Raw genomic sequence first — 144,179 nt, forward strand, 5'->3', positions numbered from 1 at the left:
TATAAAATCTCAGTGCTAGTAACCTTATAGGTTTCTCATTAATAGGAGTTTAGTACAGTGGATTACAGCTGCAAAGAGCAACTTGCTGCCTGAATCCTGCATCCACACTGCAAGATTATATTTCTCTTCATTATTTTAGCAAAAGCCTTAACCGGCTCAAATGCCACATTGAAGAATGTTGGGTAAATACTTTCAGTGTTTATGCACAGAATCCTTGGTACTATATCACATCTGAAACATCCATGTTAAACTGCCAGTCTTGCCCTTCTTTCAACCATGTTTCTGTAATGGCTGCAACATTACAGTTCAAAGTACCAAGTCAGGCTCAGAGCTTATCAACCTTTCCAGTATTACTCCTTGCATTAAAATAAAGACACTTCAGTCTGCCAGTCCTGCCGTCTTCATTAACCTAGCTTTCCCAGTTTTATCTTTTAGACTTGACTTGACCTCCAACTTCTCCTTAAACCTGTTGACCTACTGCTCTGGTTCCCACTCTCCACCCACCTGAGTTTCAGCCCTCCCAAGTAGCATTAGCAAACCTCCCTGCAAGGATATGATGACATGGTGAAGTCTTCTGGAGCAACCTTAAATATCTTGAGACTCTACTATCATATTGCAAAGATGTTTGTCAACCCAATGAACCACTATTTAATTTAGTTTAGTTTTGTGATACAATGTGGAAATAGATTTTTTGCCCACCGAGTCTATGGTGTCCATCAATCCCCGTTCACACTATTTCCACGTTATCCTACTTTCGCATTCACTCCCTACGCATTTGGGACATTTTACAGAGGACAATTAATCTACAAATTCATGCATCTTTGGGATGTGAGAGAAAACTGGAGCACCCGGAGGAAACCCACAAGGTGACAGGCACACAACATGCAAACTTCACACAGACAGCACCCAAGGTCAGGATCAAACATGGGTCTCTGGTGTGCGAGCTAACACCAGCTGTGCTACCCTATTCATTGAGCCATCGAATGTCCATCTGTTTACATTTCTTTCTATTGTCAAGTCAAGTCAAGTCAAGTCAAGTTTATTTGTCACATACACATACGAGATGTGCAGTGAAATGAAAGTGGCAATGCTCGCGGACTTTTGTGCAAAAGACAAACAACAAAACAACCAAACAAATTATAAACACAATCATAACACACATATTCTTTTACATAATAAATAATAGAAGGAAAAACGTTCTGTAGAGTTAGTCCCTGGTGAGATAGGCATTTAGATTCAGATTCAATTTTCAATTTTAATTGTCATTGTCAGTGTACAGTACAGAGACAACGAAATGCATTACAGTCCGAATTGCCTCTGGAAAGAAACTCCTTCTCAACCTCTCCGTTCTCATTGCATGGCAACGGAGGCGTTTGCCTGACCGTAGCGGCTGGAACAGTCCGTTGCAGGGGGTGGAAGAGGTCTCTCATGATTTTATTGCTCTGGAGTTGCACCTCCTGTTGTATAGTTCCTGCAGGGGGGTGAGTGAAGTTCCCATAGTGTGTTCGGCCGAACGCACTACTCTCTGCAGAGCCTTCTTGTCCTTGGCAGAGCAATTCCCAAACCAGATGGTAATGTTCCCGGACAAGATGCTTTCCACCGCCGCTGCGTAAAAGCACTGTAGGATCCTCAGAGACACTCTGAATTTCCTCAATTGCCTGAGGTGGTAAAGGCGCTGCCTTGCCTTACTCACCAGTGCTGAGGCGTGTGATGACCATGTCATATCCTCAGAGATGTGGACTCCCAGATATTTAAAACAGTTCACCCTATCCACAGGATCCCCATTTATACTCAATGGAGTGTACGTCCTCGGATGATGTGCCCTCCTAAAGTCCATGATCAGCTCCTTCGTTTTTTTGATGTTCAAGAGGAGGCTGTTCTCCTGGCACCAGAGTGCTAGATCAAACTTAATTATTGAATTGGAGCTGAACCTAGCCACACAGTCATGTGTGTACAGGGAGTACAATAGGGGGGGTGATTGTGTTCGCATGACTAAATTGGGAGGCACATATCATGATGTTGTCATGAGTCACACAGACTAATAAAACATTTGCTTTGTACCAAAGCAAAAGGAGGACATTTCAAGGTGCCTGTGTCCTTTCATTGGAAGAAGAGGTGATATGGGGAAATCAGTTAATCTTTCCACTTTGGAGTAAAACTTTCTCTAATGGTCTGATTGCACTTTGTCTGAATGTATGTACGAAATAATCTACCATAACACACATTGTGTTTCTTTTTCAAGACATCATCCCTTGGTGAAATATTAGACATCAAAGAATGCAAAAAGAATCTTATAAAGGAGTAAAAGAAGGGAGATTAGAGAGAAAAAAATACAGCTTTATCAGATATATTTCTAAAATTCAATTTATTTTAGTACAAGCCCATGCACTTTAGCCAGACAGTATGAATGATAGTTTTAATATTCAACTTTTAGTTTGCTTTGATATAGAATTTACCCCAAATTTTGTAACAAGAACCGATAGTGAACAGTTATTCAACAAAAAAAAAGGATAGTAAACTGCCACTCAGCAGCTCTAATGTATCTCAAAATAATTTACCTATTGTTAAAATCACAAATATACTCGGAGGTTACTAAACTTACTTACCACAGTAATTGGTCTAATCCCATCGATGAGTTTTTAAACCACAAGGAAACCAGTTGGCAAATTAACCTCTACTGCACTGCAACAGCCTCGGGTCATCCATCAAAGGAACTTGGTTCAGCTAATAACTCACCATTGACTGCAATACTGTATGTATCACATCAATTTACATTTTCTATTTTTGAAAGTCCACAGCAAGATTTTCAGGAAGACACAGCTAATGAAGGCACAGTGCAGGGTCTAATGCACCAAACTATTGATGAAGGAGAAACTGAACTCTGCAAATGCAGACCCCTCACCTGCCAGGAATGCTGCATATCAGAGCAACAAATCGTTCACAACCTACTCTTATTAAAATTCAGGTTTGGTTGTCAAAGTGGTGCTCATCAACTGCAGGTCGCAGATTTAGTTTAGTTGAGTTTGTTTCGGAATATAGAAAATAGGTGCAGGAGTAGGCCATTCGGCCCTTCGAGCCTGCACCGCCATTCAATATGATCATGGCTGATCATCCAACTCAGTATCCTGTACCTGCCTTCTCTCTATACCCCCTGATCCCTTTAGCCACATCTAACTCCCTCTTAAATATAGCCAATGAACTGGCCTCAACTACCTTCTGTGGCAGAGAATTCTAGAGATTCATCACTCTGTGTGAAAAATGTTTTTCTCATCTCAGTCCTAAAAGATTTCCCCCTTATCCTTAAACTGTGACCCCTTCTTCTGGACTTCCCCAACATTGGGAACAATCTTCCTGCATCTATCCTGTCCAACCCCTTAAGAATTTTGTAAGTTTCTATAAGATCCCCGCTCAATCTTCTAAATTCTAGCGAGTACAAGCTGAGTCTATCCAGTCTTTCTTCATATGAAAGTCCTGACATCCCAGGAATCAGTCTGGTGAACCTTCTCTGTACTCCCTCCATGGCAAGAATGTCTTTCCTCAGATTAGGAGACCAAAACGGTACGCAATACTCCAGGTGTGGTCTCACCAAGACCCTGTACAACTGCAGTAGAACCTCCCTGCTCCTATACTCAAATCCTTTTGCTGGAAACATGCCCTTGGCACTCACCAACGATCGCCCGTACACTAGTTCTATGTTTTCTTAGTTTCGCATCCCACGCACTCGGGGCAATTTACAGAAGCCAATTAATCTACTATCTACACATCTTTGGAATATGGGAGGACACCGGAGCACCAGAAAAAAAACTCACGTGGTCACAGGGAGAAAGTACAAGCTCCGTACATACAACACCCAAAGTCAGGATCGAACTCGGGTCACTGGCACTGCAACTCCACTACTGCATCAGCCCCTTATTTACTTAATATCATGGTGGAAGTGATATGCACTAGTGTACAGCATATACTGTACACAAATACAAAACTCCCTCCTCTATTCTAGTTCCTTAACCCAAAAGCTATGATGTACCTATATTCCTAATTCTCCCAGTTATCTTCACCACTCTCCTACAGAAGCACTCATCTCCCCCCCACTTAAACATAAGGAACTAATTGTTGAGCATGCACGATAGAAATCCAGTTTCGCTATTCATCGGCAGGTGTAGCTTTACAACAGCAACTCTCATTTTCAAAAAGAAAATCACGTTATTAACTATCTTGGATGCAAAGACAAACCTAGATACTTCTTTTAACTGCAAACCGCCTCTTAAATTTTTTTTTTTATAGATGCAAAAAGCTAGAGTAACTCAGTGGGTCAGACAGCATCACTGGAGAAAAGGAATAGATGACGTTTCGTGTTGAGACCCTTCTTCAGACCATTAGTTCCTCAATCCAGCACAATTACCCTGCTGCCTATATTGCTTCGATTGGCCCCCATCAGCTTATTTACCTCACTCACCTCGTCAAATTTGCTTTATAATGTTCCCCACTGTGGCACAGTGTTGTGACTGTTAGAGCTGCTGCCTCTTAACACCGCAGCCCCAGGTTCGATCCTAGCCTTGGGTGTTGCCTGTGTCTACCCGTTACCCACCCATGTCCCAAAGATATGCAGGTTTGTGGGTTAATTGTCTGTAAAGTTGCCCCAAGAGTTTTTGGAGTGGATGCGGAAGCGAGATAAAATGGAACTAGTGTGAGCAAGTGAATGTTGGCTGGCACAGACTCGGTGGGCTGAAGGGCCTATTTCCATGCTGTATCACTAAACTAAATTCCATCAGTCTGAGCCATTATCCTTCTCTTGATTCTCTCCCTTATTCCTCATGGACTTGCTGACCATGTTTCTACTCTGAAATGCACTTCCTGATATTAATGTCATCCTTGATATTAATTTTATGCAGGAAAGAGTAGCATAGCGGTTAGTTATCCAGAGGCTCATACTCAAATCCATCATGCAGCTGGTTAATCTGCTTTGCAATTCATCAAGATTCAGATTGAAAAGATGATTTCTACATGATTAATGTTAGGTTGGTGTATTTTTCTTTAAAATCGATCTGGTTCATTGCCATTGAGGGTAGGAAATCTGCCATCCTCACTTATTCACCATGTACAAGAAAGACTTCATGCACGCTGCAAACGTCTGAGGTAGTTGAGCAAGTCACTAACGTCATGGGAAAGGCGTTTTGTGGATTGGTTTGGTGACGCAATGGTAGAGCTGCTACCTTACAATGCCCGAGACTCGGGTGCTGCCTGTACAGAGTTTGTACTTTCTCCCCGTAACCACGTGGGCTTTCTCCAAGATCTTCAGTCTCCTCCCACACTCCAAAGACGTACAGGTTTGCAGGTTAATTGGCTTGGATTAAGTGTAAAATTGTCCATAGTGTGTAGTGTTAATGTGCGGGGATCGATGGTCGGTGTGGACTCGGTGGGCCGAAAGGCCTGTTTCTGCACTGTATCTCTAAACTAAAAACTAAAACTAAACTAACCTAGTTATTCACCGCCTAAAATTGACTCCAGATCAATGCAACAGACACTTAACTAATTAAATTCCTAAGTGATACTTGCATGTAAACTCATGCACACCCATTGATAAATAATTTAAGTGCAGATTCACCTGAATGACACCCAAATGAGAATACATTTCAAATTAGAAACCCAAGTGTTTAAAGAAAAACGGATAAATGAGAATGCAGTTCCAAGACTCGCAATAGTAAATATGGAAAATTATTAGAATTTGGCTGCAACTTGGCCCAGAGTTAAAGGAAGATCATTGTTTATGCACCACCTTACACAAGCACAGGCTAACACCACATCACTGTACAGCCAAAAGGATAATAACCCTGTAATTCAAAGAGCTGCCAACTCACCATGGTCAAAATGTACATTACACTTTCTGGATGGAATATATTTATCAGTTTGCTTGCACAAGCCTGGATTAATGAGGTCTATTCACAGAACCATATCATCTGAAGCTAACCATTTGTGCTCTGAGAGAAAGCATCATTTGACAACATTTACTTATGCTACAAATGCCACTTTAAGAAATACAAGGGAGTTAAAGGAAATCGCACAGGCTCGACTTAAAAGCAGCCATTGAACAGTAAACATTGTTAACATTAGAAAAATGTGAACACCCAGACCCTTTCATTAGATTTTAAAAATAATTGGCTCTGCATTTTCAGTACATTTGTGATGAATCTGTTTTATTTCCAAACAAACAATGCTTCAAACACTATGATTAAATGAGACACTAACATAGCCCACTTGGATTTCCAAGCTGCAGTTTCAGAAACTGCACGTCAGATCTTTGAAGGGGCTGAAACAAAGGGATTTAATGTGCAAAAAGAAATGATACCAGTGAAACACTATATTTCTTGTGCTTTAATTTTTAATGTTAGCATTGTAAAATATTCCAAATTACTACTTGATAAATAAAGCCACGTGAATTTAAAACAGGCTACACCTCAAAATAAAGAAAGATTTCACAAGTACGGGAAATATTTTAGAGGAATCTGAAGGGTAACTTTTTCATGCAAAGGGTGGTGGATGTATGGAACATGCTGCCCTAAGAGGTAGTTGAGGCAGGGACTATCGCAACGTTTAAGAAGCAATTAGATGGGTAAGGTTTAGAGGGATATGGGCCAAATGCAGGTAGGTGGGACTAATGTAGTCGTTGTGAAAGAGCTGGATAAGGCTCTTAAAGATAGCGGATATGGGGAGAAGGCAGGAACGGGGTACTGATTGGGGATGATCTGCCATGATCACATTGAATGGCGGTGCTGGCTCGAAGGGCCGAATGGCCTACTCCTGCACCTATATCTATTGTGGGCTAGTTGAGCTGAAAGGCCTGTTTCCACACTATGACATAATTAGTACTACTTTTATCATTACAAAAATCAAATATTATCTCACAATATCTTTACAATTTCAGAGGCATTCAAAAAATTATATTAGGTTCTGGGAATTAATAGCCTTGATTTATGACAATTTTAGGTTCTGTCATGAAAATCTGTTCTGGGTAAACTAACCCCACCCCCACAACATAGAAACAAACCTAGGTCTCTGGCGCTGTAAGGCAGCAAGTCTACAGCTGCACCACCATATCACCCCGTCACCATTACTTCAGCAATACACACGTTGTGTAATAGAAGTGTTTTGCTCATTTAATTCTTTCCCATTCAAGTCTATGGATAATGAAGAAGGGAAAACATATTTTTTCCCTATAACAGATTGCTCTTGCCCGGTTTAGAAATTCAACATTTTCTTTGGAAGGCACAATTCAAACGATCTAAACTCATTTGAATATTGCAAATATGTAAATTGGAGAAATTATGTAAAATTACATTTTGCATCAAAGTCAGAGATTCTCTCAATAATAATTTATGAATTTAACTTGGAAATGAAAACACAGATTAAAGAAGAACAGTAAAAAAGAAACCCCAAGACCAAAACCCAAGATCAAAGCAGAAATAATTAAGGAAATCGGCAGGGAACCAAGTGATTTCTTGCTATGAAGTGCAAGAGTGGACCAGATGCAGCCTTTTAGTTCTCTCCAGCCAGAAACCTGGTACATTAATTTAAGAACACCATATAGAAATACATTAGAATAATTACTTTAGTTGGCAGGGATTTGAAGGAGATAGTATCAAGCAAATTAATCGTCCCTTCAACAATCATCTGCAAAATTATAATGTGGGGTATGTAATAGGATCCGAATTGACTGAAATTAATTGAAAGATGCAGCAAGGAAACAGGTCCTTCAGCCCGCTGAGTCCTCACACTGGTTCTATGTTTTTGCACTTTTGCATCTACTTCCTGCATACTCGGGGCAATTTACAGAAGGCAATTAACATACAAATCCCGCACATTTTTGGGACGTGGAAGGAAACCAGACCCATGTGGTCACAGGGAGAATGTGCAAACTCCACACAGACCGCACCCGAGGTCAGGATTGAACCCGGTTCTCTGGTGCTGTGAGGCAGCAGCTGTATGGTTTCCTCATGACATCAAGGATTCATATACATGCTCCTCCTAAAAATAAGTAAACTCAAATTCCTCTGCAGTGCTCTGTTACGAGAGTGGAAGTAACAGTTAAAGAAAAAATGAGGCTTTTAAGATACAGCAAGGTAATAGGCCCTGTTGCTCACCAAATTGTTTTCCCTGGAAAGCCAAAGGTTGGATATCAATAACAATTATTTACCCTTCTCTCTTAAACAGCATCAGAAGATTTTATATTGCTTAGATGATCATGGTTTCCACCAATTACAGACATTCCCTTTGTTCTCCACATTGCTCTTCTTTGACAACTACATAAAACATACTTGTTTTCTCACATTTACAGTTCTGATCAAAGGACATTGAGATTAAAGTTTCATCCCGTTTTCTCTCTCTCTCTCTCGAGAGAGAGAGATATAGATGGACCCGATTAGCATCTCCAGCATGTTGTTTTCATTCTAGATTTCCAGTATTTGCAACATTTTACTTTTGCCCTTTTGAAATTATTAATACAATTCATTCCTGATCATGGGGAAGTGACAAAAGATTAAAATGTGCAGAAGAACATATGGAAATGAACTCCCATCTTTCAAAATGCTAACAAAACAAAATGTTGTAAATACCTTTTTAATTAAATGTTCAGTTGTTACTTCTACTTGGGCAATAGATTTGATTAATTTACTGGACTGAATATATAAAATGTTTGAGTTCCTTATCTCCTTAAATCATCTTTAGAGTTGTATAGGGCTGAAGATATTTTTTAAGAACATTTTGCTTGAGGTTGAAAGCAGCTTGATTAACGAGTAAGTAAAAACCTAAAATTAATGACAAAAGGCTGAAGCTCAATAATGTTTCCAGATAAAGTATTGGCCAGAAGTATATTTTCCAGCAGAGAGACTTAATTGGATGGGCCACAATTAGTTCAAACTTGTAGGGCCTCCGGTGTTTGAACCTGCGTTATGAATCCAAAAGAAAAGTTAAAACACTGGCACTACTGCCAGTGTGTAGAAAGGAACTGCAGATGCTGGTTTACACTGAAGATAGACACAAAATGCTGGAGTAACTCAACAGTATAGGCAGCATCTCTGGAGAGAAGGGATGGGTGACATTTTGGGTCGAGACCCTTCTTCAATACTACCAGATCAGGCAATATTTATGGAAAAAGAAACTGATTTAAAGTTTCAGGCAGATGACCAGCCATCAAATCTAAAATAATTAATGACAATGTTATTTTTTACCTGCACTTTCCACAAACTGGCTAGAGGGATTTCTATATTACATCATTGTTCATAATGATGAATGCTAACACATGGAACTGCAGATGCTAGAATCTTGAGTAAACCAGAAAGTGCTGGAGTAACTCCAAAAATTAGGCAGCATGTCTGGAGGTCAGGAATAAGTGACATTTTGGGTCAGGACCCTTCTTCAGATTCAATTCAAGATGAATGCTGTATTGAACCATGTTGAAACTGCTCCTAACCATAAGAAATGACAGAACTTCAACTTCGGTACTTTGAATGAAAAGTTGGAAAAGAAGTAAAATATCTTTACTCCAGCAAAAGAGAAATAGTGATGATCAAATGTACACGTTGGACTTTTGCAACAGCTATATCTGTGGATAAACTGTTGTGTAACCTTTCTTTCTGGTTCCCAACAACATTTTAATCTCAGTTTGCTATCATCCGTTTGTTTATATCTAACCATCAGTGAACAGGTGAGACAAAACAACAAGCTTGGTTGCAAAGTAACTCGATTGTAATCAAGTATTGTCTTTCCGCTTGCTGGTCAGCACTCAACAAAAACTTTTCATGTGACAATAAAGTAAGCTAAACTAAATGTGACATCACCAACTTGTGACAACGTTCATGTGACACAGTGGATCTTCCTGTAATTTTGTACTTGAGATACCTATATTGCATTAACGACATCACACTCTAAACTCAAGATGAATCAAGCTCTCGCATGCTCTGGGCTGTGCAGATAAAATTAGAGAAGGTTCATAGTTAATCATACCAGACTCATAGAGCCTCTTCATCATAGGCAGTCCTTTGTGATCAAGGTTGCATCCACTGTGATTTTGTTGATTCTGAGATTGCTAATTAAGTCAATAGGTGAACCACAGACTGTTCCACAGAAGGGCAGAAAGCAGCTTATGAGGCAGGCAGTTGAGACAAGTTGTGAGGTGGTGCACCCCTTCTGCCACTTGCAGAGGGTCTCTGTGAGTTCCTGAGGGAATACCTTGAAGTTCTCAATACCATCGGGATTTCTCCTGTTGCACTTCCAGCAATCCTGGGCCAGAGGTGTCCTGGAGTCAGTGGGGATATAGATTATTTTCTGCCCGCATGCAAATCTCCTCACAAGCATCTCAGAAATTAATTTGTATATCCACACAATTCACATAGATAGCATGGGACCCGTACAGAGCAGGTCAGTCTCAAGTTCGATCTTATTTCAAAACTAATAAATGAGTACTATCATTAAAATGAGTACTATCATTTAAAAAGACAACAAAATGAGTGACAATGGATAAAAATCGATAACTTAAAAAGCACAACCTGCATCAACCAGTTAAATAAAATCATGTTCTTGTGAAATATGTATCTTTTTATTCTTATCGTTTTCCAGATATTTGTTTTTAGACATTCTTTATACATAACCCAACCCCATCCCTTTCACAGTTTGGATAACTTGACTGTGGTTTTAATTCACAATTGTCAGTGTACTTAAAAAGGTAAATCATTCTGCATGAAGGATCTTTAGGTGCCGGCTGCAAGGTCATAGTAATTGGCCCAGTAGCTGACAGATTTCATGTCTGTTTGGGAACAATAAAAGCACCAACACAATACCACACACATATAAAAGAAAATGAAAGAGTCTTTTGCATTCAGAGCACACGTCTTCTTCCATGGAAAGGATGTAGATACCCTTTCCTTCTCTATAGCTCATAACATGAAGATTAGATACCACCTTTCTAACCCAAGGCCTTGATTCAGACACCAGTAATTCAAAATTGAGACAATTCCATTGTAGCAGGATCACACTACTGTTTGCACAGGACTGCACATAGAGCTGGAAATTCATAAATTCACCTGTTGGAAATTAAATGAAGCTATTTTATGATATACAACATTTACTGCTTAACCTTCAAAATCATTCCTTGCTTTTTCTGGTACACTGTGTATGACAGGCTCCTTATTTACAAAATGGCTAAATGTGACCTCTTGAAGCAAAAATTATATTCCATACTTTTTAAAATGGTTGAAAGATTATTTTATAAAATCAAACAAGAAATACTGCAGTCCTGTCTACTACTATACTACTGTCTGCAGGTTACTTTCCTTTGTTTTCATTTCCAGCGCATATAAATAACAGCAAAGAAAATGAACTGTCTCAGGATAGATGAGAGAGGAAATATAACAATGGGATAGAGGGTTATCAATTACACAAACAAGTCACATGGGAATGAATGGATTTGTAATAATAAAGGCAATATAAATACAGTAATTCCCATGAAAATTTATGAAGTTGTCCCCTTGGCGGCTCAATGTAGTTAACTAGTGAGTAACAGGACTATTCAGTGCAAACAAATCCCAGGGTTAACCCTTACTATTCCTGGACGGCAGTACTACTGTGTATAGCAATGTTGCAAAATGGAGGAGGAAAGGAACAAGCAAGTTTTCACAATTCTAAGTAAAAGTGGCCATGTATCAGGATGCAACACAGTCGAGTTTGGCTTGGATGCCAATTGACAAGTCTGTAATGAAGCAATATAACACATTGATCATCACAGAATCAGAAAATATCATTTTGCAGCACAATGGCGCTGGTGGGAGAGCTGCTGCGTCCCAGCACCATGATCCAGGTTCAATCCTGACCCGGGTTGTTGTCTGTTTGGAGTCTGCACGTTCTCCCTGTGACCCTGTCAGTTTCCCCTGGGTGCTCCAGTTTGCTCCCAGATCCCAAAGATGTGTAGGTTAATTGACTTGCGTACATTGCACGGGCCTTGTGGGAATAGCGTGTGAACGAGTGATTGATGGCTGGCGTGGACTGGATGGGCCAAATGGCTTCTTTCCATGCTGCGACTCCAAATTAAACTAAAAAAACAAGTATGCTGTGATACAGATCATTTTGAATTTAGCCAGAAAATAAAATCAGCCAATATTGTAAAACTTGGAAGGCCCTCACCGATGTTCACATGCAATCAACCTTAAATGAATCCAAGCCAGTTCCCAATATGGAGAAATGAGAAAACAAGAAAATAAATAAATAACTCACCTCATTTCAAATCACCGCACCCCAAGCAAACCACCACCCGTTAAAGTGGACAGGCACAAGTAACTGCAGATGTTGGTTTATTTTTTAAAAAAGACACAGAATGCTGGAGTAACTCAATGGGTCAAGCGGCATCTCTGGAGAACAGGAAACGTGTCGTTTCAGGTTGGGACCTTTCTTCAGTTGATTGTGGTGGGGGAAGAGAAAACTGGAATAGAGGGGGCAGCAGGACAAAGCCTGGCAAGTGATAGGTGGACACAAAAAGCTGGAGTATCTCAGCGGGTCAGGCAGCATGTCTGGAAAAAAGGAATGGGTGACGTTTCGGGTCGAGACCCTTCAGTCTCAACTTTCCATTTGTAGACTTAGTTATGCACTTCTCTGCATCTGGCCCCTCATCTGGTGCACTCAGCACTGTCCCATTCCTTTGCCAAATCAGAATGCGAAGATAAGTAGTTCAATGCAATGCAACAGCCGTAACATGAAAATGCTTTTAAGTAAATAATTTTTATATTTGTTAACTTTTTATGAATATATTTTACTATTTAATTATTTAAGTATTTTTTCCAGTGTAAAACTGCCTGTGATCATCAGAGACATTTAGAAACAGTGTTAAAAACCTTTACATCACAAGCTGCCAGGAGGTCATCAGGATAATCTGTATGGCAAGCGTTAGACCCTGCAGCTTGCAGCCAAATCTCCACTTGTAGTTCACTCAGTTTCATGGTAAGATCATCACAGTGACACTGCGACGTTAGGACCAACGTGGCTTCAATTTATAATTGTGTCCATCGTGGGGCTGGCACAGGAAAGTAAAGATGGATGGTTTGGATCTGGTAAAAGTGCAGCTCAGTGTCACAGTGGTAGAGTTGCTGCCTGACAACGCCAGAGACCTGGGTTCGATCCTGAGTATGGGTGCTGCCTGTATGGAGTTTGCACGTTCTCCCAGTGTCCTGCATGAGTTTTCTCTGGGAGCTCTGGTTTCTTCTCGCACTCCAAAGACGTACAGGTTTGTAGTTTAACTGGCTCAGTATAATTGTAAATTGTCCGTAGTGTATGTAGGATAGCGCTAGTGTGCTGGTCAGTGTGGACTTGGTGGGCCAAAGAGCTGATTTCAGCACCTTATCCGGTGGGCGGCGCGACTCTTGTCAGCACAACTCTGCAGCCCGTCCGCCTTTTATTATTTTCTGTCTATGTTTTTATGTAATTTTTTGTTTTTTTGCTGGGGGTTGTGTGTGGTTTAGTGGGGGTGGGGTGGAGGGGGGGGGGGGGGGGGGGGGGGGGTAACTTTTCCAAAATCTCTCCCTGCACGGGAGACCCGATTCTTTCTTGTCGGGTCTCCGTTGTCGTTGGGGCTGCAACGGGGAGCGACCTCCAACAGGAGAAGACCGGGGACTCTGATGCCGACGACTCACCGTCACCGTCACGGAGCTGGCCGAGTCCGGAGCGGGTGGAGCGGTGGAGGAGCGCTGCTGCTGCTGCGGCCCGACCGGAGAGTCGGAGGCTTCAACTGCAGGTCTGTGGACGGCAGCACCGGGAGCCCGCGGGTCCCTGGAGGGAGACCGCTTTTCAGGGCTCTCGCAACGGCGACTTCTCCCGCCCGAGTTGCGGGGTTGAAGAGCTCCTGGAGCGGGGCCTAACACCACCGCCCCGCGCGGCTTGGAATGGCAGCGGGACTCTGCGAGCGCACGCCGGGGGCTCTAACACCAAGACAAGGTGTGCGACCTCGCACCACCCGGCGTGGCTTTCTTTATGGCCAATGGGGACAATTGCCATCGCCAGCGTGGTGGCTTTGACTTTGACTTGCGGGGGGGGGGGGGGGGGGGGGGGGGGGGGGGGGGGGAGCTGCAGTAGAGTTTGTATGTTTTTTGTGCTGTCCATCACAGCGATGTGATGTCTGTTTATGTAAATTATGTTGTGTCTTGGGTCTATTTGTTTGTAATGTATGTCTGCAGAAACGGCATTTCGTTTGGACCTCAAGGGGTCCAAATGACAATTAAATTGAATCTTGAATCTTGATCTAAATTAAGACAAGAAAAACTATCCCTTCACTATAATGCATTTTGGTAATCCAGCATGATGTTATTGTATCCAATGGCCTTCTTTGCAGTATTTTATAAACTACGGAATCGAATACTGTACCAGTGCATACACACCACAAAATGAGGTAAAGATGATGTATTTGCCCAATTTTGAGGCAACCTTGAGAACAATTGTTATTTAATTATTTTTTTTATGAGGCCATCTAATTTACACCAACTGTAAATATGTCAGATGTTACCAAGGACCGACCTCGATACATTTTACCCTTTCCTGCCCTTGGTTGCTGGTTTTCAGGAGACTGCTCTGTGACCGATGACTCACATCTTGATCTATTCTCCACACCCTGAAGTGTATAAAAATCATTATTTTATTTTCCCTCAGCCAGAAACACATCAAATAAAATATTGCTCTGTACATTTCCTTGCAGAACCATGTACATTTCCTTGCAGAACCATGTACATTTCCTTGCAGAACCATGTCAAAACATTTGACTTCACATGAACCAACCTGGTTATTGAGAGCTCAAAGCAAGCAATGAATAATAATACTGGCCTTTTGAGCTATTAATATTTATAATGCTGCTGTGACTGATCTGCCATTAAAGTCATACATGTATATACCAACCCCTGAAATGAAGATGATTCAATGAATTTGCTGTAGGGTCTATTGCTGTTTTTGTTAAATTCTAATAAAATTAACAAAAGCCAATTTGTAACCTCATACAATGAGATATCCTCATATTTTCAGAAATATATAATTCATATTATTATTTAAACTTTTAATTTTCCAAACATAACTTTCCTCTATTTTTTTTTAACTTTTGTGAGCATTGATTTTTCATACAGTTGACTCTGTCATGTGTTGCCAATTTGTGTGAATGGGGAACATTGCCAGGACTCCCGATTCAAACTGCAGTGTTATCATGGCCTTGGAGCCCAATACAAAGTGGCCGAGAGGGTAGGTAGCATAGCAACCAACAGATGGAGTTTCACAACATTTATCCAGAGACACAAGGTTGAATCCTAGCATGGCAATTGTGAAATTTAAGGACGTTATCCACTAAATCAAAAGCTCATCTCAGTAGAAGGAATCATGAAAGTACGAGATTTTAGCAAAAAAAAAAAAACCACGGTCTAATCTGTAACGAGTTGTTGGTGAGAATATTCTTGGAGTGCTGCGTGCAGTTCTGGTACCACAGCTAGGGAATTTATGTCGTTAGGCACACAGAAAAAAATCACAAGGATGTTACCAAGACTGGCCACTGAATTATAAGGAGAGGCTGGATAGGTTTGGACATTTTTCCCTGGAATGTAGGAGGTTGAGGGATAACCTCACAGAGGTATATGGAATCATGAGAAGTATACGCAGTTAGTTGTTAGTTCTCCCTGTGACCGCGTGGGTTTTCTACGGGGGCTCCTCTTTCCTCCCACACTCCAAAGACATCCAGGTTTGTAGTTTATTTGCTTTCGGTAAAATTGTAAATTGTCCCTAGTGTGTAGGGTACCGTTTGTGTCTGGGGTAATCACTGGTGGTGCGGACTCAGTGAGACAAAAGGACTGTTTCTGCTCTGTATTTCTAAAGGTTACAGTCTAAAAAAGGCAACATCGGTAAACCCGATTGTTCTGAGAGTGCCCAGGTAAAGGCACACTTCGGAAACTTGGAACTAATTTCCCTAGGAATGATCTGAAGAATTACGGTGGGGGGGAATTATATCATTTCATAAATACTTGATGCAGGAAACCAGTCATTGGTGCAAATAGACTATTTTGTCATGAACATCCAGTGTCTCTTCAAACCTACTGTTCAGATCAGATCAGAAGATCAGAATCAGATTTTATTCGCCAAGTATGTTTTGCAACATACAAGGAATTTCACTGGCCAGGTCAATCATACAATTAAAAGCAGCAGACTCCAAAACGCATTTTAACATGAACATCCACCACACATTCCTCACTGTGATGGAAGGCGAAAGAAAGTTCAAGGCCTTCCATTTGTTCTTCTTCGGTCAGGGGCTTCGAGCCCTCCGTTGATAGGATAGTCTTGACTCCTGTAGCTGGTGGCGTTCCGGCCCTCCCTGTCGAGGCGTTCAGCTCCTGCATTGGGGGGGTTGTCAGCTCCCCCGCGCTGGGCGATCAAACCTCGCGTCAGGGCTGGTCGAACCTTCTGTGGTATTGGAGCTCCCGACTAGCCTCTCCTGAGACTGCGAGCTCTTGACAGTAAGTCCGCAGGCTACGGTGGGAGCGATCTCAGGCAAGGGATCCGCTCCGATATCAAGTCCGTGCCCCGCGGTGGGGCTCATGACAGTAGGTAGGAAGGAGCGGGAAGGTAAGAACTTGAAAAAAAAGTTTTTCCCGATCCCTTCCCCCCCCCACATAAAACAAACCGAAGTACATTAAAACAAACTCTTAACAAATGCTAAAAATAACAAAAAGATGGAAAAAATGAACAGACTGCCGGCAGGGCTGCCATCTCCCTGGCGCCCCTGGTGGTCTTATCAACTCATTTTGCACGTCCGATATAATTGGTCTGCTATAGAGGTGCCTGCCACTGTTTTTTTTGTTCATTTGCTCTCTCATTGTTATTCACAACACTCATCAAATGTCATAACTGTTTGCAAGCTTCAAGTTTGTGGGTAAAGGAAAAAATGAATAGATCTTAAGGATGTTAACTGTGAGAAAATTGCTTTACAAAATCAATGGATCTTTCCGAATATGCAATCAGAACTTTCTCGTACATGGTGTGAAAGGACTACTACTGTTCTTGCTCCACATCATGTAAGAATACGCTAGTTAATTGCAGACATCCAAACAATTGTACTTGTAAACATCAGTAATTAGGTTTTGAGACATTTATCAGAAATCTCTAATTTCTGCTGCAGCAATAAGCCAAAATAAATGTTCATGCCAGCACCTTTACAGCTTCATTTGTTATCTTCAATTGTTGATAGCAGCAACTTTTCAACCAAGCACCTAGCCAACAATTAAGGTGACATAAAATTAATGTTAGAGCTGCTTTTTCTCCACAATTACACCGTGGTATGATTTTGTTTCTCCACATGCACGAGTTGACTACTCTCATTTTATATTCCTGATTGGTTGGTTCCCCTGTGTTCAAACCAACGGTTCCACAATCTATATACATTTGATAATAACTAGTGCTGCAAAATTTAAAGGAGGAAGCATTGAGGATACAGATGCAAATGTTTAGTTGCAGTTGTGCAGGAACTGAAGGTCATTGAAGCTCAATTTCATCTGCTGCAAAAATGTCATTATCAATCAGCAGAAACACCTTTTGTACAGTAAATTATCACAATCAATCACATTTGGAACCAGGTCTATTTATGTGGATATTATACATTTTTCACAAATATGTGGTGTGCTTTGAGCGTGGAGACAATTTCAATGCCAGCAAAAAAATTGTTTATTGTTGTCATATTTTGACACGAGCAAAATAATTATGTTTGGTTAAAAACGAAACCGTAACCTTAAACGAAAAGAGTTGAAAGATCAATTAATGATGTGGAAAAGCTTTTGCCAACACCTGCCACCAGGTTATTGTCCTTGTCCATGATTTAACGTACATTAAATCTTCTGCAGAAATACAGATAATCTGCCGTGCAGCATTTGACATTGTTTGTGACTGCTGTTGATGTAAACCCAAACAGACAGACATTAGATTGAGAGCTGTAACACGGTAAAATGGATTAATAGACTAAGTTGACAAACTTTCCTGCAAACCCAAGTGTGATGAACCTGCTAAAAATATGTAATGCCATTTATTTTTTTCCCCCAATTACACCAGTATATTTTTACATTGATGGTTTATGCGAGATAACCAAGAATGTTTTTTTCCTTTAATAATCCCATCATGTTCTCACCACATGGTGCACAAGAAGGATTCAAGGTTAACCTGATGTATTAAGTTACACGATTATTACTCCTCATTGGTTCATAGATACCCATACAGGGAACTTTAATGACGAGGATTGGTTACTGACCCCACTAAGCACAATTGCTCATTAAAATAATTTTTAAATATTTCCTGTTATTTCAAATTAACTTTCTCAAGTGCATCTTAAATATAATTGTTTTTTTTTTTTACAACCTAAAAGCCCAAAAGCAGAGACTGGATTATAGAATAACTCCGACAGCAGAACTCAGCGTGAAACCACTTAAAACTTATTTACTATCTCTTCCATAATTCCTGAGTGCATGGTCTTTCTCCAATGCACTCAAATATGATCCATTTTGTGTTGCTTTCAGCAATTACCTGCATTAAAGTAAATTACTGCATTAGATTGACTAAAACTCTTTCTACGGTGTGAATTAATGTCAGAACGTATTACTCCCCTGTAAACTATTCAACACGTCAATTAATGTAATTTTACTCCTGATACTCAAATTAAAATTAAAAATATTCTGAGGTGTCTTGAGATGATTAATGCAGAGAGGTTACGTTAAAAAAAATTATGAATATGGGTATCTGGTAGCTTCTTTCTTGAATGGCTGCAATCCTTCCAGTAAATGTACTCCCATAACAGATATGAGAGTGGAATTTAAAATAATTTTAGATAGGCATCTGGGTGTGCAGGGAATGGGTGGATATGGATTATGAGCAGGCAGAGAAGATTTGGACTTGGCATAATTTTCAGCACAGACATCGTGGGCTGAAGGGCCTGTTCTTGTGCTGTACCATTCTATGTTGGCTGTTCTATATTCTCAGCTCTATGTTCTATAATACTATAGGCCAAGTAGCATCTCTATAAGAAGCTCTAGATTTCCCAAAGATGCTGCCTGACCTACTGAGTTACTCCAGCATTTTGTCAATTGTAACTGTGTCCTAAGTGCCCTGGACTGCATGCGTTCCCTTGCAATCGTCAAGTATCAGGATGTCAAGATTGATGTTGGCCCAGTGCAGACCCCACATCCCAATGCATCAGCCAAGGTTGGACACAGGTAAGTGAGCAGACATGGAGAGAGGAGGTAGACAGTGCAGCAAGTAATGTAACAAATACATCATTTCAGTCTCAATGTAAGTAACAGGAAAAGCTCTTATATTGTTACAGGTAAGCTGCAGTCAAAAGATTATATTCCGATTAAGTTTCTGGTTTTCTTGTAAGGTTTTGATTGTTTAAACTTGCTTATTCAAAGTGCACAAGTGTGTACAGCATTTACCAATAGCTGCAAGGCTCAGCCAAGCTCCAATTGCTACAATTGACACCCAAATGGAAATATCTCTGTGCCTCACTGAGGAGCGAGTGAAAATAGTTAAAAATTAATGTGCACATTTTGGAGAATCATGCAGGTACACCAGTAACACTCTTCCATTTCCCATCACCAGCATTGCCACTCCTACTGTCTCTCTTCAGCAGAGGCAGAGGAAGCCTGCTCTGATCAATGCAGTGATCTCCATCTCCATTAGGGTTTTTTCGAGCTTGTGAAGGTCACAGCTGCTACACATGGCTGGGGGCAGAGATGAGATAGAAAGGAGGTTCATAGTGGAGTTTGGGGAAGGGAGGACAATAGGGCGAGAACAAGTCCAGGACATGTTGAGCATATTACTGCAGATAAGTTCGTAAGTTGTAGGAGCAGAATTAGGCCATTAGGCCCATCAAGTCTAATCTGCCATTTAATCATGGCTGATCTATCATTCCCCCTCAACCCCATCCTCCTGCCGAGAGTTGATAAATGGGATTAATTTATATATAGGTACTGACAGTCATCATGGATCTGGTTCCTGTTCCTATGCGTTTGATTCCAAGACTCAAAGATGTGTAGTGTAAATTGTCATTTCACTGTACAGAGAGCTGATAAGTTCATTTTTTAGTTTTCTTTCTTTTTTTTTAGAAATACAGCAACATTCAGACAAATGGGGAGCTGAATGTCCAAGTTAAGGTGATCTGGCATCCTGTCAAAGATGGCACTCATAGTGTGACAGTACAGTAGATCTGTATGTGTTCTCAGCCACGTCACTTCTTAAGAATGGTTGCCACTCCTTCCATGACCAAAAAACGTTATCTTAGAGGCTCTCAACATTCTGCTGCACATTGTTAAGTGGCACCGTGGTGCAGCGGTGGAGCTACTGCCTTACTGCCCCAGAGACCCAGGTTCGGTTCTGACTATGGGTGCTGTCTGTACGCAGTTTGTATGTTCTCCCTGTAACTACAAGGGTTTACTCTGGGTGCTCCAAGTTCCTTCTACATTCCAAAGACATGCAGGTTTGCGACTTCTGTAAATTGTCTCTCGTGTGTTGGATAAAACTAGTGTACTGGTGGTCGCTGGTCGGCATGGACTTGGTGGGCCGAAGGGCTTGTCTTCATTCTGTATCTCTAAAAAAAATCTCAGAAGAAGTTGTACCACTTTCAGCTCTGTGAACAGTGTCATACCAGTTTACACTTTACACCTTTGAGTCATGTAGTCAAACAGCACAGAAACAGGCTCTTTGACCCACTGCATCCATGACAACTGTCAAGTACCTATGTTTAAACAAATGCCATTATCAGCTCTAGATCAACCGCCTTCGATGGCTTGGCAATTTAGTGCTTATCGACAGACTTATTAATTACGGTGAAAGTATCAGCTTGCATAACCCACTTAATCAACGTGTTAGCCACCACCTGGAATCCTCAAATCCTCTCTTAACCTCTTACTCATTTCACTAAACCAATGTGCTCTAGTTAGACACCCCTGTTATGGACAAATAGTTTCCACTGTTTTCAATGTCCATGGCCCTCTTCAATTTGTATAACTCTTATCAGGTCTCCTTTAGAACTTCTCTGCTCCCAGGTAAACAAAACAAGGCGATCCAGCCTCTTCTCATACCAGAAACATTCCATCCCAGATTGAGTCGATTTGGTGAAGATGCGAGGAAGAAAGGGAGACATTCACCTTCAAGGTAAATTGGTGTCTGAAGTAATATTGATCCCGGCCCCAGTGAAACAAAGGATAACCTTGCCATGCCTACAGTTCATTCATCTCCCCTCGTTGCAAAGCAGGCAACTGTAAGACATATAAAATGTACACTTCCAAAGTGCTTTCAGTTGAAATTAATATGATATATTATCAATGTATCCACCTGATCTTTTCAGAAACCTGGAAAATGACATGAATGGAGCGACTGATTAAAGCTGATCCATCAAATGTGGTGGAAAAAACGTATCACTGACAAGCTTCCCTCACTGAATAAAAAAAACCCAAGCCCCACTCCCAGTTCACTGGAAAGTTAAATGTCACCCTCACACAACAGGTGGTGGGTGCATGGGATGAGCTGCCAGAAGAGGTAGCTGAGAGAGGGACTATCTCAATGTTTAAGAAACAATTGGACAGGTACATGGATAAGACAGGTTTGGAGGGATATGGGCCAAACACGGGAAGGTGGGACAAGTGTAGCCGGGACATGTTGGCCGGTGTGGGCAAGTTGGGCCGAAATGCCTGTTTCCATGCTCTCTCAATCTAGGACTCTATGATTCCTACGTGTCTCCTTCTGAATATCATCACAGTAATTACTACTCAATAACTTCACACAACAACTTGCAAATTTACTCAACATACAGAGCAGATAATAGCTTCCAACATTCATCCAGTAGTCTGTATTAACTGGTAACTCTTGGTTTACTGGTTTAAATAATTACTTTTGTAGACAGCAAATACCAATTACAAATGCAAGTGCGATTTTATTCTGTAGAACCTTGCAAAGATAATTTGTGAAATCACCAAGACGTCTTAAATATTTATGTTATTGATTTCATTAAATGTTCCACTGACAATTTTGCAATCAGTTACATTAGCTGGAGTAGCTAGTAATTGAAAATGCATACAAGAAGATACTGACAGCAGAATTCATCTTTGCAGTACCATTTATTTAGTCATTGCAGGTGCCAATTGATCCACAGGATGAATAGGAAATAACTCAACGTCTGTGATCTCCACTCCAGAACTAAGGTCACACCAATCTCATTTGCACAGCTGTGGGACACACTCCATGTATGCGTATGTGCATATTTGAATGATAAGTTCCAAGTCATCACTGATTCTATAACTGAAGGGTCTTTGAGGATGAGTCTTACACCAAACATCTGCTGTGCAAACTGATCTGCCTCTGCTGCACAACGCTGACACCCCGTCCCCTGTAAGAATTGTCTGTGGTGAACGTGGATCACCTCCCATATTTCCAGAGGCGATGTGGTGGTGCAACTGTAATTTTGCTGCCTTATGCCCGTGTCCCACTTAGGAAACCTGAACGGAAACCTCTGGAGACTTTGTGCCCCACCCAAGGTATCCGTGCGGTTCCCGGAGGTTGCCGGAAGTTGCAGGAAGTGGAAGCAAGTAGGGAGACTGACAAAAACCTCCGGGAACCTAAGTGGGACAGGGGCATTATACTACCAGAGACCCGGGTTCTATCTGTTCTCTAAGTTTGTACATTCTCCCTGTGACTGTGTGGGTTTTCCCCGGGTGCACCGGTTTCCTCCCACACTTCAAAGATGTACTGGTTTGTAGTTTAATTGACCGGTAAAAAGATTGTAAATGATTCCATACGTGTAGGAAAGTGCTAGTGCACGGGATGATCGCTGGGTGGTGCGGGCTCGGTGGGCCGAAGGGCCTGTTTCCGCGCTGTGTCTTTAAACTAACCTGAACTAAAAATCACCTTGCAGCGAAGGCAGGTATTACAACACATAATATCTGTGCTGGAAATAGGTGAATATATTTCAAAGTTTACGCACCCACACACAATTTTTACACAGAAAAAAGTCACAGATGTTTTTTTTTCATTTATTCAATTTCTTGCCTATTTCTGCATTTTCCGCTTTGATTCATTTAGTTATTTAACGGAGATTTATTTATTTTTTTGAGAGAAATTGTCTCTGGACAGATTCAATTCCATTTTTCTCAACCATTCGCCCACCCTTTGGTTCACAAATTCAGAAGTATCACAGCTGCAGACATTGTGAAAATGGACTGAATGATGAGAAGAGTAATGGAGTTCAGGAAGACAGTTTAGTTAAATCAGTGAATAAAATCATGTAAAGAATCATGAGGGTGATAGATATGGAAAATGCACAGAGTCTTTTACCCAGACCAGGAGAATCAAATCCCAGACATCGGTTTAAAGTGAAAGGGTGAAGATAGGAGGATTTAATAGGAACCCGAGGGACAATTTTTTTCACATACATGGATACATGGAAAAATATTTAAAGACATTTGGACAGTTACATGGATAGGAAATGTTTCGATAGATGGGGGTCAAATGTGGGCAGGTGCGACCAGCATCCAGTAAATTAAGCATTTTGGTCAGATTGGGAAATTGGGTTGAAGGGCCTGTTTCTGTGCTGTATGACTGTGAAATGAGAAGGCATGAGTGAAAAGATGACAATGCATTATGTTTAGACAACTATTCTTATTTGCTTTCTGAATACCCTGACAGATTTCAAGTTTGATGACCGATTTTGCTGCCATTGGAGCTCAGCAGAATATGTTCGGATCTAATTCTTTGAGACTTACAAATTCTTGATTGTATTTCTCAAAGGTAAAGATGTTGATCTGACAGAAACAAATGTGTTCAGCAACATGAGATCAAAAAGATTTGAAGATGGCAGGGCATGTAAATAAGGTTGTTAAAAAGGAAACATGCTGGTTCTTTGCTTCGTGTTACACAAGCTCCCGAACATGTTCAGCCCAAACCAGAGATTGGTTTCTATTTCTTGGGTACCATACTTCAAGGTTGTCACAACCTTAGACAGGTAGAGACGACACTTTCCAGCATGTGATGGGTGATAAGGATATCTTAGGAACAGAGGATTGTGATGCAGAGTATGTTCCTCCAACTGCACAAAGCACAGAGGTGTGAATTAATAGGGCTCTTCAAAACCACCAAACCATTTGATAGCAAAGAAAACAGTTTCCACGAACTGCATGAGGCACAAGTATAAGAAAATTGACCATGGAACCATGCAATTTGTGAAGAACAATTACTTTTCATGGTATTAATTTCCACTACCTTCTTCAAAATAGGATGTAAATTAGAAGTAGAAATGAGGAACTGCAGATGCTGGTTTACGCAAAAGGACACAAAGTGCTGGAGCAACTCAATGGGTCAGAAAGTAGCTCTGGAGAACATGGATAGGTGACATAGATGGATAGGGGCGGCACAGTGGCACAACGGTCAAGTTGCTGCCTAATGCCCCTGTCCCACTTAGGAAACCTGAACGGAAACCTCTGGAGACTTTGCGCCCCACCCAAGGTTTCCGTGCGGTTCCCGGAGGTTTTTGCCAGGCTCCCTACCTGCTTCCACTACTTGCAACCTCCGGCAACCACCTGCAACCTCCGGGAACCGCACAGAAACATTGGGTGGGGCGCAAAGTCTCCAGAGGTTTCCATTCAGGTTTCCTAAGTGGGGCAGGGGCATTACAGTGCCAGAGACTTGGGTTCGATCCAGAATATGGGTACTGACTGTAGGGATCATGTACATTCTCTCTATGACCTTGTGGGTTTTCTCTGGGTGCTTTGGTTTCCTCCCACACTCCAATGAGGTACAGGTTTGCAGGTTAATTGGCTTTGGTAAAAATTGTAAATTGTTCCTTGTGCGTAGGATAGTGCTAGTGTACAGGGATCAGTGCACGGATCAGTGGGCCGAAGGGCCTGTTTCCGCATAGTATCTCTAAAGTAAAACTAAGGTAAAGGTAATGGTTCAGATTGGGACCCTTGCCTCACTTTCCCATCCAGAATTCCAAAGGGAATGAACTTGTCATGACATCCCTGTCTGCTCTTCCATCTACATTCTCATCGCATCTGATTGTGCCACACTTGTAATTTATATCCTCCCTTCACACCATCCAGGGACACATGCAGTCATTCCAGGTGAAGCAACAATTCAATTGTACTTTCCCCCACACAAAATAATCAAAAAATGGTTTGCTCTACATTGAAAAAGACACATGTAGATCTGGGCACTTGCAATGAAGCAGCATTCAGTCCGTAAAGCAGCCTTGAGGGTTTTTCAGCCAGTTTGATTATCCTTTACATCATATATTCTATCTGTGGCCTTCTCCTCTGTTATAATGAGTTACAATAAACCCCAATGCAAGCTTGAACAATTACAACTCATCTTCATGTTGGATCAAGTTGAAGCCTTCTAGATTTAACATCAAATTCGCCAACTTGTTGTCACCACCTTGAGGTGTAGGGTTATTATTGTCACATGTACTGATGCCCTATGATAAAGCTTTGTTTTGCATGGTGTTCAATCAGATCAGATAATATTATACACAAATGCAATCGTCAAACCCATAGTAAATTAGGTAGAGGAAAGTGGAAGATATAGACTGCAGAAAATAGTTATCAACAATGTAGTGCACCAGTTCCACAGACAAAGTCCAATGTCTGCAATGGGGTAGAGGTGAACACTACCCTAGCTTATGGAAGGACGGTTTTGAGGCCTGATAACGGAGGGGCCGAAGCTGTTCCGAGTCGGGATTTCTCTGCTTGTATCAGAACTGGTCAGTCGTAGTGTGGGTCAAAATAAGCTGCTCGTTCAGTGCATTTATCAATTTAGCACAACAAACAAGAAACAGTAAAATGTTAGATTTGTAAATTTGTCAGCATATATACATATATACAGATGGAAGTCCGTGTTGGGCGGTGTAGTCAGTGCATGTGTGAATTTGAATTTATAGTAGTTATAATTCTCGGAAAGCAACTATTCCCGAGTCTGTTTGTCCTGGATTTGATGCACCTATAACGCCTTCCAGAGGGCAGCAGGTCGAACAGTCCAAACGCCGGATGGGAGCTGTCTTTGATGTGTGTGGGTCAAAATAAGTTTTATCTAGGTAAAATGTTAGATTTGTAACTTTGTCAGCACCCTTTATGTGGTGACTTTGCATAGGTTGGATATGCAAAACAAAGAATATCACTAACTTGCCATATGTGACAATAAAGCATGATTCATAAAGTATCATTCATTCATGTTACTCTTAAGCCACCTGTCTTTTGAAAGGGAAGATAGTTTTGCAAATATGACAGGGGATATTGAAACGAAGGATTTTTTTTCTAATTAATTCAGTAGATTTGATCAAAATATCTCTGGGGAAGCTGCAAATGAGGACCATTACCTTAATATCACTGCATGTGAAAGAAGTAAGATCACAGATTTGTGTAGAGTTGACTGAACAATCTAGATAGGAGCATGGCAGCTCACTGCTGCTCAGATCAGGGAAGGAAAAATGAACTGAGCTTTCCACTTTGTTTTCTATTTAGAGACCTGTTGGACAGCATGCACATGTGGAAGTTGGAGAATAACATGACCATTTTTTTGCAGTGATTTCCCACATGATTGAGCAGACAACTGATGCTCGCCTCTGGGTTGACACATGATAAATGGCCATCTGTGCAACATAACTGTGCAGCAGGATTTAACTGTGGCAGCAGCTAACACTCTCAGGATGCGAGCAGGAGAAAACTGACAATGTGGTTAAAAATAAAGCTTGATTAAAAGGTGAGGTTGCGTTTTTGTTTAGTTTAGTTTAGAGATACAGTGCGGAAACAGGCCCACCGAGACCGCCCTGACCAGCAATCACCCCATACACTCGCACTATCCTACACACTAGGGAGACTTTACAATTCTTATCAAAGCCAATTAACCTTCAAACCTGAAAAAACACCACCATTCCTTCTCTCCAGAGATTCTGCCTGCCCCACTGAGTTACTCCAGATTTTCGTGTCAACCTACAAACCTGTATGTCTTTGGAGTGTGGGAGGAAACCAGAGCAGCCAGAGAAAACCCACGCTGTCACGGGAAGAACGTACAAACTCTGCACAGACAGCATCCGTAGGCAGGATCAGCATTCTCCTGCATTTCTGATCATTCCCATTAACGTTGGCAATGTTCACACTGTTTTAGTCGATTAAAGGTCAAGGCGATTTATAATTATTGCATCTTTATAATGCCAAATGTTTATTTGCATTCAGGCATAACTTCTTCAGCAGCGGCCACCTTTTAAAAAATTCACAATGTAGAAACTGAAGAAAAATCCCAATCCAAAACATCACCCATCCAAGATCTCCAGGGATGCAGCCTGACCCCACTGAGTTACTCCAGCACTGTCTTGTTTTTTGTTTTTAAAAAATGCATTCAGTGACAGCTCCAAGCTTTGACTGCAACCTTGCAAAGTATTACAGCCTGCATGTATTATCTTTCTGCTTGCACGTCAGGTTGATGAAATCAAAATACAATTCTGCCCCTATCTCTCGGTCTGAAAAAAAGATGAAACTACTCAAATCTGACAAATTTTTTGCCCTCCCTTGAGAAAGCTTACTTGCATAAACTATACAGGCATTGTCATTTTCACACAGTTCACATCAATTTCGGTTTTGTCCCATGCCTTTGTAAGTAACTCCTGGGAAAGTAGCTGCTCATCTTCCAGTCTGTAACATTAATAATTCAGAAAAGTCACACAGATTCATTGAAGTTTGAGACATTAATGTGGAAATGAAACAGTCCGAGAACAATTGCGGGCCTTGGTTTTGCATACACCAAGGAAACACAAGACATCTCGCAAGACACCTCTAGTGAGGCAGTAAACTCTACCACTGTGCCACCTCTCTTGTGATTTTGCATTTCCTCAATGCAAGTTTCAAGCGACTTGAAAAAAGGATTGCCATTTTTTATGTGCCATGCGGCTGGATGCGTGCGTGCAGAAAAATATCAGCAAATTTGATGCAATAATCAATCACCACGACCTACTAGTTTGCCACCAATTGAACTTTGCATGGATCGCTTAAAAAACTAAAGTGCACCAAAGGTCTTTTTTTAACTCGTGTTGCATTGTTGCCATGAAACTGCCTGTCATTCTACAATAAAAATAATTCCAATTAGTAGAGTTTCACTGTTTCAACTATTTCCAATTTAGTTGCATTTCACTGCTGAGTGAGCAACTGAGAGGAGGAGCAATACGGGAGATTCAAAATGCAACCATTTCAGCATCCTGGAATGACTCCTCCTGGTGGTGTATCAAGGGAAGGCATGCACTAGTGGAGCAGCCTATTTGGGTTCAATCCTTTGAAGTGATGTTTGGAGATACAGCGTGGAAACAGGCCCTTCAGCCCACCGAGTCCACACTGACCGGCGATCCCTGCACATTAACACACACTTGGGACAATTCTACATGTACGCCAAACCAATTAACCAACAAACCTATGTGTCACTCACTCTTCAAGATGGAGGAACTGCAGATGGTGGTTTATATCAAAGGTAGACACAAAATGCGTTCCTGCATTTTTGCCCATATCACTCGATTCATTTAGCCCTAAATCTAAATCTCTTGAAAACATCCAGTGAATTGGCCTCCACTGCCTCCATGGCAGAGAATTCCATAGATTCACAACTCTCTGGGTGAAGAAATGTTTCATCATCTCAATCGTAAATGGACTACCCCTTATTTGCAAAAGAGACCAAAATTTCACACTATACTCCAGGTGCTGCAATTGCAGTAGGACCTCCTTGCTCCTAAACTCAAATTCTATCACCATGAAGTGCAACATGCCATTAGCTTTCTTCACTGCTTGCTGTACGTGCTTGCTTGCTTTCCGTGACTGATGTACAAGCACACCCAGGTCTTGTTGCACCTCCCCTTTCCCTAATCTGACACCATTCAGATAATAATCTGCCTTTATGTTCTTGCCACCAATGTGGATAACCTCACATTTAATCACATTATACTGCATCTGCCATGCATCTGCCCACTCACCTAACCTATCCAAGTCACCCTGCAGCCTCATAGCATCTTCATTGCACCTCACACTGCCAGCCAGCTTTGTGTCATCCGCTAACTTGGAGATGTCACATTTAATTCCCTCATCTAAATCGTTAATCTATCTTCTATCTATATTACTAAAAGTCTGTTCTTGACCGGTTTTGGCCATCTGTGCTGCGATTTCAGAGAGAACGCCGCCACCTACGGCCGTCATTTTTGGCCACCTCGCTCAGAGCCCCCCTCCGCCGCATGTGTGCCGAGGATTTTTCCCGTCGATTAAAAATGACAGAGATATTAATGTTTTTACAAAATTCCCCATTCTCTCTGCTGCCCCCGCTGGCGGCAGGGGGGAGGGACTATAAAACCAGGAAGTGGTGTGCCTCACTCACTCTTCAAGATCGAGGAAAGGCAGAGGGTCACGTTTCTCTGAGATGTGAATAACACTGAACACAGTGAAATTGAAAGGCACTACTTACTGCAAATGGTGGCTTGGGTGTGGCTTGAAGTTGAAAGGCACTACTTACTGCAAATGGTGGCTTGGATGCAATGGCTTGAAGTTGAAAGGCACTACTTCCTGCAAATGGTGGCTTGGGTGTGGCTTGAAGTTGAAATACACCACTTACTGCAAATGGTGGCATGAAGTTGAAAGGCACTACTACTTACTGCAAATGATGGCATGAAGTTGAAAGGCACTACTTACTGCAAATGGTGGCATGAAGTTGAAAGGCACTACTTACTGCAAATGGTGGCTTGGGTGCTTTGGCTTGAAGTTAAAAGGCACTACTGTAAATGCACTTACTTCCTGTTTGCACTGTATATTGATTTTAGATAAAACACTACCACATACGGCTGTGATTTTTGGCCATCTTACTCAGTCCCCCTCTGCTGAGCACGTGCAGAGAATTCTTCCCATCAATGAAAAATAAGAGTGTTATTAGTTTTTTTTTAAATGTTGAGAATCTCCTGTCAATCACTCCATGAAAGCCACACATTTTCCGGTGGGGGGGGGGGGAGGGGGTTATAAAACCCGGAAATGTGGGTGTGGCTCAGTCTCTGCAAGATGGCGGAGGGAGAGGTCACGACTCACTGTCTTTAGTGGCTTTGCACCCCATTTCAAATGGTATGAAACTGCACTTGAATTTGGTGGCCTTGCACCCAGCTAGAAGTGGTAAGAAACTGCACTTGAATTTGGTGGCCTTATACCCTGCTTGAAATAGAATTTCAAAGATTAGCCGTGAGTCAACTACCAGCCCACTGTGAGTTGCCAGCACAACAGACTTGATTGACTGAGACGCCAGCCCAAGAATCCATTTGGCGCACAATTTGCATACTAGCCCTCTGGAAACCAGTCCCTTCAGCCGATAACACCCATACTAGCGCTCCAGAAAGCCCCCCCCCCCACCCCCACCCCACCCAACTGGCCATCAATATTAGAATTGGTGGAGAGGTGGAATATTGCGTTGGATGACCAGCCCTCCTGTGTGATGCTGGGACCCAATGAGTCCCACTTAGTCTAGTATATATTGTAATTAACTGGGGTCCCAGCACTGAGCCTTTGCGGCACCTCACTAGTCACTGCTTGTCATTCTGAAAGTGGGAGGAAACCAAAAATCTCAGAGAAAATTCATGTGGTAACAGGGAGACCATGCAAACTCTGTACAGCACCCATAGACAGGGTCGAACCCGGGCCTCTGGCGCTGTAAGGCAGCAACTCTATTGCAGCGCCACCATGCCGCCGCCCGAGGTGTTTCATTTGAGGGCAAGTACTGAGGGTTTGACTCCTGAGGCTTTGGCGAGGGTGAGAGGAAGATAAGGTAAGGTCTGTTTTTGTGAGGGAAACTTCCAGTGTCCTTGAGGACCATACCTGTGGGAAGGACTTTGGCTGATGAAAATTATGTAAAAGAGGATGAAATAGCAGAATAGTTCCATTGCACAAACTGAGAGGGAAAGATTGCTCCATCAGTAACAATTTCATTTCATTTTCACCCATTAGTATCAGTTTAGTTTATTGTTACATGTACCAAGGTGCAGTGAAAAGCTTTTGTTGCATGCTAACCAGTCAGCAGAATGACGATACACGATTGGTTAAACATCTGAATTTTTTAAAATCAATCAATATAGAGGTTTTACAGATCTTACTGAGTTACAGATTCTTATTTTCAACTCTGAATAAATCCCCAGAATATGCTGATATTTACCAACAACATGCTATTTAGGGACTATAACGTGTTGTCTGATTATCTGAGCTGTGAGAGGAGGTGGGATAAGGTTGAGATAAGCAAGCTGGTGCATGCTGTTGCTTGCTGTGGGAGAAGTGTTTCTATTTTAGTAGCAGTTGCATGTGGATATTTTACAGTCATTCAGTGTGAATGCGCTATGCAATTTTAGAATGTCGTTCTCAGTGCATCTGGAAGACACGCGACACTAGGAAACCTTTATTTTTAACACTTTAATTGATGCATTTTACAGTGGCTTGGTGTATATTAAAATGTTTTTGATGATAGGGAACAAATGACACAAGATTCAAACGCAGCAAAATTGCTCATCTGTTGATATGATGGTTCAATCGAGTGAACGGGCAGACTGGAAGCAGGAGCCCATTATCCACCTGCCTCCACTCAGATGATAGCCACTAGAAAATGCACACCCACAGATACTGAGATAATTATGCTGCTGAGTTTTCAGTTCGATTATAATGACCAGACCTTACAAAGCAATTGACCTTGCACTGGGAAAATTGTTGTTCCTCAGAGAAGGGCTGTTCACCAGTTACCCTGAGAAAATGCTGTCACCAAGTAGGTCGCCAACAATATATTTCGACAGTGTGATGCTAAGAATTGTGGGTGATAGGAGTGCTTGTGAGCACAGCTTAAATAAGCTCCGCTGTTTTAAATGTTATCACCAAATAACTTGCCAAGAAAGTAGCTCAACAATAAGGCACAACGGGTTGTGGATGTTTGGTCTGATTGTGAGCACAGTTTAAACAAGCTCCACTGTATGACACTAAAGATTGCAAGAACAGCACAAGCTTCTGCAAATTTGGACACCATATGACATGTTATGAAATAAGTTTAAAAGGAAAATGAAATACAATTCAGGATCCGCAAGCATTCAGTTTTTGAAATCTCAGTTTTAAAGATAAAGGCAAAACTCCAGGCCATATAAATGCATTCAAGCATTTTATCTCACTTGGTTTGATCTAAAAAGGTAAACATTGTCTACTCAAGTCAGGGACCTAAACACAGAAGCACAACACCAAAGATGATGGAATCTTTGGAAGCAAAATACAAAATGCTGAATGAACTCAGCAGGTCTGGTCCTTTGACCCACATTGCCTCTGCCAAACATGTTGCCAAGTTAAACTTATCTCCTTTACTTGCGAGTGATCCATGTTCCTCCATAAGCTTCATACCCATGTGCCTTCCAAAAAACTCTTAAATGCCACTATCATATCTGCTTCTACCACCACTCTTGGCTGTGCATTCCAGGCACCCAATGGTCACTGTCTAAAACACTTGCCTCACTTACCTCTTTAATCCTTTCCCCTCGCACCTGAAAGCTATGCCCTCTTGACTTTGACATTTCCAACCTTGGAAAAAGGTTCTGACTGTCTCTCCTATCAATACCTCTCGGAATTGTATATACTTCTATCAGGATCCACCTCAACCTCCGACTCTCCTGAGAAAACAATGCAGTTTGGTCAACCTCTACCTGTAGCGAATGCTCACAAATCTAGGCAACATTCTGGAAAAACCTCATCACCAACCAATTCAAAGCCTCCATATTTTTCCTGTAATGCATCGAGCAGAACTGCACACAACACTCCAAACATGGCCCAACTAAACTTTTTTTAAACTCTAATATGATTTCCTGACATAGACTAAATTCTCCAATATCTACTTGTGTTGCCACTTTCAGGGAGCTATGGACTTGAACCACAAAATTCCATTGTGCATCAATGTTTTTAAGGGTCCTACCAGTTTAACTATACACTTGCAGCTAGGATTCTCACACAGACTCCCTAGTAGTTTTTAGTTTAGTTTGAAGAGGCATGGGGGAAGAGGTCACAGATTTCAACCATGCACAAGTTCTACCATGCACGAGTTTGAATACAAGTAAGATCAAAATGTACTTAAACACGAAGAAGTTTGGATGAATATCTTGCTGTTTTTACTACAACAGTAAAGAAACTATTAATCAAGAGACTGTGTTTGGAAGATTTCTCTTTCGACGGCATTGAATGTCTCCGGAGAGCTCGTGGACGTGTATCGATATAATTTCCTAACCCCTGTCTTCAATCATAGTGGCTAGAGAAAAGATTCCTTGACCAATATAATAATCTGCCACTACATCTATTCAAATCTATATCTGGTCATTCAAAAGTTTCCCTTACCTTGCCGTCCTTCTCCCTCCTCCTTACTGCAAATGCTGGCCCAGCACTCTGATCACCAGCTGGTCTTTAAACGACTATCATGTTTGATGGGGACACGCCCAATAACAGTTGCTCCCAATTTAGTTTCCCTCACTCCTGACTGATAATGTTGCAATCTGCCTTACCCCAAATTAGTACTTTCTTCCGAGGTCCAGACTTCTCCTTATTCATAGGTTATTTTTGCTCATGGATTTGTGAGCACAGTTTGTGAAATTCCCTTCCACTGAACCAGCAGCCACTTGCCAGGCAAGTCTGGTGGCAATGCTGAACATAAAATTGGAAACCATCAATTATTTTCAGATTTCCCCCAGGTTGAGGTTTGCTGAAGAAACTATCAGCATCTGTAATGCTCAAAATCCGCTCAAAAGGCCTTGGCATAATTGATTAATCAATAATTCATTATTCCATCCTGAATAATTTTGGAGAGTTACTGATAGGTTGCCACCTTGAAATACTGGAAACAAAGAAGGTGCACTTGGTGGAGGCTGCCAACCATATTATTTCAGTCTGAAAAACAGAGCTCAATATGGTCCTCACACTTGTTATTATTGATTGAAGAGTTCAATAATGTGATTTGCGACAGACAAAAGCAGCAAGGGGTTATATTTGTATTCCAGGGTGACTTTGACAGATGGGTGTGGAGCTTGATTAGCACATGACTTCCGGCAGTAAGTTCTGGGAACCATATGACAGTTTCACCATTACCTTATCCCTTCAGGGTCCTGAGAACATTCCATGAAGACGACCTTCTTGCTGTTGCGATCAAAGATATTCTTCTGCACAAATCTTCCAGTGAGGCATCCTGGATATGGAATGGTCCTGCTGAATGCAATGTTCAGCAGCAATATAGCTAGAATTATCCTTCATAACTTTGGGGACAAAAAGACACTCAGAACATGGTAATAGTTGGGTCGGTGCACTGAAGGTTTACGCATGGCAGCTTTGTGCCCCATATCTGAGGAACGATATGCTGGCAATGAAGGGGATCCAGAGGAGGTTTACGAGAATGATCCCAGGCATGTTTGGTCAACACATGATGAACGTTTCACAGCACTGAGCCTATACCTGCTGGAATTTAGAAGGACGAGGGGGGCCTCATTGAAACTTATCTAATAGTGAAATGCCTGGATAGAGTGAATGTGGAGAGGATGTTTCCACCAGTCGGAGAGTCTAGGACCAGAGGCCCTGGCCTCAGAAAAAAATGGAGGTACCTCTAGAAAGGAAAAATTAGGAATTTCTTTAGTCAGAGGGTTGTGAATCTGTGGAATTCATTGCCACAGACAGCTGTGGAGGCCAAGTCAATTGATATTCTTTAAGGCAGAGGTTGACAGATTCTTCATTAGTAAGGGTGTGGGGTTCTGGGGGAAAGTCAGGAGAATGGTGTTGCGAATGAAAGATAGATCAGTCATGATGTAGTAGACTGGATGGGCCGAATGACCTGCTCCTGAAATAATGAACTATGAACTTATGAACATAGCTTGATGCAACCACCGACAAATGTTGATACACACTTTTCTTCTAAGACTTGTAGTTTGTGCCTTTGTGGGCAAATTTATGTTTATTCCCCAAGTAAGATGCAGGGTTCCGTAGATTGCTGCAATACAGATGCCCGGTATTGGCAACACCAATGCCACATGGAGCAACACAGAGGACATCTCACACCCACTGACAAGGTTCATTGTAGTAATCAACAGGAGCCATCAACCCTGCAATCCAAGTTCATCATTCTCCTCGGGTATGCACCTCACCCAGATCTTGGTGCTATTTTCCCTCAGCACCTTCAGGTAATTATCCAGATAGTGAAAGGAACAAAGGATTGGTCGAGCAAAGCGTTGGAGTAACTCAGCGGGTCAGGCAGCAACTCAGGAGAAAAGGTATGGGTGATGTTTCGGGTCTGGACCTTTCTTCAGACTGAAACATCATCATTGTGTCTTTCTTTGGTATAAACCAACATCTGTAGTTCTTTGCTTCTAAAGGATTGGTCGAACCAGCTGCCAATGAAATTTACTCTGGCGTAAATAACCAGTTCAAAGTGGACACACGTACTCATCAATCTGTGGTCCTGGAGCAGATTTGGCGAAAAGATAGTAACGTCATCCATGTATAAGGAAACTTTAACCTGGGTGGATCCACTGCCTGGGATCAGCATTTCCCTTGTGCCCACACCCTTCTTTTCCAATTCTGCTTGGTATATGACAATATTTTTGAAAGGCCACGGCTATGGCATTTAAGAACTAATGGCATGGTATCTTGCTCATTCAAATCACCTGCCAACAGTCAATGTCAAGGACTTCATGAGCTTTGGTAAAAAATGTGGAGGCCCACCAAGGAGATAAAAGGATGAGAAATGAATTAGCAAAAAATCAAAGGTAAATTATCACATCTTTAGTCTCTTGTAGATTAGTGTGAAGTACTGTAGATTCAAATGAGGCATCAACTAATCAGGAACTAATGGAAAATGGGTCTATAATCATGTTTCAAGAAAGTTGTACAAGAGACCAGATTGCTTGTCAGAATAATAATGGGCATGTTTCTTTGCTCAAAGAAGTTCAGGTTCCCTTCAAAAAGTGCTAAATTCTTGGGAGTTAATGGAAAATAGTGTTGTATTGAGGGCAATGCTGCATTAATATACTGGTGGAGCTAACACAATTAGTTTCTGTCAATCAGCTCTGAACTGAGCTTCAGAATTCCACTTTCACTTTTAAATAAATATTTTAATTTTTCATGAGAAATGTCACATTGACAACTCATTTCAATGCATTTCATGTGCATTTCCACATCCTTAGGTGAACGCTCTTAATCCATCGTCACCCTCAAACCACCCTCACGCCTCAGGTTATTTGTGCATTTCAGTCAATGTTTTTTGAGTGCAGTTTCTAATATCACCAGATAATGACTAAAGCAAGTAAGTTGGAAGTTCAACCTGAACAAAGCTGCGGTTGCCCTCGAATTGAACTGCGTTTCTATGCATTGGAATAGTGTAATAGGCATAATTCATTGCTGTTCAGTGCGATGTGTCAATGAATAGCATTGATAGCACTGAATAACACGAATACAACTGATTGCATCTTCATGGCACTACCTCCTGAATCATTCTGAAAAGGCATTTCTTGATAATCTGATTGCCTGATTTGCACACTATAATCAACGAGTGAAAGGATCTTTTTTTATATATATTTACTGCACTGCTTCATCCGCATTCTCGATGGCAGAATGGCAAGACAAGGAAGAAAATTATTCATTTTAAACTGAGCGATCTATCTTATAAATGGTATGCTGTTAAAATTGAATTGAGACAGTCCAAACATTGGGATGGTTTCACGGTCTTCAAACCCAACCATTAAGATTGTTAATCCTGGTTAAATTGGACCAGCCAGGACTTCAAAATGGGGTTAAGTTTCAGGGTTTGCTGGGAGATTTGGCCAAATTGGAATTGCTCTCTGCAGAGCTGGGACAGGCTGCAAGAGGTGCCAGGGAGTCTGGAACTTGGATACAATTTGCAAGCAAAGAATGGGAAGCCTTGCAAACCCTGTCAATCTGGTGCTAAATGCATAGAATGGATTGGATGGCTGCAAACCAGACATGCACCTTGCAAATGGTTTGTAAATAATGTTGTAGAACTTGACTCTGCTAAGTGTTGATTGGATGGGGGGTTGAGCCTTGTCTGAGATTTATGTTAATCAGGGTAAATGATTCCAAGTTGACTTCATCTCGAAGTCCGTTGTGAATACAATGTATTGAACTGTTGTATCATTGGGTTAGGGAAATGCCTGTTCTGTATGGGGTTAATCGATATTTGTAATTGGGTGATTAAGAGACAACCCCCTCGACACTTGAGTTCGCGGGGAATATAAAAGGCCATGATCACGAGGCTCAGGGTCGATCTTCTGGAAGTGCGTTCAGGACTGCGTACCCTTCTGGAGTGCCTTTGTCTGCTCGGGGCCTAGAGGGCTTGAACAGATAGACGCAAGGATCTAACCCGTGGTGGGATAGGTACAGTGTGTGATCTGTGACGCGCTTTTGGTAAAATAAAATTTAGTTGATGCAAGTGCTTGATTAAGTGTTTTTACTGGTGGGAAGCTTAGAAACGAGCAATTATCAAGATCATATAGGCTTCCTGCAAGAACTACACAAATCAGCAGAATTCGAAAGAAAAAGCAAGTAGAATTACTGTTTACAACTTATATTGTGGTGGAGGTGGGTGTATGGAACGAGCTGCCAGAGGAGGTAGTTGAGGCAGGGACTATCGCAAAGTTTAAGAAGCAAGTAGACATGTACATAGATAGGAAAGGTTTAGAGGGGTATGGGCCAAACACAGGCAAGTGGGACTAGTGTATGGGGGACATGTCGGTCGGTGTGGGCAAGTTGGGCCGAAGGGCCTGTTTCCACACTGTATGACCTTATATTTCTGGACAGTATTACTTGAATTTAACCAATTGAAAAATCCTAATATTCACAAATAAAGAGGTGAAAGTATTGCACACGCATTGCTCAGTATGGCACTAGTTTGCTTGATTGAACCAATCTGGCAAGATTTCCAATTCCTGGTAACATGGTAACTCTGCTCAGATGAAGTGGAAAACCACAACAAATTCCTCAACAATATCCTTCAAGACTGAACCTGCTTGGTTCAGGTGTGAGATGACCTCATTGCTACAGGTGAATTTTGCATCCAGAAGAGGAAGGTCTCCTTTGCAGCCAATGTACCCTACTGGAGGACCTGCGTACTCCTCTGAACCCCAAGGACAATGAGTTTTGATTAACAAATTCAGAGAGGAGGATTCCTGTTCTCTTACATTAGATTTTAAAAATTATTGCAATGTGTCCCTCTTATGATGTGAATTGTTTGAAGGCACTTGAGAAGAACAAAGACCAGGGGCGTACAGTGACGCCAACAAATCTGCTGCCCCACAGTGCCAGAGGCCCTGGTTTGATCCTAATCTCAGATGTTGTCCATGTGGAATTTGCACTTTGTCCTTGTGGCCCACATGAGTTTCCTCCAAGTGCCTTGGTTTCCTCCCACATCCCAAAGACGTGCTGGTTTGTAGGTTAATTGGCCTCTGTAAATTGCCCCTAGTATATAGATGGGAATGTGGTATAACGTAGAGCTAGTGAACGGGTGATTGATGGTCAGCATGGACTTGGACATAGTAGGTTGAAGAGCCTTCTCAAAGAGGGTGGTGAATCTCTGGAATCTTCTGTGCTGGCAGCTATGGAAGCTGATCATTAGAAGTATTTAATGTGGCAGTGGATAAATATTTGATATATTGAGGAATAAATGGGTCTGGCGAAATGATGCAGAAGAAAAGTTAAGGCAAGCATAGATAGGTATTGATCATATTAAATGGTAGTGCAGGCTAGTTGGGCCTACTCCCTGCAATCTATGGCTGCCATCACCATGGAAGTTAGTCCTACAGGCCAAATCAAATGTTATCAACTGTTTTCATGCCTAACAGTTTATGCGGGATTTTATCATCACTTAAACTGCAAATAAACCAGTCTCTGAGTGCGCAACATTTTAAATTCTCCACATATACAATACCTTGACAGCTCATTGACTGTGATGATGTGATCACTCACTGATTCCCCCAGCTTTATTTGCATGTGTCATGCTATTTCGAGGGGCTTTGGGTTCGAGTGGTCTTGTAACTACCTCAGCAATAAGATAATTATAAGGTTATGCTGAGTTACTCAGTTAGCGAGCATGCATTCCATCTCGTTGCCACAATTCCCCTAAATGTTATTTCCTTGCATTCATTGTCTGTGTATTTTCAGCACCGTTTTCCAGTTCAAATATATTATTTTCCATTCCCATACTGACCTCTCTGTCCTGGGTCTCCTCCATTGCCAAAGTGAGGCCACAAGTAAATCATAGGAACAACACTTTGTATTTCGCTTGGGTGGCTTGCAACCCAGCAGTATGAACATTGAATTCTCTAATTTTAAGTAACGTCAACTTAAACCCCACCCCCCAACCGCCTCCCTCTTCCTCCACCCTAGTCGTTTTACCAGTTCCACCATCCTTCACATTGTTTCTCTTGATATCACACCTTCTCTTGTCAACAATGGATCTAGCAGGCACCTCCCTGTCTGAGGTGATTTGTGGCAGGCCTGGTATTTTTTCTCCTCCCCTCCCCCCTCTCCCCCACTTTCAGTCTGAAGATGGGTCCTGTCCTGAAACGTCACTAAACCATTTTTTCCCCCAGAGATGCTGCCTGACCCGTTAAGTTACTCCTGCATTTTTTGTCCATCTAATGTGAATGTTGTCCTTTCCAGCCAAAATTCGATCACATAGAGGGTCTGTTCCCGCACCCCGGTTCCTCAATTGTGCACAGTCTTGGTCATAATTTGTGTGCAATTGACTGACCAAAGCATGCCCTCCACATTTTATTAGACTGACCTGTCTAGTCCCATGGAGAGCACCTAACTATAACATCAATGGCTATGATGGGGTAGCGCTTAAGTCATTAAATTTGCAGCCAGAAGCCTGAATTATTGATTTGACACAAGTTAAAATCCCACATGGTAGCTTGGGAATTAAATTCAAAAAATCAGATAATTCCGGAATAGAATAAATAGATTAATTTCACTAAGGACAGCCATATAATTAACTAACAGATCATCTCAAAACAGCCACCTGCACTCCAATTCTTCAAAGAAGGTATATGCAATCTTGAGATGCCTCGGAAAAGCAGCCAACATAATCAAAGATGCCCCACTCCGGCCATCAAGTCATAAGGAATAGGAGTAGAATTAGGCCATTCGGCCCATCAAATCTACTCCGCCATTCAATCATGGCTGATCTATCTCTCCCTCCTAACCCCATTCTCCTGCCTTCTCCCCTTAACCTGTCAAGAAATCGGCCATTCCTTCTTCTCCCTGCTCCCATCTGGCAGAACGCACAGGAGCTTGAAAGTGTACACCATCAGACACAAGAACAGCTTCCATTATCAGGCTTCTGAATGGTCTTTACAAAGGCTGTAGTACTCTCCAATTCACCTCTAACCCATTGAGGACATTGGACTTTGTCTATGGAACTTATACACTACATTGCGCTACATGCTGAGAACTATACTCTGCACCCTCCCTTTTGCTCTGTATATTGTACTTGAGTTCGACTTGATTGTAGTTATGTATGTTATACATGAAAAAGAAAACAATAGAAAGAGGAAAAATAGATGGTAGAGAGTAGAAAAACGTGAAGTGTGTATATAAAAAATAAAAAAGGAAGAGAGAAAGTGGAAAGTAGAAATAGAACAGAAGGCCCCTTAAAAGAGAATTTTTCAAATCTGTATTCGGAGATGTAGATCTATCCGCGTCATGAACTTAAATCAGCAATCTTTACGGTACCGCTGCATCACATGATTCCAAAAAGTCGATGAAAGGAGACCAACTCCTTAAGAATTGGTCATATTTATCTATTAGTCGGAGTCTCATTTCTTCAAGGCGTGCTATGTCCATCATATTCCTGTCTACAAATTTACTAACAATGTTAACTACATTATCATCTAGATATTGATAACATACAACATCGGAGCCAACACTGACCCCTGCAGTACTCCACTGGTCGCAGGCCTCAACTCAGAAAAATAACCCACCACTACTATTCTTTGTCTCTTTTCTGCAAACCAACTTTGAATCTAATTGGCGAGCTCATCTTAGATTCCAAGTGGTCTAACCTTCCAGACTAGCCTAGCATGTGGGGCTTTGTCAAAGGTCTTGCAAAACTCCACACAGACAGCATTCATTACTCAGTCCTCATCAATCCTCTTGGTGACCTCTTCACAGAACTATTGGATATGTGAGACATAAATTACCATACACAAAGCCATACTGACTGTCCCTAATCAGTCGGTACCTAACCAAAAGCTGGTAGATCCTGTCTCTTACGGGTCTGTCCCACTAGGCGATATTTTAGGCGACTGCCAGCGACTGTCATAGTCGTAGCAGGTTGCTGAAAAACCGGTGACTGGACTAATGGGCCAGTCCCACTTAGGCGATTTTTTAGGCGATTACAGGCGACTTGTCTGTCGCTACATGGTCATCATTGTGTCGCCTGTATGACCATGAGTCGTCTCCTCAGTTGCTCAAAGAGTCGTAGTGTTTTTTCTGATCGCCGCTGGATTTAGAAATGTTCAAAATATTTTGGTGACATTTCGGCAACCGTGGGCTTGTCATAGCTTGTCTTTTCCTGACGTAGGTGCTGTCGTAGGTTGTCGCCAGGATGGCGTAGGTTGTCGCCAGGTGGCGTAGGTTGTTGCCGGTGCTGACTTTGGTGAATTCCATTGTTGTAGTCGCTGGCAGTCACCTGAATAATTGCCTAATGGGCCTGTCCCACTTAGGCAATTTTTTCAGTGACATTCATAGTCGTAGCAGGTCGCCGTAAAACCAGCGACTGACCCCCCCACTACGACAATGTCTGCGACAACATACCTCTTATTCGACGTCACGAATGAAAACCACCAATACCTTCCCTTTTATAATTCATATCTGAGTTAAGACGCAAGACATCACAGCCCATTACCTCAGCTCATTGGCTTGCACTACCTTCTCCTCAATAAAAATGGATGAAGAATATTTGTTTAATATCTCCCCCGTCTCTTGTGCAAAGATGCCCATGCTGATCTTTAAAGGAACAGGTGTATTTTCTTGGCATCCTTCCACTCCTAATGCACTGTAGGAATCTCTTCAAATTTCCCTTTATCTTGTTTGCCAGCTCCATTTCATGCTTTCCTGATTGCATTCTTGATTGAACTTCCGCACATCTTATACTTCTGGAGGAATTTGCTTGATCCTGTCTGCCTAATTCTGATATATGCCTCCTTTTTCATGATCAGAGCCTCAGCATCATTGTCAACCAAGGTTCCCTAGGCTTGCCAGCCTTGGCCTTCATCAACATGGACATTGTTCCCCTGTACTCCAGCTACCTCACTCTTGGAAGCCTCCCACTTGATCTAGTGTCGCATCAAACATTCCAATCATTTGAACATTGATTCTCAGCCTATGTTCAGTGTGTAGCAGTTAGTGTTGTTGTTTCATAGCTGCAGAGATGTGCATTCAATCCTGATCAATGAGACTGTGTCTGTGTACTCTGCACATTCCCCTTATAACAGCAAGGGCTTCCATTGAGTGCTTCTGTATTGTAAAGAGTCTAAAGACTTGTTGGATGGTCCACTGACTGGAAAATTTGCCTAAAGCAGGTACATGGCTGAAAACTCCAAGGCAAATGATAGATATGCAAGAAGGTAGAACAGTTCAGCATAGAGCATTTTACATAGGGTAAGGGAATAAGAAACCAGGGGACTTAATATTAGATTAGATTTGATTCCTTTATTGTCATTCAGACCTTTCTGTCTGAACGAAATTTTGTTTCCCTGCAGTCATACATATAATAAAAAATGACAAAAACACACAATCATCACAAATTTAACATCCACAACAGTGAGTTCACCAAACACCCCCTCACTGTGGTGGAAGGCAAAATCTTAACGTCTCTGTCTCTTCCCTCTTTGTTCTACCTCTGCGCCGAGGCGCTCCAGATGTTGTGACCCCACCGGGTGATGGTAAATCCCGCGGCTCAACCGTGCTCCGTTGACACATGAGCAGTCCCTTTAGCCCAAAATATCTGTGCTGAATGCCAAATTAAACTAATCTCTTCTGCCTGCATCTGATCTATATCTCAAAACAGAATAGGTTCAAGTGGTATAAAAATATAGAGAGAAATAGGTCCCATTCCTTATCTCCTGAGGCTACCAGAGGCTCCAGAGGATTCAGGGACAATAAGATCATAAAATTCGCGGATGACACTACAGTGGTGGGACTCATCAGTGGAGATGATGAATCAATGTACAGGGAGGAAGTAGAACAACTGGTGGACTGGTGCGGCAAAAATAACCTAGAATTGAATGTCGACAAAACTATGGAGATGGTTGTTGACTTCAGGAGGGCGCAGCCAAAGCATACACCCCTCAACATCAGTGGCACTGCAGTGGAGAGAGTGGAGAGCATAAAGTTCCTCGGTGTGCAAATTACGGACAGCCTCCCCTTGGTCCAGGAACAGCACTGGGACCTTCAAACGGGCCCATCAGCTGTACTGCAGAGTCCTGAGGAAACTAAAACAGGCCTCACTCCACTGACAACACCATTTGACTTTCTACAGGGGCACGGTGGAGTCTGTACTCACGTACAAGGCAAATACGTGGTACTGCACCTGCAACTGCTCGGACAGGAGGCTTGCAGAGGGTAGTGGGGGAGAAAGAGAGGATCATTGGCGTCTCCCTACCCTCGGTACAAGAACTGTTCCAGAGCCGCGGTCTGAAAAAAGCTCAGAGAGTTGCTAAGGACAAACTGCAACCCCCTCCACATACACCTGGATCTCCTGCCATCAGGCAAGAGATATCGCAGCATCAAAGCCCGGACTACAAGACTGCTACAACAGCTTCCTACCACCAGGCTGTGAGGCTGCTAAACGGTCACTCTGCACTCCCAGTCACTTGATTCTGCGGCTGGACGGACACTTTAATAACTGGCACTGGCCACTCAAATCTCCCGGTTTTCTTCCCTGGTTTATTGTATTTTAACATTCTGTTTTTACCTGCGAGGCTATCCATACTGTTCCATCGGGGACTGGATTGTTTTTTAGTGTTATTATGTGTGAAATGTTTTAAATTTCATGTGCGATGCTCCGCTATTCACTGGGAAACGTCTTTTCATTTTGCACTGTACTTGTTGCTTGCAAGATGACAATAAAGGTTGATTGATTGATTGATTGATTGATTGATTGATTGATACCTGTCTCATTGAGTTACTCCAGCATTTTATGTTTATTTTCGATTTAAACCAGCATCTGCAGTTCGTTCCTACACATATACCTCGTGATTCTCCTTCTGTATAATAGCAAGTTCAAGTTAATGTGTTTAAATATATGTGTTACATTTTATTTTTAATTAACTGCTTCAGTCCAACTAGTTGTAAATCAGGAGCCCAGAAAGAATATTACAATAGGCAAAGGTGGTTGGATGATTAGACAGAGAGAATCAGAAAAATAATCACAAGGATCGCAAAATGGAAATCATCTGATTGTGGAGCATGAGGGGAAATGGTGCCCGAACCCCTCCTGTGCAGCATTGTTCATGAACAAGAAATATTTATTAAATATTAAAAATGTGCAATAACAGGAGAGTATTTTGTTGATTTGCAAACTGGATGTCAAATGTAAAAGCAAACTTGTAAACCGAGTATTACGCAATTATCGCATGAATCTAATTTGTTTTCTTATCATAAGTACAAAATGGGCACAACTTTGTAGTGACATTGAAATCGTTACTTTTGTTTTTTGAATGTATTTTAGATTGATGATGTTTCAAAACCCATAACCTTTTCTTCACTTCCAAAAGGACAGATTACTCAGTCTTTTGCTCCGTGTGATCTGGTTGCTGCTGCTGCCCTTTCAGAGATAATCAAACCAAAAGCAAACTCTGAGAATTATACAAAAGATGGAATGCTATAAATTATTCAGGCAAACTAAACCATAAAAATCCGAAGACCCAACAAAATACTTGACAAAACGAGCTATTGATACTTCTAACCTGCTCGATGAAGCTTCTATTAAATGTTCTCAATTCCAATAACCAATTACTTCGCCTGTCATCATTCATCTTTTCGTGAAAGTTCAACCTACTCCAAATTCTCTGGTATAGAGATATAAATAGGAAAAAACAACACAGCAAAGATAGCTGTAATCTTGTCAAATTGCACGACATGTACACCAGTGTAAAATTCTTTAGTACTTCCAAGACTACAGATCCTGTAACAGAAAATTATAACTAATTTGTATCCAATTCCTGAGATATAAATTGAAAAATCAATGTAATTTAGTATAAAGCTAATGACGAATAACGTAAACCACTCGAGAGATGGCATATTAAAATATTTATTTCTCAGCTCAATGGTTCCACAGTGAATCAATAGAGACTGACATTTAAACATGCCTGCTATAAATGTGATTGGTCTTATCAGTTCTCAGCCAGATACCGATAAGGTGACCAGCAAATGTGCAGAACATGATGGGCATTCAACACAGCATTGCCTATCAGCACGAAGAACACCCAGTAACCTTTAAAGACAGCTCATGATGGCGAGGGATTTTTTTCCCCCACCAGAAATATCGAGTGTTCCGTGATGTAACTTGCAGTGTTTAACGCTAAATATTAACACACCTCGCAGTCGGACTAGGATATATCAAGCAGTGAGAAAAAGCATATCATTGCGCTCTCCGAAGCCAAAATGGTACAAAGGCATTGGCAGGCAACGGATGTTTCTGTAATTGTGCAGAAGGATTCATCACCACCTGCCTGTCTCTGATTACGTGGCAAAGCTGTTAAATCAATAAAGGTGAAGGAGAGGTGGAGTGGTTTGAGAAGTTATAATGGATGTACTGAGGAACAAAAGAGTGAACTTTTGTAGCAACTAATAAATATTCCTCCAAGAAGGAAAAATATAACTCAATATCCAACATATTTGTTCAAATAAAAACTTGAAATTAATGGGGAGTAATATGTCTGAAAATAAAATCTCAATCTCATGGTGTTATAAACTGCAGATGCTGGTTTGTAACGAAGATAAACACAAAATGCTGGAGCAACTCAGCGGGTCAGGCAGTACCTCTGGAGAAAAAAAAGGATGGGTGACTTTTTTGGTCGGAACCCTTCTTCGGACTGACGTTCTGGGTGGGATGTCTGAAGAAGGGTTCTGACCCAAAACATCGCACTTCCTTTCTCTACAGAGACGCTGCCCAACCCGCTGAGTTACCCCCGCACTTTGTGTCCATCTCAAGCAATTAGTTGTCAGTTTCAGCAGCAAATGAGCAGCTGAGGAGGAGGAGGAGGAGGAGCAGCAAGGGAAATTTAAAAAGCAGCTGTGAGCACTCCCGAGTGACTGTTCCAATTGGTGTATAAAAGGAAGGCAGTACTAGTGGAGCGGCCTATTGGGATTGGCCATATTGTGGTGTAAGGGTTGTATTTAAAAGAAGTGCTGAGGTGCTGATGTGAGCCTTCAGCCAGCCTTGAGCAGAGGGTGATGGCAGGATAAGATATGGTCTGTTTTTTCTTTTGTGACTATTTCATGGTCATAATGTAGAAAGGATGACAGTTATGACACTGGTATGGTCCTGCTATAGAATGTGGAAGGTCAGGGAAACTTCCAGTATCTCTGAGGAGTACACCATGAGAATCACATCACTCGATTCCCACTTGCCTATTGAAAGTCTCTTCAATGCTCCTATCGCATCTGACTCCACCACCAACCAGGCTACATGTTTCAAGCACCCATATCACTCTCTGTGTAATTGCCCCGCATATCTCTTTTTTTTTGCATTTTTGCCATTCTCACATTAAACCTAAGCCCTCTGGTCTTTGACATTTTCACCCTGGAATATGATTCTGATGAATCCCATGCATCTTCATTTTCTCGATCAGGTTACCAGTTTCACTTGCATTGATGTCAAGGTTGACACCACTTTGTTATCAGTACATCAAAGTGCAGGCCAATGTTCGTTTCTAGTTTACAAAACAACAGAATGGAAGAAATAAAGTAGAAATAAGAGTAGTCTCCATAAGCTTAATACATAATTCATTATGATTAACTGAACTATGATCTTCATCTTAACATTTTCGCACATGTTCCAAATGACCATTCTTTCACCATTTGTACAAATGTCATAGCTCTGACAATTCCTCCTCAAATCCATCTAAAATGGGTGTCTGTTTATACAGAATCTGCACCCCGTTGCCCTAGATTCCTCGCAAGGGAAACATCCTCTCAGCTTGATAAAATGAAATGGTGCTATTTTAATCAAAGTTTCCATTGGGAATGTAAATAAAAGGAAGTTAACCAAACTATTGAAGCCCTTCTTTCAGTGCAAATGTTAAGCATTACCATCTGAAATGCTTTGCAATGGACTCTAGAGAAACAGTTTGGGAGGTGCTGTACTTCCCAAATGAACTTTTTCTGACATTGCTAATGACTTGCAAACCTACATCATCAACATTGAAAGAATGAAATATATGGTGTTACATTGTTTTATCTGCTTTAATTGAGTTGAACAAGTTGATTTGCTTGCCATTAAACCCTACCACAGAATTCTTGCTTCAACGAATGCACTGCGCGACCACACATCAGCTTAGTCAAACCAGCCAAGGTTTGTCATATCACAGTTCTAATATAGTAGATCAGAAGTTTGAAACCTGTTCCATGTTAAGGCAAAGTGTCAAAAACTGTCAGAAAATGAATTGGACGTGGCATATTCTTAATGAGAAGACTTCTTGCTTTCAGTGTGAAACCTAAGAATGAATGAGTGGTTGGATGACTTGGTTAGAAACATAGAAAAATAGGTGCAGGAGTAGCTCATTTGACCCCTCGAGCCAGCACCGCCATTCAATATGATCATGGCTGATCATTTATAATCAGTATCTTGTTCCTGCTTTTTCTCCATATCCCTTGATTCCTTTATCACTAGGAGCTAAATCTAACCCTCTTAAAAACATCCAGTGAATTGGCCTCCACTGCCTTGTGTGGCATAGAATTTCACAACTCTGATTGAAAAAGTTTTTCCTCATCTTAGTCCGAAAGGGCCTACCCCTTTTTTTCTAAAACTGTGACCCCTGGTTCTGGACTCCCCCAAAATTGGTAACATTTTTCCTGAATCTAGCATGTCCAATCCTTTAAGAATTGTATATGTTTTTATAAGATCTCCTCTCATCCTTCTAAATTCCAGTGAATACAAGTCCAGTTGACCCATTCTTTCATCATATGTCAGTCCTGCCATTCTGGGAATTAACCTGGTGAACCTATGCTGCACTCCCTCAATAGCAATTATATGCTTCCTCAAAATAGGAGACCAAAATTGCACACAACACACCAGGTGTGGTCTCACAAGGGCCCTGTACAACTGCAGTAGGACCTCCTTGCTCCTCTCACAAATCCTCTCACAATGAAGGCTAACATCTCATTAGCTTTCTTCACTGCCTGCTGTACCTGCATGCTTACTGTCAGTGACTGATGTACAAGCACACCCAGTCTCATTGCACCTTCCCTTTTCCTAATCTGACACCATTCAGATATGCAGTTGCTTGGATATATTCTGTGATTGAAGAAATATGTAATCATTTTATCAGTGCTCACGAAATAAACCACAAAGAATTAAATTCCAAATAATCAATACAGATTACTCAGCAGCCTCACTTCCTTGTAAAATGTGCATATATACCAGGTTCTCCATCGTCAAGGACATCATGCTACATTTGTCTGCATAAAAAGACATCTGACTGACGACACTCTCCAATCGCATTTAGAATCACTTTCAACCCATTTGTTTCCATTTAAGGTCTTCAAACCAAGAGCCCATGTTCATCCATAAAATACTGATGTCGCTGGCAAGATCAGCACTTCTTGGCCACCCCCATTAAGCTTCAGAAAATTCAGCACAGCTGCAGATGGAACTGCTGAATGTCTTCATCCAACTTGTTGATAAGTGAAACACAATATAAACACCAATGGTCAAACTGCTTCCACTCAGAACCAATGCAGTTACCCCAGCTGATAATTGTGTTTTTGAACAAAGAAGTGAAATAAAAGAGATTGGATTAGTTCAAGTTCAAGTGAGTTTATTGTCATGTGTCCCTGTATAGGACAATGAAATTCTTGCTTTGCTTAAGCACACAGAACATAGTAAGCATTTACTACAAAACAGATAAGTGTGTCCATATACCATGATATAAATATATACACACATGAATAAATAAACTGATAAAGTGCAAATAACAGAAAGTGGTTATTAATAATCAGAGTTTTGTCCGAGCCAGGTTTAATAGCCTGATGACTGTGGGGAAGTAGTTATTCCTGAACCTGGTTGTTGCAGTCTTCAGGCTCCTGTACCTTCTACCTGAAGGTAGCAGGGAGATGAGTGTGTGGCCAGGATGGTGTGGGTCTTTGATGATTCTGCCAGCCTTTTTGAGGCAGCAACTGCGATAAATCCCCTCGATGGAAGAAAGGTCAGAGCCGATGATGGATTGGGCAGTGTTTACTACTTTTTGTAGTCTTTTCCTCTCCAGGGCTGTGCTAATATCAAGTCATTGTTAAAAGTTAAAATGATCGACTGCCTTTGTGAATGCAACTTGTTCTGTTACTGAAATAATGTACCAATCAGCATCAGACTTTCTTACTAGACCTACTCTAGTTCTTTTATCGAAGAACATTAACCAGACTTAAATCATCGACCATTCAAATGGTTAAAAAAAAAATAATAATTTTCAGAAACTTGCTGGATGCCACAAATAATTTCAACACTTTCAATGGGGTCATATGCACATCTGAGGTATGGTGTCTGTCATCTAACTTGCCATCAGTTTAATTAAGAACGAGTTTTGTTATATAATCCCTGTTAAATATGGATATCATCGGCAACTCTTTTCATCTCATGGAATAATGCCAGCTGCTGGAGATATGTTTAATAAATAAACTGCCACACACACCACAGGACTACTTCCCCATTTCTTTCAGCACTCTAGGATACCATTAGTGGTTGCGACCTGACCCATTTTTAACATAGAAACCAACATTCAGGATGAAACCAACATTTCCTTTAATGGTTTAATTATAGCTTCAGCCTGAAGAAGCATTATTTCCTAACCCAATATCATATTTTGCGGTGAATACACATAAACTAAATATTTGAAGGTTTATTCATGTCATGGGACTTGACCTGAATCTAAAACAAAAACTAAAAAATGCTGGAAATGCTTTGCAGTTTAGGCAGTATTTGTGGAGAGAAAAGGAACATTTCAGATCAATTACCTTTCATTGTGTATTCCAATGAAAACTCAACAATTGACACAATAACGGTGCAATCCTTCATAAATGTTGTCTGACCTTTCATTTTTATTTAGTTTAATTTAGTTTAGAGATTCCAAGTGGAAACAAGTCCTTCGTAGATTAGTTAGGTAAAAGGTGTGTGTTATCAGATTTAAAAGTAAACTATTGGGCAACTATCATTAGTGTATTGAGAACCTCCTATCACCTGTGTCTGGAGTTATCATGAAGTCTGATCATTATGTTTTGTACTTTTCCTGTCTACATATCGATTTAAAAAAAAAATGTAATCCATGTTAGATAATGGATGATGCATGTGTAGTATTCAATGTTATTTCCCTATCACTTATAACATTGTTTGTAAGGTTAGGGTTAATTTAAGTAAATGTAGTATTCTCAATTATAGCATGTATTTTTTAACCAAATTCAAATTGAGCATTTGTTGATTATCCTTTTTTTCTTCCAATTATTTACGTGATTTTGTATAACATGTTAAATCACAATATAATGGAAACATAAATCTTGCTGCAGTTCTCTGCGATGGGAAAACCACAAATCTAATGCTGTGCTTCCAAAACCCACAGTACGAATGGATAATTGACAACTATTGTTTAGGCTTGGCTGAGCAAATAATTCTGGCTACACCTAAGGTCGTATCAAAATATTTCAAAAATGTATATGTAATTTCCTAGCACTAGCACATACAGCATTTCTCTGTAAAGCTTCAAAACTAAACAAGGACCCAAAGTGCTGGAGTAACTCAGCGGGTCAGGCAGCATCTCTGGTGAACAAGGATAGATGACGTTTCTAGTCAAGACCTTTCTTTAGACTGATTGTGGGGTGAAGCAAATTAGGAGAGAGTAGAGGCAGGATATAGGTGGGCACAAGCAAAGGAGGTTTTGATAGGCAGATGGTTAGACCAAAGGCCAGAAATTAAAGCAGAAGGCGTGAGACAGACAGATTGAAGAATTGCAAATTGTAAAGTCAGAGGAAAGAATGTAGGGGGAGGGGAGAACTTGGTGCAAGTGCAGCTGGAGCACAGGGGAGGGATGGTGAAGTGAGGGCAGGAGTTGTTGAGGCTACCTAAAATTGGAGAATTCAATGTTCACTGTTCAACATTGGGTTGCAAGCTACCGAGCAGAATACGAGAATATTCCTCCAGTTTGTGTATGGCCTCACTCTGGCAATGGAGGAGGCCCAGAACATGAAAGTCAGTATGGAAATGCGAAGAGGAGTTAAAATGGTGACCACCATTTAAACGGGTAAATACAAAGATAAGTACTCTATTGAGGACCAACCATTCTGCATCCGAAAGTGGGAGGTCGGGGGATAGCCAAAAGAGGGAGATCGGTGGGGGATGTCTTTGACACAAATCATCTTGTTTGTTTCCTGCAACTTACAATGATTCAATGATACTTTATTGTCAAATTCATGATGGCAATTTTCTCCTTGCTGTAATCTTATTGCACACTTTTCTTCCGATGTTTCAGTTGCGTGATAGAAACGACTATCTGAAAATATATCCTGAGTTAGTTGTACAAAGAACTGTATGCCTGAGGCAGGACAGAGTGCCTGTGGTGGGTGAGTCCAGCTAGACATAGAAGCCCCATGAGCACCACCAAATTGATAAGAATAAATAAAAATTCTCAGCAGCAAAAAGTAAGGCAAATGCCTGAAAGAACTAAGGCCCAAATAGAAGGATGGACCCATGTTCAAGAACACTCTTGTTGGATTTACCAATTCTAAATAAATGTTATTGCTAAAACAAATGATTCTTCAGATGTCATAGAGTCTTTGAGTCAAACAGCATGGAAACAGGCTCTTGAAACAGGAAGAATCGGCGTTTACTGGTCAATAGTTCCTAAGTTTAACTTTGCAGTCCTTCTTAAATGAAGCCACAACTTTCGTCACCCTTCAGTGTGCCAGCACCTCACCCATGTGTAACGATGATTCATATATCGCAGCCATTAATCCTGCAATTTTTTGGCTAGCTTCCCATAATGTTCTGGAATGGTAAACTACCAAAACAAAATTAAGGATTTGAGTGCTAATTTTCTGCTGAGATTCATTTATCATTGTTATATTTTTGATATAACAATTCATTTATGTTCAATTAACCAGAAACTTGGTTGATGAATGGAGAGATGCATGGCAACTTGACTCCATTAATCATTTATTAAACAGCTTGCTCCTAGGAGTCCAAGTCCAAACAACAATGCTGTTGTATTTTTAACCATATATAATCAATGGAAACATTATGGACTTGTACTCTTAGGAGAGCTTTCCCACTTACTAATAGGTGCCGTATGTTACAAGCAAGATAATAATGGGGGATGGTTGAGAAATACTTAGTTCCCTAATGTTTGTATGCACAATGTTGTAGTATTCAAACAAATAGCTATATAAAAGGAATACAAAGTAGTGTGTAACTAAAGTTATTTTCTCTTTGGGAAAGTTATAAGCTGAATAATTATTGAGAGCTAATGTTAATCAACGCCCATTCCTTCATGCATATTCGTGCCCACTATGTCCTGGTGTGCTAAAGCAAAGCAAGAATTTAATTGTCCTATCGGGGACACAAAACTGTCTGTCTCTGTCTCTGTCTCTCTCTCTCTCTGCGATTTTCTTTAAAGAGCCATTTTGGTTCTAAAAATGTGCTTTCTTCATAAGGAGTTATTTGCCTTGAATAAATGGGTTCCTTTAAAGCTACCATTCATCTGCAATGTATCTGATCACAAATGCAAACCATCTTAACTGGTCCATATGGTATTTAACAGAATTTCACGATCAAAGCTAAACCTTTGTTGCCATTTGGAAGAAATTATATTCCATCCACAACATCCTTCCATTAAGATTTCAAGCTATCTGCTTGTTATCATGGTTAACATTAAATTCAATTACTTCACGAAGAAGAGCAGCATTTACTTCTTGTTTTTTTTTTATTAGTCTTTTCTCAATCACTGTTAGCAGCAGGAAAAAAACTTAACAGCTGGCTCAAATTATTTCAGAAAGACTGCCCTGGTTCTCTACCTGTGTTTTGAAGGTAGAACAAATCACTTACAACATGCTAAAAGCATTCTGCAAATTTATGTATAAAGACATATCTATCACTAGCAACAAGATAGTAACTGTTTTCTGAGAATATTCGGTTACCACCCTTTATGTTATATGGTTTCATCACAATGGAAAACAAAATGGTGGTGGAAGAAAATGAGGATGCTGGGTACAATTGCAGGTCTAGAATTTATAGGTATTGCAGCTTAGCTCAATGGTTACTGTGGATGTTGAGGTAATTTGATTTTACACCACAGTACGGATTACTTTTCCAATTCAACACCCTCAGCTTTAATTTCAGATATGACTTGCACATTTCATAAGATTCTCAATGTTAGATCTATTAGCAATAAAATATAATGCATTAATTCATTATTGAATGTCCAATTAAATCAGAGCTTGGTTATATAGAGGCTAAGAGATGCTGCATGAAAAAAAAAAAATCCAGGCAGCTAACTTGGTAGATGATGGCTGTAATATATTGATGATTAAGATTAATCATAACTAAAATTCCTGTCAAAGCAGATCAAGGAATTACAAGGAGTCCACTGGGATATCAGGCTTGAGTAACAATATATCCAAAGTTGGCAATTCCTCTGAAACATTACATTTGTACTAATCCTAAAACTCAACCATCTTCTCCACCCTAATATGTTATTTTCTGATAGGAATCCATTCATTTCAAAAGCTGCAATTGCCTATTTTAAGATCTAGAAGCAACTGTGTAAAAGACAATAAGCATGGAGCTGAAAAGCCACACAATTGGAAGCTAATGAGGTTGTGTTCTGCTCTAATGGGTCATTGACTGCATTCAAAAATAATAGTTGCTTATAATATAAAACCAAAGACCCTTACCCTGTCCAAGAGTGACAAATTACCTCATTGAAACTTGCAGAATAATGAAAGGCATAGATGGAGTGGATGTGGAAAGGATGTTTCCACTGTTGGGAGAGTCTAGGACTGGAGGTCATAGCCTCAGAATTAAAGGGCACGCTTTTAGAAAGGAGGTGAGAAGGAACTTCTTTAGTCAGAGGGTAGTTAATATGTGGGACTCATTGTCACAGAGGGCTGTGGAGGCCAAGTCAGTGGATATTTTCAGGGCATAGATGGACAAATTCTTAATAAGAACGGGTGTCAAGGGTTATGGGGGGGGGGGGGGGGGGAGGATGGAAAATGGGGTTAGGAGGCAGAGATCTGCCATGATTGAATGGCGGAGTAGACTCAATGGGTCGAATGGCCTAATTCTATTATAACTTGTGAACCTGAGCAGTATTACCAGAAAAATTCAGCTCGGACCGTGACAAAATGAAAGGTCTGATAATTAAGCTGCTTCATTGCATTCCTGTACTATCCATTTCCAATGTAATTCTTCATTCTTTGAACCATTACATACAGTTCTTCATTGTTAATAAAATATATTCATCTTGAATATGTCCTGCAATGTGCAAAAAGGAATACAAGAGAGAATCGTACAAAGTTTTCAGCATAAGACTGTCGAAGACAATATATACTACATTCACCATAATTATATTAATTATTAATAGCATCTTAAATGATGTGCTCAAAGAAGAAGTTGCCATCTGTATGAAAATGTTCATAAAGAGAAGGTATTAAAAGTAAATGTTCAATCTTCCCATTCTAGAACTGATGTAAATAGTTTTTATTGTATCATGAGTGGAAGGTAAAAAATTGAACTGGCATTTCTACTTAATTTTAATTTTGAAATTACAGTAAAATCACTTTGAGGCGTTATTTAGAAAGATGATGATGATAATACCTACATACTATTAATTGTTAAGAACTCTTCATTGCAGTTATTTCCTCCAGTTTTACTTTGTGCTGAAGTGCTAAGATATTATGTAGCTACATTTTAAGCAGACCATCATCTAGGGCGGCACAGGGGCGCTTCAGTGGAGTTGCTGCTTTACAGCAACAAAGACTAAGGGTGCTATCTGTACAGGGATTGTACCCTATTGTACCCTATGACCCGGGTTTTTTTCGGGGTGCTCTGGTTTTCTCCCACATTACAAAGACATACGGGTTTGGAGGTTAATTGGCTTTGGTAAAATTGTGTCCCTAGTGTATGTAGGATAGTGTTAGTGTGCGGGGATCACTGGTCAGCACTGACTCGGTAGGCTGAATGGCCTGTTTCCATACTGTATCTTTTAACCAAACTTTGTTGTTCCCCTGACTATAATCCTTCCTGAATGTTTGTTTTATTTCTTTAACCCAGCCACTGTTGGGTTAGGGTTTCATTAGCCTAAGCCCCAAACTCTGGAATTGCCTTCTTAAATGCTTCTTCCTGTTTTTACCACATTTAATCTGACCTCTTTATCCAAACAAAATTCTGAATAACATTTCTGTCTGTTTAGCATTTGTTTTCCTGTAATATGACGGCATTTGACAATGAACTGCATCACCCTCAAAATCAATGTAAAACAAAGGCAAAATATGAAGTGCTGGAGGGACTTCAGGTTCGGCAGCATCAGTGGAGGGAATGTTAACTCAGGTCTTAAATCTCAACAAAGAAAGCTTGAAGTCAGGAGAGAAGAGTTGGCTGTAGTTAACTGGGAGGATTCACTGAAAGACGTGCAGTACTCAGCATTTAAAAAAAAATAATGTACAAGTTGCAAAAACTATATACAGTATTCCTTTAAGGCACAAGCATGTTGCAGGAAAAAATATTCATCCATGGCTGACAAGAGAAATTAAAAGATAGTGTTAAATCCTAAAGTGGGCTTTATAAAATTGCCAGAAAACAGCAGTAGGCCAGAGAATTGGGAGTGATTTTGAACAGAGCAGAGGATGTACTAGAAATGAAAGAATGAGGGCAGACTGGTGAGAAACATAAAAATGGAAACAGCAATATATGTTATAGATGCCTAATAAGAGAAAGACAAGTGAAAGTGTGGCTCCTTTGTAGGCAGGCATGATAATTTATAATTGGAGTAATGTAATGGAAGAGGAATCAAGTACTCTGCATAATCTTTGCAGCAAACAACACAGAATCACCCAAATATATGAGAATCAAGGATTGGACTAAAACAAGTAACTGAAGGAACTAAATGTTAGTCAAAAGATAATAATAATAATAATAATAATAATAATAATAATAATAATAATAATATAATAATAAACTTTATTACGGACTCAAGGTCCAGACAAGGGGCAACATTACATTAAAAATGCATTGCATATTATAATAATATAATAATAAACTTTATTACGGACTCAAAGTCCAGACAAGGGGCAACATTACATTAAAAATGCATTGCATATTATTAATGTAGTACTAGGCAAGGTGGTGAGTAAGTCATGGGTCAGATCAGATGGCCTTTTCCTGCTTCCATTTTTTTTGGTATGTTCTATGTTCTGCTGCATAAAAAACTACAGCTACAAGAGCTGTTCAGATATTGCTATATTGAATGAGAATAATTGCAACCCCAACAACATTTAAGAAGGCTAACAACAGCTGGGACCAAGTAAACCGAAAATATCAATTCCCACCATCATTGAGTATTATGGCAGCAATTAACATCTTCTCAACTAGAGCACTCAGTTACCTTTCTAGACTATTACATAGAAACATAGCAAAATTATAGGTGGGACAGCTATAAGAGTCCAGGACACAATTCAGAGGAGATTATGGAATGCGATTTAGCACCCGCCATTTCGGTATGATCATTGCTCTGATCATCCAAGGGGTGATGGCATCCTTCCCTCCTTGAAATAGGCATTGCACGTTATGACAGCCACCTCACCGTACAGAGCGAATAGATCCACAGAGGACCCTGATCCACAGCTCTTTAGCCACAAGGGCCACGTGCGGATGCTCTTTGTGGACTAAGCTCCCTTTTAATATATAGCCAACTGGTGGACAAACTGGGGGACTGGCCTCCACAACTGTACGTGGATAAATAGCTTCCTGTCGGGTCGGCCAGAGAGAGAGTTCACACAGACGGCCCCAGCCTCTCTCTCCACAGGGTGTGTACTGAAAAATGATTTTCACCATCTCACGTTTGGCACCCAGTCCAACAGCACTTGTTGACACTACACTTGGGAATCTCCGCGGGGGACGAGACGCCTACCGGGATGAGGTGGAGCAGCTGACAGAGGTGCGAAGAAAACAAACACCTCAAAGACGAAACTAATAATAATCTTAGAACGGACCCATACCATAGCCTAGAAAGAGATTTACGCTTCTGGGAACCACATTGAGGAGGACCTGACATGGAGCGTTGAACCACTGCGCTGCTGAAAAAGGTCCAGCATGCACCTTCTCGGGTGCTCAGGGATAGCAACATTGAATGCTGTCCTTTTATCTTGCTCCCAGTAAATATACACCAGCCACATGGCCAGAAAAAAGTGAATTGACAAATATCAAATATGCTGCTTAAGGACCTATACAGTTTCCCGCTGCACCAAAAAAAACCCAGAATATAATAAGGACATCTCCCACCCCGGACAAAACAGAGGAGATTATGCCGTCAGGCAGAATGCTTTATCCACAAGTACCAAATAGACTACAAAACAGATTTCTCTGCTATAAAAGCACTAAATGTGGCGCCAAGGAACGCAGGGGCGAACAGACTAAGACTGTGGTAACGGTGAAATCGACAGGGGATTGAGGGTTGGGTGTGTATGCTTGCTTTGTCTGTGGTATTTGAAATGGATGGCGTTAGCTTTGAAATGTTGAATGCTGCACTGACGGCTGACAATAAATTTCGTTGTACATGGCTCTGTTACAATGACAATAAAGAAACTATTCTACTTTTCTATTCTATTCCTCTTCGAAAGGTCTGTTTGGTGCATTCAGGTCTGATGAACATCTGGGACACTCAGTAAAATGGCAAACGGTGAAAGATTATGAGTGCATTTGTGGCAACTAATTAGTGTCAACAGGCAATTCCATGTTAAGCATTTCATTGATCTGAAACATAACCCATTCCATCTTCCCGATTTGGTGTGCTGAACACAATTTCTAATGAGTATCAAGTATTATTTCAGTGTAGTACCTGTATATTCATTTCATCCCTAGAAAAATGATTTTGACATCAGTTTGCATTGATTTTGAATATTTGTAAATAAGATTTTCACTTGTAGGCTTGGCAGCTTCCTGTGGCCTTACAGGGTTTTTAAACATGCTTCTTTTCCCCTTTTCCCTTTATTGTTTTGAGTTAACCTTGTGAAAGTAATGTACTAATTGCACTTAACTCTGTAATTGGATGAAGAAGATTTAATGAAGGATTTTCAAATGACTACTGTTCAATGAAGCCCTCACACAAAACTAAGCATTATCTGACTTAATTTATGCAAATAAGTATGCAGCAAGTACACAATGTCCATTTATAAAACATGTTCAAGTCTTTTTCTCTGGAAAAAAATGGTGTTATGTTTAAAAGTATGGTCCATTCTGTCAGTTAATGTGAATAATAATTTATCCCACTCTCCTTTCCAATCTGTTTTCCTAAATGACATATCTGAATACCAATGTTTAAATTTAGCCTCCATTAAAATGCTTTAAACTAGTTATTTCTCGCTCGCACTCAATACATAAGCAATGAGTGGAAGTCTGATACCTCAAAGTTGAAATAACTAAGAAAAAAAATTCTATGGATTAAAAATGCTGGATCACTCATTTCAGGATGAACATTTGCTAAACAATTCTTCACAAAGATCACTTTCATAAAAAGAGATAGTGTTAACATTATTTCATCACAAGTATATTTACTGCTATGGGATATAAACAAAACATGCAACTAAGAAGTATAATGCAAATCAATCAAGTCCATCTGTAGGAATGTAACATAAAATAGCATGAAATCAAATGAAAAGCTAGTTATGAATCATGCTTGCTCCCAGTAATGTTTTAATGCCTGCAATTTCAGAAGGTAAATTACCTGTCCCCATACCTCCACCCTTGACTCCATCCATGGACCTCTAGATCTGGAACCAAAGTTCTTTCAGGTGAGGCAGAGGTACACTTGCATCTCCTCCAACCTCATCTACTGTAATCACTGCTCTAGGTGTGGACTTCTCTATATCGGCGAGAACAAGCGCAGGCTCAGTGATCGTGTTGCTGAACGCCTGCTCTGTCCAAAAACAAACTGGAGGAACAGCACCTCATATTTTGCTTGGGCAACTAACAACCACAGGTATGAGAATTGTTTTCTCTAACTTTAAAGGGCCTGTCCCACTTAGGCAATTTTTTAGGCGACTGCCGGCGACTGTCACAGTCAAAGCAGGTCGCTGAAACACCAGCGACTGGAACCCCCTACGACAATGTCTACGACAAGCTACAACAACCTACCACCTAGTCAATATCAAGCAACGGCAAGCTACCGACAACCAGCGACCCATTAGGACGTCCACCTACGACCACACCTACGATAACCTATCACAATACAGGTGACAAACTACGACAACCGACGTTAGCCTACGTCCACCCGCGACAAGCTACGACAAGCTACTACTCTGTCGGTGACAACTGAAGCCAATTCAGTTGCCGGTACCTGTTGCCAGTTGACGTAGGTAGTCGCCAATGGAATTCACTGAAGTCAGCAGCGGCGAAACCTACGTCACTTGGCGACAACCTACAACAGCACCTACATCAGGAGAAGTCAAGCTACCCTCTTTGGCGTCAACCCACTGTCACTGAAATATTTTGAACATGTTGAAAATCCAGCGGCGAACAGAAAGACGCTACGTCCCTTTGGGCGACTGAGGAGACTACACACGACCATACCGCGACAGCGAGCAGGTAGCGACAGCCTGGTTGTCTGTAGTCTCCTAAAAATAGCCTAAGTGGGAGAGGCCCTTAATAACCTTTGCATTAACTCTCTCTGCATCCCTCCAACATCCTATTCATCCAACTAGTTTCACTGTCGTTCTGCGTGGTTTCACTGTTTATGCCCGCTTGTTATCACCTCGTCCACAGCCAAGGATGGACAATTGCGTGCTCAACCTTTCCATGTTCATCCTTGCTGGCCTTGATTTGTTCTATTCATACCTTTCATTCTTGTGTTCACTGTACTTTTTCATACCTCTAGTTTCCTTTGCCCCTGACTCTCAATTTGAAGAAGGGTCTTGACCCACAACGTCACCCATTCCCTTTCTCCAGAGATACTGCCTGAACCGCTGAGTTACTCCAGCTTTTTGAGTCTATCTTTAATGTTTTATTGTTTTGCTGCAAAAGATAGTTGCCACAGGCAAGTCCATATTTCATATGATCTGGAACATCAAAGCATTTAATACATAAAAAATTGCATGCTGCAGGCATCAAGCTTCCCAACCTTTTTGAAAATTTGCTGCTAGATCATATGTAGGATTGCATTACACTTCAAGTAACTATAACAGACAGATAATAATCAACCAAACCAGACACTTTGTCACAGGTTAAATTATTAAATGGTACCATCAAACAGCCTAGATAGAGTTAATCAAAAGAAACCTATCAGGCAAGACCTTATGAATTATTTTTACAGCACTTGAGGTGAACTATTCTGGGAAGGGAAATAGGCAATCTTGTTCTTCCACAAACAAAGAAAATACAATCTTTGCTTCAATCATATAAGCAAGATTTTATGAAACATAATTTAAACCGACATCCACATGAGAAACTGAACTGCCAAGGCATTAAATGTTTTACTTTGTACATAAACCACTTCAAATAAAATTGACAGTTGCTTTGAAAGTTGGTCCATCAGAAAAACAAATAATTGCTCAAATTATGTTATTTATGGATACAAAGGCATAACCTCCTGGAGATTTTGGTAAGAACTCTATAATTATTCTTAACTGGGTTGGACAAATCGACATAATTTCAACCCAAAATAATTTGAACATGCATTCTGTTTAGAGCTGGTTAAACAGAGTTTTAATTTGTTGATTCCATTGGTCTGACCAGGAACATGCAATCTTGACTTGCGTCTGGACAGCTGGAATACATTTGTGCAGCTTTCATCTTGATAAGTATCTGAGCAAACAGTACTTCCACATCTATCAAAAAAATCAAAGAGGAAAACACTAAATTCCTCAGTGAATACAGCAGCAATGGAAAATCAAGTAGAATGTGGGAAAAAATATCAACAGGATAAACATGGACAATTAGCAACTGATTGATGACACTCTCAAAGGAAAACGCCTTCTTCTCCCTGCTCCATCTGGCAGCAGGTACAGAAGCTTGAACACACACACACCACCACCAAACTCAGGGGCATCCTCTTCCCCTCCATTATCAAGCTTCTGAATGCTCCTTCTTAAAGCTTGGGCACTGTCCAATTTACCTCTCCACCATAGAGGACATTGGACTTTATCTAAGAAACTGAAGCACTGCAATGATGAGAACTACAGTATATTCTGCATTCTGTACCTTCCCCTTTGCTCCATCTGTTGTACTTGCATTTGAACTATTTGTATCTATCTATAGTGTATCTGAAGATAGACACAAAATGCCAGTGCAACGCAGTGGGACAGGCAGCATCTCTGGAGAAGGAATGGGTGATGAAACGTGGGTCCCGCTGACTTACTCCAGCAGTTTGTGTCCATCTTCAGTGTAAACCAGATTCTGCAGTTCCTTCCTGCACATTATGGTATATCTGATCTGTTTGGATAACATGCAAAACAAAGCTTTTTACTGTACCTCGATACACGTGACAATAATAAATCTAAGTCTAAACATAAATATGTTAGTAAGTAGTCAGTCTTCAATCACCAGTCAGTCTTCAAAGAGTAAAGAAGTTGGGAGGTCATGTTGCAGTTGTATAAGACGTTGGTGAGGCCGCATTTAGAGCGTTGTGTTCATTTTTGCCCACCATGTTATAGGAAAGATATTGTCGAGCTTGAAAGGGTTCAGAAAAGATTTACGAGGATGTTGCCAGGACTAGAGGGTGTGAGATATAGGGAGGGGTTGAGTAGGCTGGTTCTCTATTCCATGGAGCACAGGAGGATGAGGGGTGATCTTATTGAGGTGTATAAAATCATGAGAGGAATAGATCGGGTAAATGCACAGAATCTCTTGCCCACAGTAAGTGAATCGAGGACCAGAGAACCTAGGTTGAAGGTGAAGGGGAAAAGATTTAATAGGAATCTGAGGTGTAACTTTTTCATACAAAGGGTGGTGGGTGTATGGAACAAGCTGCGAGAGGAGATAGTTGAGGTGGGACCATCCCAACATTTAAGAAACAGTTAGACAAATACATGGATAGGACGTTTGGAAGGATATAGATCAAGTGCAGGCAGGTTGGACTAGTGTGGCTGGTGTGGGCAAGTTGATCCGAAGGGCCTGTTTCCACACTGATCAGTTATGAGTCGCACTCAGATTCATCAATTCCTGAACAAGTGGGATAATGTAGCTGAAGAGGTTTCCTATTGCATTTGCCATAATTCTTTCAATCTTGTCTTATCCATGGTGCCCAGTAAACAAGATTAAAGGTATTGCTCCTGAGGAAGAGGTCCCTCCATCAAATCACCACAATGTGAAACATCTGCACAATTAAATGTTTATTATGCATCATATTTGCTTTCAATGACATTTTATTGTTTGGCTGTGAATGATAGCTGCCTTGGGTTAGTCCATATTTCACATGATATGGAACTTTAATGTATTTAATGCAGAAGAAATTGCAGGCATAAAACCTTCCTACAATGATGCCAGAACTTAAGTAGGATTACCTTGCACGCCACAACCAAGAAGAAGGCAGATTAAATAATTTAAGGGAATGTTAAAAACAGGCAAACCTCATGTTAAGTATAGATATTTGTCTTTAAAAAAAATTCACTCATCACCCACAAAAAAATGTGAGATACAGAATAAAATTCTGTAACTTTATGTGGAAAAAACACCATAATATATCTCTGTGATATTCAAAGCGATTCTTCTCCATGGAAATCTGTGATGAATCTGGATTGGATTGCTGGCACAGAATACCCATTATAGATGGTGGATAGTCAAAAGTGCTGTGTATTTATATTCCTTTAATTGACTTTAAACGGAATCCAATATCAGGGTGCATTTGTGTAAAAACTCATTAAATTGTTAATATGTAATAGAACCAAGAATACTCCCACATCTATCCCAATTACACTTACTCCCACTCTGCTTCTTGTGAGAAATACATTCCTTTCTCTCAGTTCCTCTCTCTCTGTCGCATTTGTTCCAACGGTGAGAAATTTTGCAGAAATGCGTCTGGAGTGACATTCTTCTCTTTGGAGGCCCCCAACCGTGGACAGAGTCCTTCACTAAATCTCATCTACTGCTCCTTTGCCCTCACCTCCTTTTCTCCTGGAAGGAGTAATGATGATCCTTACCTTCCACCAATATCCACCAACTCCAACCAGATTCCACCACCAGATGCAGAATGCCCACCTTTTTATACATTTTGCAGGTTCTCTCTTCCACCCTCAGTCATCTAGACACCTTCTTGTGGCATTATCCCATGCAACCACATGAAACATAACATCACTCCTTTCACCTTTAGGAGCGGCACAGTGGCCCAGCGGTAGAGATGCTGCCTCACAACGCTTACAGCGCTGGAGACCCGGGTTCGATCCCGACTCTGGGTGCTGTCTGTATGGGGTTTATGCATTCTCCGCGTGATCTCGGGGGTTTTCTCCAAGGTCTTCGGTTTCCTCCCATACTACAAAGACGTACATGTTTGTGGGTTAATTGGCTTGATATAAATGTAAATTGTCATATGGTCATAAGTGATAGCAGTATAATTAGGCCATTTGGCCAAATCTACTCCGCCATTCAACCGTGGCTGATCTATCTCTGTTTCCATGCTGTATCTCGAAATTAAACTTAGCCCAATTCTCTAACTTCTCCAACCCACTCTTTCTTTCTGTCTGAACAGAACTAATTATTTTTGAGTCATCACGTTGGCAGTTGTTCTTCTACACAACCTGCTATGTCCCAGAGCCCCACCATTTATAAACACACAACACAAACAAGGAAGCTTATTTGGGTGGCACAGTGGCACAGCTGGTATAGCCGCTGCCTCACAGTGCCAGAGGCCCAGATTAAGTTATGACCTCAGCTGCCCTCTGCCTGGAGTTTGCACGTTCTCCGTGTGACCATGCGGGTTTCCTACGGGTGCTTGGCACATTCTCCCTGTGACCACATGGGCATTCCTCCCACATACCAAAGACATGTGGGTTTGCAGGTTGATTAGGCTCTGGAAATTGTCCCTATTGTGAAGGGAGTAGAATATATGGAACTAGTCTGAACAGGTGATAAATGGTCAGCATGGAATCAGTGGGCCGAAGGGCCTGTTTCCAAGCTGTATCTTTGATCTACACATCTCTCACCCACCTTCTCAGCAACTGAAATCCAACTTGTATTTCTCTCGTTCCTAGTTCTGGCAATGAGTTCCTGACCTCAAAAAAATATCTGCCTCTCTTTCCACAGGTGCCCGACCTGTTGAGGGCTTTCAGCAATTACAGCTGGTTGTTTCATAATGCAAACATTTTTTTGCATATTAATAGCATTGAAACAAAATATACATTTTGTTATTTTTTTTCCTGCCTGTGACGACAATTTGATGGATACCAGATCATCTTATGAATCAGGAAACAAAATAACATGCAAAAACGTTGAGGCATCAAATAAAAATGGAGAATTAGAAATAATACAAATATTTACCATCAGAGGGAGCAAAACGGAACAGCTTACTTGCGTTAATATTACAGCATGACACTGAGCCTGAATATTGACATTAATATGATAACTGGATGGGGATTTCTATTAACTTTGTTGAACATGTTAAGAAAGGTTCTAAAGTGGTCAGTTCTGGGGATTAAAAATGCCATTTATCTACTAACTTTAAATATTTTATAAACATTGTAAATACTTATGAGCTCGTGCCTGATAACATAATCGTAGATGTATGAAGTGTAAATCAAACTAATATTAGAGGTAAGATTTTGCCCGTGATACTTGTGTCGGATGATGAGGTAATAACTCTACAGCACCACAGGAAATTACAATGCAGAATAAAGCCAGTCAGTCTATCATCGGTGCTTCTTTGAAAGGGAACGAGATAACTAATGTTATAGCTTGTGCCTCCTCCTCCACATAACTGCATTTTCCTCAGTTTCAATCAAACGTGATCACCCTTTCCTTTATAAAGGACCTCATGGCCCATCTCAATCACTTCCTTTAGAAAAGCATTACATGCCCCAATAATCTTGTGTCGAATAAAGGAATTGTTCCCAATCTTTCTGCTCATTGTGAGGATGCTCTATTAATGCTCTCTGGTCATCAACCTCCCAAGAAGTAAAATAGCTTTATTTTCCACTCCTTCCATTCAAAACCTTTGTGAAGTGATAATAATGTGCATTAAACCACCTTTGCTTCTCATCGACTGCTTGGAGTCCCAGGTCGTAGATATTGGCTTCCATCCTTTTCTCAGCATTAAACCCGTGTTCAGCAATGCTTCTCATTCGGTTTCCCAGCAGAAAGTCATGAAATTGGCCAAAGTGGCATTTGAAATGGCATTAGAGTGGTTTACACACAGAAACAAGCACTTAAAACAACCTGCGTGATTCCCAATGGGACCTCGGCCAATTCAGCACAGCTGCCAACACTTTACTGCACACTGATCACTGAAGGTCATCAGCCCATAAAAGCAGATTGCCCACAACATGCAAACAGCAGCAACACACAATACTCACTACCACTGACAAAAGGAAGTCGAGGGAAATCAGTCCACTTTTCAATTAGTGGGGCATATTTACCAGTGCAATGAATATATGGCAGGCACAGAGGTGGAGGATGGGTGGGTGTGTCCCGTATGCAACTGAGACCAGGAAACCAGCCAGGATTGCAAGTAAAAGAGTCTGGGAGGAGGTGGCAGCAATAAGGTTAACCAAGGCTTGGGCAGCCCGGTGGTACAGCAGTAGAGTTTCTGCCTTACTGGGCCAGAGACCCAGGGTTGTTTCTGACTATGGGTGCTGTCTTTCTGTGTGTTCTCCCCATGACCCGAGTGGCTTTTCTCCGGGATCTCCGGTTTTCTCCCACACTTCAAAGACGTGCAGGTTTATTGGTTATTTGGCTTAGTGCAATTGTAAATTATCACTAGTGTTAGTAGGTTACGGTTAGTGTGTTGGTCGGCACGGGCAGTCTGAAGTCTCCGTGCTGTATCTCTAAACTAAACTAAGACTGTGCACCCCTCTATGGTAGAACAAATGTCATGAAAACATGACATTTGTCTGAATCATCACTATACTCTTTAACCACACACCCTACCAATACCAATCAAGACTACAAAGGGATTACATAAATAAAGCTTACTAAACTTGCATCACCTCCTCCAAGACCAAGGGAAGAATAGGCAGGAGGTCCTCTTGAGGACAGTTCAGATGAGGGCCTTGGTTGGGACAATTTCATGAATTGACCGGTGGAGAATTTTACTGGAAGGTCCATAGCTGTCAGGCATGGAAGAGTTCACCTCCATTCACCTGTAGGTTGTTTTGGAAAACTAGACCATGATCTGCACTCTGGATGTCTATGTAGTGCTGACCAAGAGTGAGAATCAGTGAAACAATGCCTTCTGAAACATTGCCTTTGAGACCTCCTGTAACAGGTCCAAGTCATTTAAAGTCTTAGCAAGAACACATTGGCAATCCCATCACGTAAGTGTCAGTGACAATAAGTACAAACTGCGCTGGACGAACACCACACAATCTTTCTGCCTCCATGCAATCTCATCCTAATCATGATATTTGCTCTTTGCCTCATGGGAGCAGATTTAAGCTTTAAAGGAGCAGCAAAATTTCTTCAGGAAACAGATTGAACAGATGGAGTGCCTTTCAAAAATCTATTGCTGGCCCCGATGGATATGGAAATTCAACCCTCACGCAGCTTGTTCTCCAGTCCAAAAGGATGCTGTACATGAACTCGGCAATAGAGGTACCGCATATGAAGTTGTCTCCAGTGTTTAGATTGCTCTCCTAATGGACAGAGAAATGAACGTAGAACAGTGTAGCACAGAAACATGCCCTCCGGTCTGCAATGTCTGTACTGAATGTGTTAGGTTTAACTAATCTCTTCCGTCTGCCCATTGAGTTACTCAGCACTTTATGTCCTTTTGTGTAAACCAACATCTGCATTTCCTTGTTTCTACAGAATGAAGAATGTTGGGATGTGATACTGGAATGTTTGCTCCTGTTATTTCGGCAGACCCTGCCATGCCTCGTTGAGAAGTATTGACAATGAATGTCAGAGTATTGTGAATGGGATGTTGCCAGCAGTGTGACCAAAGGGACCTTCATTGCAGGAGTAGTTCAACAGCTCAATGCTGAAAAAAACACTCCCTGTTGGTTATGGCATGCTGTGAAATTTGTAAGGCATACCAACTTGTCACTTCCAAAGCTGATCAGACAGGTCTCCTGGTCACCCGAGGCCCTCTTCAAATATACATAAATATGACAAATTTGTGTAACGTGATTGCTCAATGAAGGTCATAGGTTGCGTACAAAGGCACCAAATGTCGCCCTCAACATAACTGAGGAAAGAAGCATCCCACCTGCCCCTTCACGCCAGCTCTGACATTCATTGTCAAGATCGTCTACTCTCAGAGCCATTTTCCCACACGATCCCGTATCCTTTGATTCCATTATTATACAGAATTCTAAGGCAATGAACGTTCTGAATGAACTGAGTAGTTGAGTTTCCAGGGCCCTCTGAGGTACAGAAATCCAAGGATTCAAGACTCAGAGAATGAAGACATTTCTCTTCATTTCAGTTCTGACCCAAATCTGCCTACTTATTCAGAGATTGTGACCACTGATTCTAAGTTCCTCACTCCGAAAGAAATATCGTCCCTGTATGTCCCATCATCAAGCTTCTGTCAGAATGCTCTGAGTTTCAATGACATTACCTCACCTTCTTCTAATCTCTAGATGGTACAGGGTTAGTGTACTCACTTTCTCTTCAAATGCCAATCTTTCCATGTCAGTAAACAGTCTAAAGATTTTTTGCTGCACTTCAAATGGCAAGTATATGCTATTTTAGGAAGAGATCAAAAGAGTACAGTACTCAATGTGTAGTGTCACCAATGTTCATTCGAAATGCAGCAAGATCTCTTTTTGTCCTACACATTTCCTCACAATAAAGGACAACACAGCATTCACACCCCTGACCATTTGCTGCAACATTAGCTTTCAGTGAATAGTCTAAAGTCTATTAGGTGGACAAAAATGCTGAAGGAACTCAGCGGGTAAGGCAGCATCTATGGAGAGAAGGAATGGGCGACGTTTCAGGTCGAGACCCTTCTTCAGACTGATCGGGCCGAGACCCTTCTTCAGACGAGTCGCCTATTCCTTCTCTCCATAGATGCTGCCCCACCCGCTGAGTTCCTCCAGCATTTTAGTCTACCTTTGATTTTTCCAGCATCTGCAGTTCTTTCTTAGTCTCGTCAAAGTCACTTTGAAGATCAACACGTTCCATTTAAAAAATATTATGCTTTTCTGTTTGTGCACCCAAGTGTATAGCCTTACATATTTCCATGTTATATTTCACCTGCCATGTTCTTATCAACTCGCATAACTCGTCCAAGTCCTGTCGAGGTTTATATTCAATGAGAAACCCATCTAGTTTTGCATTGTCAGCAGACATGCAAATATGACATTTAGTTCCCTTTAGCCACAAATCTCTGATGGAGATTGTGAAAAACTGACAACGCAATTCTTATTGTAGCCTCTATTCAGAGCCTGCCAACATGTGAAAGACCCTTTCGTTTGCCACTCTTTGCTTGCTGTTTGGTAATCAATTCACTGTCCTTACTAACTCCAATTCTTCCAACATTGCTGATCAAGCTCAAGAGACAAATTAGTGATGCCATTTGATGCATATCAGACACCAGGAAAACACTGGCAACACGAAGATGAATTTTGTGAAACCAATTTGTTGTTGTAGGAATTTCACCCTGAGGTTATCCCCTGTGAAATTTGATTTCCCATTCTATGTTTCAGCACATGCAGATTCTACATTGAAGCTATTTGTACAATGCTGCCTGACCTAATGAGTTACTCCAGCACTTTGTGTCTTTTTAATCTATCTGCAACTTACATTCGATGTCCAAGTTCGTATCAATGGCTGAGAAAGTGGAACCAGTTTTAAAAATGTTTTCAGTGCTCACAATCTCCATACGCTGTGGTGAGTGTATGCAAAGCTGCAGCAATGCTACTGAGATGGTGCATATACATTCTGACTGGCAGGCATTATTAGTTTGTGATTGATGCATTGAGGTGCAGTGACTACTTCCTTAACCTGATAATGGATTTACAGAGATACAATGTTTGAAGCATGTTTCATAACCTTGACTCTGCAGGTGAGGCCACTGAATTTTACAGGCACCCGGTTAGAACATCAGGGTTGACTCCTGGCATTGTTGAACATGCTTACTGTCGACACTCGTTTCTGACAAAATCTCTTCAAAGTAGTCTAAAGAATGGTCCTGACCCGAAATGTCACCTATTCCTTTTCTCTTGAGATGGTGTCTGACCTGCCGAGTTACTGCAGCTTTTTGTGTCTATCTTTTCTGACAATTCACATGAAAGCCCCCAGTGCCTTTGTTCTCCTCCATCTACTCCACCAAGGCCCTGAGTTCAGCAGATGAAAACATTTACGCCTGCTTTCCCTCACATTGTGCCTGGTTATGTTGCCTTCAACATCACAATCAATCATCACAATCAATTCAAAATGACTTTCACCATCTGCACCTACTGCATAAACATCTCCCCTTTCTGAGATGCCAGGTGGATTTAAGTGGACCTCCCCAGCTTTAAGCTGTGGAATCCTTTCACAAATCTGGGAGCCCGCTGAGCCATTCAGTAGTACAGTTTGCCCTGGCTGTATGCTGCAATCATTTTAATTAGCAAGTAGCATGATGTTGGCATGCTGACTGCATTAGAAGGAACAACAGGGGCTAAATTGCATCAATTTAATAATCTTCCAGATTTCTGCCATCATCTGCCATTAAAAATCGGAGACAAAACAGAGTGTTGCTGCTTTTTTTATTCTACTGATGCTGCTGCTAAAAGAATCACTGTTTGCAATATAATTTTTCATATATTGGTATTATATATTTGAGACACAATTAACAACTTTGTGGAGTGGAGTGCGCACAATAATCTCCATCTCAACACCAAAAAAACGAAGGAGATAGTTGTGGATTTCAGGAGGGGGAGGAGGAGGATTCAACCAACACCAATCACCATCAGGGGCACTGAGGTGGAGGTGGTCGCCAACCACAGGTACCTTGGTGTGCAGCTTGACAGTGAGCTGGACTGGAAGAGTCATATGGAGGCGGTGTACAGGAAGGGACAAAGTAGACTGTATTTTTTAAGGAGGCTAAAGTCATTTAATATCTGTCAACCCCTACTGTGCAGTGTCTACCATTCAGTGGTGGCCAGTGCTCTGTTTTTTGCTGTGGCCTGTTGGGGAGAAGGCACCCGAATAGCGGACAAAAACAGACTGGATAAGCTGATCAGGAAGGCCGGCTCAGTGGTTGGGGCAGAGCAACTAACGGTCAAGCAGGTGGCAGAGGCCAGAACTCTGAAAAAACTAGGCTCAATAATGACCAACCCCACTCACCCACTCCACGCCCTGAAGGTGATCAAGTGCAGCATCTTCAGTCAGAGACTGATTGCACCAATGTGCAAAACGGAGAGACATAGGAAGTCTTGTATACCAGCTGCTATAAGGTTTTATAATGCACAAAAATTTTAACTTATTATGTATTGAAGATATCTGTTGAAATGTGTGGTGTTATGTCTGTCTTGAAGCTGTTGTGGCACTGTAATTTCCTGTAAAGGATTATTAAAGGTTATTCTTCTTCTTCTTTTTCAAGCAAACCCTATTTTGTTTTAAAAATCACTGCCCCAAATGATCTCATAAGGAGCATTCAACACATCCACATTTCAGCACACACAGAAAATCAATTTAAAATATGAATCGTCAAATGTACCACAACATTAAGAACCCGTCAGTACTTCTGTCCACAGATATCTGGAGTAATTCCATTCAGCAATTGACCACCCCAATATTACCCCAACCTCCACCCTACCTATCTCCACCCAACCCAATTACCATAACTCCATCTTCAACAAATTCCCTCATTGCAAAATTTCCCTAGTTCGAGCTGATTCTCTTTGTGAAGAGAACTTGCCTCTGCTTCAGCAACAGCCCAAATTGAGAATTCCACATTCAAATAAATCTGTTGTAATATTTTTTTAACAACATTTTTTCATTTGCAATTTTTTAAATCCTTTCAAGTTTATTAAATTACCCATAATTACCCATAAGATTTTTAAAGGATTATTTTATATGCATGCACATATTTTTTTAAAAAACACGTGGCTCATCATCTATTGTTCCATGCAACATTTTTAGGATACATAGAATATAAACAGAAAATGCTAAAATCACTCAGGAGGATGGGTGGCATCGGTGAAAAGCGAAACAATTAACATTTCAGGTCCAAAAAACAAACTGCTGGAGAATCTCAGCTGGTCAGACAGCATCTGTTGACAGAACTGGACAATTGACATTTCCAGTTGAGACCCTTCCTCCATCCATAAAATTGACTGTCCATTTCCCTCTGCAGATGCTGAATGACCTACTGAATTTTTCCAGTAGTTTGTTTCTTGCTCCAGTTTCCAGTGTTCACAGTTTTTTGTTTGAATGATTTTAGTCTGATACACTTCATCCAATTGACCTTTTCCCCTGTAATAGATATTGTCTGACCAGAATATTTGCTGCATTTTCTGTGTTTATTTTAGATGTCCAATTATCTGCAGTTTGTTTTTCATTCATTAGGTGTACAATTAGTGATTCTAAAACAAAGGCAGTGCTTTATTCCACACAGCTCAAACCAACTTACCTACACACTAGAGTTTTGTCAAGGTAAATAATAGCAAGCCTCATGTGTTTGTGAATGGACAATTACTTGTGCAATTTGGATCAACATTTTGTGTAAGAAGGAACTGCAGATGCTTAAACCGGTTTAAACCGAAGATAGACACAAAAAGCTGGGGTAACAGCGGGACAGGGAGCATCTCTGGGGAGAAAGAATGGGTGATGTATCGGATCGAGACCCTTCTTCAGACCGAGTCTCGAATCTGAAGAAGGGTCTCGACCCGAAACATCACCCATTCCTTCTATCCAGAGATACTGCCTGGCCCGCTGAGTTACTCCAGCATTTTGTATCTATCTTTGGATTAACATTATGTTTTTGGAGCATGTGCTCCAGGACATCTATCTGGACTTGGAAAACAGTATATATTCAGGAAACCTTAAGATTCACATGTGTGGCACACGTGTATCAAAAGGGATCAAATTTGCCAAAGAAAAAGCAGAAAGTATTAACAAATGAGTGAGCCGATAGATTTACCGGGAAGAAAAGCTTAAATCAAGAAATGGCATGAGAAACTGTCATTGTGAATGGATGGTGGCAATTGAGTTAATGAATTAAAAGTTGGCAAGGCCTGGAGGAGCAACAAGCAAATGAACACGATAAAGAGCAGGAAATAAATGTCAGATTAGTTCCTTCGAAAGAAAAATGAAAATTAATTGAAATCTAGAAAAATAGTTTTAAACCAGCTTGTGATGATTTTGCTAGGGGTGTTAAATTGCCAGATTAGCAAAGTTGGAACAGGATGGAATTGCCAAATTTAAGAGAATCTGAGAGACATTTCTGCAGAAGGATCAAGTAGATCTAAGCCAAGATTAAAAATAAGAGCCATAGTTATAGAGCTGTACAGCATGAAAACATGCCCTTCTGCCCCTTGTGCATGCAGACCAAGTATGCATTCTGAATGTCACATTTGCCCATGTTTTGCCCTCTAAACCTATCCTATCCATATATCTGCCCATAAATGTCTTTTAAAAGTCATAATTATATTTATTTCTGTAGCTTTCTCTGGCAACTCAAGAAAGATATGGACTTCTCTCAATGAAAAAAAATGTGCCATGAGGTCCCTCTTAAATCTCCCCTCTCTAATTTTAAGCCTATGCCCTCTAGTTTTTAAATCTCTATCTTGGGAAAAAGGCTGTGAGCATTTACTTGATCCATTGCCACTTATGGAATTGTACATCTCAAATAATTCACCACTCAACCACTTGCGTTCAGAAATAAAAAGGTTTTGGTTATGCACTAGTCCAGGTCAGTCTTTTCAACTTAATCTTTCCAACTTAAGCTTTCTTCATCACTCTGACTACCTGATTCACCACTTCCAGGGAACCATGCACCTCTACTCCCAGATCTCTCTGTTCTGCAACACTCTGCCATTTACTGTGCAAGTCCTCCCCTTGTTTGACATACTACAGTGTGAGACATCTGTGAGACTTAAATTCTATATGCCACCCCATAGCCCATCTTACCAAATGATCTAAATTATGTTGTAAACTGAGATATTCAGCCAGACTATCCACTATACTACCGATTTTGGCGGAATTTTGAAATTTACTAAAAACATTAACACCATTGTCATTCAAGTCCTTAGTGTAGATAACAAACAGCCACGGACTCAGCACCAGCTCCTGCAGCACTCCACTAGTCACAGTGCCTCTAATCAAAAAACTAGCCCTCCACAACTACCCTTTGACTCCTTCCACCAAGCCAATTACAAATCCAATTGGCAAGTTCACCTGAATTCCATGTGATGTAACCTTCCAGACTAGCCTGCCATGTGGGACCTTGTAACAGGCCTTGTTAAAATCCAGAGAGACAACGTCCACTGTCCAGGCCACATCAATCCACTTGATGACCTCTTCTAGAAATGGTACCAATTGACACGAACTATCTGTAATCAATCCAGGTCTATCCAATAAAAAATCTTCAACAGATTTATTTTTTTTAATTTAAAAAATGTGATAAGTAATCTAGGGTAGCACAGTGATGAGGCTGCTAGACTTGCTGCCTCACAACATAGGAGGCCTGGGTTCGATCCTGAGAGCAAGCAAAAGCTGGGAATGGGAATTTGTGGGTGTCGTGTCTCTAATTAATTAAAAAATTGAATTAATGCCTCTGGCATTCAAAATTTATACACCATTAAGATTTTTTAAAATGCTTTAAAAATAAAAATTGCTTCTTTCAAAAATAGCTTTCAAATATTTAAACATTTACAAGAATGTCATCTTTGGAAAATAACCAACTTAGCTTGAGTAAAAAACAAAGTGCTGGAGTAACTCAGCGGCACAGACAGCATTTGTGGATGTTTCGGGTCGTGACTCAAAATGTTGCCTATCCATGATGCTGCTGGACCTAAGAATACAAAATGCTGGAGTTATTCAGCAGGTCAGGCAGCATATCTGGAGATGATGGATAGGTGATGTTTTGGATCGGGACACACTTCTTCAGATGTTGCCTGACCTATTGAGTTACTCCAGTATTTTGTGATTTGAACATGTTTCCAGCACCTGCAGTTCCTTGTGTCAACCAATGTTGCTCATTTTACTCTTTGCCTCTCAAGTCTTAACCCTACAATCTCCATTGAAGCCAATTGTTGTCAGGTTCTTTACTTACTGAACCCGGGGCAGAATTGGAGTGGGTCATTGGGGATTCCTGTCAGACTTGGTTCCACTTAGAAGGGCAAATAAGCCAGTGTGGGCCAGTCCCAGTAAAGCTGGTGTCAGAGCTGTCTTTGCACCTGGCCATACCTGCAAGAAATGTGAAGTAGTAGACGCTGCTGGACATTGAGGGCCTGACTCCAGTGAGGAAGCAACTCAAACAAGGGAAGAGCATCCACCCTAGTGGGCAACATGAGCAGCAGAGGTGTTGTGTGTGAAGCAGATGCTGAGTATGACTGAGTATGGCACTATTGAACACACAGACGTTAAGAATGTCTGAAGGGATTTTGCACAGTTTTTGGTTTGTGTATATGTTTTACTGTGAATATTTTTGGAAAAAAACTAATTAAGGTCCTCATTCCATCACTGTATGCCAAGTGCAAAAGTGCATTGACAGATTAGATGGCCAGAATCTGCCACTAAATCCCAAACGCCTGTGTTTGGCAGCAGACGTGCAAATTCCAGGACTAACTTTAGTTTCAACACTTGAACAGCAGCCGTTCAGCTCAGGACTGACACAAGACACACAAGATCCAGCCCTCTGTGCTGAAGTGAGAAGATGTGTGTGAGTGTGTGTGTGTGTTGTAATAAGGAGACTTGGAGAAGGTCAAAGAACGGAAAGGGTCCACAGGGGAGGCTGGAAATATTGATGGTGTCGTAATTGGTTAAAATGGCAACACGAGTGCCAAGTCAGCCATTCTTCTTCTAACTAGTTTAGGCCAGGATGAGGTTGAACACTCTGCACAAATGTTACAAGATGACAGTTGACGCATCACTGTAACTACCTTTGATACCACAGATGCATTATTTAAAATCAGATATTTAATATTTTGCAGAATGAAGTCCCTAAGAACTTGGTGCTTTAAAATATTTAAAACGCAAGCTGTTACTGAGTTTCGCTGAATTTTAGTTTATGCTCGTGGGAGAAAGAAGGATCTGTGAGGCAGAACCTCAAAACGTCTTTTACTTTAAAATGAACTGTTTGTATTTCTTAACATTCCTTTTAATTAAAGTTCAATGGCCACTCAAGGGCATTTCTTATTTAAAAAAGTAAGACGCCTTTAATATTCCAATAATCGGTGGATTCATCCATAATCCAGCAGATTGGACCTTGCAATTCAAGTTTGGATCATCCAGGATTGATTGTGACAATGAATCTATCAGACCTGTTGCTGAACAAACTGCTGCTTGGGAAATGGCGTGACCTGGAGGGGTGGAGTTGACAGGTAGTGTCAGCACCATCTTTATTTACTTCTAGCCTTTTGAAAACTGGTGGTGAAGAACGTGGTACCTGTTCTCCCATCAGCAATCAGTGTCAGCATTTAAGATGTTCCAGGTGGTGTAATTATGTCAATTCGAAGGTTTCTGTTGCTCTCAATAACACTGCTCATTTTATCAGCGCTCATTTCCTGCACTTTGTGCTGCACGAAAGCTAGCAATTTGAAGTATTGAAATTGATTTTTAATTAAAGAAAAGATTAGTTTAGTTTAGAGATGCTGCGTGGAAACAGGCCCTTCGGCTCACCGAGTCGTCGCTGGCTAACAATCACCCGTGCACCAGTCTTACTACTTGCTGGGGTCAATTTACAGAAGCCAATTAATCTCCAAACGACCTGCACGTCTTTGGAATGTGGGAGGAAACCGCAGCACCTGGAGGAAAGCGGAGCACCCGGAGTACAGTCACGCGGTTACAGGGAGAACGTATAAAGTCCGCACAGGCACCACACATTGTCAGGATCAAACCCGGGTCTCTGGCACTGCAAGGCAGCAACTCTACCGTAATGTCACTATTGTGCCGCCAATGGTTATATGAAAAAAGATTACGATGCAAAATGGGCTTCACCCTATGACAAGGAAATGCTAAATACTCCAACAATTAATTGTCAGATTGTGTCAAGGATTCAAATCAAAGAATATATCCGAGGACATTGCGGGAAAGTAGAGAAGAAATTGCGGGAGCCCTGGTTTAAATTTACAAGTGCTCCTTAAATACAGGAGAAGTGCCGGAAGACTGGAGGGTGGCAAATATTGTGCCTCTTTTCAAGAAGGGCTGCAGGGAAAATGCTGGGAACTATAGGCTGGTGAACTTAACATCTGTAGTTGGAAAATTACGAGAGAGTATTCTGAGGGATAGAGGCATTTGGATGGGCAAGGTCTGATCAGGGATAGTCACCATGGTTTTGTATGTGGGAGGTCGTGTCTCACAAATCTGATTGATTTTTTTGTAGATGTGACCAAAAAGGTCGATGATGGCAAAGCTGTAGATGTTGTGTACATGGATTTCAGTAAGGCTTTTGACAAGGTTCCACATGGTAGGCTGCTCTGGAAGGTTAGACCGCATGGGATCCAAGGAGAGGTAGCTGAATGGATAGCAAATTGGTTCCATGGAAGAAGCAGAAGGTGATGGTGGAAGTTTGCCTCCTGGACTGGAGGCCTGTGACTCGTGGTGTGCCTCAGGGTTCGGTGCTGGGCCCGTTATTGTTTATTTATCTACATCAATGATTTGGATGAGAACATACAAGATTAGCAAGTTTGCTGATGATACAAAAGTGAGTGATTTTGCAGATAGTGAAGATGGTTGTGAAAGCTTGCAGCAGGATCTGGATCGAATGGCCAGGTGGGAGGGGAACTGGTTGATGGAATTTAATACAGAGAAGTGTGAGGAGGTGCATTTTGGGACATCGAACAAGGGCAGGACCTACCCAGTAAATGGTAGCCTGGGTAGTGTTGTAGAGCAAAGGGATGTTGGAGTACATGTGCATGGTTCCTTGAAGGTCGAGTCGCAGGTAGATAAGGTGGTCAAAAAGGCTGTTGGCACTTTGGCCATCAGTCAGAGAATTGAGTAAAGATGTTGGGAGGTCATGTTGCAGTTGTATAAAATGTTGGTGAGGCCACATTTAGAATATTGTGTTCAGTTCTTTGCACCATGTTATATGAAACCTATAGTCAAGCTTGAAAGGGTTCAGAAAAGATTTACGAGGATGTTGCCAGGATTAGAGGGTATGCGCTTTAGGGAGAGCTTGAGTAGGCTGGGTCTCTTTTCTACAGAGTGCAGAAGGATAAGGTGTAGAAAAATCATGAGAGGAATAGATTGGGTAGATGTACAGAGTCTCTTGCCCAGAGTAGGGGAATCGAGGAACAGAGGACAAAGGTTAAAGCTGAAGGGGAAAATGTTTCATTTTTTGAAATATTTCTGCCTGTGCGGAATCTGAGGGGTAACTTTTTCACACAAAGGTTGGTGGGTGTATGGAGCAAGCTGCCAGAGGAGGTAGTTGAGACTGGTGCTATCCCATAGTTTAAGAAACAAGTAGATAGGTACATGGATAGGACAGGTTTGGAGGGATATGGACCAAGCACAAGCAAGTGGGACTATTGTAGCTGGAACATTGTTGGCTGGTGTGGGCAAGTTGGGCCGAAGTGCCTGTTTCCACACTGTATCATTCTATGACTCTAATTATACATCCAAGGTCATCCTCGCTTGTCATTCCTCTTTTTGCCATAATGGGTTAAGTGTGATTCTCACTCAACTAATACACTGGATGAATTGAACTTCTATCGGGCAGGAAGGAATGGTAAAAATGGACATCAAAGTGGTGCAAAAAAGAAAGCACTGACAACTGTACTGTCAAACTTCAATTCTGAACTTTACTATTTTCTTTTAGGGACAATGTCACAATTTAAATAAGCTTTAAGATGTTTGAATGGGAGATCTCATGATATAATTTCGTAAATTGTACTCGGGTTTTTGAGCTTGATTACCTAGAAACATCCATGGTATCAATCACTGACAAATACCTCAAGATTTCAAACACGTTCACAACCCAATAAAGTGTCATATTGGATAAAATGCGCTTTACAATTACACTTTCAGAAAGGCAATGGCCCAGCAGTCAACTGTAATAGAAAATCACAAAGATTCGCTGAGCACAATAATTTTTGAGATTCCCTGTGCTCCAAAGTTTTCCCTTTGACAAGCTGCACTTCAGAAGGAATAATTTCCTATTACGGAGCACTCTAGTTCCAAGGAAGAACACATTTTGTTTATCATCAGACAATTATTCAACACTAATGATGGCTTGAATGATGATGATGATGATCCTTTTCGTCAATGTATTTGGTAGACATAACAATGTGGTGCCATCCAGTGATGGGGGGAGGAAGCAATAAAATAAAACCAGGAAAACCTACAGAGGAAATCTGTTTTAATCATCATATCTTTTGAAATAATCAAACTCAAGAACAGAGCTCAATGTGTGTATATACTGACAACTATGGCATGTTTTTGTTTCTTCCTCTAAGAATTAAATACAATCAATGGTTCACTGATTCCTTGAAGGCTTCACACACTTTCCAAATTTTCCGTCTGCTTTCACAGTTCTCCCATATTAACATCACCAACATTTCCCAGAAGTGGACACGTTGCCCTTGTGATTCAGAATTTTCCTTTACGACTACTTAAATTGAAGGAAGTGAATCCTCTGACACAATGACTGTTAAATGAACTGGATACCAACAAGCCACATTGCATCCTCATGTTCACTTTCCCAAAGTTTTGCTATGTGAAGGAATTCACAGCTAAAAATATATATCTTGGCTCATTTCACTAAGTTGTAGTAGGCATAGAATCATAGAGTCATGCAGTACAGAAACAGGCCCTTTGGCCCAACTTGCCAATGCCGGCCAAGATTTCCCATCTATGCCAGAACCACCTGCCCACGTCTACCCATATTTGTCTAAATCGTTCTTATCCACACTCTTCAACCATCTTTTCAATGCATGTTGCAGTAATTATTACTTTTATACAGTTCATCTGCTGGCTTCTGTCACAAATAGTAAAATGTGAAAATCAAATTTTACTTTAATGGGTACTCTTGAAATCTCACAAGCGGCAAAGTCAACTGCTCCATCGCCCCTCAAAGGAGGTTGAGCAAGCAAGATGGAACAATGGATCTGCTGTTGGAGCGATACAGTGCATCAGATGGTGCTTTGGTTGATGTCAAGAGGTACAGACAGAAGCACCAGCATAACCTAAATAGGAGGCAAATGAGGGGCAATGACAGGAGGGCAGGGAGGTTAGGGAATCATACCTGGATGGAGATGAGGTTTTGAGAAGGAGTATATCACATTGTGTGAAAGGGAGCAAGTCAGGGTGATAAGACAAGGCTGTGGGAGATAGAGAGAAAAGGGGAGATTTAATTTGTGGAAATTGCAAGGATGGACTCACATCTGCAACAGTAGTGCAAACACACACTGGCATGGAGACATAGCACAGCTCAGGTTACATAGCAAGCATGTGGATCTTATCTACAAGAAGATAAAGGGAAAAGATAGGAAAATATCAACAGAATTAAAATCAGCAGGATAAACTGGTGGAATAAACTGATGAAAGTTATCGATGTGAAGAAGGGTCTTGACCCGAAATATCAACTATTCAGTTTCACCAGAGATGCTGCCTGACCCGCTGAGCCACTATAGCATCTTATGTCTAACCTTGATGAAAGCTAATCCAGGAGAGGAGGAATAAAATGCTTTGCTGGCCAGTAATATGCAGACACAGAATTACAGGGAAGATGTAATGAGACGTCTCATGACGAAACCTTCAGTGAAAACTAACATCAGCACAGAGCAAACCTCTGAGAAGAAAACAAATGATAAACAAAAACTAACGGAAAGACGCATAATAAATGAGGTTGTTCTGATCTGTTACAATTTAAATTAGTACGTGGTGCATGAAAATAAAATGAAGTACAAGATTTACATCAGTGTTTTGGTTTTGCTTGAATGCCAAAAGGTGTGTTAAGTTAAGTTTAGTTTAGAGACAAAGAGTGGAAACAGGCCCTTCGGTCCATCAAGTCCGCACTGACCAGCGATCCTCGCACATTAACACTCTCCTACACCCTCACAGGTCGTGAGGAGAATGTACAAACTACGTAGAGACAGGCCCCGTAGTTGGGATTGAACCTGGGTCTCTGATTCTGCAAGCACTGCAAGGCAGCTACCACTGCACCGCTCATTAACATCTGTATGGAAACCACAGCACAGACACAGGCCATTTGGCCAAACGTGCCTAGGGTGAGACTCATGCTGAAAATAGCTTTCTCCTGCTCAGTATCACCTGTCCATTAATCCTTTCACATGTACTTATCCATCCTCCCCTTAAATCCATCTTTAAGACATAAACTTATTTACTCAATGCTGACTTGGAGAGCTGACAGCATTTATATATATTGTGAAATCCATCATTGCTGATTAGACTTTTTTTAAATAAAGATTTTATTGATCTAGCTTGAACGTATTCCATTAATTTCCCCCATTATTTCAAGCTGTTAGAGAACAGCTTTGGTTCCTTTCTCTGATTGCCAACCTGCCATCAGATGCGTTAACTGCCATTCTTAAATAAATGAAAAGAAAAATAATCACAGCAATTAACAAAGACAATTATGCCGTCCATTTCCTAACAAGACAAAAGTGTGGAATAGGCTGTCAAAAACAATTTAAGACTTTGCCTGCCATTAAGGTCAGTAAGGTCCGGAGTTCCTGACAGAAGTGCCAGGCGATAAAATTCATGTGGAACTGACAATAAAGAGATGGCTCTAAGAAATTTCCAGAAAGTCATTAACAGCAGCACTATCATAAATCAAATTATTCCTTGTTGCTGGGATTTAAGCTATGAACAATAATCAAAGCGAGGCTCTTCCATTTCTCCACATACCCTACTTGCATCAATGATGTTGAGGATCCATTTTTCTGAAAATTTCAGACTAGTATTAAGCAATGATCACTTTTGAAATGTGAACATAATTTCCAGAATAAAAGTTCACCATCTTGTTCAATGGATTTGTAGATGGAAACTCATATATCAAAAGAAAACATTGAGTATATGTGGTTATTGATGATTTATGATAGCTGCATAACATATCAGATAATACAACTGATCTTACTGGTGAGGCTTAATCTCAAAATAAAATATATTGAGGTAGCATTGTTTATTGATAACTATTGATGAAAGTGTTATCCCACTTTTGCCTCCACTCCTTACTCTGGGGTAATTTCAGATTCAGATTCAGATTCAACTTTAATTGTCATTAGTACAGTACAGAGTCAACGAAATGCAGTTAGCATCTCCCTGGAAGAGCGACATAGAATATGATTTCAATAAATAAATCTATTGAATTTAATGGCCAATTATATCCATATTCTATATCCTCCATATCCATGTCTTTAGGGTGTGGGAAGAAATCTGGGCACTGCGAGGAAATCCACACAGCCACAGGGTGAACGTGCAAACTCTACACAGACAGCTCCCAAGGTGAAGGTCGAATCTGGGTCTCTGGCACTGTGAAGCAACTTGGTTATTGTGCTTTAAATGTAGAAGGAGCAGCAGCAGCTAAATTTGACGTGTTGGTCAGTGGACCCCGATGGGAAGTGCTCAGTTCCCCCTCCCTAACTACCAACTTCCCCCATGGATTGTTCTTGTTGGTCCCTCTGCATCGGGAAGCTGTTGGAGCTCTCAATATCCAAGGCTTCACACCAGTGGATTGCTCTCCTTACCAAAAGACCAAACTGAACTGACATTTGTTCATCCTCTTCAGTTGTTGAGTGATGGGTGGACCTGACTTTGAGTGAGAAACTGAGAAGGAACAAAGTCCGTTTAGTCTGAAATTTGGTGGGGACAATTAAATGAGGGTAGAAGCTAAACTTCTTTTTCTTTAATTTGTTTTTTATCTGAGATAATTGACTTAAAATTCTTTAGCTGTCTCTTACTTTGCTTAGTTCAATTTCAAGACACAGCATAAAAACAGGCCCTTCGGCCAATGCTGACTATTGATCACCCATTTAGACGACTTCAATGTTATCCCACTTTTGCCTCCACTCCTTACTTACTCAGGGCAATTTAAAGGCCAATTAACTGACACGTCCGCATGTCTTTGGGATGGATGTTCAAACTTTACATAGACAGTTAAGTAAGTTAAGTTTACACAGTTAACTCAACTTTAAACTGTTAAGTTAACTTTACACAGACAGCGCTCAAGGTCAGGATCGAGCCCGTGTCTCTGGTGCTGTGAGGTAACAGCCCTACCAGCTGCACCACTGTGCCGCCCTATGGACAGAAGTGCCTTCAGGACGCAACCGAGAGATAACGATGTCCATCTTTCCAGCACAGGATTCAATAGATAAGCACGGCTGATAGAACAGCATATATTGTGGTTGTAAGTTGGCAAAAGACAGTCATCAACTGATGAGTGGGACGATTTGGCCCATCTTGTATGATGAGGAGATGTTTTAAAAAAAACTTTATTAAAAGGTTAGTCGTAAAAAAAACAGAGATTTACTATTGTTGTTTTCACTGAATCTGTAATGTTCCAAATTTAGCACTTTATATTTGCTATTTTCACATCATTTACTGCATGGCTTGATTCACTATTGCAGCAGAGAAAGTATCTTTATTTCAATTCAAGTTAAAATATTATCAACTCTATTCCAAAATAATCAAGACACAAGATCTTTGTAATGTGGCAATTCACCAAGATTTAAAATATCAGAATAACATAAGCCTATTATTCTTTCAACTGCAGAGTAATTGGTTTTGTTCATTTTCAAAAAGGACAAACTGTAGAAATTGCATATCTACAGACCTAAAACAAATGGATTTCTGCAAATTACAATAACGAGAATATTATACTCATAAATCATTTGGTTCCTATCTTTGGCACATTTCTATGTATTAATACCATCAGCTGTGGGAAGTCCACATCGATTAAGATTTCAGTCAAGAATTGGTAACCCCAGTTTTATAAGATGAAACTGTTTATTTCTGTAGACTTGATTAAATTTCTCAATAGACTTGACCAGTTTATGTCAAGTGATATTCGATAGCTCAGTTTGATGCCAAGCATATCTGCCCTCCTTTTTTTCTTTCAGCACTACAAAGAGACCTTTCATTCCAGAATGTAGTACTTCAATCTTCCATCTTTGCTGATACCTACTTCTCTTCACTTGCATCTTCCCATGTATCCACAGGAGGAAAAAATCCAAACCTTTAATCTCTCTCCTTCCTATTATCCAGGGCTTTTGGTCGTTTTATGAGCTCTTAAGGCCTGCACTCCACCATGTTTAACACTATCCCCTAGGGCTCAGATTCATTTGAGTCTTGGAGAATGAATACGCACTGGCACCAACCTTATTGTACTTAAATTTTTTTAAAAAACATCTGCTTGGTCGTGTGCAACTGAGCTGGGAAAACGGTGCTCCTTCGTCCACTGGACAGCAGATGCAAAAGCTTGAAGACACATATCAGCAGATTCAAGAAAAGCTTTTTCCCTCAAACATTTGAATGGACTTCTCATATGCTAGAGATACATTTCGCATCTTCCAATCTACTTGCACTTTTATACATACACTTTGTCTTTAGCTGTGACAGTATTTTCTGCTCCATGTTTATTTTCTCTTTTGCACTACCTGTTGCATTCATACATGGTACGATTTACCTGGGCAAGTATTTGTGTCCTTCACATCCAACCGAGGAAACAGAGTGACCCACAGTAATCCACAGTGAGATATTTCAGGCAAGCTTGCAAACTGGATGGTAAATGTGAAGACACTGAGGAATGGTAGTAGAGGTCCCAAAAGCAAAACTCAGTGTAGATGGGATATCTGTACCTGAAAGGGGCAGGGGAAGATGGTGATTCTGAAGGGAGAGGAGATGGTATGGGGATATATTCTCCTTCCTTTTGCAGACCAAAGATTTTCAAAATGCCTGCTTTCTCCTTTTGGCTCGCCAAGTGTCCAACAGAAGCACAGTACTTAATTATTTTCAAAATATAAACTTATGATAATTCTCAAAGGTCTCCTGGTGTATTTCAGAATACCTCTTCAAATCAACACGGGCAGAGGTGTTGAAACTTGAGCTGCGATATAAGAATCACAGGTCAAAGGCCATGTACAAATTTGCACATAATATGAAGCGCAGTAAGGAGAAAAGTCAAACGATTTAGAACGATAAGGAATATTTTGTGTGTAATGCAATGCAAAGTAGTTCAAAATGTTGCAATTTGAAATTAAACTTTATGGGAAGGGTCAGTAAAAAGTAAATGGCAATATTTGATGCAAGGGACAGAGACTGAAGGGTTCATAAGTGCATAGGTTTTAGAAGCAGAATTAGGCCATTCGGCCCATCATGTCACCTCCGCCATTCAATTTCAGCTGATCTACCTTTCCTTCTCCACATTCTCTTTCCTTCTCCCCCTAACCCATGACACCCGTACTAATCAGGAATCTATCAATCTCCACCTTAAAACTATCCATTGACTTGGCCTTCACAGCCTTCTGTGGCAATGAATTCCACAGATTCACCTGACTAAAGAAATTCCTCCTCAGCTCCTTTCTCAAGGTACGTCCTTTTATGGCCTCGGGTCCCAGACTCTCCCGCTAGTGGACACATCCTTTCCGCATCCACTCTATCCAGAACGTTCACTATTCGGTAAATTTCAATGATTTTGGAGACTCTGTAGAAGAGCCATCCTGGTATTGAAGTTGCCACGCTCATCCTCATCCTTCTAAACTCCAGCGAGTACAGGCCCAGTGCCTTCAAACGCCAATCATATGCACACTCCTAACTTGCTGGAGGTGCCAGAACACATTGATAATCCTGTCAGTAAAGAATACATAATCCTTAGTTTTATAATTAGAAGCAAACAGTACAGATCTAAACCTTATGCTAAATCGTTAGACATAACAAGTTAAACCTCAGCTGCATTACTGACTCCAAACCAAATCATTTCGGGAATGCGGAGTCGACAGAAGCTGGAATTGTTCAGGATAAAAGAGAGCCAAAATAATACCACGAGTGGTTTTGATAAAAAGCTGTACAATCAATACTCAAAGAAAATAGCTTTAAGATTTAGTTGTATTTACTGCCTTACTTCATGTGGGCATCAGTGGATTACAAAACAGTATTTTTTATTCATGTGAGAGAGTGAATGAACTGTTCTATAGCACCTGTAGTAAATTCATTTTCCACAGTCATATAAATAAACATGTGCTAACAAAAATGGGAAAGAAAAATAAATTGCAAGGCACAAAAAAAAAATCAGAGCAACAAAATTAATCTGGAGTCCTTTTGAAAGTATTCAGAGACAAATGGTTAATTTCAGTGTTGCAGTATGCTATCTCGTATCCCCATTTGTATGATCCACCTTTCTCATCAAATCTTTGGTATTACCAAATTTTTCTCTGGATTATTATGTTTAAACTTCTATTCCAATTTCCCATATAAAGTACTTTATGCTGCCATCTAAATCTCCTGGCTTTAATCTTGTATTTCTCACTATTCATTTTTGCTCATTCAAATACCAGTTCCTCTGCAACTTCTCTTTGTCTTAAGACTTTTAAGCTAAGGAATGATGAGTGAATAATTGTGCACAATAAAAAAAGTCACGTTCCAGATCCTCCATGCAAACAATTCACTAAAGCCCAGAGCCCTCCTCCAACACATGCAATGGTGTTCCAACAGCGTGTAATACATACTTCAATGAAGCTTCCAAGACTTGGGTCCACAAAGCTTGGGTAGAACATCAAGACCATTTCAGGGAACCCTCAGTTGCAACTTCAATACCAGGATAGCTCTTCTACAGAGTCTCCAAAATCATTTCCCTCCCAATTGTGATCACAATCCCCAACCCCATTGTAAGCCTGACCCTCAATAGTAAACCTAAAACTTGTACCCATCTTAATCACAATAGCAGCTGTGAAAGGCATATCATGAATTCCACTACACCTGTTCCCAACCTGTTTGCCCACTCCAGCTTCACCAACTAATGCCCCAAACCCCCTCAGCACATCAGAAATGTTACACATAACCTTCCAGTCCAACCACGAGCAGCGCAAATCTGTGACCTGCCTAACCTTTCTTGTATGATTTGCAATGGCACAGAACGGAACAAGACAGATCCCTGGCATAGCGAGCTTGTCTTATGTGGAGAGATCAACTAAATTGGGTTCATATGCTCTTGGGTTGAGAAGAACAAAAAGTGATAATTTGTCATACAAAAATAGGGTAGATGCAGAATAACATTTCCCTGGCTTGAATATCTGGTTCCTGGAATCCCAGTCTTAAAGAGATCAGCCATTCAGGACAAAGCTGAGAAGAAATCCTTTCACCCAGAGGGGAGTGAATCCTTGGAATCCTGTTTAAGTGGATTGCGGAGGCACAAAATTTATCAAAGTAAACTTTATGCCAACAAGGGCGGCACGGTGGCTTAGCGGTAGAGCGACTGCCTTACAGCCACAGAGACCCGGGTTCGATCCTAACAACGGGTGCTTGTCTGTACTCAGTTTGTACGTTCTCCCCGTGGCCTGCGTGGTTTTTCACCAAAATCTTCGGTTTCCTCCCACACTCCAAAGACATATAGGTTTGTATTGGTTTGGTATAAATGTAAAATTGTCCCTAGTGTGTGTCGGGGGATATGCGGGGATCACTGGTCGGTGCGGACTCGGTGGGCCGAAGGGCCTGTTTCCGCATTGTATTTCTAAATTAAACTATAGTATATTCAAGAAAGAGATCAATAAATATGTGGACATAATGAATCAAGAGATTTGGTGTTCAAGTAGGAAAATAGTGCTGAGTTAAAAGATCACCCATGACTAGAATCGTTGAGTAGACATCAATGGTTGAACAGTCTTATCTGGCTTTTATTTCTTATATTTGTATGTAAAGGTCTTGCAATTGAAAATCTATTGTCATTTCAAATATAGATAAAAAAAACATTGGATTGAAACAGAATCTGGGTTCAAAAATGTCAGTCCGTGCAATTAATATGACATACTAATAAATAATGTAACAGTTTGACTTTTCCCCCTTCATTGAGTGTTAGATGATGTTGCGATCAATTGCAGTGATATTGATCCAGTGTCAGCAATATTGAAAAAAAAATGTTATTTTTGGTCTGTGTTGATTTGAATCAAATATTTAGCATAATCAACAGTGCCATTTTAACTATCAACTTAATCCACATAAATGGCTCAAATGAATCAAAGATCTGTTGCGGTATCCTTTTGCGGCATATTTCAAGCATAGTATTTTACATGGCTTATAGAGTACAATTTTGTGTAACAGTAGTATCATATTCATAACAAATTATCGGATGAGGAAAAATCATAAAACAGCACAAAAATAGTGCAGCACAAGAATCGGTTCTTTAGTCCACAATGTCTGTGCTGAACATAATGCCAAGACCAGCTCTTATCTGCCTGCACATAACCGTTATCGCTTATTCCCCGCATATCCATATGCCTATCAAAAGTGTCTTATATGCAATGATCACATCCATCTCAAACACTACCCCCAGCAGCACATTCAAGGTACTCACCGTGTTCTGTGTAAAAATAAACGCTTGCCTTGCACATCCTTTAAAGTTTGCGCCTCTCACCGTAGACCAATGCCCTCTAGTATTTGATTTTTCCATCCTTGGAAAAAGATTCTGACTATCTACCTTATCAATGACTCTCATAATTTTACATACTTCTATCAGGTTGCCCCGCAACCTCCAGCATTCCAGAGAAATTCATTTGAAATCTTTGTTTGAACCAGCTTTATAAAAAGAGAAAGTGTTAACATTATCTGACTTGATAGGATCTCAGTAAAATAGTGGTGTCTGTTCAGCCACTCAACACGTAACATCATTTATTTAGATGGTAGCTGATCTGTATCTCAGTCCCTCATTCTGTCCTTGACACAAAAGTCTTCGTGCCCATCTTTCATCTTAAAAAAAAATGAGATTAAGTCTGCCAATCTTAGTGCTCGACATTTCACTTCATACCACTGTCTTTTGGGAAAAGAATCCTTACGTTCCAACTGGCTTTTGTGTGAGATTGAGCTTTCGGGTTCTAAAGAAGGGTCTCGACTCAAAACATCACCTATTCCTTTTCTCCAGAGACGCTGCCTGACCCGTTGAGTTACCCCACCTTTTTGTGTCTATTTTCTGGTAACATTGCTGGATAATCTAGTTTCAATTCTCAGATACACGGATCGGACAAGTTTGGAGGGATAAGGACCAAGTGCAGGCACGTGTTGGCCGGTGTGAGCAAGGGGCTGTTTCCACACTCTATGACTCCATAACTCCATGATTTTGCCCCTTTCATCTGAATTCCCTTCAAAATAATTTCTCTGCATCGAGTCAGACAGAATCTTGAAGCGGCTTGCGCCTGTCATCTTTTACACTCAGGAAAATACCAACCAAGTTTATACAACCTTTCCGCAAGTCAGCCCTTTATGAAGTGGTTTCATATTGCTGCTTTTGCCGCATTGTCCCTCTCTGGACAATGTATTCCATCTGTGTCTATAACAGAATCAGTAACACAGATGAGGGTTTTATCAAGGCCACTGTATAGTAATAGGAGGAGGTTACTGTACAACTGAAGATAAACCAACACCTTTCAATTCCTGTGATCTTTTGAAAGTAGCAAATAAAAGGTTGTCAATTGGGGCTCAAGATTTTAATAATTTATGCAATGGATTTACAAATCTCTTTTCCATTTCTAATCTTTTGCAGAGGAAAATAATCTGACTGCCACTCTTGGAGCCTTACACTTTGCCATGGTGAATTTTGTCAGGTTCCATACTGTGACCTTCCTCTGCATAGATCAGCAAACTTGGATTTTTAATTCCTTATGCCTTCACCCAAGCAGGGTAGAAAGTTAAGCTTCAGTGGTTTGTTACGAAACACTGCATGCACCATCTTTTTTTTATCAAACTCCCTTTACTCCCCACTCTCTTCCTCCTACCTGTCACTCAGTGACTAGCCGATGCCCTCTAATTTTCATTTTTGTTCATAATTGCTGGTGGTGAACAATACGTCTGAAGATTTATATAGTCCGCTGTTCACTTCATTAGTAGTTTTCTCGGGAAAAAAAATCAATAATCCTGACATAACCTACCCTTCAAAAATCTATGCCCACTCTCCTTGCTCAACTCATTCGTGCACAGGTGCTCTGTCATTCTGTCACTGAATTCAAAGTCCATGAACTTCCCAGCAACTGAGGTTAACATGTTGTGGTTTCTCAACTGAGGTTAACTTGTTTTTTTGAGAAATTAGAATGACATTTTCAATCTACAAATCCAAGCCTGCTTCCCGTATCAAAAGGTCTCTGGAATTCTCGGCTTGTACACGCTAGAATTTAGAAGATTGAGGGGGGGGATCTTATAGAAACTTACAAAATTCTTAAGGGGTTGGACAGGCTAGATGCAGGAAGGTTATTCCCATTGTTGGGGAAGTCCAGAACTAGGGGTCACAGTTAAAGATAAGAGGGAAGTCTTTTAGGACCGAGATGAGAAAATCATTTTTTACACAGAGAGTGGTGAATCTGTGGAATTCTCTGCCACAGAAGGTAGTTGAGGCCAGTTCATTGGCTATATTAAGAGGGAGTTAGATGTGGTCCTTGTGGCTAAAGGGATCAGGAGGTATGGAGAGAAGGCAGGGATGGGATACTGAGTTGGATGATCAGCCATGATCATATTGAATGGCGGTGCAGGGTCGAAGGGCCGAATGGCCTACTCCTGCACCTATTTTCTATGTTTCTATGACCATCTCAATCACAATATCTCCTTAAATAAAAATTATTCCTCCTGTTGCATTTTGCTCTTTAACTATAATAGGGAAGTGAATATATTTATTTTGATTTTTTATACCAATTGAGCTGTATTCACTTTCCCAATCCATTAACACAAAAATAATAATGATAACTATATTATGTTTTACCTGATATTTTGGTTTATATTCTCCTCTGTACTACTCCACATGTCTGAGCTGCAGAGAGCTCCCATCCTTTACTGCTTTTCCTTCTCCTTATATTGTTCCACTCTTCCTCACCTCTCTCCATAGATACTGCTGGTCCTATTGAGTACTTCGAACATTTTGTTTTTGTCTTGAATTTTCAGCATCCACACTATTTTGCTATCTCAGACTCAAAACGCAGCTGGACAACAGACTATAGTGTAAGCTAATGATGATTGATTGAGTTTATTCTAAATAAAGTCACCACAAATGGAATCGGTGTGGTGCACACCCTTGCATAAGTTGAAGAGAGTAATTTATGATGTTAACAGGGCAAGCAAAATCTTCCACATTCATCTTCCGCAGAGACCTTAACTAACACATCCATTCCAGCATAGTCAGGATGACAATTATTTTGTACCAAAATCAAATCAACGATAATCTGCAACTGACGTAATGAGTTTTTCGAGCAACAACTGAGACCCTGCAGGGAAGAACATTCTGCGTTTTGGATTTAAAAGATAAATTAACATGACTATATTAGACAATTATACTGTATCTGCTCAGTGGATTACTTACCAATTGGACTTCCAAAGGCTCTTTGAAGCATTCAGGTTTTTTTTCCTTCTAATTAGCCCACTGCGGCACAAATAGAGTTTTGCTTCGTAAAGGCTCCCTGTTAAGCAAATAATGGAAAATATGTAATTCTTTGTCAATAGCAGAGGTGCTATAAGGCCACAGCTCACAAAAGCTTGTTAGCAAACTAATTTGATTCATTTTAACCGATACCGTTGCCGGATCACAATGTACACATGTCCAGAGGCTTTTATGTGATGCATAAATTGACTCACTCTGCTGCACTGAACTGACTCAAATCAAACATTGTTTGCGCCAATTGAAAGAGAAGCTCAAAGATATGCAGCATTTGTTGATGAGATTCGATTTTCACAGCTTAGATATAGAACTGAACGACCCACAAATAACATTTTGTTTCCATTTCTGTGTAGTTGAATACACCCCAATCAATGAAATTACCATAGAAAATAGGTAACAAATTAGTTTCAAAATTATAACATCACGGATATATAAAATGTTATATGGCAGGGCTCAATAAAAGTACAAGAGTATGGTAATTCTGTTATTATTCTGCTCTTGCACTGAGTTTCCCCAGAACTTCTGCTTCAGGAGCACCAGATTTCAAGCTCCAATTTAAGGCAATCTCGAGATATTTAACTTTTCACAAAGATGAGAAGATACGTTACTTTAAATTTTCAGTTGAATAATATATTCAAGATCTGAGTAACCTCCCACTGAGGGAGCAGAAAAGGGGCTTCCGACTGATAATTCTGTTCATAAGTTTGTGGAAGATCTAATGGTTAATTACCACAATTCCATGTTAAATTCCGAGTCCCAAAATCCCAGATGCTGTCTATTTGTGTTTCTTCAATTCTACATCATTACTACGCTTATGCCAGGGCACCTGTGCATTTCCAATTATCCAACATAGAAAAGTACATCACTAGTACAGGCCCTTCAGCCCGTCACTAGTACATCACTAGTACAGGCTCTTCAGCCCATCACTAGTACATCACTAGTACAGGCCCTTCGGCCCACAATGTCTGTGCGGAACATGATGCCAAGACCATCATTTTATCTACCTGCACGTAACACATTTCTCTCCATACCCTGCATATTCATATAAAGTATTTCAAATACCACTAATTTATCTGGTTCAACCTCCATACTCGGCAGTGTGTTCCACGCACTTATTCTAACATTATTCTAACATATTCATATATTCTAACATTATATTCCATAGTTTTTTTCCAAAACAGACCCCAATCATTTATTCCCCAAATTTTAAAACTGCTTTCACAAGTAAAAACTTTGGTCCTGAGGTGCATGTTTAATCATTTCATGGCCTGATTTAAATGGTTTTACAGCCTGAATATCCTCCTTGCATAATTACCTGTAATTAGCTCATTATAGCTTTATTGAATGATGATCACAAAAAGACTCAATGAAATGTCTTTAGGTCACTGAATCTGCAAAAGGAAATTCCATCCGTCACTGTGTCCATTTTGAAATGTTTGCTTCAATTTGTATTCATAAAAGATAGAGCCATCTGCAGTTCCTTCTTAAACACAATAGAGCCTATTCTTTAACTATTCTACCAGTTACAATGAGCCCCCAATTTAGTAAAATATGTTTTGCCTTATTATGCATTTGCTTCAAACACCGGAGAATAGAAGTATGGTTAATTACAGAAAATCAGCTCAAGTTACTTAAAGACAAATCTTGTTCGACCAATTTGATTGAGTTCTTTGTGGAAGGATTGACAAGTAAAAATCATCTCATCAAACCAGAACAATCAATGCAAACTCCTTTTCCTTCTAAGATGAATAATTGATTTTGAGAGTGCTGTGGGACAGCCTAAGAGAGTAAACAAGCATCATGTCACAAACACCTCAGCAGAGAAGTGCAATTCATGTTTCACATTCTGCCATATTTGTAATTATGCTCCTAGAGCTAACCCCGCTCCGTCTAGTTCGGTAAAGCACTGAGTCAAGCACTGGACCGCTAAACTTTATTTTTTTTAAACAATAACAACCTCCCTATGCAATACCTAACCACCGCGGGTCCAATCCTTGTCTCTGGTTGTTCAAGCCCATCAGCCTCGTGCAAGCAGACACCTCCAAAAGGTTACGCAGTCCCAAGTGCCCCTCCAGAAGATCGACGATGATCCTCGTGGGGTTCAATCTTTTATAGGTCATCGGACCCTGTGGCGCGAAACTAGATGGGGGTGGCAGCCCCTACAAACTAATCACAGATATTGATTACATTAAAGTGTTATTGACAGTTCCCTAACCCAATTACAAAGTACCCCATTACAATGTGTCTACAGAAGCTTCTGGAAGAAAGTAAGTTAATCAAGTAGTGCAACATTTTACCCGGGTAGTATAAACAATTCAAACAAGGCTTCACACTTTCGCTAATCATCAAACAGCAGTACAAACACCTTGCAACATTATTAACAGAATTTACAACCCCTCTGCAGCTGGCCAATCCTCATCATGCATTTGCAATACCTTTGAGCTCCACTGCAAAGTCCTCATACATTTTAACAATGGAGAGGACATCTGGATCTTTCCTTATCCTGCATATCAATCTAAGACCTAGACTTTCTGGCCAGCTCACAGCTTCCAACTTTTCACAGACAGAGGCCAAGCATGCCCTGCATTTCTAATTTGGCCAATATTAACATTTTGAGACATTAATTTCATCCTGCCCACATGATCCTGGTAACTGGGATCAGGTCACAAATGTATCTGGAGATATACTTGGCTGATTGCCCTAACATTTAAGGGTTTATATATTTAGTTAAATGGAACAATGAATTGTTTATTTTAATACTACAAAATTGGATCAGAATTTCCATATAATGGCATGTGACCCGCACGCCCCATGGGTGTATTATGTCCACATTTACCCATCATTTGTTTCCTCGGGGGGAACCTCTTGGAAGGAATAGCCCTTATTCTTACCACTCGTGTCCCTGCCAAGAGTTAGCAATGTATGATCTTATCGTAGGTGAGTGAAACTTTCTTTAAAATATTTCAAAGGCACATTTGACAGCCAGCTAAACTTTATTCTCTCTAAACAGATTCAGCTTTTTAAAAAAATGTTTCTAAATATCAAAACAAAAAAATAGATAAACAGATGCACTATTAAATAGGTTTTAATACTAAAATTATAATGCCAATCAAAATCTAACTATGGATAAACTCTACTAAGTAGGGAAAAAAAGTAAATCAACTATCATCTCATAAATGTCCCTCATCATTGACATGATTGAATGTGTTGTGCAGTAGATTTTGTTTATCTGGACTTTCAAAAAGAGTTATATAAAATACCAAATATATATGTCAATGTATGTCAAGCTGGCAAATATGTATGTCAAGAAGTGGCGATAGGATATTTTTACTTTCTTATTCCACTTCCCAACAGTGCTTTCCCAGGCATTAAGTTCTCTGCATTGTTGATATATTTTAATGACAAGTGTGTTGATATATGGAGCACAATGTCTCAGCATGTAGATAATATAAATCTTTGCATTGCATCAAACAATGTGAAAGAAGGGCACAACTTAATCAGAGAAAAGCATCCCAGCAAAATATACAAATACATAGAAAATTAAATTTAAAGCATAAAAATGTGGTGATACAATCTGGATAAATTACACCATTTAAAGTAAAGGGTTCAATTTTAGAGAGCACTGAATAGATAGCATGGTGGATGTACATTCACAAATGATTGAAGGTGGCAGAAAGAATGCCGAGAGAGCTAAAAATAAATCACAAATGGGTCTTTATTGATGGAATCATAGATTGGATAGGCAAGAAACCAAAAACAAACCTCCAATTAACATTTAGAAAGAGTAGATATGGGGAACTGTAGATGCTGATATCTCAAAGGGCCTGTCCCACTAACGCGACTTTTCAGCAACTGTCTTCGACCTTCAAGTTCGAGGGCACTCGCCTGAAAAACCTCGAGCTGGATTGACCGTCAGCAATGAAACCACGAGCCGGATCGTGTCCCTGGGGTGCAGGATCGACCACACACACACACATCGCAAAGGCGGGGGCCAGGGAAAGCAGGGGAGCGCTGTCTGAAATTCACACCCGCGATGAACAGAAGATAAAAGACAGCTGGCACAGTGTACGGTAAGTACTTTAGAGAGCGCGGAGGAGGGGGGGGGGGAGGGGGGGGGGGGGGGGGGGGGGAGAGGGGAGAGGGGGGAGGGGGGGGGAAGGGGACGGGGAGAGACGGGGAGAGAAGGGGGGAGAAGGAGTGGAGACACTTTTAAGAAGCCAGCCAACTTTTAATAAAGTTTAGCAGGCATTTAACATTACCGTTCAGTTTTCCTTGGTTCTGAAAACTCCAATGAGCCAATTAAAATACCTGGTCAGCAAACGAGATTGCCTACGGCTACCTCGACTGCCTATAACTATATAGCGACCCCACTCCACTGCACTATGAGTTCAAAAGAACCATGCCGACCAATTTTTACTTGCGGAAAAATTTTCAGCATGCTGAAAATATTTCCTTGATCAAACTGGTCAAGCGAGTATGTGGGAACTTCCCTCGAGCATGAAGGAGAGTTCCAGTTACCTCCTAGAACCACATGTTGACCATGCTGCGAGGTTGAGTCGAGCGCAAGCTCTTCTAAACACACTAATTAGGTCCCCACAGTGGGACAGGCCCTTTAGCAAAACAAAAGGTGTTGGAATAACTCAGCGGTTTAGTCAGCATCTGCAGAGGGTATAAACCAGCATCGGCTGTTCCTTCTTACTCAAAATAAAACTGCACTGTTAAGACCCAAGCTCTACTATTCAATCTTTAACATTTCCTGAAAAGTATTAGTTTGCAGTCCAACATGCAAAGAAATAGTTAAATACAGAATTTAACGTCTGAGTTAACTGAAGCGTCAAATATTCCAGCCCTTAAACTCAAAGTAGGGAACACAAGCCACTTTATGGAATGATACAACCATTATTTCTTCAAATATAAAGCAAATATCATGCAAAGCTACAGTAAATAGCCCATCTTTATTATTGCTATTGACTGACTCACCAGGGTATCTGTGTACTTCTTGAGTTGTAATAGAATAGAATTTAAACAGCAAACGGCTGTTGAAGGCTTAGTAGAATTTCACATTCATCATTGTGATTGTCACCCCATCTAAGAGGCATGGATAGTTTCTGAAGTTTGTTGAGCAGAGACCAAGTGACATCAAATTCACTGGCAGATAAGCAAATATAATGGTAACCCAGTGAAATTTTCATTCTGTCATCTATCAGTTCAGAACAGGTTTCCTGACTTTTTTTTATACCATTCCCTGCAATTTACAGATAATTTCTGTTGAAATGAACGATAACATTAGCTGAAAGTGAACACTCTTTTGATGTTTGTGCTGAGTATGGCATCATCGAGAGTGCATTCCCCTTCAGTCAATGCCATTGTTGAGCATTCAGAATAAATTATTATTTTCCAAGCTCATCTGCTGGTATAGAATTTATACCGTGTCAGCAGATATCTCAGGTGCAAAATGTATGGGGAAACAAGTTAATGATGCAACTGGGGATAACTTTCAAATGTACGGTGATTAATATCACACGTTAAAAGAAGGATCAAGCACAGGTGAAATATATAAATAAATCTCTGATCAATTATGAACCATTTTGCATCATTAATTGTTGGTTAGGCCATAACTGCAAATTACTGATTTTGACGTTATCCCATTCAGTACTTCATTGTTTTTTGTTACCATTATATAGCAATTACTTTATCTAGTATTAGCACTTCCACCACATTTTGGTACTTCCTCAAGGGCAGTAAAAAATCTTTGTAAAAATAAATTCTGTCATAATCCTGAATGAGTGTCTATTTTTATTCTGACATTGTGGCTACTAGTTCCCAAGAGCTCTCATACAGTTAGAGAGAATATGGCTTTGTACCAATTAAGAAATCTCATGCACGCACACCCGCTTCATACAGAGTAACAACATCTATAAATCTAAGAAAAAAGTAGCAAGAATACAAATAACTCCTGTCTCGTACTTGTCTTTTTTAATGTCCAATTGGGGAAAGCAAGTAACAGCAGCAGCAAAAGCAAAATGCATTTATGCAGCATTTTATTGTTGTGAAAGTTCCAAAGGCTTGACATAAGACTGGACAAAGTTTGCTACCAAGCCACATAATTAGATATTGAACATCAAGCGATAATAGTGTTTAATTGACGTATGAACTGAAAACATAGAAACATAGAAAATAGGTGCAGGAGTAGGCCATTCGGCCCTTCGAGCCTGCACCACCATTCAATATGATCATGGCTGATCATCCAACTCAGTATCCCGTATCTGCCTTCTCTCCATACCTTTAGCCACAAGGGCCACATCTAACTCCCTCTTAAATATAGCCAATGAACTGGCCTCAACTACCTTCTGTGGCAGAGAATTCCAGAGATTCACCACTCTCTGTGTGAAAAATGTTTTTCTCATCTCGGTCTTAAAAGATTTCCCTCTTATCCTTAAACTGTGACCCCTTGTTCTGGACTTCCCCAACATCGGGACCAATCTTCCTGTATCTAGCCTGTCCAAACCCTTAAGAATTTTGTAAGTTTCTATAAGATCCCCCCTAAATCTTCTAAATTCTAGCGAGTACAAGCCGAGTCTATCCAGTCTTTCTTCATATGAAAGTCCTGACATCCCTGGAATCAGTCTGGTGAACCTTCTCTGTACTCCCTCTATGGCAAGAATGTCTTTCCTCAGATTAGGAGACCAAAACTGTACGCAATACTCCAGGTGTGGTCTCAACAAGACCCTGTATAACTGCAGTAGAACCTCCCTGCTCCTATACTCAAATCCTTTTGCTATAAATGCTAACATATCATTCGCTTTCTTCACTGAAAACCTCCTGCTTCTCCACATAATACTGTTGCCTCACGGAAAACAAAACAATAAAATTCTTACTTGCAGCAAGAAATTCTGTACAGTAATCATAGATAACATAATAAACAAAAGACCCAAATCTTAGTGCAGAACAAAAGTCCGAAGTCCTTTGATTGGTGTTTGTAGAGTTTGTGAGACTGTTGGAAAGAAGCTGTTCCTGAAGGCAGAGAACACAATTTTCTTTAAAAGAGATGTAGTGGCATGGTGTCTCAGTTGAAGAACCAAGCCAGTGTAAAACTTTAGTGATGGCATGGACATGCGGCTGGGAACACGTGTTTCCACGTTCTCCCCAGTTGGGTTTACTTCATTTTCCTCCCACATCCCAAAGATGTGAGAGTGTGTAGGTTAATTAGCCTCAGTAAATTACACCCGGTCTGCAGGGAGTGGATTAGGAAAGTGGGATAACATGGAACTCGTATGACCGAGTTAGTGATGGTCGGCATGGACTCAGTGGGCTGAAGGACCTGTTTCCTTGCAGTTTCTGTAAACTAAACTAATCAAGGGACCAAATGTGTCTGGGTGAGGTTTGTACATTCTCTCTGCGACCACTTGGGTTTTTTTCTGGGTGCTCCAGTTTCCTCCCACAAAGACTTACAGGTTTGTAAGTTAATTGGCTTTTGTAAATTGTCCCTAGGGTGCAGGGTAGAACTAGTGTATGGGGTGATCATTGGTCAGTGCGGACCCGGTGGGCCAAAGGGCCTGTTTCCATGCAAAATCTCTAAACTAAAAACTAAACTGAGCAGATCAACCTCAGAGATTTATCAACTAAAGGGAAAGAGAAAGTGCCTGATCTCAATTTGTTGGTAAGTTTATGTTCTGCATGCTTGAGTACACATGCTCTGAAGTCCTGGTCTCGTATTGACCAGCAAAATCCAGGCCGTTGGACAGTTATTTTATTAATCTATTCATTTACACTCACATGAATAATATATTATTGTACAAAACAAGTGGGAGCGGGTCCATGGGAATTAAGTCAGGGCAGAATACAGTCTTTATACTGTCAGCTGAATTATAAGGTTCTCTTCCCCACTTGAGAATCTACTCCAGTCATTTATCCCGTACTTAAATAGAATGCTTGCAAATGCATTAATTTAATTCATGTGTTTCTGCAGATAGTCACAACCCTCTATTTCCCTGTTAATAAAAAGGTACAAAACAAATACCTGCACTCTTTGTTATTATTTTAAAAGCTTTTCTAATTCAAATTCCGGTAACTTAATACAATAAGTGTTTCACCAGAAATCACTATGCTGTCAACTTATGAAAAAGAAACCCTCTCTATACAGAATACAAGAAACTAATTTGTTCCACTTTGTAACTTCAGTAATTAAATCAGTCACACTTGACAGTCTTGAAATAGAATTTCATTTATGTTGTAATAATAAGTGCACATCCCAATGAGAATTACTATACATGATGTTTTGTGACAACCTAATCAAAAATGATTCCAACATGGTAATATATTTTTGATAGGAAGAGTAAAAGGTTTTTATAATTTTCAGTAAAATGTATCTCGTCACCTTTATATTCTTTTTCTCATTCCCAGTATGTCCCCAAATGCTCCAAAAACAATTGAATAACTTAAAAAAATCAATTAGATCACTCTTGTTCCGCAGGCAGACACAGTAGCAGATTTGTGTGATATTTAATTCCTCGATCAACAATGCATTGGAAATTTAGTTTCACGTTGATTCTTGGAACGCTCCTGATCTTACAGGAACTGTACCAAAGCCATCTTATTTAATTCACAAATGCTCAATGTGTTAAATTGGCAAAGAATCCATCACGATGTTAACAAGATCACGAATTGGATGTACAACATTTTAATATTAAAGACTGAATAGCTGTTAATGAAATCACAGATGAACAGTTTCATATACAGGAAGCACACTTTCAGCAGGATAATCTGGACTGAGAAAGCAAAGAGGAAGACATGATTTGTAAAATTCAACAAAGGCTGGTTTTGTACTCTTTCAGAGATAAAGAGAACAGTGCTCTCAGAGGCAACAGTATTATGTGGAGAAGCAGGAGGGCAGTGGAGTAAAGACATCACAGTAAACGGACGGTTTAAACCATATAATAAATTGGGAAATTCAAATATCTTTAGTCGCTAAATAAGTAAATGTAATGCATAATTGCTTTGCGCCACAGCTAAAGAATCTATGAGAAATGGCTTTCTGCTTCTTGACTTTGGAAATGGTAAGCAATGTTGCAAGAAAACAGGAAACAAAAACGTCACAGTGTAATGGGCACAGAACAAGATTATGTCGGCGCACCGGTAGGATATTTAGTCTCACTCCTGTTTTGTCATTGAGGTATGAATCTGTGAATCAACTCAATCTTTGTCCCATTTTCATTTACACTCCTGGCTCTCAGATGTTTCAGATTTAATATAAAGCATCGAACAGTTCAGCACAGGGCCCTCGGTCCACAATGTCTGTGTAGAACAGGATGCCAAAATCCACTCTTGTTTGCCTGCACATAAACCATACCCCTCCATTCCCTGCATAACCTTATGCCCATCCAAAAGTCTTTTAAATGCCTCTTTTGTATTTATCTCCACCACCGCACCACCCCTGGCAGTGTGTTTCAGGCATTCAACACCTTCTGTGTAAAGGATTTGCCCCGCACATCTCTTTTAATTTTCACCTCACCTTAAAGCTGTGCTCTCTATTATTTGGCCTTTCCATACTGAGAAAAAGATTAAGACTCTCTAACCTATCTATGCCTCTCATAATTGTATATACTTCTATCTGGTCTCACCACAGCCTCCTCTGTCTATCCAACCTCTCCCTCCAGCAAATACCCCTAATTCAGGCATCATTCTGGTGAACCTCCTGTACACCCTTTCCTAATCTTCCACATCTACTGTAATGCAGCGACCAGAATGGCAGACAATACTACAAATACGGCCTAACTCAAGCCCTATCTCTGTCTTCTTTCAGTAATCCAGTTCGGAATCCACATGATCAAGTCACTGTTAAGCCCCTGTCCCACGTGTTTACCCAAGAGGTCTCCCGAGTTTAAAAAAAAATTAAACTCGTGGTACTTCATCACGAGTATTTTTTTACTCTTGGAAATTTTTCACACGGTTGAAAAAACTTCACGAGTTTCCGTGTTTCCCGAATACCTGCTGTTAGCATTACGAGCCGCTTCAAGACATCCACGAGCTCCGACGTACCAGCTACTTACTTACCTCGAGTTAGAATTTTTTTTAAACTCAGGACGGCTCTTTGGTAAACTCGCATTGTGGGACAGGGCCTTTAATCCCATGCACCCTAATCTTCTGGATCAGCCTACCATGGGGAACTTTATCAAATGTCTTCCTAAAATCTGTCAACAACATCCACCACTTAATCTATAATTAAAATTAACAACTCCAAGAGGAGCACCACAGCCATGGATTGAGAAAGAGCAAGTTATTTGATTTAATCTTTACCATTTAGAATGAAAAAGCTAAATTTCATCAAACTGTCATCGATGCTACTGACTGGAGATTGCGTATGGTAGCTGGGAGTGGTGATTGTTTAAGGAAAAAAAATAGAAATGGAAAAAAAATTGGTTGAAGTTTCCTTTTAGTGGGAAGGTATTTGTGCTCGGGGAAGCACTGAATGGAATCCTAACAATTTTATTTCAAATGTAGAATGTATGGTGGCGCAGCAGTTGAGTTGCTGCCTTACAGTACTTACAGCGCCATAGATCTAGGTTCAATCGCAACTGCGCATGCTTGTCTGTACGGAGTTTGTTCGTTCTCCCCTTCCTCACACAAACCCAAAACATATAAGCTTGTAAATTGATTGGCTTGGTTCCAAATGTAAATTGTCCTTAGTGTGTGTAGGATAGAGTTAATTGGTCGGCGCGGACTCGGTGGGCCGAAGCGCCTGTTTCTGAGCTGTATCTCTACACTAAACTAAACTAAAATAATGTCTTGAATCCGAATTGGTTACACTCACAGGTGGTATCAACCTTGACATGAGATATGGTGAGTCGACACCTTCAGCCTGAAATTCAGAGAATGACTACAAAAATTATGCAAAGGCGGATGAATTGTAGTACAAAAATTGCATGGTACCGTGCCTTTTGCAAAAGTATGACAAAATTACCTGTGGGTTAATTTGAAAGGAATCTGGGGATTATGGTGAACAGAACACTTCATATGATCCATCACAGTGGAGCAGTAATCACTTCAAAGTGGTAATAAACAAAGCCAATTAAATAAAGTAAAGTATCGCTGAACACCAGTCCAAGAATGCTACATTCAAATTGCACAGTACACTGATAGGAAAAGACTCTATCCCCTACTCCCAATTCCTTTGACTGAACTAGACTGGGCGGGCGGAGGCGGGGGGGAAGGGGGAGGGAGGGTTGAGAAGAGCTTATTTACAAATACACTTGTATTTTAATCACTGCAATACTTTTCTTTATCACTCAACTAGCTTTATTCCCCATCATGTCCATAGTTTGTTATCAGCAATTATCAGGCCTTTTCTGGCCTAATTACATGGGACAGCATGGAGGCACGGTGGTAGAGTTGCTGCCTCACAGTGCCAGAGATCTGGGTTCGATCCTGACTACAGGTGCTGTCGCTTATCAACCTCAATAAGTATGTGATTAAGGTAATTCATTCTGTAGAATAAGAACCAAACGTTTCACTTCCCAAATTACATAAATAATTTGAGGTACGGAGATTCTACGTTCTTCCCGTTTGCTGCATTGGTTTTCTCCGGGTGCTCTAGTTTCCTCCCACACTCCAAATACATACAGATTAGTAGTCTAATTGGCTTGGTAAAATTGTAAATTATCCCTTGTGTGTGTATGGGGATCGCTGGTCAACGTGGAGGTGGGCCGAAGGGCCTGTTTCTGCACTGTATCTCTAAACTAAACATCTGTATATTATACACATGTGGTGAAAAATAATTTATCCTATGAACAACCTTAAACAACAAACGGTGATATGTTATAAATACTGCACTGTATGTAAAACCTTGGGGCTGGCAGAAAGCCACAATGGTCACACTGATCAGACTTGCCAGGTTAACTCTATACCTGCAATTTAGCCTTCATGACGCCTCTACTTTGTATATATAATCAAAATAATCCCTGTATTTGCCAAAATAATACCTCAGAAATAACATTAGTTATTTAGTGACCAAAGTTAATTCTGATTTGTCTCAACAATAGCCGAAGAAGGATCTCGACCCAAAACGTCATGCATCCTTTTTCTCCAGATATGTTGCCTGACAAGTTGAATAAGTTCACCACTTTGTGTCCTTATTTGGTATGAAGTAGCATTTGCAGTTCTTTGTTTCCGCAACATTGAAGATTTATCAACCTCAATAAGTATGTGATTAAGGTAATTCATTCTGTAGAATAAGAACCAAACGTTTCACTTCCCAACTTACATAAATAATTTGAGGATTTAACAATTTTTATGCTGCAAATGACCAGTATATTACAGCAGCCTAATTAATTAAATAGATATAGTATCAAAAATAGCATGGCCTAATATATTTCTCCATTCGAAAAGCATATGCTCATTTCCTAAATCATTTGCAATTAAACTGCTTCTTCCAAAAGGTTTTGTTAAATAATCTGGAAATCTTTTGCTCAAAGATCACTGGATTCCAGTTTTTGTTGGAATTTCAAAAGAGAGAGATAGATCTTATAGAAACATGTAAAATTCTTAAGGGATTGGGCAGACTGGATGCAGGAAAAAATGCTCCCGATGTTGGGGGAGTCCAGAATCAGGGGTCACAGTTTCTGAATAAGGGGTAGGTCATTTGGGACTGAGATGAGGAAATACTTGGATCTAAGTGAGAAGGTGGAATGAGGCTGCAGCAGGGAGAGATTGCCAACCATCCTGGAGTTCAGACCCAGATCTGTCTCTGACAAGGACCGTGTGACGGATTGCTATGCACCAGTCTCCCCACGTTAAACGATATCATGCACAGAAATCCATTTAGTGGGACATATCACCTGCACAAACCTAAGGTTTATAAGTGCTCCAGGATCTGTAAGGACTCCAGGATCGGCTTCAACAGCTATCTGAAGACTTAGAGAGTCATAGTGTCATAGAGTGATACAGTGTAGAAACAGGCCCTTCGGCCCAACTCGCCCACACCGGCCAACAATGTTTCAGCTACACTAGTCCCACTAGCCTGTGCTAGGTCCATATCCCTCCAAACCTGTCCTATCCATGTACCTGTCTAACTGTTTCTTAAACTATGGGGTAATCCTAGTCTCAACTACCTTCTCTGACAGCTTGTTCCATACACCCACCACCCTTTGTGTGACAAAGTTAACTCTCGATTCCTATTATTCCGAATGGCCTACTCCTGCACCTGTTTTCTATGTTTCTACGTTTCTATCAACATGGATGAATTTGTACATATTAAAATCATGCTTTTTCTGTTTATGGGAAAAGAAAATGAACTAATTTCAACAGCACGGCTTTTGTTTATGAGAAACAGTATTGTGAATAGAAATTACATTCTCTCTTTGCACTTTTTGGACACAAAAATTGTATGCTATTATTTAAAGAACAATTTCATTATTTGATGAATAACGATCATCCCCATACTATAGCACTATCCTATACACTAGAGATAATTTGCAATTTTTACCAAAGCCAATTAACCTAGAAATCACTACATCTTTGGAGTGTGGGAGGAAACCGGAGCACCTGGAGGAAACTCACGTGGTCACAGGGAGAACGTACAAACTACGTACAGACAGCACCCACAGTAAGGATCGAATCTGGGTCTCAGGCTCTGTCAGGCAGCAACTCTACTTTTCTTTATATATATTGAATTAAAATTATACCTCCCAAGCATATTCTCCTCCAAATTAACAATACATTGCTCAACTGATGGTCTTGCAAATGTTAAAGATCTTACAAATAACCAATGTGAGTTCATTTATTGTAAATGTAACTAAAAAATGTAAGAATTTTGTTACCTGTAAAACATTTACATCAAATTGTCAGCCAACAGTCTGAATATAAGTGACAACAGATCGATCTCCTTATTTATGACCAATGATTTTGCAGAGAGAAACAAAATCTGGTCGCAGATTGTCCAAATAAATGATTAAAAAATATCAGGTTGCGAGTGCAGAAAGAGCATTGAATTGAGTTCAACAACATTTTTATTCATGATCGGAGCAGAATATTGAATAGGTTTTCTGAATTCAATGACTGCATAGGGAATGATTTTAAAAAAGTTCAGGTTTAAGTTGAGGAAATTAAAGATACTTGCAAATATGCACCTCACAATTTGTGTTAGACTGAGCTTTAGAAAAAGGGTCAAAATACTCCAAGGGAACAATAGATGTAGCACCACACTGCTGACAAAGGCTCTCAATGGCCCTTCCATGAGCGAGGGTACAGTCCGATTCATTTCTACCCCATAGTTGACATTAGACTTTGTCTATGGAACTAATGCGCTACAATGCTGAGAACTATATTCTGCACTCTGATTCTTTCCCTTTATCTATTGTACTTATATTTGACCTAATTGTATTTATGTATAGTATTATCTGATCTGTTTGGATAGCATGCAATACAAAGCTTTTCACTGTACTTTGATACACATAAGTTTAATAAACCAAAACCTAAACTTTCCAGAAGACAAATGATCAAATTGAAGCCTAAATTATTTTCTAAAATGACCAACTTTGGACTACCGCGTTATAATGTTCAATAGTGAAGGCATATTTCATTCTTTAGACTTTGGAGATACCATGTGAAACCAGGCCCTTTGGTCCATTCCAAACAGCAATCAATAGCCCAAGAAAAAGACCACATGGAGAAGCAGATGGAGGAAGGTGGCTGGCCAACAGATGAAGCACCACAATACGTGAGAAGGTGGAATATGGCTGCAGCATAGAGAGATTGCCAACTATCGTGAAGTCTAGACCCAGATATGTCTCTGTCAAGGCCCGTGTGATGGCTATCCATGCACCTGTCTCCCCACATTAAACGATCTCATGCACAGGCATCCATTTGGTGGGACATATCACTTGCACAAAGAGAAGGTTTATAAGGGCTCCAGGATCTGTAAGGACTCCAGGATCGTCCTCTTCAGCCATCGGATGACTTCGGGAGACATAGAGTGATACAGTGTGAAAACAGGCCCTTTGGCCCAACTTGCCCATACCGGCCAACAATGTTCCAGTTTCACTAGTCCCACTTGCCTGCTCTTGGTACATATCCCTCCAAACTTGTCCTATCCATGTTTCTTAGACGATGGGATAGTTCCAGCCTCAACTACCTCCTCTGGCAGCTTGTTCCATACACCCACCACCCTTTTTGTGAAAAAATAACCCCTCTGATTCCTATTCAATCTTTTCCCATTCCCCTTGAACCTATGATCCTCCTTTCCCCTACTCTAGGCAAAAGGCTATGCATCAACACAAACTATTCTTCTCATGATTTTATATACCTCTATAAGATCTCCCCTCATCCTCTTGTACTCCTTGGAATAGAGACCCAGGCTACTCAACCTCTCCCTATAGCTCACACACTCTAGTCCTGGCAAAATCCTTGTGGAAGTCAGGACAATCATGCACAACTTTGAGTGATGGCAATGATGATATCTTTGCAGTCTTTACAAATTCAACTGAAGGTACACTACACCAGTGCTTCTTCTTAAACTATTTCAGTGTCATCACCCTTGAGTCTAAATCACAACATTTAATTCACCCTCGACTAAATGTTCTTATGTTTTTTGGTAATATTCATCTTATTCTCCCTTGTGTATAATTTTATATATCATTTATTTTGTCACATGAGCAAAAAACATAAATTAACTAATTTCAAAAGTGTTTATTCAACTTTTTGAATATTCTAAAAATATGTAATGAAAACTAGGAATGAAAAAAAGAAAAATAGTTTAATTACCACTCGAATTGGAAAATCATTCTATTAGAATGATATAAAAAAATTCCAACGTCTAAACTGGGCTTCAGCCCCATCCTACCTTTTCAGGCTTTGATTACTGCAGTTTTTTTCCTTGGAAAACTAGCTCAAAAAACCATGGAGAATGTGATTTAATATATTAGTATCCAACTAATATAACTTTCTATAACTCTCCCTGACGAAAGCTCACAATAACACCGAATATCAACTTGCCATGTTTGGTATACTTCGGTCCAGAAGTTAGCTCATCCAAATCCAGGTATATTTTAAAAGTTGTGCATGTGTACTGATCTGTATATGTCACGTGCATGCTTAAAACATCATCACAACATTTTCTGGTGCTCAGTTCTGAATATCTGGACACCCTCCCATCCTCCCAACTCGGAATGACAAAAAAATAAATCAAGTACAGAAAAAGTATTAGAATTTTTATTTAAATTATTAGAATTTTTCTAGTTTACATAAAGTAAAGTTAGTAAACAACTGTCTTGTACTTAGAATTAGATTGTTAGAATCAATGTTTTCTTATTGTGTATGTTTACCACAAATAAATAACCAGGTTACCAAATCAAACTCACAAAATACTGAAGTCACTAGAAGAATGGAAAATGCAGAATATCACGACAAGAAAACGGCACAATCTAACTTTAGATTGCCTAAAAATTTCTAGTTCGAGCAGAAAAGTAGCTAAATTAGCAACACAAAGTAGTTACAGTTCATCAGTTGCCAACAGAGATCTTCCAGTGTTGCCATTTATTAATTTATGATCCCACTAGCTCGTCTGGTCTTCCCTAAAAGGTTACATGTCAGTAAATTTGGTAAATATCCTGCTACTTTGAAATTAGCAAACCATAGGTAAGGAGAAAAAAACATTTCAAATTTCCAGCTCCACTGCCATTAAAACCAATAAGAGCTTACTAACCACTTTAATAGCAATCGTACCACCCCCTCGTACCACCCCCTCCCCGGGCACTTTCCCTTGCAACCGCAAGAGATGCAACACTTGTCCCTTTACCTCCCTCCTTGACTCCGTTCAAGGACCCAAGCAGTCGTTCCAGGTGCGACAGAGGTTTACCTACATCTCCTCCAACCTCATCTATTACATAGAAAACATAGAAATTAGGTGCAGGAGTAGGCCATTCGGCCCTTCGAGCCTGCACCGCCATTCAATATGATCATGGCTGATCATCCAACTCAGTATCCCGTACCTGCCTTCTCTCCATACCCCCTGATCTTAGCCACATCTAACTCCCTCTTAAATATAGCCAATGAACTGGCCTCAACTACCCTCTGTGGCAGAGAGTTCCAGAGATTCACCACTCTCTGTGTGAAAAAAGTTCTTCTCATCTCGGTTTTAAAGGATTTCCCCCTTATCCTTAAGCTGTGACCCCTTGTCCTGGACTTGCCTAACATCGGGAACAATCTTCCTGCATCTAGCCTGTCCAACCCCTTAAGAATTTTGTAAGTTTCTATAAGATATATGCCATTCTCTAGATGTCAGCAGATCTATATCGGTGAGACCAAGCGGAGGTTGGGCGATCGTTTCACCGAACACCTCCGCTCGGTCCGCAATAACCAAGCTGACCTCCCGGTGGCTCAGCACTTCAACTCCCCCTCCCACTCCGTCTCCGACCTCTCTGTCCTGGGTCTCCTCCATGGCCACAGCGAGCAGCACCGGAAATTGGAGGAACAGCACCTCATATTCCGCTTGGGGAGTCTGCATCCTGGGGGAATGAACATCGAATTCTCCCAATTTTGTTAGTCCTTGCTATCTCCTCCCCTTCCTCAGTCCCCCTGCTGTCTCCTCCCATCCCCCAGCCTTCGGGCTCCTCCTCCTTTTTCCTTTCTTGTCCCCGCCCCCCGATCAGTCTGAAGAAGGGTTTTGGCCTGAAACATTGCCTATTTCCTTCGCTCCATAGATGCTGCTGCACCCGTTGAGTTTCTCGAGCTTTTTTGTGTACCTTCGATTTTCCAGCATCTGCAGTTCCTTCTTAAACACTTTAATGGCAATGCCTTTTTTAAGTACACAAAACAATATATAAATATCTGAATAAATTAAGTCATTCACCCTTCATTCACCCCTCTAGTTTCATTCACCCCAAAAATAATTTAATTCACCCTTCGGTGAACCATTCACCATTTTAAGAAACACTGCACTGCGCTACAGTGAAACTTCCAGTCTCCACCAGCAACCAATAGTCTGATCCCAGCATCTGCATTCCTTGCATCTCACAGACATTTCTAACTGCAATGTTACATTATTCATCACAATCAGAGTAATGCAACACAGGAATAAGGGGTAGGCCATTTAGGACTGGGATGAGGAAAAACTTCTTCACCCAGAGAGTTGTGAATCTGTGGAACTCTCTGCCTCAGAAGGCAGTGATAGGCAAATTCACTGGATGTTTTCAAGAGAGAGTTAGATTTAGCTCTTAGGGCTAAAGGAATCACGGGATATGGGGAAAAAGCAAGAACAGGGTACTGATTATAAATGATCAGCCATATCATCTGTCTCAGAGCAAAATGGCCTACTCTTGCACCTATTTTTCTATGTTTCTAACCATGTTCATTCAACAACATGAAACATTGCAATTGAAGGCTCCATTTGAGTGATATTTCAGGCATTTTCAGGGATGAACAATGGAGGGTCTAAAAGCAATGAATCTGTCCAACTGCAAAACACAAAGTGCTGGAGTATCTCAGCCAGTCAGGCAGCATCTGTGGACAGATGATCATTTGTGCTGGGACACTTCTTCAGTCTGATTCCAGCATCTGCAATTCCTGGCGTCTCACAGATATTTCCAACTGCAAAGTGGCATTATTTTTTCACAATCTTTATCACAAACTGCAAATTTTCAGCAAGAAATTGGTTTGACAATTTAGGAAAGCAGTAGCTTGCAATTGTCACATATGCAGAGCTCTGCACCTGTTAATGCCAGAGGACAAATCTGCTCATTTGAGCCTTCTTCAGTGCAAGAATATTGCAATCGTCACTTTCTTCCCCACAGAAGCTTCTTCAAAACCAGCACAATGAAACACCCTGCACAGAAGTGATACTCAAAGCTGCTTAATATAATGGAGCAGTATGCCTGCACATCAAAGTGATATTTTCCCGGCTTTTGATTTCCTGTAATTTATAGATAAAGCATTTTTTGTTCATTTCTGAAGAATGAGAATTTAAATACAGAGATAATGAAAAAATAACCCCCCAAAAAAAAAATGCTTGAAATTAATTTGACATTCACTGCAAAACACTGTTGGAAAATGTGTAATATAGCAAACTGGGTCTATGTGACGCGCTCCTTCACAGTTTAAATTGACAAATCACCTGATAACAAATATTGGTGTTCTTGTAATGCTCTCTATCCCCTGCAATCCAACTCAGTGGGGATTGCGAGCTGAAGGGTTGATGGATAATGCTGCAGATTCAAACAGCCCTGATTCACAAAGGAACGTGCAACTAACTCAATGCAAGATTTCTTGTCACTGTGCAGGAATCTGATGCAGTACATACTATTTTTTTAAAACGCCTAACAAAAATGTCTTCTCTCCCATTTATACCCACATCATAATATACAGTAGATTATCTTAACACCCAGAGAGCAGTCATCAACTACTATCTACCTCATTGGAGACCCTCAGACTATCTTTGATCGGGCTTTACTGGCTTTACCTTGCACTAAACATTATTCCCTTATCATGTATCTGTGCACTGTGAATGGCTCAATTGTAATTGTGTATTGTCTTTCCGCTGACTAGTTCACATGCAAACAAAGCTTTTCACTGTACCTCAGTACACGTGACAATAAACTAAACTAAACTAATGGACACAGGTATATTCAATGTATATCCACATCACAAAATACGGTAGCTTTTCTTAACACTGGCGTATTAAATGCAAAAAGATGTTATCAGAATAACAGTTTTACACAGAGTTTCAGAGGTTAGTCTACCCATGTTTTCACATTGTCAACATTGAAGATTCATGCTCCCATGATGAGATTGATACAACTCCGGGATTACTTTTCTCCCTCGTGTAACCTCAATTTTATTCTGCAATCACCGGGCTCCTTTACTTTGAGCTCTTTTGTCCCAAAGCTGAATAGAATAGAATAGTTTCTTTATTGTCATTGTAACATGAACCATGTACAACAAAATTTAAAAATGTCAGCCTGTCAGTGCACCATTCAAACATTTCTAAAAGCTAACGATACATATAAGGTAAAATATTAAAAAAGATAAACAACTAAAATAAATATGAAAATAGCACGCATAAACACCCAACCCTACATCCTTCTGTCGATTTCACAGTGTCCCACAGTTCCTTAGTATGTATCGCCCCTGCGTTCCTTGGCGGCTACATTTAGTGCCTTTATAGCAGTGGGGTAAAAACTGTTTTTAAGTCTGTTAGTCCTTGTCCTTGTAGATCTGTACCGTCTGCCTGACGGCAACAGTTCAAACAGGGAGTGTCCGTGGTGGGAAATGTCCTTTATAATACTCTGGGATTTTTTGATGCAGCGGGAACTGTGCAAGTCCTCCAAGGTAAGGAGAGGGCAGCCGACAATCCTCTGGGCGTTGTCAATGGCCCTCTGGAGCGCTTTCCTCTGAGCTGCTGTGCAGCTGGTGTACCATACGCATACACAGTATGTTAGGATGCTCTCAATGGAGCACCGATAAAAGGACAGCAGCAGTCTCTGAGTGATGTTATTCTTCCTGAGCACCCTCAGGAAGTGCAGTCTCTGCTGGACCTTTTTCAGCAGCACAGAGGTGTTCATGCTCCACGTCAGGTCCTCCTCAATATGGATTCCCAGGAAGCGGAAATCCGCCACCCTCTCCACACAGTCCCCTCTGATAATTAATGGTACCATGTCCGTTTTATTCTTCCTGAAGTCTATTATTATTTCCTTTGTCTTTAAGGTGTTGAGGAGCAGGTTATTTGCTCCACACCACACTGTCAACTGCTCCACCTCATCCCGGTAGGCGTACTCATCCCCCCCGGAGATGAGTCCCACCACCGTAGTGTCATCCGCAAATTTGACAATGGTGTTGCTGTGGTGGGCGGGGATGCAGTCATGTGTGTAGATGGTGTAGAGCAGGGGGCTCAGTACGCAGCCCTGTGGAGAGCCGGTACTGAGGCTGAGTGCCGTGGATGTGTGATGGCCCACTCTGACTCTCTGGCTGCGACCCGACAGGAAGCTATTTATCCACATGAAGGTGGATTGTGGAAGTCCCAAGTCCCCCAGTTTGTCCATCAGTTTGTGGGGAAGGATGGTATTAAAAGCAGAGCTGTAGTCCACAAAGAGCATCCGCACGTAGCTCCCCCGCTGCTCCAGGTGAGACAGTGCAGCATGGAGAGCTGTGGCTACAGCGTCCTCTGTAGATCTATTTGCTCTGTACGCAAACTGGTGGGGGTCAAAGCTTCGGGGCAGGAGTGATGTGATGTGACCCCGGACCAGTTTTTCCAAACACTTCATCACCACTGGTGTGAGTGCGACTTTGCCGGTAGTCGTTGAGGCTGGAGATGTTGGTTTTTTTGGGCAAGGGGACTATGGTGGAGGACTTCAGACAGGGTGGAACAGTGGACTGGGCCAGAGACTGGTTGAAAATCCTCGTAGACTCCAGCCAGCTGGTCTGCGCAGTCCTTCAACACGCGTCCAGAGACGCCGTCAGGTCCAGTAACCTTCCTTGGATTGATGGGCCACAGCGTGCGCCTCACCTCATGCTCCTCTATCTTGAGGGTTAGGCTGCTGTGGACGATGTGGTGTGATGTGGCTGTCTCGGGTGGCTCCACTTCAAAGGGAGCAAAGAAGATGTTCAGCTCCTCTGCCAACGAGGCGTCACCTTCAGCAGCTCCAAGGTTGGTCTTGTAGTTGGTGAGATACTGGATCCCCTGCCACACCTGCCTGCTGTTGTTACTGTCCAGATGGTCCTCTATCTTCCTCCTGTGGTCTGATTTGGCCTCACTGATGCCTCTCTTCAGGTTAGCTAGGGCCAGTTGAAAAGAAACAAAGGAGGCAGGCTAGGTTCACGGAGAAGTGATTTTTTCAAGATGAAGTGAGGTTCACTGAACCTCAAATCATTCAGAGTTTTCCTAATGTAAAAGGACATGCAATTGTACACTGAACTATTGATTTGTTCCGCCAAGCTGGATAATACCATTTGTGCATTGAATCACAAAATATTAGGTGAAATCCTCATTCATAGGCAATGCCTCAGGATGAAGGATAACCTCTGGATAAAATAAAAACTGCTGCAGGAACTCAAATGGCCAGGCAGCACCTGAGAGGGGAAATGAACAGTCGACGATTTGGGTCGGGACCCTTCTTCACTCAAGAAGGGGTCAAGGAAAGAGCGTTCACGTCACAGCCCTGTTTCCACCAATCTTTCCACCACCACGCACAAGAAGCATAAGAAGCGACAAGACAGACACCATTGTATGCAGATGCCGAGAAGTGTGTTCAGCTCTGGCTGAACAACTTCTAATCTTGTGTGTGGACTCGATAAGAAATAGTCTGGAGAAGGATCCTGACTCAAGATGTCCTCTGTCCATTTTGCTCCTTTGATGTTGCCAGACCAGGAGTTCATCCAACCCTTTGGGGTTTTTTTGCTGAATATTCCAGCATCTGCAATCTCTTATGGATTTATGAAATGGTGGATAAGGCTAGTGTGGGAGCCACAAACTTTCTCTTAGATGGAGCAGGATGTAATGAGCGAGTGGGTCGTTTGTGAGATGGTGTGCTGCGTCTTCTGTTATTTATAGAGGACTGCTGCATGCTCTTGATGCACAGTCTCACCATTCTCAATACCATTCCAAATTCTCCTCCTCCACTTTGACCAGTCATGGGACAGGAATTCCAAGGAGTCAGTAGGCATGTTGAGTTTGTTTAAAAACAGAGATTTTGAGCACTTTGGGAACTTGTTGTGATCCTGTTGAGACAACCTGGGAGGGAAGGACTCTGGTGTATTTAGGGCTCCAATCGAATGCAACATCATGATCAATAGACTATAAAGTCTCAGTGCAAAGGCTTACACATGAAGGATGGCCATGATGGGCCCAATAAGAGTGCTTTCAAGACCCATAGCAGGGCTGCCACCATAAACTAATCTAATAAACCTTTCTTCCATTTACCCGGTAATCTCTTCTAGTAAACTCCCGGAAAGGAGTAGAATGGAGGAACCTGAGAGCCAAATGAGTGTAAACAGTTCTTCATTGTCGTGATATTGGCCTGGGAGAGGACTCGGGCATTGCTTCACCTGTTCTCCCAGTACATTTGAAGGATTTTGTGAAATTGAAATAGGTGGAACTTAAATCTCAAGGCATTGGTAATTTGACATCAAGTAGCAAGATAAGAAAAAAATACTTCAACTCAATGCCAACTACGTCCAACATGCCATGTAGAAAGGAACTGCAGATGCTGGTTAATGAAAAGATAGACGCAAAATGCTGGAGTAACTCAGCGGGTCAGGCTGCAAGGAATAGGTGACTTCTTCAGATTGGAGAATGGGTCTGACCCGAAATGTCACCATTTCCTTTTCTCCAGAGACTCTGCCTTACCTGCTGTGTTACTCCAGTATTTTGTGTCCACCTCCAAAATGCCTGCAGATTATTTAGACTTTATTAATTGTTATTTTTTATGATCTTCTTTATGCACAAAATTCTGATTGCTGAGGAATCCTGGTGAAGGAAAGGACAAGGGAAGGACTGATTCCACGAGGGAAGTGCTTTCCTTGAAGTATCTGTCGACAGATTGAGGCCACGCTCCATAAGTTTACCTACAAACAAGCAGGCAGGAATCCACTCCAAACGCACACCACAAGGTACCGTTTAGTGTCTCACTCCATGGTGTCCAAGCCACTCTATCCACCCAGCCATTTCATCAAGAATTATACTTGCCTGATACCCATTGCCAGCTGCTTTCCAGTTTGACAACCTGCCAAATCAACACTCCCACCGGTCAATCTGCCTGCTACAAAACCATTGATTTTTTTCAAAGATTTCTTGCAGATAAACCTGGCAAGGCCTTTGGGTAACCCATGCTTTCAGCTCTCCAGTTTGGTGTTGAACCCAATAACGTTTTTTTTTTTTAAGAGTGCATAAATATCAAGGCCAATATATGTAATTAACAATGAACGATGACCAAGAGTTCATGTGATAGGAGCAGAATTAGGCGATTTGGCCCATCAAGTCTACTCCGCCAATTAATCATGGCTGATCTATCTTTCCCTCTCAACCCCATTCTCCTGCCTTCTCCACATAACTCCTGACACCCATACTAATCATGAATCTATCAATCTCTGCATTAACAATATGTATTGACATGGCCTCCACAGCGTTCTGTGGCAATGAATTCCACATTCACTACCCTCAAACTAATGTGCTACCCACATGGGTTCCAGCTACAGTCAGGGTACGGGAATTCTTCCTTTACGACATTAGACAACCCTATAAAATGAACACAATAATCTGAAAGTAAATATGTAGGAAAGAACTGCAGAGGCTGGTTTAAATCGAAGGTAGACACAAAATGCTGGAGTAACTCAGTGGGTTACGGGTGGAGGCCCTTCTTCAAACTCTGAAGAAGGGTCTCAACCTGAAACGTCACCCATTCCTTCTCTCCAGATGCGGCCTGACCCGCTGAGTTACTCCAGCATTTTGTGTCTATCTTCAAACTGGATTTTTCAAAACACTAGATTTAAAAATAATTAAAGGGAGACAATATTATTAAACAGTTGGCTCAGATTGATAAACCTAAAATGAAAAATAAGCCTTCAAGATTTCACAATCTGAACAATGAAAACTGAACACAAGATGGTAAATGGATTTTCACGCCACAAAACCAAAGCAAAGTTTAAAAATGAGTGGTGGGGAAGAATAAAATTTGGATATAAAACACAGGGTATTATCATGAGAGTCATTTCAGTTTTAAAAGGCCCCCATTGCATAATATGTCACGAGATGTGGGGATGTGGGATATTGGTGAGGGCTTTGGTGAACACAAGTTAACATCTGTGGTCATCATGTATTCAATCCACCTGAAATGTTTAGTTGGCATGCGCACTGCCACTTTGCCCAGAGGATCAAATATAGCTCTTAGGGCTAACGGAATCAAGGGATATGGGGAGAAAGCAGGAACGGGGTACTGATTTTGGATGATCAGCCACGATCATATTGAATGGTGGTGCTGGCTCGAAGGGCCAAATAGTCTGCTCCTGCACCCATTTACCATGTTTCTATTATTCCACACGCCATCCTCACTACACGAGGTAGCGGTGCGGTTAAATATCAGTCATGATGGCTTAGATTGGCGGAGCAGAGAAAAGGAGTGGAGTTCCCCTCTAACTTCCATTTATTTTGTTCTCATTGTTGACAGAATGATGACAAAATCTGGATGGAAACAAAATGCTGGAGTAACTCAAAAAGCATCTCTGGAGAGAAGGAATGGGTGTCGTTTCAGGTTGAGACCTTCTTCAGACTTGTCCACACAAGTGGGACAAGTAGTTTTCAGAAGAAGAAAAAATTGCTGGGCTTTGGGGACTGAGGCAAGATGTGAAATTGCTCATCAAAACACTTTCATGTTATAGAGTGATACAGTGTGGAAACTGGCCCTTCAGCCTAACTTGCCCACACCAGCCAACATGTCCCTGCTGCACTAGACCCACCTGCCTGCATTTGTTTGTGCAATGCATCAACATAGCAGTCATCATCTACTTAACAAAATACTGGTTTGGCCACTTGTATGTTTTGTTCAGTTCCAATTGTCAGCTCTTCGGAAAGATATGGAGACCTTTCCACAATTTGGATTAATTCTTCTGAACTTTGGGATGAGATCCCTGTGTCTGAGTGTGAACATGAAATGTAACAAATGAAAACACATCCACTGCATCTACAAATCTGCACACCAATGAGATAGAGTGACAGTTGCATAAAACGTGGATGATTCGGCCCAACTTGCCCACACCGGCCAACATGTCCCATCTGCATTAGTCCCACCCGCCTGCATTCGGCCCATATCCCTCTAAACCTGTACTATCCATTTATCTGTCTAAATGTTTCTGAAACATTGCAATGGTACCTGCCTCAACGACCACCTCCAACAGCTCGTTCCATGCACCCACCATGCTGTGAAAAGTCACCCCTCAGGTTCCTATTAATCCCTCCCCCCCCACCTTAAACCTATGATCAGATCCATTTACTTATTTATCTATTTATTTATTTATTTATTTATTTATTTATTTATTCTTTCTTTCTTTCTTTCTTTCTAATTGACAATACATAACACTGACCGGCTTGAAAGCCTTTATGTTTAGATTTGTCATTGTCACATGTGCAGTTAATGTGAAAAGCTTTGTGAAAAACAGTTCAGTTCTGTTTTTTGTCACATGTACTGAGGTACAGCAAAAAGTTTTTGTTGCATGCTAACCAGTCAGTGGAAAGACAATACATGATTAAAATCAATCATTTACAGTGTATTAATCGTTGATAAGGGGATAATGTTTAGTGCAAGGTAAAGCCGGTAAAGTCCGATCAAAGATAGTCCGAGGGTCCCTAATGAGGTAGATCAAAGTTCAGGACTTCAGTTGTGGTAGGATGAGTCAGTTGCCTCAGAACAGCTAAGAAGAAACTGTCCCTGAATCTGGAGGTGTTTGTTTTCACATTTCTATACATTTTGCCTGGCGGGAGAGGGGAGAAGAGGGCATGGCCTGGGTGTGATTCATCCTTGATTATGTTGCTGGCCTTGCTTTCCAATCAAATCAGATAACTCTATACATAAATACAATCAAGCCAAACTCAAGTAGAATAGGTAGAGCGAAGGAAAAGAAACAATGCTGATGTGTGCGCAATCTTTGGTACAATACGTCATGTCATACTCCTCCAACAGCTGCCTTTCACCATCTGGTTTGCGTAGAATCGACCTCTGAGTTTCTTCACTATTTATCCAGTGACAGTCACAGAATCATCTGCAAAGTTTTCTCTCCTCTCTCTCTTGCACTGTTTATTTTGGACGCTCCTCGGGCCCCTGCTATTACTCATCGCTGCAAAATTGCAACACAAACCGTGTTGGTATTGATCTGTATCGAGCAGATCTCCTCTTGTTCTCAGCCAGATGGTTGTGAGATGTGAACAAGTCAAACAAGACTCATGGTGGGTAGTATGGAATAATGTAATGCCACAGCTTTTTGTGAAAAGGCTGAAAACAAATATGGACGAGAAAGTTCATGCAATCCATCGTAGGTTATTAATTCCAGAGAAATCCTTTCTTTAATACACAGAAGACATAATTTGATTCATCGATTGCGAACTTTTTACCTCTACTATTAAATTTGAAGCAATTTCAAGTAAAGAACAGTTTTTGTATCAAGAACTATATGATTGTGAAACTTTATTGGTAATTTGAATCTCCTGTTTCAAGTAATTTTCTGAACCCATATTTGTTATAGTTTGCTTCTTTCTGTCAAACTTTTCAATTATATTGTTTTAAGCTTGAATAGATCAATTTCTAGGGTCTTTATTTATAACTAGATCATAAGATAGCAATGTTACAAAATTTTGAGATTTTAAAAATCAAGTCTGCAATTTATCCCATCCGATAAAGCATAAAAAGATGTTTAATTTGACACCTAATTAACTTTAATATCTTCAGTATTAAAAAAGTTATGGCCATTTTTATACTCGGAAATAAGCATATTGTTCCCTATTGCTTTTCCATTGACTGAACACAAAAGCTGTGATCGAGGACAGTCAAAAGCCTATAACTTTATTAAAAATTGAGAGAACTGAAAGACATTTTCAGTTATTTTAGATTGAAGCATTCTGAAACAAATATGAAACAATCTTACTTAGATGACTTGAAATTAAAGCATATAATTAGTTAACCTAATTGTAGCTAATTACAAAATTCAATTACTAGATCTAAACATCTATCAATTTCTTAAGAATAGATTAACATTTTTAAATACCCTATGTGTCCAAATAACATTCACACAAGTATTCACAATAAAACATGTTTTTTAAATCTCATTGTCATGGATTTATAGGCCAAATGGAAGGAATTTAATGTTTAATACCTGTAAATTAATGGCCATTTAAATCAACTTGCGAGTGGGTTTTATTGGAACGGGACCATTTGGAACGTTGAGGTTGTGGTGATTTATACCCCTATATCGGCATGCCGGTTTGTATGGGGACTAAATCGCCGTTTCGCAACTTAAAATGTGAACTAAAGGCATCTTAAGAAACACTTTTATACATAAAAATATACAACTTTCTTTTACCTGTCACCTACATGAAATCCGTCCCTGTTGTCGGCTTTAGAAGCCGATTTTAAAATGACTCCAGCGTTGAAATTGTCGGGCGATTTAAAAAAAAAAGACACAGAACGACCGTCGGAACGTTCTTCAGTAAACACTTGGACTCCGACAAAATATAATCCAGGACAAGGTAAGAGAAAATCGCGTTTTAACCCCGCCCTCCCCACCCCCCCCCTCAAACGCGCCAATATAGCGCACACGGCCAGTGGTAGAACTGCAGCGCTGCTGAAGGTAAGTATTGTAACATACCTACATAAGGCATAGAAGCAGAATTAGGCCAATCGGCCCATTGCTCCGTCATTCAATCATGGCTAATCTATTTTTCCCTCTCAACCCTATTCTCCTACCATCTCCCACACCGTTTGACACCCTTACAAATCAAGAACCTGTTAATCTCCGCTTTAAAAATGCCCAATGACTTGACCTCCACTGCAGTCTGTGGCAATGAACTCCAAAGCTTCACCACCATATGGCTGACAAAATTCCTCCTCATTTCCTCTCTAAAGGTACATCCTTTTATTCTGAATGTGCTCTCAGGTCACAGACTCTCCCGTGACTGGAGACATCCTCTCCACATAAAAAATATATCCAGGCATATCATTATTTGATAGGTTTCAGTGTGATCCCCCCCCCCCCCCCCCCCCCCCCCCCCCCCCCCTCAGTGATTTGTTACTGGGAACTAACCTTCAGTATCTCATCTAATCTGTTTCAATAGATATCCCGTGTGCCTTGGTGACCAAAGCTAGACACATAGAAACATTTGAAAATAGGTGGAGGAGGAGGCTTTTCAGCCCTTCGAGCCAGCACCGCCATTCATTGTGATCATGGCTGATCATCCACAGCCAGTATCCCTTGCCTGCCTTTTCACCGTACGCCTTGATTCCGCTAACCCCAAGAGCTCTATCTAACTCTCTTTTAAATTCATCCAGTGAATTGGCCACCACTGCCTTCTGTGGCAGAGAATCCCACAAATTCACGACACAATCATTAAAATACATTCTGACACTGTAGTAATGGTTAGAGCTCTATTATTCTGCTTCAGATTCAGTCTGAAGAAGGGACCCAAGCCAAAACATCACCTATTCATATTCCCCATGTTCATCGAGGCCCACCAAATCCATGCTGGCCATAATGACCATACACTCGTTCTATCCTACCTACTAGGGACAATTTACAGAAGCCAATTAACCTACAAACCTGTATGTTTTTGGAATGTGGGAGGAAAGCCGAGGATACCCACGCGGTTACAGGGAGGACGTACAAACTCCATACAGGCAGCACCCATGTTCAGGATTGAACTGGGATCTCTGGCGCTTCAAGGCAGTAACTCTACCGCTGCGCCATCCCAAGGCACAGTGGTCAGGCTATCCAAACCTGAGAACATGGCATTGCAACAGTTGACACTACAGACCATTGGTTGGGGCAAGGAAGGTTAGGGGAGGGGCTGGGGTTAAGATACTCAGCTAAAGTGAGCACAGAGCTGAAAAGAAGAAAACCTCAATGTCATGTCTTGCTCAAAATTGTTTGAGTAGGAAAGAAAACAAAAAAGGTCAATGAAGTAAAATAAGCAATGGAAAGTTTGTCAGAACAAAAATAACCTGATTCAAGAAGAATGCCGTCCCGTAATGTTGCCTATCCATAGTCTCCAGAGATGCTGCCTGATCTGCTGTGCACTTTGTTACCTTTTTTGTAAACCTGCATCTACAGATCCTTATGCCTATGATTGAACTTCAATGTGGTACTCCTGGAAGGAAGGTGGCAGGGAATTCAACAATAATTTAATGGACCTGCTTTTATACTTGTTATGCCTGCCTATTTTGTCACATTCTACATCTGCAGTGAAAATTAAAAGATAAAAGCTTCCATGGTCAAATATTTTGAAAGGAACTGAAGGTCAAATAAAGGTATTTAATCTATTTGCAATTTCAGGCCATTAATTACCAAAAATCCGCTGTACTGCAAATTACCTCTTCTATAATCGAGCTTCAGTATTTTTCAGTATCTGTTAAAGATGTGAAACTAATAGCCCATTGATTTCCAAGAGCATATTGCTGACCTTCAATAAAATTGAAATCGCTCTAATTGCTGCAACCTATCTACATAATAAGGTGCAAAATATTTCAGCCACGGCTTACTCCAGATGTTTTCTGATTTCTCGCAAGCTTGTTTTTCGGCTTCAAGTAGTGGGGAATCAGTTCCAGGCCAGTGTGCAGATGCTGACTCCGAATTTAAGGACACGAGGGAGGGGGAGGGGGGGATGGATGGGCAAAGTGGCACAGAGGCAGAGCTGCTGCCTCACAGCACTGGAGACCCAGGTTTGATTCCGACTAAGGGAACTCTGAGCGGAATTTGCACATTCTCTCCTGGGACCAAGTGGGTTTTCTCCAGGTGCTCCGATTTGCTCCCACATTCCAAAGGCGTCCAGGTTTGTAGGTTAATTGGCCTCTGTAAATTGCCCCTGGTGGGCTGGGTGTGAAAGTAGGATAGCATAGAACTAGTGTATGGGTGATCGCTGGTCAGAATGGACTCGGTGAGAGGAAGAGTCTGTTTCCGTACTGTATCTCTAAACTAAACTAAATATCAGATACAGTCCATTCGCCCTGTTGCATCACTTCTGTCATGGATTAGGAATGTCGTTCATCTTTTATACCAGCGTCTTCTCCAGAATTTTTCATTCCCTTCATATCCAAAATTTTGCTTTCGGTCTTGAAAATAGCAACATAGCCTGTATATCGCTCTTGGGTGGAGAATTCCAGAGCTCCTCTATCCACTGCTGGAAGATATATCTTCAATGCTTACGCTCCAGGAACCTGTTTTTATATCGTCCATCATTGACATAGCTTTGCACACAGCCAGCATTCAAGAAAATAATGGGCACACTCCTGCTCAAAGAATCTTGCCCAGCATGCGAGCACTTTCAAAATATTTCAATAGATGCGAACATTATGAACAGCTTCTTGTGATTTACTAACAGGGCTCGGCAATGTGCAAGGCTCCAGCAAGCAGCATAAATCCTCAGAGCGGCAATTGCCACCAATTCGCAGCAATTTCTAAAGCAACTGCACATATAAATGCAGCCAGAGATGAATTATTAGCATAACTATTGACACAAAATATTCCAACACCCTTCTTTTTAAAGGATTTTTTTCCTTGGTCATACCCATATCTTTCATAAGCATGGATGCTTCTTCTTATAATTCATCCAACAGGAAGAGCTATTTATGAAAATCAGCCACAAAGCAATATTACTGAATCAACCCAGCATAATAAAATATAACAACATGTCCGAAGTTGCTTTTATATTAAACCAGAACAGACAGTAAGATGTAAAAACTCACAGTTTTCTTTTTTTCTCGTTACTACTTTCCCTTCCCCTTGTGCATGTTTTAACAATTCACTGGAATGCAGTTGCATGGACACTGCAAGTCTGGCACCTTGCCTCAGAAATGATCCTTTATGTGGGAGCCTCGTTGTTGTGTCTGCATCTTGCCAGACTGCAGTGTGAAGGGGGAAAGGAACCAAAAAAAAGGCACACCAAAATTGATCCTCAACTTACAATCACCCAGAAGTGGAACACTTAAAGAAAATGAGGAGAAGGCATCTCAGGCTACTTTCATTTTCCTAACCGTCAGATGTACAAATGTTCAAGCCAACAACAACAAAACGTATAGGAATGAACTGCAGATGTTGGTTTACACCAAAGATAGACACTTTTCGGGTCAAAACCCTTCTTCAAACTGAAGAAGGGTTTCAACCCGAAACGTCATCCATTCCTTTTCTGTAGAGATGCTGCCTGACCCGTTGAGTTATTTTAGTGTCTAACAACAAAATGTATCCCAGTCTAATAGCCCTCAACTAGTTTGTTTTTTTCTGAATAATGTTTTCTAATGATTCTTTCTCCTCCCTTGATTGCACTTGGTAATACCAGACTATAATCCTTATTTACCATAAAAGTGAATCAGACCATACCAACAGACATGTGGTAGGTGGGCATTCAGTTGTATTGTTCAACATAACAAATTGTTTGCTCTCTTGCACTGTTCAACGTTGATTCTTTGCTAGCACAAAAACAGAATTTTGATTGGATTGGTATTAGATATTCACTGTATAGACTACAGCCCATCCAGGATTTTTGCATTTGTTCTTGAAGAAATATTTCCTGTTACCAGCATTTACAGCATATTTCAACTTGAATCGTCATGGAATTTATTTATATTTCCCTGGTCATGAAATAGAGGAACACAAATTACATCTTGGACTGTAACACCCCTAAATTATCAATTATTTAGATGCTTCATCTGCCTGTGAGGTACAGTTATTCTCTTTGCCTCTGCTGAATTTCAAAAGGGAACAACAAATTGGGCCCCAGACAGTCCTGCTTGAAAGTATTAGCTCTGAGCTAATGACTGGAAAGTCCATGGAGCTGAAGAAATACCCTGTAGGTATATCACAAGGAAGAAAATACCTCATGAAAATCACAACACTGTAGGCGCTCGACAACTGAAATAAAAACAAATATTGTCGAAGCACGCAGCAGATCAAGCTGTGTGGAAAGAGAAATAGTTCATAGTTAAAAATCTTTCCTTAGAACTGTGGAAGAGTGAAAACTGGTGGATGGGGAAGGTGCAGATGGTGCAAAGGGAATGTATTTTAGGAGGTGAAGCCAGGGTTATCACGGGGATAAGTTGCAAGGCTCATCTATTGGTTCATAGGGACAGTAAGAAAGAGAAAACCATGAACAAAGGCTGAGAGATGAGGCCAGTTAGAAAGTGAGAACACAAACAATGGAACATAAAAATTACAAGGTGTGAGACTATGGGACATGCTCAGCAGATCGGGCTGTGCTTCTGGAGAAGGAAAAACTGAGTAAAGGGTCACAACGGATGACTTGCAACAGAAATGGTGAGTGCCTATAACAAGAGAATGAGTGGAATGACGTTATAAGATTTGCTATTAATTCCTGAAGGTTGCAATGTGCCAGGTGGAAGATACGCAACTGTTCAAGCTTACAACGCGTCTTGCTATTAACAATGTAGGAGGACACACATTGATTAATCAGCGTAGGAGTGCAATGGAGCATTAAAGTAGCAGCCAACAGTGAAACCTGAGTCATCCTGAGGTCCAAATTCAGGTTCGCCACAAAGCGATCACTAAATCTTCTTTCGAGTCAAGTCAAGTCAAGTTTATTGTTTCCATGAAAGGACAACCTCATTGTGAACATGATAACAGATTGGAAGAAGTGTTTGGCAATCACTAGTTCACTTGAAAGGACATTGTAGGTGCTGAGATACTTGGGGTGGGAAGAGGTTCAAGGACAGATCTAGTATCTCCCACGGTTGCTTGTGAAGAAAATAGTCCCCAAGAGATTGAGGCGAGAGAAGTACATGGGAATAAAGAGGCTGCAGCAACTTTTAACATAAATTTTGTATCAGTCTTCAAGACCCTTAAACATCTCAATAATAGATTATCCATGATTCAAAGTGAGGGAGAGGTTTAAAATAATTATCACCAAAAGAAAGAGCCAAATACAATGAGGGGAATAAAGACAGGCAGGAAGTAGTGACGTTTATCCTTGGGTCTTTAACTAAGTGCAGAGATACTGGATGCAGTGATTGTAATCTTGTAAAGATTGCTAAATTCTTGAAACCTTAAACAGATTTAAAAAGCTCTAGTTAAGAAAGGAGGGCAACAGAAAGATGAAACTATTAATGAAGCAGATGAGGGGACTGAGTACATTGCAGCCAAATTTGCTGACAATACCAAAGTAGGCAGGAAAGAAACTTTCGAAGAGGATACCATGTACTTACAAAATAGATAGGTTGATTAAGTGAGCGGGAAAATAAAAATAACATTCAGTGCATAAGATGAAACTATGGGCCAGTTAGCCTAATATTGGGGAAAATTCTGGAATCCATCATACATAGTAGCAGAACTCGTAGAAAATCATTACACGATTAGACGTAACATGAAAGGGAAATAATGTTGGATAAATGTATTTGAGTTCTTTGAGGGCATAACAATCCAAGTGGGTAAACCGATTGGTGTATTTGGATTTCAATCTAATCACACCCAAAAGGCTATTACACAGAGTAAAACTCACAGCATCGGGGGATAATATATTTGCATGTTACAGATATACTATTGACAAATTAACAAATAACAGCGATAAATTGGTATTTTCAAATCGACAAACTGTAACTAAATGGGCAAGAATAGGGATAAATGATGGGCCCTCAACTAGTTACAATCAATATTAATGAAACAGATGAGGGGAATGAATATGTTGTAGCCAAGTTTGCTGACAATAGAAAATTAGGCAGGAAAGAAACTTTCGAGAAGGATATCATGTAGCCACAAAATTGGTAGGTTGGTTCAATGTGCGGGAAAATAAAAATGACATTCAGAACATAGGCTGGAGAAATGTGAAGTTATCCACTTTTGTAGAAAGATGACTAAAGGAGATTATTGCTTCAATGGAGACCCTGCAACTCGCTTCTATGTTGAGGGGTGTAAGTGTTCTCAAACAAAAGCTCAGAAATCTGATATGCAGATGCAGCAAGTGACTGGGAAGAGAAATGGAGTATAAATGTTTACCTTTGACAACTCCAGAGAGAATTATTAAGGCCATAACTGGGTCAGTGCAAATAGTTTTGAAAACCTATTTAAGGGAAGATATTTTGCATTGAAGGCAATTCACAGCAGGTTCACCAGGTTGATTGCCGGGGCGAAGGGGCTGGTTTCAGAGAGTCCCTGCAGTTTGAACCTGCACTATTTGGTTTAGATGAACTGAGAGGTGATCTTACCAAAAGGTATAAAATTCAGCTGCAGCTTGTCAATGCAGATACTGAGAGGACGCTTTGTCTTGTGGGGAACAGTTGCACTCACTTGAGACAAAAAGGAATTTCTTTCATCTGTATGTGAATTCTTTCTCCTGCAGAGATTTAGAGGAACAGTCAGAATTTGTTTCTGTCGAGATTGACAAAAAAAAGTGTCTAAGGGGTGTTAAAGGTAATGGAGATTAGATAGGAAAATTAAACCAAGACCAAAATTAGAATAGCCATGATTTTATTGACTGGTGGAGTAAATTCAAGGGAACATATGGTTTGCTAATGTTCTTAATATTTACAGTTTCATGCACAATATTTAAGTAATTCTTACCAATATATTGTGCTAAATCATGATCACTATTCTACAGTCTAATATTGGATGCTTGGTTCTTCACAGAAAGAGTAGTCTAATATGTCTTTCGTGTTTGTTATTTCAAATTTACCTGAACACTTCTTTCATACTTCGGCTAAGGGCTGTATGTACTTCCTGATGTAATCCTTCACTTTTAATAGTCAAGCGAGTCAATAGTCACGGTAGGGAGCTTTCGCATTTTTCAGTTTTAAATTGTTCAATCTGGTGCATACTGTAGCGAGTCTTTTAACTAACACTTGAATGCACCATTTATGCTTCAAATTGGATTAGGTATGAATAAGGTTAGGCTAAATTACATTCCTAATTAAATTCCACAGTAGAGCCAGGCTCTGATCAACAGGGTGCAGCACATGAATTACTTTAGTATATTCATGTATGGAAATCAATTATAATTTATGCTGTTATGCATATATATAGAGAAAAAAACCCATAGAAACAAGGCAAGAGACGGACTTCCATCACTGTTCTGCACAATTAAATCAATCAACCTTACCCTTTGACTATAGAAACAAGATGAAAATAATGCCACATATTCAATCGTATATGGTTCAATGAAATTAAGGTATATATGTAAAACATATATATGGAAACAGGCCCTTCAGCCCACCAAGTCTACACCAACCAGCAATCTACCATACACCAGTTCCATCCTACATGCCAGGGGCAATTAATAGAAGCCAATTAACCTATAAACCTGCACTTCTTTCGGAGGTGGGAGAAACCGGAATATCCAGAAAAAAACCCATGTGGTGATAAGGCAGCAACTCTACCGCTGTGCAACCGTGCCACCCCATTGAATTCTTTTTTTCTGTAATATATTTATTATGGTGTCACGTCAATAAAGATGAACACATGATTCTGATTTCTGCCCTTAATTGGATAACACACATCTCCAGTCACTGTGTTTTATGGCTGGTTTTCAACCACTTCAGTCTGAAGGTCTCGACCCGAAACATCACCCATTCTTTCTCTCCAGAGATGTTGCCTATCCTGCTGAGTTTTTCTAGTTTTTAGTGTTTATCTTCAGTTTAAACCAGCTTCTGCTGTGCCTTCCTACACTCATTGTTAAGTGAACCAGTAAGTAAGTAAGTTTATTGGCCAAGTATTCACATACAAGGAATTCACATACAAGGAAACAGGTCCTATTCTCATAATATTATTCACCTCTGTTGCTGCAGAGAATACAATCCCAGTTATCAAATCTTTCTTGAAAGTGAAAAAAAAATTCCCGCCTTCATAAATCGCCCCTGGATCCTCTCCAGAGCTATTACATCCTTTCTACAATGTGTCATAGTCTTACAGCATGGAAACAGGCCCTTCATCCCTACTTGTTCATGCAGATCAAGATGTCCCATCTAAACTAGTCCCATTTATCTGCATTTGGCCCATATCCCTTTAAACCTTGCGGTGCGCCAGTGTGTGTGTAAGGGTGTGTGTTAGGTTGTGTTTGAGAGTATGTGTCAGTGAAGCAGCAACAACATCCGGAGTGAGCGGAGACTTGGCGATGCCCGGGAAGCGTTTCCCTCTCCCCAATCCCCCCCACCCCCACCAGCCTCTTCCCTCCTCACCCCTCCTCCCGGGAATGCGGGCCGGCCCAGGTGCTCTGTGTCCAGCTGGGGTCCGGAAGAGTGACCCGAGGATCAGTGACCTGGGGGTTGGACATCGGAGCGGAGCCTTAGCCCGAGATTCATCCCCGCGGCTCCGGAGGCGGCACCGACGCCCCCACTCACCCGGTCCGCTCCTGGCTCCGGGCCGGGGTTAAAACCATGGAGTGTGGACAGAGCGGCCGATGGACAAAGAGCCGCTGGAGGTGAGGGGCGGGGAGGTGTGAGCGGTGCCTTGGGCGGGGTGGGGGGTGGTTGGTGCTGGGACGACTGCTGTGTCTCACTTATCACACCATCTGCACGGAAGAAACTAAACTATTTATTTTCCCTCCAAATCGTCCCGTAGGCCGGTTGTTTGACAGCCCTGCTTTAAACCAATGCCCTCTAGTTCTTGAATCACATATCCCGGGAAAAAGACTATGAATTCACCTTATATATTTCCCTCATTTTTTTTACTCACCTCTAAAACAATTTTTGCTTTATTTTGAACTTCCAGCACCTGCAGATTTTTGAGCATGAGAAATTTGTGATCAGTGTGAGAGCGTGAGAATTTTGTGATTGGAGGAACAGCACCTCATATTCCGTTTGGGGAGTCTGCACCCCGGGGGCATGAACATCGACTTCTCCCAATTCTGTTAGTCCTTGCTGTCTCCTCCCCTTCCTCAGCTCCCCTGCTGTCTCCTCCCACCCTCCAGCCTTCCGGCTACTCCTCCTTCTTGTCCCCACCCACCCCCACCCCTGATCAGTCTGAAGAAGGGTTTTGGCCCGAAACGTTGCCTATTTCCTTCGCTCCATAGATGCTGCTGCACCCGCTGAGTTTCTCCAGCTTTTCTGTGTAACCTGAGAATTTTGTGAGATGCGTGACCCTCAATGCGTGAGAGTTGGCAGCCCTGTGCGAGAGGCAGGTTTTTTGCATTGTGAATGGTTGCCTTGAGAGTGGTTAATATGTGTAATTTGCTGCTGGAGGAGGAAGTTGAAACAAATACAATCATTATGATTAAGAAAAATTTAGACAGACAGACAGGTAAATGGACATAATATATGGTTCTTAAGGGTGCAGATAGGATGAGTATTGATCGGCTTCAGTGCTCTGGGCCCAAGGGCCTGTTGCTAATGCAGTGCCAATCGAGGATTCTTTTGTTCCCGAGCAGAACTGACATCGGTGACAATTCAGTCAACAAGTCTTCATCAAATCCTGGATTGAACTTTTCTTTTTGCCTTCCATCACAGTGTGGAATGTGGAGGAGTCACTGTAGTGGATGTTTATGTTAAAATGTATTTTGTGTGTTATGTTGCTTTTTATTAGTATGACTGTATGGCAAATTAAATTCCTCATATGTTGCAAAACATACTTGGCTAATAAAGTATGACTATGACTGAATATAAAATGATAGCTTCAGTTGAGTCTAAAGTTATTGCTGGTGCAGGGACAAGAGAACTATTGCCTTCATAACCCAACTGGGGAAAAAATAGAACATTCCGAAAAGCTGGTAAAAGTTGATATTCACAAAGTATGTGGGAAGTGACACAATAGAGGCTATTAATTTGTTAATAAGCAATATAGTTGAAATTTGAATTGCATGATTACATAATTAATTTGACATTTAAATCTTTATTCTTGTTGGTTTCTAAGTTTCATTTCTGCCTGACAATTAATTTATAAATGTCATCCAGCTGTTTGCTTCTCCCTATCTCTCACTCACTTGTAAATGTTTCTACTCAAAGCTGATAAAGATGGTAAACATACAAGTGTTGTTTCTGCAATATATCTTTCCAGTTTAGCTGATTCTTTTTGCACTCAATAAAAAATTCTATTTAAAATGTGAAGTTTTTTTTTGTTACAAATGTAAAGGGCCAGTGTCATCACATTGCAGTGGCTTGCAGTGCATTTCAAGCTGCATTCTTAACTTTCTTTGGAAAGTAGGTGAATTGCTAGCTCTTCAATACAATTCATGGTCCACTAAAAGAAATGCTGAACGCATTGGTTGATAATGCACAATTTAAGGGTGTTGTGAAAGCCTGATCTTTGAACATTTCCCAAGTAGCTGACAAGCTGCTGTAACGGTATACAGTTTGTTTATATAGCTGCGGAAAATGCTTGTATAGATGGAAAAAAGTCCCAACTAATATTCATGAACTCCTGAAAACTAGTCAATGTCACACAAACAGCAGCAGTCAGAAAAAATTGAATCCATCCATAAAGTCACATACACAAAACCAAGTGCAACACAGTATCTGTAACACTCATTCCACATAAATCTACCAACAATCATCTTCTTGCGAATGGTAAAAACTCAGGCAAATAAATTAAAATTGGGAATTTTTTCGATGGACAGGGCATCATGGTAGGTAGGATCAGATTTAGGTTCCAATGATAAGAGATAAATCTTCTCCATGAGAATGTTGACCCTTTCAACAAGTCACTTTTGTGCAAATGGATGCCAGATTCTGAAATTCTTTTGACGAAGTGTTTCTTGGAGAACCTCACAAAATGCTGGAGTAACTCAGAGGATCAGCCAGCATGTCTGTAGAAATAGGTGACATTTCGGGTTGGGACTGTCCAGACTGATTGGAGAGGAAGGCTATAAACGGGAAACAAGAAAAGGACAAACTAGGGCTGGCAAAAGATGACTTTAATTCCCTTTTCACCTCGTCTTTGTCATATACTCAGCACATCTGCCAATCACCCACCCCACACCCAGTATGTATATTCACCTATCACTTGCCAGGTTTTGCCCCGCCCCCATCTCTAATTTCCAGCATTTCCCCCTCTACTTCATCAGTCTGAAGAAGGATCTTGACCCGAACATTTTTTCTTAATTTCCCTGCATAGATGCTGCATGACCCTTTGAGTTTCTCCAGCCTCCTTTTTTGTTCAATACTATTGGGTATTAAAGAAAATATTGCTATATTTCATGAAACGAGAATATGCAGCTAGATTTGTAACAACATACAAACACAATGCGTTAATTATATTTGAAATGTTACAATCTGATTATGATTTTGTTGGATCCTTGTCATAGCATTAACGAAAAATATGACAATAAAAATGTTAAAGCAGCTGTAAAATAGGAACAGAATATGACAATGAATTACGAAGTGAAGCATTTCTTTAATAAAATTATGACTTTAATATATTTGTTAAATTCACAAAATGAACATGTTGATGGAATGTTTTACTGGCTCTCACAGGGAAATAGAATAGGAGCTCACCCATCGAGGACAAAATTAAAGAGAAATGTATTCACCCAGAGGCTTGTAGGATCTTGGCATTCTCTCATTCCAAGAGTCATGAGTGAAGACTTACCAAATACATTAAAAACAATGGTTCATCCATTTTCAGGCACAAAGAGAGTTGGAGATAAAATGGGACAATGGAGTGGAGGTTCAGTCATGAAGATGATTTGGTGGGTCATCCAGCTGTTTGCTTCTCCCTATCTCTCACTCCCTTGTAAATATATCATCACTTCTGCTACCTGATGTTGTTCATACATTTCACCAATGCAATTCACTTCAAAATGAATGGTCAGCAGTGACTCTGGGAAAACTCATCTGCTCAGATTATAATTATGATTAACTATTTCCTGAGGACTACCATGACGCACTAAAGTGTTGCACCTCATATCAAATGTTCTTCCTTGGATCTTCCAATGAACATTGGCTTAAAACAGTTAGAACTTTGTGAGAGAGTGTGCTTTAATCATGGAAAGCGTGCATTTGAGGCCTCAATGAATGGAAGAACTATTCTTTAATCAGACATACAGAAGCTGTGAAATGAACAAAAGTGCAACTGAGGAGAAGGCTAAAGCAGGATCAAAAGAAAGAGAAGATGACCCGATTAAAACAAAGATAGCGATGAGAGATGAAGAGGCCTACATTTGGTAAAATGGGAATTGCAAAGGAATCACAACTAAGCCTTTGGCATCCTCTGCAGATTACATGGAAACTGAGGAGCCAATGCCAATAGGGAAATGTGTACCATTGTACCCATGACTGGGAGTAACTACTTTGTGCAAGAGGCTTGAAATTAGGTCAAAATCCTTCGTCATCATCCACACTACTCAATACGATACGATAGAACTTTATTTATCCCAGGAGGGATATTGATCTGCCAACAATCATAATGCACAAAATACATGAAACATGAAGTTAAAGTGCCGAGTGGAAAGGATCGGCGATGTGCAAAGATTGGGGGGGGGGGGGGGGGGGGGGGGGGGGGGGGGGGGGGGGGGGGGGGGGGGGGGGGGGGGGGGGGGGGGGGGGGAGTCAGTTTACACCACAATAGAAGGTGGAGGAGTTGTACAGTTGATAGCCACAGGGAAGAAGTATCTGCTGTGGCCTTCTGTACTGCACCTTGGTGGAACCAGTCTGTTGCTGAGGGTACTCCTCAGATTGACCAGTGTGTCATGGAGGGGGTGAGCTGTATTGGACAATCCAAGGTGATCTGCAGTTTAAGGAACATCCTCCCCTCCAAAACTTGAAGACTTGAGCAACCATTTAAACAATTTCTGGTCAACACAAATTTTTATGCAATGATAATAAATGCCATTTGAAACCCACTGGAATTTATCCTGTTGGAGATCTTATATTTAACCATACAGAGTTGCAAAAGAGATCAGCATCAATGATGTAGTGCAAAATGGTACTGAAAACTGACTGCCATTACCATCTGCTGACTGAGCATACTTCAGGTTTCCGTGAGTCGGGCACAAATAACCATCCCCATTAAGATCATTTCTGTCATAGCTCATGGCACAAATATTTGGATAGGAACTGGGGGGTATCATATTGGACCTTATTCTACAATGGAAACACCAACAAAAGAAACGCTCACAATGGTAATGAATTTCGTGACCAAGGAAATGAAAGAAAAAAAGATTCATAATTTGAAGCTTGACCTTTCTAAACTCTCAAATGAAAATGTCGTTTTCTGAAGCGACAGAATTCCACATATTAAGTACTTCACTTTTAAGATTAGACTTAAAAGTCATTAAGAATTATTATGTTAAAAATGCTAGAATATTAATTCTGACATAACTTTCTTCAATTTCTTAATCTCTTTTATGTTAAAAATCTAAATTTTTGTTTTACAAATGAATCCTCTTTCTCATGCTTTCACATGTATGTGGTTTGACCACCAAGATAAAAATAGCTGGAAACCTTCCTGGGATAATGACATAAAATGCTGGACTGCGCTCCTCGGCTGGTGAATACGACTGTGCCTTCAGACTTTCAGGAAGCAATGAAACATATAGACCTTGGTTCACTTTTTAAAATAATCAAAAATATTAAATTAAAAAGATCCAAATTAATATGCAATCATGATTCTCTCCCCATGTGAAATGTCATCCTTCAAAGCCATAATTCTCAGTCATTGCATCTTCACAAATATCTATTTCAATTAAAACTCTTGATAATTTACACACTTTGCTTCTCAATAATCATCAACATCTATTCACTCTAATTGCGAAGCTTCCATTTATTTTAGTAAATAAGGCAATAAAGAAAGTAAACTCAATGCGAGCATTCATTTCTATCATCAATTTTGTATACAAAAACAGGGATGTAATGTTGAGGCTCTATAAGACACTGGTGAGGCTGCATTTGGAATATTGCGAACAATTTTGGGCACCATATCTGAGGAATGATATACTGGTTCTGGAGAGGGTCCAGAGAAGGGTTTACAAGAATGATCCCAGGAACTAGTGTTTTTGGGCACTGGGCCTGTACTAGCTGGAGTTTAGAAGAATGAGGGGGGATCTTATTGAAACACACAGAATAGTGAAAGGCTTGGATAGTGGATGTGGAGAGGATGGTTCCACTCGTGGATGAGTCTAGGACGAGAGGTCATAGCCTCAGAATTAAAGGATGTTTGTTTAGGAAGATGAGGAGAAATGTCCTTAGTCAGAGGGTGGTGAATCTGTGGAATTCCTTTGCCACAGAAGGCTGTAGAGGCCAAGTCTTGATTAGTACAGGTGTCAGATGTTATGGGGAGAAGGCAGCATAATGGGGTTAGGAGGGAGAGATAGATCAGCCATGATTGAATAGCAGAGTAGAATTGATGGGCCTAATGCTGCTACTATTCCTTATGACCTTATAACATTTATTTTTTTTTAATTGTGAGCTACATTCTAAAAGTGAAAGATGGTAATATCAGAACTAAACCAATTACAATATCTAGTTCTATCAGATCATCCTTTGCCAGACTCTCTCTCAAATATATTAACACATAAATGGATGTCAGAGGATTTTGGGGACAAGACAGGAGAATGGGGATGAGAGGGAGAAATAGATCAGCCATGATTGAATCTCAGAGTAGACTTGATGGGCCGAATGGCCTAATTCTGCTCCTATCACATGACTTTATGACCTTATTTGTATTAAAACAATGTTTTATTGTTGGCAGGTTTATTTAAGTATATTTTGCTTGATAGACAGGGGTAGCATCAAAGTCAGGGCAAGACTGATTGCTTTGTATTTTCCAAGTGACCATGAAATGCCGGTTCACCCTCTGCACTTGCTAAAAAAAGTCACTTGAATATTATTATTAGGGAACAAGCTTCAGTCATGACAAAAAAATCATTTTGTGCAATGTCACCAGAACCAAATCATGGCCAAAAATATACTGGTCACCACAGGCATTCCCACCTTGTTTCACCATTTAAATGGCAATGAGTCCAGGACTTTGCTGCATGACCTGTCAAATGTGGAGTCTTGCAATGGTTGATGGAGCTGAAATGTGCAATCGGCTAATTTGCTCCATCATTTCTTTTTGTATGGAATCCAATCCGACTGAGAATTTGCACCGGATTTACACTGATAAAAGCACACCTTCGACTCTGCACCATTTTAATGCTACCATTGGATCTAAGAGTTTGTTTATTTAATAGGGGAAATTAAGGCTTTAAAATATAAATCAACGTCACTATTTTTGATATCTCATTCACGTTTTTTTCTTACAACTATCAAAGCTTTCAGATGTATTTCCGGGATAAGGTTTCTACACTGTACACCTCATATCACACAGTAAAAGTCAAGGACCAGGCAGCAAAGTTTACCCTCTGAGCTTGAAGTGAGTAAAAATGGCTGTGAGGAGACTGTAAACCGCAATTCCACATCGGGTGTAGTATGGAGAAGCAGGTGGGAGATGCTGTTATAGCGTTGCTGATTCCATTCCTGTCGCTTTGAGCATGTGGATGTGCTACCTTGCTTGTCTCAAATGGCAAATATGAAAACCCAGAGCTGGATCTTCACCAATGCTAATCACTTATATATGGGCAAATAATGCACATTTACACACCATCATCACCATGTTTTTGATCTCACTATTCCGTTTCACAACTTCAAAATTATCATCCCTTTCCACTATCGTTAATAATCCTGTTGTCTCATTCAGGTAAGCGTTCTTCACATGTTTTATTAAAGTACAAAGTTCTTCGCAGGGCTGTGCATAGTGATGTCACTCAGCCTCAATGGTGACAAAATGTTTTCCTCAATTCCCTTGCCGTGTTAACTCTTACCTCAAATCCATTAGCCCAATACACTTTGAGAGTGTTGTTCAACAATTGACTCATTGCCTGTTCGTTAGCTGCTCTCCAATTAAGTGCCTTGGCTTATTTACGAAAGTTGTTAATGATGTTGTACTTGGGCCTCAAAACGTGGTAATGAATTTGACTAGTCTTGGCAAAGGGCTGGCAATTAAACTCAAAATATTACCAGTAAACAAGATTTAGATGGACAACTTCCAAAATGTACATTTATTGATTTCTGTCACAATATTCATGATTTTCCATTCAATCACAGTACTAGATTTGCACTAATTTTACCTCGTGTGATTCTGATGACATGAAGTTACCAAAAAAGAGCTTTCTTCACTTCCCAGTGGGTCAGGTCATTTAATCCATTTCTGAAATGTTACCAATTCAGGGAAAAAATATCAGCCTTTTTTTTTTACAAAACAGACCTCCATTAATTAATTAACTTGTTAAAATGACCAATTGTTGAATCATTCCACTCATTCACATTCACAAAATAGATACCCAATAGTCTCATGACAATCTAAAGAACAGATTTATTTGCCGGTATTTTATGGATGGCAAATGCATTCCCTTTTTGTCTTTGATCAATACCGTGTAAATTTAAGAACATGTTATGTCTTTGCTAAAATGACTGCCGAGCAAACCTGCAGAACAAATAAAATAGGAAGATAAACTAGAATTCAGGAGACCGTTTAAGAAATGAACTCTGCCTAAAATATTTCATTCTAAACAAGGAGCCCATCAAGTAAGTATTAATACCAATGTGCATGACCAAGTCCCCAAGAAATTTCTCTTTTAATTCATCTTTATCAAAATTAAGAAATATGGTGCAACACAGATAAATGCATCTGCCAAGGAATATAAATGGTTTTGAACAATATTAATAAAATCAGTCCCTCAAGGATATCTAATATATCTGTATATTTAGACTTTAGACTTCCCCAGGTTGCAAGCCTCATCAATTATTGTTTGTAGAAAATTCAAGCAACATCACCTTCACAGGAACAATTCCATGTACATTCAATATAAATGAGCATGCTAACCATTAAACTTTAACTGTAATGCAAGGTAGTATACACAAATAAAGTCAACCCAAATTTGATTTCAAATTGGGCTTAGTCAGTATTGAGGTACCCTGGAATTGGTTCATTTTTTCAGGTCAATTAAACATAACAGCACCGTCAGGGTTCTCTAGTTCACCTGGTCCATCAATCATTATTTCCAAATGAAAACAAACATTATTTTTTCTGTCTGCAAAGATGCTGCCTAACTTGTGATTTTAATTTTCCATCTAATGTTATAGGAAAGATGTTGTCAAGCTGGATAGGGTGCAGAGAAGATTTACGAGGATATTGAAAGGGCAAGGACTTGAGTTATAGGGAGAGGTTGAGCAGGCTACGATTTTATTAATTGTAGTGCAGGAGCATGAGGGGTGATCTGATAGATGTGTACATGTATGTGTCTCTATGACTCTAATCACACTCTGACCCATTTTGATTGTTGCCTTCTGCACAATTCCTGTGAAACTTATTTTTCCCCAAATAATCTCAAAGAACAGCACATCATTGTCTATTTAAGGGGCTATCCCACTGCGGCAACCTAATCCACGAGTTCAGAAGAGTTTGCCCTCGACTCATACTCGCAGCATGGTCAACGCGAGGTCCTAGGAGGTTTTTGTAACTCTTCTTCATGCTCGAGAGTAGTCCCCACGTACTCGAAGCCTCAGCTCAGTTGCGGTGTATTTTTCAAAATGCTAAAAAATGCCCGCGAGTAAAAAAAGGTCGCCATGGAAAAAATATATATATTTTTTACTTGTAAGTTTAGTCTAGGTAGGTCGTAGTAGATCGGCATGTTATTAGTAAGTAATCGAGGGTAGTCAAAGATAATCGAAGGTTGTCTAAGGTAGTCGTAGATAGTCTTCAACATAGTCGAAGGGAGGTCGAAGGAATTCGAAGGAGGTCGTCTTCACTCTCCACTATTCGGTGTCCAATTTTCCCGAAGCTAATCGAAGCTAGTCTTCAACATAGTTGGAGGTCTTCCACATAGTCAAAGGAGGTCTTCAACATGACACTTTTTCAAACTCTCCTAACCTCTTCTAAACTCACCAATTAGGTTGGCGCAGTGGGACTGCCCCTTTACGATCTTCACAACCTTCATGACTCAATATCAAACTCTGAGTTCAGAGAGTCATTCTTTCTTACTCGTTATGCATCTGTGAATCTATGTATTTTTCTCTCTCTGCACAGGTGCATCTGATCTGATTTAAGATCCCCACAACACTGACTGGCCTTTCACAGGTTTAACATGTTGGTTTCCTCTCCCTCTCCCATTTGTCAACCATAAACATTGGGAGCACTTGGACAACCCCGGCATCATAAATCTTCCCTTTGCTCTCCATTCTTTCCTCTACCCCTTCCAACAAACTTCATCCAAAACTGACTTATTATTTCACTTTCCAGTCCAATGCAAGGTCTTTGACCTTAGTCATTAAACTTGCCTCTCTTTTTGCTGCAATTCTCAGATTTCCAGCACTTACGTTTTTTTTCCTCTCATTCCCCGACTGCTTTCATTCACCCTTTGCACCCCCTACACACAGATTTACGTACATTTACTTCCTTCCTTTAGACTGCACAGAAACCAAGTGTCTGTTGGACAACCTTGGGATACATTTTATATCTGTGTTCTATTCAGCCTTCTCTTTTACTTAAACTTTGAACACTTGTTTTCCAACTTCTCTTGTTCTGATGAAGGTCTGTCAACCTGAAACATCAGCTCCTTTTTTCTTCCTCAGCCTGACCTCTTAGCTCATGGCCTCCAGAAGGTGTTTTAGAAAACCTGGGCACTCGCTTCCAGATCACCTTAGTTTCAAACACTCATGGAAAACAAATTTAAATAATGAAGTTAATCTCGATTGAAGAGATATATCATTAAATCAAGGATGACCTGATGAAAATTTAACCAGGAATCTGATTGGGATTCCTGTTTGCCCAAATCAAAATAAAACTGGGCCGATTAATTTCAAGTGTGCTTTGTATATACACACATTATTACGTACTTCCCCAAAACCCTCTAGATTCAAACTCATTACCCGGGTTCCATACTGATTAACACTTGAACAAAATCAAAGAACCTGTGGCGGCACCTGGTGGCAACCCAAGGGCACAACGAACCATCGGCTCCCCGCGAGTCCCCGCTACACTGGTGACCCCCGATGGCCAGGAGTGTAATTCTGGAAGGAAAATTTGAAATAAAAATGCATTCTGCCGCCGAACTCAAAGCGGTCTCCCAAAAGTTACCTACATTTTGGGCCTCGACAGGCCGAATCCCAATTTTACATCCACGGCATTACAGCCGATGAGACCCGCTATCACTATGTGAAAAGCGCCCTGGCAGGCCCAGCGACCCAGGACCAGGCCCACTAGAGGGCCACGCCCACAAGAGCCACAGACAAGACAAGTGGCACAGGAGAGGAGAATGACTGAGCCACAGACCAGACAAGTGGCACAGGAGAGCAGGATGGCTGACCCATCCTCCACAGAGTTGGTATATGGTGCTCCGCTCACCGTCCCCGGGGAGATGGTCCCTGCTGTTGATGGGTCCCAGGAACCCGCGTTGATCAGCTTGAGGGAGAGGGTCGGCCCCGTCTCCCATCCCAATGTCGCATCATGGAGTGGCCCCTTCCAATGTGTCACTGCCGCTGATGGGCTGCCCGTACGTTTTTCTTTAGTGTGACTCCCACAGGTCGCCCTTGCAGAGCCCGTATGGTGGACCCTTTCGCGTGCTGCGGCACGGGCCTACTACATTTGATTTGGACATGGGAGGCCGGCGTGAAACTGTGTCTGTGGCTCGTTTGAAACCGGCCCACTTGGACCTGAGCGAGCCAGTCCATGTGGCTCAACTGCCCCGTCCCGGGCTCCAGGAGATTCTTCCGAACCGAGCAAGCCCCCGGGGGCATGGAAATGTATCTACGCGTTTGGGCCGTCTGGTTCGGTGCCTCTGGTTCTGGGGGGGGGGGGTCATGTGGCGGCATCTGGTGGTAACCCAAGGGCATAACGAACCATCAGCTCTAGAGGGTGTCGTCTTGGTGTGGGAGGCGCTAGTCACGGGGTTGGTTTTTAAGGCCGGGAAACGCCCGTGACCTGGAGGGAGTAGGGAGCTGCATTGGAGAGAATAAACCCGTCTAGTGCACACAACTCGCGTCCGACTAGTTTCTGGCTGGACTCCTGCGAGTCCCCGCTATAAACCTATGATTTCAAAGTAAATAGGCGATCAAGAAATAAATATTCAGTGCAAATGGTTTGACACTAGTTTCTGTAAAATCTGGACTATAGAGTAATAACATACACCAGTTGATATTAGTTAAAATACAACATAGGAAAGGAACATTCTCTTGTGAGGAAAATACAGTGTCATAAGACGGATCTGTTTCTAACTCCGAGGTGGATAATTTAAACCATCCTGTGCAACACATGGTTTCAAACATTAAAGATTCTGTCTCCTTATTTTCCCTTCATTTACTTGAATCCATTGCTTATCCAGCAATGACGGCAGGCATCATCTCCTCATTGACTTTTGTTATATTATATCCTTGCCAGCAGCAAGGAATGGACAGGATGCCAAAACAGATTTGGCGACTCATTTCTCTCAGAGATCCCCACGATGTTGTGACTCACCCTGAAAAAAAACTGCTCTCTCCTGTCACACTGTTTCAATCATTGACTGAAATCTTAGATGTTTATAGTATGGTACTTTATTTATCACATGTACCGAGGTACAGTAGAATTCATAGTCATAGAGCTGTACCGTACCGATGAGCTGTTCTTGCCTAAATCCTATTATGCCTTGCAAGTATTTTCCTAAATGCCTTAAACATAGTAATTGCATGTGATTCCACCACCTCCTTGTGTTTCAGCACAAAAATATTATCCCCAATATTTCCCTTAACATAGAAACATAGAAACATAGAAAATAGGTGTAGGAGTAGGCCATTCGTCCCTTCGAGCCTGCACGCCATTCAATATGATCATGGCTGATCATCCAACTCAGTATCCTGTACCTGCCTTCTCTCCATACCCCATGATCCCTTTAGCCACAAGGGCCACATCTAACTCCCTCTTAAATAAAGCCAATGAACTGGCCTCAACTACCTTCTGTGGCAGAGAATTCCACAGATTCACCATTCTTTGTGTAAACAATGATTTTCTCATCTTGGTCCTAAAAGACTTCCCTCTTATCCTTAAACAGTGACCCCTTGTTCTGGACTTCCCCAACATCGGGAATAATCTTCCTGCATCTAGCCTGTCCAACCCCTTAAGAATTTTGTAAGTTTCTATTAGATCCCCCTCAATCTTCTAATTTCTAGCGAGTACAAGCCGAGTCTATCCAGTCTTTCTTCACAACTCTTCTACTGTATCTCTCAATTCAAAGCTGTATCTTTCTGTTTTTAATACAATGCCAACAAATTTGTATGGCTAGAAAGGAGGATGAAAGTCAACTAGATATCATGGATGTAGCTGAATCTTCACAACATGCCTTCAGATATGTCAAAGGAACAGGGTCTAAATGAGAACCAGCAGGAAGGTAAGGGAAGGGTTAAACTTCGTGACTTAGTGGCAGTGAGCAAAAAGACAAGGATGTGGTGGAAAATTGAAAGTTATGCAGATGGTTCCCAGGCCGTGACTCAACAGATAGGAATAAATTCACATGAGGGTAATCCCATCGAACTAGACAACAAAAAGGATGTACTGAACAATAATGCTCAGGTCTCCGAGTAAAAGAAAAGATGCACAAAGGCCTCAACCATAGGCAATGGTACTGGTGACTGACTGAGGCAGAGATGTGCATGGATTTAGAGAGTTACAAAGCATTTGTGTACTTTCAGAAAAGGCAGTTTAGAGATGGTGTGATAATTTTAAAGGAAGGATGTTTTAAAGGTAGCAGTGATTAATGCCAGCATGATAGAAACAATTGGTAGTAACATCTTTGGAGAAGGAACATTTGTAAAAGCAATATTGAGGACATAAGCAATAAGAATTCTAATGTCCAATAATTTGGGAGGGGACTGGAGACCTGATTAGTTGGGACTCTAGATTACATTGGTCCCAGAATGCTTGAAGGAAGACAGAGATAAAAATCATAGGACATTTCAAGTCAAATGGTGAGAGACATTCAGAAAGGGCTAGTGACTAATGACTGAGAAGACTGTGCCTTTGGACAATGTTATATTGATGGAGATAGATGGTTGAAATTCTCATTGCAGCTTTCCAGGCACAAGTAAGAATAATGATGTGTGTTCCGAACATGGTCCAAGTTCAACAAATTCCTTCTGCCTGCATGTGATCCATATCCCTGCATTCCCTGTATATTCACGTGACTATCTAAAAACCTATTGAACTATTCAACCCGCTTCTAACACCACTCCTGGTAGCTTATTCTAGGCACCTACCACTCACTGTGTAAAAAAAATAGAAACATAGAAACATAAAAAATAAGTGCAGGATGAGGCCATTCGGCCCTTCGAGCCAGCACTGCCATTCAATGTGATTTTGGCTGATCGGCCCCAATCAATAACCCGTGCCTGCCTTCTCCCCATATCCCTTGATTCCACTGCCCCTAGAGCTTTATCTAACTCTTTTAAACCCATCCAGTGATTTGGCCTCCACTACCCTCTGTGGCAGGGAATTCCACAAATTCACAACTCCCTGCGTGAAAAAGTTTTTTTCTCACACCAGTCTTAAATGGCCTCCGCTTTATTCTAAGACTGTGGCCCCTGGTTCTGGACTCGCCCAACATTGGGAACATTTTTCCTGCATCTAACTTGTCCAATCCGTTTATAATTTCATATGTTTCTCATCCTTCTAAACTCCAGTGAATCTAAAGCCTCCATTTAGGAGATGAGAGGGGGCCTTATAGTACAAAATTCTTTTGGACAGGCTAGATGCTTTCCGATGTTGGGGACAGTCCAGGACAAGGGGTCACAGCTTAAGGATAAGGGGGGAATCCTTTAGAACCGAGATGAGGAGAACTTTTTTCACACAGAGTGGTGAATCTCTGGAACTCTCTGCCACAGAGGGTAGTTGAGGCCAGTTCATTGGCTATATTTAAGAGGGAGTTAGATGTGGCCCTGTGGCCAAGGGGATCAGAGGGTATGGAGAGAAGGAGGTACGGGATACTGAGTTGGATGATCAGCCATGATCATATTGAATGGCGGTGCAGGCTCGAAGGGCCGAATGGCCTACTCCTGCACCTAATTTCTATGTTTCTATCTATGTTTCTATGTTTCCTCATATGACAGTCCCGCCATCCCAGGGATCAATCTTGTGAACCTACGCTACACTGCCTCAATCACAAGGATGTCCTTCCTCAAATTAAGAGAGCAAAACTGTATGCAATACTCCAGATGTGGTCTTACCAGAGTCCGATACAACTGCAGAAGAACCTCTCTACTCCTACACTGAAATCTTCTTGTTATGAAGGCCAACATTCCATTAGCTTTCTTCACTGCCTGCTATACCTGCACGCCAAATTTCAGTGACCAGTGTACAAGGCCACCCAGGTCTCGCTGTACCACCCCTTACCTAACCTAACCCCATTGAGATAATAATCTGCCCCCTTGTTTTTGCCACCAAAGTGGATAACCTCACATTTATTTATATTATACTGCATCTGCCACGCATCTGCCCACTCACTCAACCTGTCCAGGTCACCCTGCAACCTCCTAACGTCCTCTTCACAGTTCACACTGCCACCCAGCTTTGCGTCATCCGCAAACTTGCTAGTGTTGCTCATAATTCCCTCTTCCAAATCATTAATATATAAGGTAAACAGTTGCGGCCCCAACACCGAGCCTTGCGGCACCCCACTCGCCATTGCCTGCCATTATGAAAACGTCCCGTTCACTCCTACTCTTTGCTTTCTGTCTGACAACCAATTTTCTATCCACATCAACACCCTACCCCCAATACCATGTGCTCTAATTTTACTTACCAGTCTCCCTTGCGGGACCTCATCAAAGGATTTCTGAAAGTCTAGGTGCACAACATCCACTGGCTCCCCTTCATCCATTTTACTTGTCATATCCTCAAATAATTCCAGAAGTCAAGCATGATTTTCCTTTCATAAATCCATGCTGACTTGGACTAATCGTTTTACTGCTATCCAAATGCTCCATTATTACCTCTTTAATAATTGACTCCAGCATCTTTCCCACCACCGAAGTCAGGCTAACTGGTCTGTAATTCCCCGTTTTTTCTCTTGCTCCTTTCTTGAAAAGTGCGATAACATTAGCTATCCTCCAATCCACAGGAACTGATCCTGAATCTATTAAACATTGGAAAATGATCACCAATGCGTCCACTAATTCTAGAGCCA

Source organism: Leucoraja erinacea, chromosome 16 (assembly GCF_028641065.1).
Source record: "Leucoraja erinacea ecotype New England chromosome 16, Leri_hhj_1, whole genome shotgun sequence".
Lineage (NCBI taxonomy): Eukaryota > Metazoa > Chordata > Chondrichthyes > Rajiformes > Rajidae > Leucoraja > Leucoraja erinaceus.